Source organism: Lissotriton helveticus, chromosome 3_2, assembly GCF_964261635.1.
Source record: "Lissotriton helveticus chromosome 3_2, aLisHel1.1, whole genome shotgun sequence".
NCBI classification, from domain to species: Eukaryota; Metazoa; Chordata; class Amphibia; order Caudata; family Salamandridae; genus Lissotriton; species Lissotriton helveticus.
The window spans coordinates 210980002-211124180 of record NC_136062.1 but is presented as its reverse complement, the minus strand read 5'-3'; the positions used below and the strand labels follow the sequence as shown (position 1 = coordinate 211124180).

At 44.3% G+C, this 144179-nt stretch overlaps 1 protein-coding gene across 2 annotated transcripts; it reads right to left on the bottom strand.

The window, feature by feature from the left end:
- Window positions 1–30921: 30921 nt before the first annotated feature.
- Window positions 30922–117598, bottom strand: STOML1 (stomatin like 1). 2 transcript variants are annotated; one of them, XM_078685063.1, is made up of 9 exons: window positions 117425–117598; window positions 112429–112679; window positions 108345–108451; window positions 93057–93206; window positions 92334–92537; window positions 91363–91600; window positions 82070–82279; window positions 34252–35967; window positions 30922–32729 (listed from the first exon to the last, which is right to left on the bottom strand). In XM_078685063.1, exons 1-8 carry the CDS (start codon window positions 117445–117447, stop codon window positions 35768–35770), a joined length of 1383 nt encoding a protein of 460 aa, XP_078541189.1. In that variant the 5' UTR covers window positions 117448–117598; the 3' UTR covers window positions 30922–32729; window positions 34252–35767. The 2 variants fall into 2 exon arrangements, with proteins under 2 accessions (XP_078541189.1, XP_078541190.1); XM_078685064.1 differs by lacking the exon at window positions 108345–108451 and having other exon boundaries at window positions 117425–117578.
- Window positions 117599–144179: the final 26581 nt, after the last annotated feature.

Here is a 144179-nt window from a genome sequence, read left to right as displayed (position 1 = left end):
TACGCTGCACTAACATTTTTTCGCAATAAGTGCTCCTACGTAGTTCTGCAAGTTGCAGCAAGCCCCAGACAGTAGCTGTCTGAGTTGGCCCCAATGATGAAGCATGTCACCTAGGGGCAACCCTTGGTGAGTGAGGGGACTCAAGAAGACAATTTTCTCTTCTTAGATTTGGGGCGTTGTTTCGCACATTTAGCGGAAGCCCTTACCTTTGGTTAGGTTCTCTGATCTGTCATTTACATATTTGTTAATAACTATTATTAATTGCCTACATGAATTAAAGACTCAAACTGATCATTTTAGATAGTCCTGTTTAATTATCTGCTTATTTCTTCATCATCCAGTTTTTCCTATAGTCAGTCAGTCAGTCAAAATTGGCTTTGTTTCGATATGGAACATATCTTTAAAAGCAATACAATACAGTTTTAAGATGCATAAAAAAGCCATTTAATAAAAGACAGTTATACAAATTCAGAATAAGAATGGCAACAATAAATTACATAAAATTATCAGTTTTAAAACCTCAATTAAACAACATAAGAAAGCCTTTTTGACCTAATCAGCCATGCCCAATTTAAAAACTTCGCCATGCCACAGACAAGTAGGGGCCGTGTGTCAGATTTTAAGATGGTGATGCACACTTACAACGCAACTTTTACGTCGTAATGCTGTTACAACGCAGCTATTACAACGCAGGATCCATTACATCGGATGCCATTACAACGCATGGCATTACATCGCATATGCTATTACAACGCATACCATTACATCGTAAGTATTGGTAAGTATATACATTTTTTTTATTTTATTTAATATTATATAATTGATTTAATTATTATTAATTATAAATAAAAATAAATAAAAATATTTATTTATGTTTTTAAATATTATAAATTAAATTTATTAATTTAAGTAATTTTTTAAATAAGTATGAGTATAGGAGTATATGTTTTGGTGTACTGAGGTATATGTTTTGGGGTGTTTGGGTATTTTTTGGTTTTAGGGCAGGATTTGGGTTTTGGGGTACAGGGGTGTTTTTAGGTTTCAGGGCTAGGTTTGGGTTTTGGGGTACAGGGGTGTTTTTAGGTTACAGGGTAGGGTTTGGGTTTTGGGGTACAAGGGTGTTTTTAGGTTTCAGGGTAGGGTTTGGGTTTTGGGGTACAGGGGTGTTTTTAGGTTTCAGGGTAGGGTTTGGGTTTTGGGGTACAGGGGTGTTTTTAGGTTTCAGGGTAGGGTTTGGGTTTTGGGGTAAAGGGGTGTTTTTAGGTTTCAGGGTAGGGTTTGGGTTTTGGGGTACAGGGGTGTTTTTAGGTTTCAGGGTAGGGTTTGGGTTTTGGGGTACAGGGGTGTTTTTAGGTTTCAGGGTAGGGTTTGGGTTTTGGGGTACAGGGGTGTTTTTAGGTTTCAGGGTAGGGTTTGGGTTTGGGGTACAGGGGTGTTTTTAGGTTTCAGGGTAGGGTTTGGGTTTTGGGGTACAGGGGTGTTTTTAGGTTTCAGGGTAGGGTTTGGGTTTTGGGGTACAAGGGTGTTTTTAGGTTTCAGGGTAGGGTTTGGGTTTTGGGGTACAGGGGTGTTTTTAGGGTTCAGGGTTGGGTTTGTGATTAGGGCTAAATAAATTATAGTTACCATTTATAAATTAATTAAAATATATTTATTAAATTAAATTAATTATATTATATTAATTACATTTTAATTAAATTAATTAAATTTAAAAAATATTTTAATTAATTTAATTTCATTACAATTTTAAACATATTTAAATTAAAATAATTTCATTATATTAATTAATTAAAATTAATTACAATTTTTATTAAAATTAAATTAAATAAATAGATTTAAATTTATTAAACTAAATTAATTACTATTTTAAAATATATTTTAATTAAATTAAATTAATTAAATTAAATTAATTACATTTTTTAAAAAAAGTATACTTACCTATACTTACGATGTAATGCCATGCGTTGTAATAGCATCTGCGATGTAATGCCATGCGTTGTAATGACATCCGATGTAATAGATCCTGCGTTGTAAAAATTCCGATGTAACGGAATGCGTTGTAATAATCCGCGATATAGTGACACCAATCCTTTAAGATACGTAAGGCCACGCTACATTGTCTGGTACGTAATTCTTTACATAGGGGTTTCAGCCACCTAAGGAGAGGAGCTTTGTATGCAGGGCATACGAATAAAAAATGAGCGACCGACTCAATGCTGGTCTCACAGAATGGGCAAAAAGGAGTAGTCTGTACAGTTGGCTTCCATCTAGCGGTCAGGTCGCAAACGGGCAGCACTCCTATTCTAAATTTAAAATATAAAGCCCTATCTCTGGGTTTTGAAATATTATCGAGATAGGGCTCTCGTAATGCCACCTCCTTTAATAGTAGGAATTCGACAGTACATCTACCTACATTACAATTAGAGATAGAAATTCTCGAATCCCTTACCCAATTCCAATACAATTTTTTCAAAACAGACTTGGGCGGTGCGGACCTAGACTGCCAGACGTCTCCAAGACCCACTTCTACAAGTAAACACTTCACATCCCTCAACCATCCTATTTTGTTCCAACCAGACATTGATAAAACCTCTTTTAGCCCCTCCGCATAACTAGCAAGTTCCGGAACTCTCCATAAACGAGCCCAGAGGAGAAGAGGGCGCAACCTTGCCTGATCTTTAATGGAGCCACAGCCCATATCGAGGAGTAGGGGAAGGGTGGGGGTAATATAAGGGAGACCCATTAAATCCTTCAAGAATTTGTTTTCTGAACAAGTCAGCTGATCCACATTCTGCGCCCCCCAAAGCTCCGCCCCATAAAGCGCTGCACTCACACCTCTTGCCTTGTAAATGTCCAGTACTGGTGCAATTGGTTTGAGGGTAGAGGACCGTTGTTCTTTAAGCAGGGCCCCCACCACCCTTTTGTGATTTAGCAAAATTTTTTGGAGATGACAATTCCACCTCATGGTGTCAGAGAGGCGGATTCCCAAATAGTCAAACTCCTTAACCCTTTCTAGGGATACTGAGTTCAACACCGGGGGCCAGCCCATCTTCTTCGGGGGATTCAAGACCAGATATTTGGTCTTTCCCGTATTAATTTCTAAACCCCTCAAGTCGCAAAAGGATTGGAACCTATCAAGGAGGCTCTGCAGCCCAACCGGAGTCTTAGAAATCAAGAGGGTGTTGTCTGCAAATAGGAGAGTGGGTATTCTCCTGCCCGCCAGGGATGGGGCATCTGAAGGATTTTGTAAGAGATGCTGTACCACACAGTTAACATATAATAAAAACAGGGTGAGGGCTAAAACACAGCCCTGACGGACACCTCTATTTACAGCTATTCTAGCGGTCTTTTGGCCCTGATTTCCCCACCGAACCTGCGCAAAATTTTCTGCGTGAAACTTGATCATCAAAGATAATAGGTACGGTGGCATACCCAAATCAGATAGCACCCACCATAGACGGCTGCGGGGCACTAGGTCAAAGGCAGTCCGTAGGTCTATAAAAGCGAGATACAGGCTGCCTTTGCCCAGCACGACCACCTTCCAGTATAGCAACAGCAGGCGAAATGACTGCTCGATGGTCCCGGTGCCAGACCTACAACCCGCCTTGAAATCAGAAAGTATCCTATTTTCCTCTACCCACTGGAGCACCCTCCCCAAAATCACCTTTCCTGCTACCTTCTGCGAAGAATCCAATAAACTTATGGGGCGATAATTAGCTGGGTCGTCCCGGCTCCCTTTTTTAAAAATTGGGACGACCTCAGCGCCATTCCAGGAGCCTGGGAGAGGTGCATTATAAAAGCTTGCATTAAGTAGTGATGCAATAAGCTTTCCCCATTCTAATTCAGAAATGCGGATCAAATCCCTGGGTAGGCCATCCAGCCCCGCAGATTTATTTGGGATAAGACACGAGATTGCATCCTCTACTTCCTTCCCTGTAAACAGAAGATCCTCACTTAGCCCAAAAAAGTCCACTGAAAAATTTTCAGAAGGATCTTCCCCCTCACCAAATGCCACAGTATACAGTTTGGAAAAATGATTAAACCATGACACCTCAGGGATATTTCATGTTACAAGGGAATCCATGGGTTTGTCCCTGGCTCTGACTAGTTCCCAAAAACCCCTTGAGTCCCTCCCAGCGCTAGCCAATTTTAGGTCGCACCAAAACTGGTTCTCCCAGTCTTTATTCGCCAAACCAATAGCACGCCTATACATCTTCCTGGCAGTACTAATTAAACCACTATCCTTAATTTTGACAGCCATGATTAGATCTTTTTTGGCACGTCGGCAGGGGGCAGAATACCAGCCAGGGTTACCCTTAGGACGCCCCTTCCTGTTGGCCCTATAGCCTGGGTTACGCATAATAAAAAGGTCACCTAGTGCTTTGGTAGTGTTGCTAAATAGGGTGGAAACCTCATAGGCATTTGACGCAACAGAATCTAAGCTGGATAGAGCACTGGCCATAATAGATCTTATTTCCAGAATCTTTCCATCATCAAGAGCAACCTTTTCCCATTTTAAGCTTCTCCCACAATTCGAGGGGCAAACTTCGCGCGTTGACTTCCAGACCTGGGGTGCTTGCAGTTTTTTCCCAACCGTCCACATTGGGGACAGTGACAGAGACAGCGGATTATGATCACTGTCAGATAGAGGGAGAGCTGCCATATCCAACAGATACTCCCAGAGTCTAAAATTCAACAGGATATAGTCAATTCGAGATGAATGACCTACCCTGTTAAAGGTGTGGGCCCCACAGGAATCCGACTTTGTCCGTTCATTTACTACCCTCACACCATATTCCAGGGTTAGGGCATTTGAATGGATAGCTCTTTGGGTCCAACTTTTGATAGGTGGTATTGAGAGGGATGGAAGGCCTTTCCTGGCGTCATCCTCCTGGCTGCCTAAAATGTCATCCACCGCTAGGTGTTCAAAGGTACAATTAAAATCCCCTGCTATCATTATGTATGTGTCTGCACTACAGGATCTAAGTTCGCCCTCAAGGCCTAATAGGGTCGATGAGGGCGTACCTCCTTTCGAGGATCTAGCATAGATTTTAAAGATCTCTAAAGACCGCCCCCCGATAGGCCCTCTAATTACTAGTCTCTGTAAGTCTGGAGACTTGATATCTATACTCCTTATGTAGTAACCCAGTGAAATGCTTATCCAGATCAATAGGCCGCCAGAAGGGCGACCTCTCCCTATGGGTGAAGGAATTGCAGGAACAAAGTAGGTAATGTAACCGACCTTGTATCGAGGTTCCACACACCAAGTTTCCTGGAATAAGCATATCCCAAATGACTCAGTAAAGGAATTCCATTCGGGTATGTCCAGATTACGGAAAATGCCCGCTATATTCCAGCTGACAATCTTCAGGGCCTCGTCCTCAGCTATGGCTTGTGCAAGAGAAGACCTCTGTACAGGAAAGCTATCCCGAAGAACAGAATTGGTTAATACAGCATTTTCTAATATCTGCTGGTTAGGGGCATCAGGGACTTACAAGAATTTAGGTAACCAATCGACTCCCCAGAATAGGAAGAGGCGTGGCCATCAGGAGACAATGGGTTATGGCACAGTGACCCCAAAGCTATCTCTCTACAATCTAAGATACGACTTTCTGCCTCCCCAAATACATCAGGCAACTTCAGGCGTGGTTGGTAACAATTTTGTCAACAGTCCTGCCATGACCAATTAGAAAATGGGCGTGGGTTTTGACGAAACCAACTGTATTGAGGAAAGTTGTAGGGGGTTTGTCTGCCATCCCATCCCTCCCTAATAGTAGGTCTGGCAGGCCGGATGGAAGCTACATAGGGATTGAAAAAACTAAGGTCACGGGTGCCAATTCCTACGCTTGAACTCATATTACCATCGCTATTGGCGAAACTACAGACATAGCTGGCTACCCTAGGATCATCAAAATTGACTATAATACAGTCCCCCATTATATCTTTGGGCCTAGTGCCTAACCAGCTAACCCTCCTCACATGAATTACCCGACCACCCATAAAATTAGGGAGAGGTCTATTTGCCTTCAACCAAAATAGCGTTTTATTTCTAAGTTCGTCAAAAGACTCCTGTTTGCCTGGCATGAGCACGGGCACCCCAGTAAGAACTGCCACAAAGGGCTGACAGTCAGGGGGTAGATTGGGATTAGGGGCAATTACTGTGTCAGAGACGCTTCTATGTTGTGGGATGGAGACTGGAATTGTCTTGCCAGATTTTTTGTCATTTGGACCAGTACAATTACTATTACTAGATTTTTTGGTCGTAGCAGTGCCACTCGTCCCTAGGCCCCCAGACCTCACCGTTGTCATTGGACGAGAAGTGCTAACCACTGCTACACTTGGTGGCACCGGGACACCCACTGCGACCGCCCCCGAGTTTGGGACGGTCTCAGAAGGGGCCACAGTAAGTGCAACAAGGGTATTTGCCTCTACCACCCTGGGCACCGCCCCACATGGGGGATTTAAACTCTTTGAAGTAGACGGTGTCTCTTGAATAGCAAAATTCCTCACTGGACCATACTCCCTGTTTTTAAAATGAAGTTTAACAAAAGATTTTAAAGAGAAGAAGTTATCAAGAGTGACCTGCTCAAATCTGTCTAGCCGCTCTCTTAACCCCTTTACTCTCTCCATAACCGGAATCAACAATGTTTCCATCATTTTCCCCAACTGGGCGATCAATGGGGCCTCAAAAGAGGGGCCTTTGACAGGCTCAACAGGGTCGGGTGTCAAAACCTCAGATGACTTCTCTACAGTAGCACCAGTAGCTACTTCCCCCTTTCGCCCCTGGGAATTACTAGCACCCGGCACTGGACCCTTATTAGTCACCGCTGCCCTGCTTCCATTTCTTCTTGGTTTCTTAAAGGGTTTCAGGTAATTACCCTTGCGCGGACTGACAGGCCGTTTCCTTTTGCTAGAGGATAATCCATTTGCTGCCGATGGTAAAGGCACAGAAGTGGCTATGGAATCCTCATACCGCTGTAGGGTAGCTACGGGGGGCACAGATGCAGAAGTCTTAATAGGCAGTAGCTCTGTCAACGCTCTCTTGCCGCTGAGCGAAACCGCGTCCACCAAGCTCTCTAGCCGATCCAGACTGGCCCTAACCGCAACAACCCGCGGGTGGTCAAGGTCGGGGGAAACATTAACCAAGGGATCAGATACATGTGCTACAGGAACATTAGCTAAGGGATCGTTTGCATGAGCCGGGGAGGAAGCTAACGACAGCATGCCCAATGATGAACGTTTATTTGCAAAAAGTTCCTGGGAAAGACGCTGTTCTGTCATGGCGATTTCGTTCTCAATTACCGTGACAACACGAGTAATAAATTGGTCCATAGACCCAGTAACACACCCAGCACCGGCCCCGCCTCCCCCCCTCAAGCTCCTACCCGAACGGGTTGACATTGGCATAAGAGTCCCAAAACGGATAGTAGGGCTACTTACCGAGTCCAGAAAGGGGTTCCTCTAGCTGACAGAATATTAAGCACAATACTTGATGTTCATGCAACCCATCAGCCAAATATCAGAGGGGTGGCCCAAGCCCAGCCCTGAACAGCCCCGGACGGCCACAGACGGCCCGCCTTTGCCCGGGCTTCGCCCGGCTCGTCCCGCGCTGCGGAACACTGAGTCAATTATGTAGGCGGAGTGACGGCTTTGGGGCGGGGCTGACAGGGGGCGCAGGCCATGCAGGGACTCCTGGGAGAGCGAGTCCCTGCCGCGCAGCGCCTCTCCCCTGTCGCTGCTGTTCCTCCCCACTGACTCCAAGGGTCCACAATCAGCGTCTCCACCAGCCGGTCCCAACGATGCAGCACCCGCAAAGCGGGTGCCGCGAGAAGTGGTCAGGAAGGTCAGGAAACACAATGCTGGGCAGGCGTCCAAAGGTCAGGTGCAGTTACCACGAAGGGTCCCGCTGCCGTGAAGAATTCTGGCACTTTTAAACCAGTTCACCGGTCTTGGGGGCGGGGCTGACAGGGGGCGCAGACCAGGTGATTAAGGCCGTGCAGGGACTTCTGGGAGAGCGAGTCCCTGCCGCGCAGCGCCCTCTCCCCTGTCGCTGCTGTTCCTCCCCTCCGACTCCAAGGGGCCACAATCAGCGTCTCCACCAGCCGGTCCCAACGATGCGGCACCCGCGAAGCGGGTGCGGTGAGAAGTGGTCAGGAAGGTCAGGAAACACAATGCTGGGCAGGCGTCCAAAGGTCAGGTGCAGTTACCACGAAGGGTCCCCTCCTATAGACAAGGTGGCTGATCAACAACAGGCATAGATATTATTTTTGCAAAAAACACAGTTGATGGACAGAATGTAGAACAATGTCATACATTCACCCCAGTACAAGGATCTGGGCCTAAATCCATCGTTTTTTTGCACTCTACACCACCCTGGGTTAGACACTGGCTATATGCAAATCAGCTCTGACCCTGTGCCTCATGGGAACAGTCCAGTCCGAACTACCAAGCCATGTCTTTCCCAGACCGGAATCAAGCATCCAAGGACCGGTTTCTGGCTATCAGCCTTCATTCAGCCTGGATAGCTTGACTCCAGTGGTGTGGAGAGCCTGGGACTCACGTCTGAGCATACCCAGCCCACTCGGGGTGAAAATTGCAAAAAACACAGTTGATGGACAGAATGTAGAACAAAGATATTATTTTTGACATTCTTTCAGGTAAAGGAGAAGTGCTATATAAGGTGCCAATGGCTAGTTTGAAGAATATTTTTAGGTCATCTGCCTGGTCTTGCGATTCTGTTTTAAACACCAAGTTACTTACCTTTGTCACCACATTTTCTAGTTGATAATCTATTTAACCACAAATTCATCACCTTTGAATATCCCCAGGCACTGGAATGAATCCAGAATCTCTTAAAGCATTGCAAATTATCACTGGTGGGTGGTGTTGTGCAGCTCTGTGCTGACTTCGTCCCAAAGTGACAAATGGAGCCCGCATATAAGCACCACCGATGCTCGCAATCTGAACCAGAAGGAGGGTAGCCCTTATGACCCTAACAGAACCTAGGCTTATACAGTAATACTAAAAAATAAGGTTCTGTGTGGAGATCAATTACAAATATGTACTTATAGCCATCATAACCATTATTGTATTAGACAAGCCAAATTATTTAGTTCAAATCATTACTTGAAAGAAATACTGCACACAACTCTTCGTCAATGTCGATCATTGCCTTGGTAAGTATATAGAAAACAATATCAATAGAGTATGTTGCATTAAATTAAAAAGTATTTTAATACTACGTTCTACCAAAACAAAGCACTTTAAAAAAAAAAAAGTCAGTGGAACTCTGTACTCCTTGTTGTTGCATTCTATTACAAGGTGTCCCCTTTTTACTTTTGTTATGTCTTCCAACCTTTAGATAACACTGGCAATCGGCTTTGGAAGTAATGGCTCTATATCCTGTAGTAAAATGTCCTTTGACGCTTTATGAGTAGGTTGTCATGCTTCCGTTGATGAAAGTTGATGCGTTTTTGCCTTTAAATACTGGCCCTTACCAGGATTACAATAAGGTCAAGAGTCCATGCACTGTAATAAGTAATAAACAATAAAGAAACAATCTTTTAAAACCGGTTATCCAACAAATCCCTTGCCAAGATATCTACAGAGCTCATATTACCTCTATAAAATAAAATAATGATATAATGAATAGAAACTCTAGTGAATTTGGCATACCTCCTCCATCAAACATCTGATACCAACACACCAACTGATGGCACAGACAAAATTCTCCTGTGGAAATAGTTTATGGAGTTATAAAAAGGATATCTGTTGCATCCTCTCCAGCCTGGTTACTTACCAATTACTATGCCACGGAGCATGGTATTACACATCTTTATTCATCTGCGTGTAACCGCAAACTCAACATTCTATACCTGCATTCACTACACTATGCTCTAACTTTTAAGTCACAGTTCTACGGAGAACATAAGGAACCAAAAGGGTTCAGTCATTGCTAACTCACACAACACTACAACATCCACCCCAATTGAGTCATGAAACATGCTTCAAAGCATGCTTACAAGAAGATCATTGAAATGCTCGACTCGAACCCTTATGTGCGAAAGTCATGCTAGCTCAAAACACCTCATAGACTTACTTACAGTTATATAGTAAAAAATTAGAGATAAATCCCGGTCTTCACAAAAGGGACATTTTAATCAGCCCACCTGCCAGGTATGAGAGAGTGTGGGTAACTAATTGTCCTGCTAAGATGTATCTTACAGTGAACACGAGAAGCAGGTTAATTGACTTACTGGGTTATCAGGGTTATGGACAGGAAACCTGTTGTACCTTGATTCATCTTTCCCTTAGCTGCTCCTGGTGGGACCTTCCATATGATCTTCTCAAGACCTACTAAGACTTCTATGGAACATGTAACAAATTACCAATACACCTCTTACATGGATATACCTCCTGGCTAACTGTGATCATCATTACAATCCATCTACAACAAAATCTCTCTGCTCCTAGATTAGATTGCACCCGAACACCAGCTGATCACCGCAAAAGGACAGATATTCTTTTTTTAATTTCTTTCGGGTAAAGGAGAAGTATTATATAAGGGACCAATTTGCAGTTGAAGAATATTTTTTTTGTCATCTGCCTTGTCTTGTGATTCATTTTTAAACAACAAGTTACTTATCTTCGGTAACACACTTTCTGGTTGATAATCTATCTAATCTCAGATTTATTACCTTATTAATATTCCCATGCCATCAGATTGGATCCAGAAACTCAAAAAGCAGTGCTCAATCTCAAGTGGTGTTGTGCAGCAATGTGTCGACTTCGTCCCACTCCAGAAGTGACAAATGAGGTCACATATTAGCGCCAACCATGTACGATATCATCAGTTTCTTTCTTAGGCCTGTCAGTATTCATTAGGCACGGACCATGCCAGCAAGTTGGAAGTGTGCAGATGTGGAAAATGTAGCAGGTAAATTAGACCATTTCTTAGAATAGGGAGATAGGAGATTGGTCCTGCAGGAGCAAAAGGATAAAATGCCTATCCCAACGTACTGGACTGTGCTTTGAAAATGTGTGTACTGATTTTTATGTAGCGGACCTACAGATATCCAGGACAGGCACTCCACATGCCAATGAAGTGGTAGCAGCTTTGGCTCTGGTAGAATGAGTCATCACACCTACTGAAGGCTGTCTCTTACCAATGTAATACAGATCTTAATACAGTGGACGATCTATCATGAAGTAGTCCTGCATTGCCTTGCCTTTCAATGATCCTGAGAACCCCACAAAGAGCTGATAGTCCACCCAATAGTCATTGGTGCAATCGATGGTAAAGCTCAACGCACTATTGGGGTCCAAACAATGGAGTCTCTTTTCCTCTTTCAAGGGAAGCGGACCAAATAATGTTGGAGGGTGAAAGCTTGTAATGGCAAGAAAAGGTAACACTACCCGTTAACAACAACACAGTTTGGGTTCCCAACACCAGTTTGTCTGGAAGGAAGGTGGTATAGGGTGGCCAGACAGAGACCTTGCAGCTCGCTCATGTGATTAGCTGCCATTACCATGACCAGAAAGACTGTTTCAATGTCAAGAGAGATAATGGAAAACTGCACATTGGCTCAATTGTAAGACATGTGTGGAAGGTAAGGGCCAAATTAAAGTCCCAGTCCGGCATAACAAAAAGTTTCAGAGAAAACATATTAAGAAAACCTTCGAGAGAACACATCAAAACCAGTGATTCAAACAGTAACGGTTGGCGCGGTAAACGTAAAATGGCCAGAAGAGCTAACAGCTAACCTTTAACAGTGCACACTGCAAGTTCATGCTTGCATTGAGTCTGTGTTATGAGAGCCACAACAAGCCACATACTTGTCCCACTGTGCAGATTTTGTAGAAGAATGCCTGGCCGCAGGACGACTTTCTCTATTTTGGGGGGGCAGATTAAAGACTGCTGCTCAGTCTCCACACAGGAAGGTGTATACCGTGCGAGTCCTGGTGGAAGACCCTACCCAGCTGCTGCAGCCGGATCAGAGGACGTATGCTCATGCCCAGAGGTTTGGGGTACCACATTCTTTTTTTTTTTTTTTTTTTTATCCCTAAGCAACCCACATTCTTGATGGCCCGATCTGGAGCCACTAAGATAAATTGGGTCCAGCCGTTAATGATCTTCAAAACTTGGGGCAGGGGAGTTAGCAGCAGGAAGGCATACAATAGTCCTGTGCTTCACTTTAAGCTAAAGACATCACAGAGAGAAAGCCATCTTAACAATTCCACACGCCAATGTGCTAACATAGTGCATTCTCAGCTGTGACTAACAGATCAAGCCAGGGTTCTACCCACTGCTGGAAGACGCCCTCCACCGCCTCGGGGTGCAACTGCCATTTGTGATCCGCTAGGTATCGCCAACTGAGTTTGTCCATACTGGTGTGTAAGGATCCCTCTATGAGGTTCATGATCAGGTAAATGTCCTGACAATTCAGCCAGTTCAAGAGGCGAAGAGCCCCCTGGCACATGATCTGTAATCCCACACCACTCTGCTTGTTGCAGTACCACATGGAGGTGATGGTGTCCGTGAGACATTGAACCTGCCTCCTTGTGATGCATGGCAGGTAGGCTTTCGGTGTCAAATGGATGGCGCGCAACTCCAGTAGGCTGATGTGGAGGCAGGCCTCTCCCAGGTGACCTCCACAACCCAGTAGTATTCAGTCCATTACCACTCTCAGCTATGGGTGGGCGAGGGAGAATGGCCCGTTACTGGTCTGACTGCCGTTTAGCATCCACGACTGCAGATCTTTTGCAGTCTCAGCTGAAACCTGGACGAAATCTGACAGATTCCCATGATGCTGGGCCCACTGAGATTTCAGATGCCACTACAGAGCTTATCTGACGTGGTGAGCAAGCAGGATGGATAAGGCCAATAAGCGAAGAAGCCTCAGAGCCATCCTCACAAAGACCCAAGACAAATGCTAAAACAGCTGGATCATATTCCAAATGTCCTGAAGCTGTTGATCCAAGGGAAAGACCAATAGCGCACCGTATCTAGGATGCCTCTGATGAAAGGATGCCTTTGCAACGTAGGCAGGTGTGACTTCGACAGGCCAATTTAGAACCACAGTTATGTCTGGTTGTGAGATGTCGACTGCTGATGGTCTGCAACAGAGTGTGGCAAGTTCATCTTCAACAGTCATCGAGTAGGAAAAGTCATACCCACGATCCTTGAACATGTACAGCAACCATCACTATCACCTTTGTGAATATCTGAGGGGCAATGGCAAGGCTGAATGGGAGCATGGCAAACGGAAAATGCTTGAGGCCCACTTTGAAGCACAGGTAGTATCTGTGGGCTTGCAAGACAGGGATATAAAGATAGGTTTACTGGAGATAAATCAGTACAATTGGGTCTCCTGGATCCAGGGCAGATGGAACTTAGCAAAAAACACAGTTGATGGACAGAATGTAGAACAATGTCATACATTCACCCCAGTACAAGGATCTGGGCCAAAATCTATTGTTTTTTTGCACTCCACACCCCCCTGGGTTAGACACTGGCTATATGCAAATCAGCTCTGACCCTGTGCCTCATGGGAACAGTCCAGTCCGAACTACCAAGCCATGTCTTTCCCAGACCGGAATCAAGCATCCAAGGACCGGTTTCTGGCTATCAGCCTTCATTCAGCCTGGATAGCTTGACTCCAGTGGTGTGGAGAGCCTGGGACTCACGTCTGAGCATACCCAGCCCACTCGGGGTGAAAATTGCAAAAAACACAGTTGATGGACAGAATGTAGAACAATGTCATACATTCACCCCAGTACAAGGATCTGGGCCTAAATCCATCGTTTTTTTGCACTCCACACCACCCTGGGTTAGACACTGGCTATATGCAAATCAGCTCTGACCCTGTGCCTCATGGGAACAGTCCAGTCCGAACTACCAAGCCATGTCTTTCCCAGACCGGAATCAAGCATCCAAGGACCGGTTTCTGGCTATCAGCCTTCATTCAGCCTGGATAGCTTGACTCCAGTGGTGTGGAGAGCCTGGCACTCACGTCTGAGCATACCCAGCCCACTCGGGGTGAAAATTGCAAAAAACACAGTTGATGGACAGAATGTAGAACAAAGATATTATTTTTGACATTCTTTCAGGAAAAGGAGAAGTGCTATATAAGGTGCCAATGGCTAGTTTGAAGAATATTTTTAGGTCATCTGCCTGGTATAGCGATTCTGTTTTAAACACCAAGTTACTTACCTTTGTCACCACATTTTCTAGTTGATAATCTATTTAACCACAAATTCATCACCTTTTGAATATCCCCAGGCACTGGAATGAATCCAGAATCTCGTAAAGCATTGCTCCTTATCACTGGTGGGTGGTGTTGTGCAGCTCTGTGCTGACTTCGTCCCAAAGTGACAAATGGAGCCCGCATATAAGCACCACCGATGCTCGCAATCTGAACCAGAAGGATGGTAGCCCTTATGACCCTAACAGAACCTAGGCTTATACAGTAATACTAAAAAATAAGGTTCTGTGTGGAGATCAATTACAAATATGTACTTATAGCCATAATAACCATTATTGTATTAGACCAGCCAAATTATTTAGTTCAAATCATTACTTGAAAGAAATACTGCACACAACTCTTCGTCAATGTCGATCATTGCCTTGGTAAGTATATGGAACTTAGGCTAGTGTAAACATCCTAATGGCGCCTTTTAAGCCGGTTCTGATGTCTCAGTTGACTAATGCATCCACTGCAGGGGCCTGTGTTCAAACTCATAGTCACAGGTTCAAATCCTAGCGGGTCCACACATCATTTCATCCTTCTGAGGTTGATAAAATGAGTACCATTGAGTTGGGTAACAAGAAACAACTTTTTGTCAGCGCCAAGATGCCTACGGGTGAACGTGCTATTTACAAATACACATGTTAGGCTTAAAGAAAGATACAGGGCACAGAAATAGGTCTCCCATTGGATCAAAACATGCTCACTCTCACATTTCACATTGCGCGCCCCTAGACAAAATGACACATGTATTTTCCCACAATGACTCACTTCTCACATAGGAAAACCCATAAACAGGGAATTTACATTTATTTGTACCCATGTTCAATCTCTCCGCCACCGAATTATTGTGATTTTGACTATGTTGTTTTACCTGTTTATCAACAAACACTTTATCTGCCATGTCACCTTCAACATTCTGCAGAGATCTGAGGTTCTGTGAATTCTGAACCCGTGGGTTCCATTTTGTGTATGGCAGCCATTTTGTGGTTGCCCTCACATAGGCCGATGACTGTGGCTGAACTAGTCTTTTAAGGACATGTACACCTTAGCTCGAGTTCGTGCTGACTCCTGTTTGACCTGAGTGAACTGACCCTGTTGCCTGAAGCTGACCTTGTTAAACCAGTTCCTGCCCTTTAGCTGATCAAGATTAAGGATCAGAGCAGAGGACATCATAAAATTTTACTGCACACAAACATGCCTTATCCTACTTCTATCTGTTTCTGTTTCTTCTTTTATGGTCTATTTACGATATGGGTTGTGGTCCTTTTTATTATGGGTTTGTCCGGCTTGTCTAAAGAAGAATGTTGGGTTTCTTCAATGATTGATTATGGGCCGGACAACTGTAAAATGGGTTTGTTGTCATGCAATACTTTTGTTGTGGAAACATGTGATTGGTTAAACTGTAAACAAGGAATGTTTGCCTGAAGCATAATGTTTGGCATAAAAAGGGATGACTTGCTGTGTAAAGTTGAGCAGGCTCCTGAGAACTCATACCGTGATGATTTCTAGGACTTCTGTTACTGGCTGCAGCCAATAAATTGATCTTTGACGCCACTCAGAAGTATCCAGTGTCTCTGTATTCTAAGACAGGTGAACCCGAAGACTTTGGGCGTTCCCCTGGCGCCACTGGGTTCTAAAAACCGGTTCTTCAGTTGGCACTTCCAACGTGGGGCGACTTCAGCGGTACCGGTCCAAGCCTGAAGATCGTGAGGAGCTTCCTGAGGAAATTCTGGCGGACGGCCACCACTTCATCGACCCCGGCATGTCGAACGTGGACTGAAGGTCTTTGCTGCGAGGCTTCCCGCTTTCCTGACGGCTACGAAGGACTGCTGCCCTGACTGTCGCCCTGTCTTGGACCCATTTGTGATGCTTTGTACGGCGAGACGATAGACGGGTCTTCTGGTGGCGTGACTGATACCTCAGTTAAGTATAAGTGGGTCACTCTCAGTGCTTAGTTTTTGGTTCTTTTGGTTCTTAGTTTGTTTGGTCCTTAGTTTTGATTTGAAAATTGCAATTTCCAAAGCCGAGGGACTCGTATATTTGCGAGACTATCGTTGTAGATAATCCCTTGAAGTTTGAAGCTAGATTAGTGAGCGAAGATGCCTAGTCTTAGCAAAATTAGGAGGATATTCTGTTGTGGTTGTAACAGGGATTCCCGATTGGAGGATTCATGTCCGATACCTCCAGTTGGAACTCCGACTTATGAGCTCTATTCTAAACACGGCGTGGGCCCCATTACGTTTAATGAACTGTGGGTCCGCTATACTAGGAAGGATGGTGTTTTACGATGGCCCCAATATGGTAGTTTTGATACCGAGATTTTAGATAATTTAGAAACGAAATTATTTAGGAAGAAAGCCCGGCCGGCAATGTTTGACTCCTTTCGCCTTTGGCATAAAGAAGCCAGACAACGAGAAATTAAACAAGCTAAAAGAGAAAAGGATGTATCAATAATGCAAGCTGCACGGCAGTTTAAAGAAAACGAAGAAGATAAAGCAATTGAGGTGTCAGGCAACATAATAAGGCTATTGATAAATGTTATCCAGCTTTGCCATCTCTTCTTGAGAATGCAACGAAGGACCCTGAGAAGGATCCTTTGATGTCACATTTGTTGAGATTACCACCCCCTTATGCACAGAGTGCTACGGCACCTCCGCAACCTCCAGTTGCACAACCTCTTGTTGCTGTTCAGCCACCGGCTCCTCCTCAGCTGGTTCTTCCTCCTACGGCGCAGCCTCCTCTGGGGCCGCCGACTTTGCTATCGGTTTTGTCTGGAACTACTTTGCCTTATTCTCCTGTACCTTCAACTTCTCTTGCTACTAACCCTACGCTTCTATCACCTCAAAATACTTTGTCTCCTGTCCTTATGACAGCTTCTCCTTCTGCTCGACAACGAATGACTGATACTGTTACTGGTCTTTTGTCTCCTTTCTTTGGGTCATTGAGTACGACCCCTGTTTCTGCACGTAAACAAATGCGTAGTCAGCTACCTGGTCCCGAAGAACGGGCAGTGTTAGATCTCTTGGCTCGCAGATGGGTTTCGAATGTTTCGAGGTATAATTTAGAGTCAGTTATGGATGTCTTCCTGCAGTGGGAAGCACCCAAGCAGAGATATGTGTTTGATGTAATGTGTACTTTCCTCCGTGAGGAATGGGAAGATAATGATTTGGGTTCAGTCCCAGTAGAGTTGTTAAATGTCCAGTCTGAGTTTACGAAAGGAACGATAGTGGGTCCCGGTGTTGAGAAAGCAGTTGCGACGATACTCGCGTTTAGGAGCGAGTTTCCGTCTCAGCCATTGTTTGAGCCTGATTCCGCAGTTAGGAGAAAAGTGAGACAGTATCCACTGAGAGAGGTTCCCCCAGTTTGGACAGAAGGAGACGCAAACGCTAATCCGCCTGTTCTGCCTCATTTTCAGAGAGTTTGGGTACATGTGCCATGGAAGAGAGTAGAAGTTTTGGCCCTTAAACAGTCTTTACCTGATCCCCGTAAAAATCCAGCTGGCTATTACAAAGAATTGTCCCAGACAGTTGACGCATGCATCATGAATTTAGCCGACATAGATATTCTGTTGGGTAATGTAGTACCACAACCTCTATGGGCAAAGATTCGTCATGAGGATCATGCGATTGAATTAAGTGACTCATGGCTCAATATTGCTGCTGCGGACGCCAGACAAGTTGGTGGTTCTAAGCCTGAGGCTCTAGTGGCTGATCTACCTGGTAGAATTATAAATCTTATGAAAACGATGATGCCAGCGTTACGAGTGAATTGGGACAAGTTAGCAGCATGAAAACAGAAGAAAGATGAAAGTGTGTCAGATTTCTTCACTAGGTTTGAAGAAATATTCATAGATCATAGTGGTCAGGACATGAGTACGGAAGGTGGCCAAAGATTGATTGTAGATAAGTTTGTCTTTAATTTACTTCCAGAGCTTTGTAACAAATTGAAGGACTCTGAGAGTTCGTGGGCTGTTTCTTCGTCGGCTCAGATATTGGCTACTGCACAGTACTACGAGAATAGGGATAAGGATGAGAAATATAGAGTAGAGAAGAAGACTAAAGACTTGAAGACAAAAGTTCTTTTGCAGCAGGCGTATCCGCCTCGCTCGAATCAGCAAGAGTCACAGCAACGTCCACAGTTTCAGCAACCTCCACAGTTTCAGAGAATATCACAGAAGCCTGAGTATTTTGCTTCAAGACCATCTTTGGGTCTGAATCAGTGTGCGTATTGTAGGGAGGAAGGTCATTATAAAAATGAGTGTCCTGTTTTACGACACCGCGCAAGTGGTATACCGGCACGAGAGGTCGTGGAGGTTTCCAGCAAGTGTCTAGGGGTAGAGGACGTGGTGCGTTTCCTCAGCACGAACGTTCCTTTCCCCCACAAAATTCTATGAATTGTTTTGATCAACAGAAAATTGCGTCTGGTCAGTCGACTCAGTACTATGCTGATGACTATTATGTTGAGAGTGAGAATGCGGACTATAATGATTGTTAGGACAGCCATGGACAAAGAGAGGGAGTAGTGTCGGTTCCAGTAGATCAGAGTGGGCCTTATGTTGCAGTATTTACATCAGGTGTGGTAGCGCCTTTTCTTTTGGATACCGGTGCAGCGAAGAGTTCTATCATGCACTCTAAACTACCTGGCGCACCTTTGTCTGGCTTAACGAATGTCTCGGTAGGATTCTCTGGCGCCCCAGTTCGTAATCCAGTTTCTAGTCCCTTGTCTCTTTCTATAGGGCCTTGTGAGTTGGAAGCACCTCTCATTTTAACGACAGGTTGTGGTGAGAATTTGTTGGGTTTGGATTTGTTGAAAAGGTTGAATGCAACATTGCATGGTTCTCCTTCGGGAGTACAGCTTACATTGGGTAAGAAAGTGATCTCTCCCATGTATTTGTCTAAAGATCGGCTTCCACTGGAATTGCGTTCTCTCCCTGATACTCTTTGGGCTACTGGTCCTAATGATGTGGGTCTTTTGGACATTCCACCTTATGTTGTAACGCTTAAATCAAATGTTAAATTGCCACGCATTCCCCAATATAGGATTTCTAGCGATGGTGAAAGAGCGCTTTTAGCAATCATTTATGATTTGATTGAGAAAGGTGTGATTGAAGAAAAGAGAGGTAATGTGTGTAACAGTCCCGTCTTGACTGTCCTGAAGCGCACTGACTCTTCTCAGCCACCTGTCTACAGGTTTGTGATCGACCTTAGAGAAGTTAACAAGATTGTCGTTCCACAGTTTCCAGTTGTTCTGGACATTACTGCCTTGTTGACTTCGATTCCTGCTTCAGCTGCTTGGTTTTCAGTTATTGACTTGAAGAATGTTTTCTTCAGTATTCCAATTGCCGAGGAAAGTAGAGATATTTTTGGCTTCTCTTTAGGAGAACGAAGCTTCCGGTTTAAGAGAGCTCCACAAGGGTATTGTGAAAGTCCCTCCATTTATAGTCAGGCTCTGAAAACTCAACTCGGTACTTTTGTGTTACCTGATGGTGCTGCTCTTATACAGTATGTTGATGATTTGCTAGTGGCTGCTGATGACGAGGAAATTTGTAAAAAGGCTACTCTTTCTTTGTTGCGACATTTGTCTGACTTGCATCATAAAGTATCACTTTCGAAGTTGCAATATTGCCGCCAAGAAGTGACCTACTTAGGTCATCTCTTGTCGAAGGAGGGAAGAAGGTTGATCCCAGAACGAATTCAAGCGATTGCTCAAATGACTGTGCCAAGTACCCAGAGAGAAGTACTTGCTTTCTTGGGTATCACGTCGTATTGTAGACAGTGGATTCCGAATTTTTCTTTGCTGGCGAAACCTCTGTTGGCATTGACTTGTAAGGATACACTGAATCCTCTTCCTTGGTCTGACGATTGTCAGAAAAGTTTTTCTGAATTACGTGATGCATTGTGTTCTGCTCCTGTGTTGGGTACTCCTGACTACAGTAAGCCTTTTACACTGTATGTCCACGAGAGAGAGGGTTGTGCATTGTCAGTTTTGACTCAACAGTTTGGTGATAAGCAACGTCCATGTGCGTATTTCTCGTCGACTTTAGATCCGGTAGCTAGAGCGTTGCCGAGTTGCTTGAGAGCTACAGCCGCAGCGGCTGTTTCTATCCGACAGTCTGCTGGATTGGTGATGGATAATACGTTGGTTGTGATGGTTCCACATGCAGTGGATACTTTATTAAATCGAACTAAAACTCAGCACCTTACTAGTGCGAGGTTGTCGGGTTATGAGTTGACACTTTTGGCTAGTCATGTGCATATCAAGCGATGCAATGTATTGAATCCAGCAACATTGTTGCCGACTTCTGTGGATACAGATGGTCAGGAACAGCATGATTGCTTTTTGAGGACGGAAGAGGAAACGAAGGGTAGGATTGATTTGAAAGATTCTCCTCTTCCGGATCCTGACGCTATGGGTTGATGGGTCATGCTACAAGCTTCCGAATGGTGACACGACTGCAGCATATGCCGTGACAACATTGAGTACAGTTGTTGAGACTGCACAAGCTATAATTCAGCACAAGCAGCGGAATTGATTGCATTAACGAGAGCGTGTGTTTTGTCTGAAGGAAAGAGAGTGAATGTGTATACCGATAGTCAGTATGCGTTTGGTGTTGCCCATAGTTTTGGACGCTTGTGGAAAGAAAGGGGATTTTTGTCATCCCATGGGACTAAGATTCAGCATGGACAGTTGGTGAATGAGCTTCTTGAATCACTTACTTTGCCGAAGCAAGTTGCGATTGTGAAGTGTAGTGCTCATCGGAAGGATACGGATGATGTTGGTCGTGGTAATGCGTTTGCGGATGAAGTTGCGAAAGACACAGCGAGGAATCTGATGAGTCGAATGTATGTTGCAGGCCCTGCGAGATGGATTGGTGATGTTGGAATGTGCGAAGATACTATTGAGAGTGTGAAATCGATACAGGCTGAAGCTACTGAAAGTGAGAAGAATGTTTGGAGAGAAACTACGGGTAGATTGGATTCGACCGGCTGTTGGGTTGAATTATCAGAACACCAAAGATGGATGTTGCCAGATGCGTATGTGCTTGCGGTAGTTACTATGGCACATGGGTTGTCTCACATTAGTGTGAAAGGGATTTGTAAGTTGTTGGCTCCAGTATGGCAGAATGCTGGAATTCTTAAATGTGCGGAGAATATGGTCAAGAATTGCATGGTGTGTTTGAGGTATAATCCTGGCAAGGGAACTCCAACTCCAGCTGGTCACTTTGCGCCTCCGACGTATCCGTTCGAGGTTTTGCAATTGGATTTTATCCACATGGAAAGGTGCAATAATCTAAAATACGTCCTTGTAGTTGTTTGTGCCTTTTCTAGATGGGTAGAGGCATACCCCCTAAAAGATAACACTGCCTTATCCACAGCTAAAGTCTTGATTAAAGAATATTTCCCTAAATTTGGATTGCCAAGGATGGTATGGAGTGATAATGGAAGTGAATTCGTGGGGAAGGTGATGAAGAGAGTGTGTGAAGGGTTGGGAATCCGTCAAAAATTCCATGGTGCAAATCATCCCCAATCAGCTGGTTTAGTGGAATGCTATAATGGCACCTTAAAGTTCAAATTGGCCAAGATTCAAACGAGTTCTGGTCTCCAATGGCCAGATGCTTTGCCGTTGGCACTTTTGTCAACTAGAACTACAGTACATTCCCTAATAGGACTTAGTCCCTATGAGATAGTTTTTGGTCGCCCGGCAAATGTGTGTGGAGTGCCGAGGCCAACGAAGTTCAGTGATATCGATTATCCTATGCTGGTGGACTATTTGTATGACTTAACGGCTAAATTGCGTGTCTTGCATCAACAGGTTCATGATAATCTGCCGCCAGCTTCTGTGGATCCAGGTCACACCCTCAATCCTGGTGACTGGATTTTGGTGAAGAATTTTCAGTGAACCAAGAATGATCAGCCCCGCTGGACCGGCCCCCACCAAGTCTTGTTGTCTACGAGGACCTCAGTGAAAGTTTTCGGGAAAAAGAACTGGATCCACGGCGTACATTGTAAGAGGGCACCGTTGCCTCTGCCGTACGACCAGTGGGTCCGTGAAGGTATTGCAGATTCCGAGACTGAAAGGGTGCCGATGTTTGCACCGTTTAGCGACGCTGAGTTGGTGTGGAGAGGTTCTGAGAAAGAAGATGACGATGTTTTGCAAGGAGCAGTACCTTCACCTTTGAGATTGGACACTACCGAACCTGAACTTTTTCAAAGTCAAACGAAGCCTGGCAAAGAGCGTTATAATCTACGACCTAGGAACAATGGACTAATAAAGAATAAGTAATTCCTTTTTGGTTTTTAGAATTGAACTCTCTTAGCCAAGAAACTTTTTTTGGTATATTTTTGTGAACCACCATCCGGGTTCAGCTGTAGGGTCGCGGTGTAAAGACTAGGGAGTGCAGCGGAAGACACAAGGTCGACGGTTCTTGTTGGTCTAAGGGAGTTCCCTGGGCTGACAGAAGCATTCCTTAGCAGAAGAAAACCAACCGCCGCGAACAGCCCAGTTAGAGGATGGAGTTTTTTGAGACCGAGAGAGCTGCTGAGAAAATGAACTTTAAGATGAAACTATGTAGAATAATGCATAGCAAATGTTTTCTGATTATATGTATTCTGATGTTTTTTAGCATGACGTTAACTTTGGTGGGTTGGATTGTATTTTCTCTTCAAATGATTTCTGCACCCATTTCCCAACCTACGACCTTTCCTACTACTACTTCTTTGCATTCTTTTCATATCTTACCTGAACACGAGCAGATTAGAAGGTCAGAATTCGTAAATAACTCATTCATACAGCTACTGCATCAACATTGTTGGGTGTGTGGTCTTATGCCACATACTACAGAATGGGTCTTTATGGGCTTTCCAAACGATGTTTATTTATGCCATCGAAGTCTATCCCCTGCGTTCTATGAGAGATAACTCAAGTAATAAAGCCTTGGTGAAGGGAATTACGAATATGAGTAGAGATATCGAAACTTATAGGACTATTCCCAAGGATGAGTTACTAGCATATGTTGGTTGGAATGCAACCAGATATAGTATTAGTCTGGGTGAGAAGCAGAGACGGAAGAGGTCAACTCCGATTTGGATCGTACCCCACAGAGGTCATTTTTGTTTGCAAGGTAATGGCAAGAATCCAAGAGCTCAGTTAGGGAAGAGTGTATGTACTCAGACGTACGTTTTTGCGTCTCAATCTTCCCCACCGTTTTTAGCAGCTAAGGGCACGTATTTTGTCTGCTTCAACAGAGCATATACATGGTTGCCCCCTGATTGTTCGGGCACATGTTATGTGGCGTATTTGTTGCCCCCTACGTACACTGCTGCTGCAGATTACCACAGAACGAGAGTTGTTAGAGGTGTCTTCGATCAGGAAAATACCGCTGGACAAGAAGTGGGAGACTTCTTTAAGGGTTTCCTGCCGTTTTGGGGACCTATGGTTAACAGTAGGAACATACGCCAATTGACAAGAGTGGTTGAGTCCACCGTAAATGAATCTGCCGGTGCCCTTAGTAATTTGACTGCTGAGCTTCAAGCGGATCGTCTTATGACGTTACAGAACCGTATGGTTTTAGATGTCATACTTGCAGATCGAGGTGGAGTATGTAAAGTGATCCAATCGAGTTGCTGCGTTTTCATTCCAGATAATGCTCCTACAGTATACAAGGCCATTTCCAGACTGCATAAGATCTCCGAGTCTATACATGTGGACAAAGGAGATTGGTCGTTGACTGGATGGTTTTGGGGACAGTTATCCACTTGGGGATGGAAGATTCTGATGGTCATTGGTACGGCTTTAGCGATTCTTTTTCTGTGTTGCCTTTGTGTACAGTGTGGTCCTGCCATAAGTGGCCTTTGTGCTACTACATGTGTAAGGAGACCGCCTGTCTCGAGAGAAGTACAGAGAGATAAAATGATGCTCCAGCAGCACCTAAGTGACCTGATGAATATTGACATTGATTCAGATACAGACTGAGTGATTGCCTATGTAAGGGCAAAAGGAGGGGCTGAGGTTCTGTGAATTCTGAACCCGTGGGTTCCATTTTGTGTACAGCAGCCATTTTGTGGTTGCCCTCACATAGGCCGATGACTGTGGCTGAACTAGTCTTTTAAGGACATGTACACCTTAGCTGGAGTTTGTGCCGACTCCTGTTTGACCTGAGTGAACTGACCCTGTTGCCTGAAGCTGACCTTGTTAAACCAGTTCCTGCCCTTTAGCTGATCAAGATTAAGGATCAAAGCACAGGACATCATAAAGTTTTACTGCACACAAACATGCCTTATCCTACATCTATCTGTTTCTGTTTCTTCTTTTATGGTCAATTTACGATATGGGTTGTGGTCCTTTTTATTATGGGTTTGTCCGGCTTGTCTAAAGAAGAATGTTGGGTTTCTTCAATGATTGATTATGGGCCGGACAACTGTAAAATGGGTTTGTCGTCATGCAATACTTTTGTTGTGGAAACATGTGATTGGTTAAACTGTAAACAAGGAATGTTTGCCTGAAGCATAATGTTTGGCATAAAAAGGGATGACTTGCTTTGTAAAGTTGAGCAGTCTCCTGAGAACTCATACCGTGATGATTTCTAGGACTTCTGTTACTGGCTGCAGCCAATAAATTTGATCTTTGACGCCACTCAGAAGTATCCAGTGTCTCTGTATTCTAAGACAGGTGAACCCGAAGACTTTGGGCGTGCCCCTGGCGCCGCTGGGTTCTAAAACCCGGTTCTTCAGAACTCTTCACCTAGTGTACTGTCATCTTCTTCCCTGCCCTAAAAATCCTTGTAACTGATGTCCTTGCATTAGGATTTAATCCAAGCCCCACAAGTAGCCCTGCAATCTACTTCTGTCACTCTCACTAGGCCAGTTTGCCACTCTTTTGAAATTTCAACACGTTCCTACTTTTGTCCACAAACCATTCATTCCTTTCCTGCCAAAATGACTGCCATAAACTCAAAAAACCTCAACCCCACATTTATGTCACAAGAACAAGTGAAAACCCTACATAAGTTGCTATGAGGATCTCAAGGCAGAGGCGCACATGCAGTGACTTTTCATTCACAACAGGGTCCTTTAGAGAGGTAGGTCACAGGTGCATTCCTATTGTGAAGTGGGATAATGTTTCTCGAAGAAATGAGAATTCAGCTATTTCATGGGTCTGCATCTCATTATGTCCAGCCCCAAGTCTTGGTCTTCTTTGTCTGTTTCCCCAGGGCAACATTCTCCTGTTTGACTGTCCCAGGTCTCCCGCTAGCCATGCCTCCAATCCTGCCTGTCTCCCCCAATGTTCATGTTTTCTATTGTATGTCATACTTTGTCTGTGTAAAATTAAAGTGAAGGCTGGGCACACCTGTCCTTTACAAAAATGTTTTAAATTTATGCTGTTATTTAATGCGTGCTGCTTAGGTTAGCACAGTGTCCATAATGTGCTATTCAATAACAGAAAAATTACAAGCGAAACCGCTTGTCCTAATGCGCACAGTTGCACTACCTATTGGCGAAATTTGAGGAAGAGTATTTATTGGCAGACCCCGAATGGCAGGACAACGTTACTTTGTACTGCCGATACATAGATGACATCTTCCTAATATGGCACAACACTCAAGAAATGCTTGAACAAAAAATAACTGAGTTAAACACATTGGATGAACATCTTCAGTTTACCAGCACGATAGAGCCTAAAGAAATTCCTTTTCTGGATGTACTGGTGCAATTTGTAAACAAAGACATTCGTACTGAAATATACCATAAAGCCACAGACAAAATACAGCATTAATGTTTAACAGCTTTCACCCAAAAAACCTGATTGTGAATTTACCATATTCACAGATGTTGAGGGCCAAAAGGATATGCACGGACACCGATACACTCGAACGCAATCTAGAAATGATTACTGATAAATACACAGAGAAGAAATATCCAAAGACTCTTCTGGAAAACACCAAACTCAAAGTAGCAGAACGAAACCGGGAGTCATTGCTCACATCTGTAACGAAACCTGAGATGAGTCGACAAGTATTTGTATCTAAATATTCAACCAGCTCAAAAGAGATCAAAAAGAGCATTAACCAACACTGGGACCTTCTCAGCAATGAAAATGATTTCCAAGGGTTGTTTAAAGACAGACCGATTTTCGCCTACAAGAGGTCAAGAAACATAAAAGAGATGCTGAAAGCACCCATCTCGAGCACTCAAGACGTCTATCGAGGCACCAGAAAATGCTATAACTGTGTACAGTGCAACAACGTAATCGTGAGTGACAACATCAGGCTTCCCTACTCAGGTGAAACATTCAAAACTAAGCATAATGCTGACTGTAATTCTACACATCTCATCTATGCCATAAAATGTCCATGTGGCCTCCTATACGTAGGAAAAACTGAACGCAAGATCAAGACACGTATATCGGAGCATAAAAGCACTATTCGTAACAACAACCCCAACAGCAGTCTGGCAACACATTGGACCAAAAACAGACACACAATAGCACAGCTTAAGTTCCAGGTTCTCGAGGTAGTCAAACCCACCCCTGGGAAGGATACCACTAAAAAATTACTCCAAAGAGAAATATTCTGGATTAGAAAATTAGATACACAGGATCCGAAAGGGATCAACGACAGAGCAGATCTAGGATGCTACCTATGATAATGCTCCGGTAGTCGCCTGCGTGCGACCTTTGTGTTCAGCACTCATTAATAGTATGAATCCATGTAGGAAATATTACCTGTATGTACATAGTGTTCATCGTTAATTTTCACTGATCAGAATATTTATGTTAGGCACTTGTAAGACATCATCACACTTATTCCTTTTTTCTTTCTTATTCCTACTGTTTATGTCTCTTTCTTCCTATATTTTCGTTACTCTTAGTACATCACTCCCTTTAGTAATGGCCGCCACCCTCCCGCAGTTAACCCTAGTATACGCGATACAGTCCGTCTTCGAGCATTTGCTTTTCTATGCAAGTGGCACGCATGCGCGCCATCCCGTTATCGAACCAGCAGTCATACCGGAATCCTCCCGTGTTGTTTCACGGAGTACCTTTAACTAATGCAAGGTGAGCCTCCCCATATGATAGCCGCGAGCTCTGCTTGCTTCCGTGTATGGTTTTTCACGAGTATTATTGACTTCTACTCGTTTGCTTTTTCAGAGTGAGGATCTAACCCACTTGAATTTTCCTAACTACTACAACTACGTTAGTGACCCTCGTGAACCCGATGAGGTAGGATCACTGTACTTTTTTTCATCGCTTTTGTTCTATTACCGCATCAACTGTGAGGTCTAAATCACATTCCTCCGCATTTTTTAGAATTCGCTTTTGGCATTTGAGTGTGTCCCATGTACTACTCCTATGATACCACATAGTACATCAAGGTTAGTGCAACCACTAAACAAACCCCCTTAATCACTGGGTGTAGAGTATTGGTTACTTCTTCGTTCGTTTTTCTGTATAGCCACCTTTGATATTCGCATTTTTCTATCTATTCATCCATTTTTGCACCCCACCTCCCAGCTTTTTTTAGACACTTTATAAATTAACTTTCCTGACTCTTTCACATCATTTTTTCTTGACACTCTTCACTGTTATGATGGTATGTTCGTACAACACGGTATTTAGGAATAGTGTTTGTATTAGTACATCTGACTGTATATCCCTCACAGATTAAGAACATGATCAAACAGAATGTATTTCTTTTTTACAGACTCTGCCCCTGAGGAAGGGCCACTGGCCCGAAATGCATAGGGCATCACAAAGAAATGTACAATATGTTCATGTATGAACTAAGAATGTGAAACTATCCAATGATATATGTAATTGGTGTAAAGAAGTGACTTCTTCTTTTTGTGTAAAGAACCGAGTAAAAAGGTTATCTAAGAAATGGTTTTTTGATTTGACCAATGTTGATTTAACAATGACATGGTATGACATTTTGGTTTAGTAAAGCAAATTATGTAAACATTAGCATCCCAGCAGGTAGTGCAACTGTGCGCATTAGGACAAGCGGTTTCGCTTGTAATTTTTCTATACTTTGTCTGTGTACCTTAGGTTTGTGTCTTTCTTTGTCTAGGTATCTACATCTTCCTATCAAATTTCCCCATAGTCATATTTCAGTGTGCCATTCTCTCCATGTTCTGAATCCCTCTATTTGTGTCTCCTGTTGTGCCTCTACCCATGTTCACTGTTGTCCTCCTGGTGTCCATCTGCATGTCCATGTCTAACAGTATCATCTAACCTCAAGTCCTTGTCTACCAATTTGTGTCTTTTCTTGCATCTGCTCCTACCTTTTACAATTTCACCACCACCCTGTCAGCATCTGCCTGTGTTTGCACTCACCATGCCTGTGTCTCACCTTGACTATTTTTGCAGGTTTGAGGTTCTTGCTTTAAACATTTCACTGTATCCGTGCATCCTAGTTTATTTTGTCTTTCTTTGTCCAAGCCTCAAATAGTTTCTGCCTCTCCATGTTTATGTTGCCCCATGTCAGTTGTCCCAGTCTGTAGTTTCCCTCCCATGACTATGTTCCCTCTGTCTGTGTGTGTAAAAGTGATCTTTGAAATCCTCTGTGGCAAAATGCCATATGAATAATATTTCAAAACTCTTAGCAGCAGGCTCAAATAAATGATGAACCTTTTTCAGTTAGACTTCCTATTTCTGACACCTTAACCCATCCAGCATTTAAACAAGATAAGAATTCACTACGACAGAGGTTCCTAAATGCTGTTAAAAGATGGAGCACTGCTTACAATTCATCCAGAAGAAAGCAGGAAGTGCCTATAGACACGGGCCTGCGTCCACAGATGTTTAAACAAGTGGATGCAGCAGCAACAGAGAGCTGCAATATTCTCAAATATTCAGGAGCCCAGGCCAATACTGTTGTTAAGTTATAAATCTTAGATCCCACTTTACCCTCTAGTTGATCGGTGACCATGCCAGACATAATTTACTGATCTTTACATTACATTCTAGGACGTGAAATGTTATTAATCGGTCAAGAGGTATTTGTATAGCACTGCTTGTCACCCACAAGGCTATCCAGGCACTTGCTGCAAGGCTTATTCGAAGTGCTAGGTCCGGAGTCCTTTCCTGCAGTCGGTGAGCGAGGGTGCTGTGTGGAGGTGGAGGAGAGGTCATTCCAGGCTTTGGCATCAAGGTGGGAGAAAGATCATCCTTACGGTGCAGCTTCGGAGTATGCGGGGGATCTCTGCGAGGGTGAGGTGTGCGGAGCAGAGGTTCCTGGGTGGTCGGTGGAAGTGCAGGCGGTGGTCTATGTAGGAGGGTCCCTGGTCGTAGAGTGCGTGGAAAATCTTGCAGAGCATGTGGAAGCAGACTGAGGAGATGGCGTTGACTTGGCGTTTCATGGATAATTTGCTGTCAAGGATGATGCTGAGGTTGTAGGAGTGGTCTTTTGGTGTGGGGTGGGTCAGAGTTCTGAAGGCCAGCAGGAGGAGTCCCAGAGGGCAGTGAGTGTGCCAAAGATGAACACTACAGTCCTGATCGTGTTAAGCTTAAGGCAGTTTTCCCTCATCTATGCGGATACGATTTTCATGCAGTTGTGGGACTTAGTCTCTTACGTGGTGGGGTCAGCTGAGAGCGATAGGTCGGCATAGGAGATGATGTTGTGCAATCTGACAATGTCTATGAGTGGTGACATGTAGACGTTGAAGAGTATTGGGCTGAGGGATGAGCCTTGGGTAACGCCGCATATGTTGTTCTTGGCTTGCGATATGAATCTTACATTGCTATACATTTTGCCTTACACATCTCTTAGCATCTCCCCATTATCACGCCTTTAGTTAGATGTTTCTGGAGCACCATGCCATATAAATTGTTAGTCATTTGCAAGAGTTGAAGCACTTATATTCATTATTGTGCAACAATGTGCATTACATTTATTGTACAATTTGATAGAATGATTTAAGTTAGTATATTCAAGTATTAATTTAAATGATTGATGGTTATGAAAAGGCATAATGGTTTTAGACTTGAACATAAAATGTAAATCATGTTATTTTTCCTGCTTGGCACAATGACTCACAAGGGTTACCTTTCTCAGTTTGGATAGTATAATATAGCTGTTCAAGGCCCTCTAAGTGAGAGACAACAACTTAGAGGACCATGGACCTCACAGACCCGCATCAAGTTCAGCTATGACATCATACCAATCCTTCCGCAGAGACATTACTTGGCTTCGACTGACAGACAGGCCTGGGACTGGAGAAATATATAAAATCCAGGTACACATATGTGTTAACATTAAAATGCAGAACTATCAATATGGCAAACTTTTGATGCCAAACATTAAGCCTCTCAGGATCCTTAAAAAAGCACCCTGTAATATGTATATTCTGTGCTATCACATTCACCAAATTTTTATTGATTTATGTAATTATACTCTTAACATTTTTCTGCAGGAAAACCGGCCTAAAAAACCCCATTAAAAATAATAGTGTGGGTTTCTTGTGTGCACTCACTTAGGGCAAAAAGCAGCCAGAACAGACAACAATAAATCAAAATGTCTGACAATCTCCGACAGGTTTTGTTGCGTGCCCAATACATATTATTTCGAGGCAGAATTGAGAGAGAGGCATGGCTTACAAATTGTCCATTTCTTATGCCCATGTTAGTATGTTGATCCACACCTGCGCTTACCCGAGGGCCAAGAAGGATTCATGCAAGCTTTAATGTGGCCAGCACTTTATTTAATCTGAAACGAGTTTCACAAATTTTTTTAAGTGTGCACTGCAGCACTTCAACCAAGCACAGCAACAAAGGAAAACACAGTACACACCTGTACAGACAGACACAACAACGTCGGCATACTTTTTCTACACATAAAAAGCAAAACACATTTAAATCCAGATCAATTTTTGAAAGTGCAAGAACACGCTTCATGGTGCGAGTTAGAGGAGGTTATATTTTCTCTTCCAAGTTCAACCCTGGATAGTTTACTACCTGGCACACAAGCCGAGTTTGTGAAATGGATATGAGGGAGAACACCGCACAAATTCCTTAATTGCATTACTCAGTATTAAAGTGTTCGTCTATTTCATTGAAGACAGTGAAATAGAAAGAGGGGAAGATCTGAATCCAAACATTACTGACGCATATTGCTGGAGACACCTCCAAGCTCCGGTACACTTAGACTCTTGTAGTTACTGTACAAGACAACTATCACATTCTCTCTCAATAAACAATTCTAACATAAATAAACCCAAAAGATTTTATGAAGGTAAGCACATATTATATGGCTTTTGTTTCTGTATACGCTGCTTATAAATTTAGGTATGAACTATAAATATCGTTAGAAGTACCTAAGCCTTCATAGTAACTGAGGACGGCACTACCTTCTGGTCAGTAATCTGTCAAGAGTCCATACCCTGCATACAGCTCGCACAGGTCACTCAGTGCCGACTAGGTGTGATCAGTCTTCTCTTACCAGATGCTTGCCGGTATGTCCACAGATGTCTCCTAGCTCCATGTGATCAAAATACCGGCTTATGCTTTAATTTAACTATCTTATACATTCTGCAAACTGTAGTCATGGTCTACTGCCACTGAACACTTGATTTAAGTCAGGAAAGCCCAGGACAGGAAACAAGGATTGAGACCGATGAGCAACTTGCTCATCTCTCAAAAAAGCAGTATTGCACAGGTCCCCGTCAGCGAACAGGTTCTCCCATGTCGGTTTAATATTTCCTGAACGCAGCCAGCTCACTAGAAGGCAAAGTTTGATTATCTATTGATGTTCAGAAGATTTGTAGATTTCTTTTTTTAATAAATCTAAGCAAATTGATCTGATAATAATATTCACCCGGTTGAAAGTAGGCAAGCAAGACAAAAAAAAACACTGTTGACAAAGAAAATCTCAGCTACACTTTCAAAAGGTCATCTTTAGCACCTGACAAGAGGTGGAAAACGTGTTACTGGGACAAGGTCAGTGGGCTTCTGGTCAATAATAGATACTCTTGAATCCTAAACTGGCAACTCTCTCGGAAGTAGGTTTATAACAACCTACTGAATCAACAACCAACTAGCCACATTGGAGTAAACAAATCTATTGATAGGAATATCTAAACCTAAGAAAGACCCATTTTTTAATGAATAATTATTTCATTGCCAGATTTTTCTGGCTCTACTATGGGGGCCTGGTAAGTTCCAGGATTGCTACTTTACGATTATCGCAGGAACGCAGACGCACCAGGACAAAATGCACGAACTACCCTATTCTGGATCTAGCGATTTAGAAAACAATTTTAAATATATTTGAATAGACATGCAGCTATTCCCCTGCCCTAGATTAAACTGCCCTGAAACAATATGGTACCTTTTCAACTTACAAATAACACACTAGTTTTTTTCGGTCCTCTTGCTTTTTGTTCCCAACTATGTATGTTTTTGCTCCACACATATTAATGTACTGGATTAAGGACTGAGGAAGGGGACATAGCTATAGTAAAACGCCAGAGCTATAGGACTGAAGGGACACTCCATCATCGCCCCCCATCTCCGCGACGTCATCAACTGCTCCTTCAACTCCGCCACCTTTCCAGAAATATGGAAACACGCCGAACTCAGCGCCCTTTTGAAAAAACCAACAGCAGACCCCTCAGAACTGAAAAACTACCGACCCATTTCCCTCCTCCCTTTCCCGGCCAAAGTCATCGAGAAAGCCGTCAATAGCCAACTCGCAGCCTTCCTTGAATCCAACAACTCCCTGGATCCCTCACAGAACGGCTTTCGAGCCAAACACAGCACCGAAACCGCCCTCATTGCGGCGACCGACGAGCACTCCTGGACAACGGTGAAACAGTGGCCCTCATTCTACTCGACCTCTCCGCCGCCTTTGACACTGTCTGTCATAACACCCTCATACAACGCCTCAACAACATCGGCATTCAAGGTAAAGCCTTGGACTGGATCATCTCGTTCCTAGCCGGGAGAACCCAGAGAGTCCGACTCCCCCCTTTCTACTCAGAGCCCACCGAAGTCATCTGCGGCGTACCTCAAGGCTCCTCACTCAGTCCCACCCTCTTCAACGTCTACATGAGTCCCCTCACCTCCATCGCACGTCAACACAGCCTCAACATCTCCTACGCCGACGACACCCAGCTAATCCTTTCCCTCACCAAAGACCCCAACACCGCCAAAAACAACCTCCACGAAGGTATGAAAGAAGTAGCCGAATGGATGAAACAGAGCCGCTTAAAACTCAACTCAGACAAAACGGAGGTGCTCATCCTAGGATCCTCCCCCTCAGCTTGGGACGACTCCTGGTGGCCTTCCGCTTTGGGACCAGCGCCCTCACCCACAGACCATGCACGTAACCTTGGCTTCATTCTAGACTCCTCTCTCTCAATGTCCAGACAAGTCAACGCCGTATCGTCCTCCTGCTTTAACGTCCTTCGCATTCTCAAAAAGATCTTCCGCTGGATCCCCCTCGAAACGAGAAAAACTGTCACCCATGCACTGGTCACGAGCCAACTGGACTATGGCAACACACTCTACGCCGGAATTACAACAAAATTGCAGAAAAAGCTCCAGCGCATCCAAAACGCATCAGCGAGACTCATATTAGACATCCCGCGCCAAGAGCACATCACCGGTCACTTAAAAAACCTCCACTGGCTTCCCGTCAACAAAAGAATTACCTTCCGCCTTCTTACCCACGCACACAAAGCCCTTTATAATCTAGGACCCGAATGCCTCAACACCCGACTGTCCTTCTACTATCCCACCCGCCAACTAAGATCATCCAATCAAGCCCTCGCCGCAGTCCCGCGCATCCGAAAAACCACCATGGGTGGCAGATCCTTCTCCTTCCTGGCTGCCAAGACCTGGAACTCACTCCCCACCCACCTCCGCCTTACTCACAATCACACCTCCTTCAGAAAAGAACTGAAAACATGGATATTCGACAAACAATGAACCCCTCCCTCTAGCGCCTTGAGACCCTCTGGGTGAGTAGTGTGCTTTATAAATGCCTGAACTTGAACTTGAACTTGAACACTGTGTGGTGAAGAGAACCATAATTCCCCACTGTGATGAAATTGGGGCCTTGCATGGCAGTGGCACCAAGACCACACAATATGTAGTCATAGTGATGCTGAAGATATTTGCAATGTTAAACAGCCATCAACAAAATAGAAAATTATGGCTGGAGGAGGTAATTGGAGGTGAGAAGTTGGTAATGTGGTTAATAAAAAAGTAATGTCTGCTGTACCCCGGCTCTGGAGACGCCATGCGCCTCTCCTCTTTCCATAACTCCAGTCTGCTGGAAAAAGGGAACTTTATGTGGACATAGGCAGAGAGGGAAGGGATTACTCAGATAAACTTTCATACCTCTCATGCAGAGATTTAAGGGGATGCATTCGTGGCAAAGTAGTCATTGTATAGTGATAGCACCGGAGGTAGGAAAGGGAGGAGGAAGACTAGAATCAGTATAGGAGTCGTTCAGTCAAAATGGATCCTGCACATCCTGCTTCAAAAGTATCCCTAGGTAAGCCCAAGAATAAGAGACAAACTTTCAGGCCATGAGAGACTTGGATGGCCCACTCAAATAGAATACTCTGGGTACTCTTACACATAAAACCAGGCTGTTAACTTACTGAATTTTCATTTTCCTAATGTCACTGTGGACCTGATTGGTTAACCAGGATGTTATGCATAAAAAGCCAAAGAGAATGTATAGTGTTTTAAAAAATCCAGAGATCCTAACAAGCTGCATGTACTCTATGTTTCAAAGGTACACCCTTAGTATATTGCATGTGTTGTATAACACAACAAAAATATTCCATCTTCCATATCACAAGATAAGTATAGGTTAAGTAGATGTAGAGTTAAGAACAGTAAATATATACTTACCCTACCAATTTAGTGATAGGCAATAGGGTGGATGCTATTTTACTAAAGGTCCATATTATCAACCTCTATATAGTGCAATACTATCTTCCTAATCATCTATATTAGATTTCAATCTGAAAATTCTCTGATGAATTAAAGGTAATCGTGATAATGGATTTCCATTATTTATGCATGCATCATACTTACCATTGCAGTCTAACCTTAATCCTTGGTGAACAAAGCAGCTGGTATATATGGGCACTGAGAAATCGTATAGAATATATAGCTATTCCAGAGAGCAAAGAAGACAAATCAAAAGGAGAGAGAGGAGTGAGAAAATGTGAGGATTAATGTCCTGTGAACAAAGCACTCAGGATATGCAGAACACTATGAAATGTCCTCAATCAAGTACTTGCGGAGTCTCTACCCTGACTTCAATAATGCTGGTTCTATATACTATTCTCAGCCTAAAGAATCGTTCACTAAGCTGTTTAATGAAATAGTTGTGAGATTTGGCTCTTGGACTATTGTGGGACTTCCTTTAACACACACCAGGCTGCGGCTGATTCTAAAAACAAGGTCACTTATTGTGTCCTATTTACAATCTCAGTAGTGATTCTGTCATATATATTGTCCCTGAGATCTTAGAGAGCATGAAAATATCCAAATGAAGGATTGAACACCTATCGCTGCTTTACTGTCTTGAAGACCTCATCCAGCCTCATGGCAGTGCGCAGATCTCCCTCGACACGTAGCCTTCCATTCATGTAGGCACCTAGTGGCCGCAGGTCACCACTGAACATGGCCTGGAGGTCACTTTCGGTCATTTCCAATGTCACGTCTGGGCTGGTTCCAAGCTCCCCACGACCAATTCTTCCACAGCCTGTATAGTGAAGACACAAGGGATAAGATCATATCCAGAGTCTGAAAAGGGAACACATAAGAAAGAATCAGATTACAGAAACTGAAAATAAGACACCTGGGCATGTTCAAATTACAGAGTCTGTTGGGGAAATTGTAAAGATGAAGAGACACACAATGACTTTAAATACTTTAACTGGTAGTTTTCGAGAGGGAAATGTGATAACAACAGCATAATGTTCAACCAACTCATCAGAGTGTTTCTCCTACGGTCACCCAATGTTGAGTTTGGAGGATTCTGATGCTTACTCCACACCAAAACTCAGGGAGAAAGCTCCAGTAAGATGCAGTAATAAATAAAGAATACTAAGACAAATCAGTTTCTGTGAATAAAACAGAACTCTGAACCAAAGATGTTCATAAAAATGAAACCCATATTCTGATCAGCCATTTTCCGCAAATTCATAGTGCTGAAAAACGATCAGTCAGACAGTTTGTGTGTAGGTCTTAGCACGAGTTGATACACAGGCTCAGCTATGTTAGAGGTGTCTCTGGATGAGGACATTTCCTTTTTCGCGCAATCACCCAGATTACAATGGGTATACTAATTTAGATCTCAATAGGTCTTTTATTACCTACTTCTATTCTGGTGCCTAACTTCCATTCACAAGATTCCATCCTTATGGTTGAAATTAAAAATGCCTTCTGTGCTGCCCTTGAACGGTGTTTCCTAACTAAAACTGGCCAACTTCTTAAAGCCCCATCATCAAATACCACTGTATTGTGGTTTATCGTGACAATTCAAAGTCTAGTGAACTGCAGATTTCTCATGGCAATCCACTCTATCCAATCTGGAATTTGATAGTCTTAGCCCCTGTGCCTTTAATCTGCATAAATGCGTGCCCAGCCTGGTTATGAGTAACCTTAATCTAAACGTCTTACAACTAAACTGATACAACCTCTATTGTGAACACACACTGAAGAACAAGTTACTAACCTTCAGTAATGCACTTTCTAGTAGAGACTCGTATCTACCTCCAGATTCCTCACCTTTTGAATATTCCCTAGACATCAGACTAGATCTGGAAACGTTTCAGCAATACTTTGGCGTGCTGTCAGGTGATGCCGTGCAGCTCCGCACTGACGCCAATCCACTCAGGAAATGATGTGTTCAGCCTAAACAGACACCACCCCTGTGTGTTGACGTCAGTTGATTTCGAGGCATCCAGCACCACTACATGCAGAGGCCCAAGAGAAATTTGATTGTGACCAGTGTGCAGATGTCTGGATTTGGGATCTTCTTAATGGATGGAGTTAAATCACAGAAAGGAGAGTGTTGGTGAGGAATCTGCAGCTAAATAGCATTACCAAAGGTAAATAACTTTTTTCTTGTCATAGAGACTTCTAGCTGCAGATTCCTCACCTTTTGAATATATACCAAAAACGTACCTATTTGGAGTCTGATCTAGAACTAGAAACACAAACTAGAAAGTCCCGAGAGGGTAAATTGCCCCTCTCAATGAAGCCAACTGTCCTGACAATAGTGCTCCATGAGCATATGGAGGGATACACACGTAGCTGCCTGGGATGGACAGGGACTCCATGTGCTAATGCAGTGGTAGCAACTTTGGGCATGGTAGAATAAGAATGCAGTCCTTCCGTAGGCTTCTTTTTGGCCAATATGATGCAGATCTTAATGCAAACCAGAATCCAGCTAGAGATGGCTCTCTACAGCACAGCCTAAAATGTTACGCTCCAGAGAACCCCACAAGAAGCGGATTAGCCACCTGGTCTTTGGTACAATCAATGTAAAAGCTCCTAAGATGGGTAGGTCCACTTGGAACATGGAACAGCGTCACAACGTTTAGTAGAAATGATGCTCACGTCCACAGAACCAATTAGTCTGGAAAGAAGATAGTGTATTGTGGAGTAACACAAAGAGCCAGAAGCTCACTCGCATGCTGTGCTGAGGAGATAGTGATGAGGAACAGCATCATAGGGAGCCTTAAGGGACAGCTGGGAAGCCACTCAAATGGAGTGCCCATCAATTAACGGAGGATCAGATTAAGGTCCCTTTGGGGCATTACAAAGGAGAAGGGGGAAACATGTTGTAGCCCTTTCAAAAAGCACACCACCACTGGTGACCTGTTATGTTATGTTACTCGAAATATGTAGAGTGCAGGTACACCAGATAGGTTTCTTGGCACTAATATAATAAGCAGGGAGAACGCTGTCAGGGGAATTATCCATATGCTTGTTTAAACGGTCAGGTTTTAAGAGTTGCCTGAACCTCACATTGCTAGAGGCGGATCTGCTGTAAGGGATACGAGAGCTCCATGAGCGGGGGGCAGTCACCGAAAATCTAGCACAGCCCAACTTCTTCCCTCGAAATCTTGGTTTAGTCAGGCGGTTCAGGTAGGCCGATCTTAGGTTACAATTGGGGGTGCAGCTCTGTACTCTGGAGGATATGAATGCTGTGCTTTTGTTGTGGAGAGATTTAGCGATGAATTAGCCAGTTTTGAAGATGGTCCTCTGGGCTACTGGGAGCCAATGTAGCTTTTTCATCAATGGCTCGATATGGCAGCGTTTGAGTTGTCCAAAGATCAGGCTAGCTACCTGGTTTTGTGCTATTTGTAACCAGCGGTTGAGGCCTATTGGGAGTCCCAAATAGAGGGTGTTTGTGTAATCTATTTGGGAGATAACAAAGGCAATGATGAATTTGGAGGATGGCTTCAAAGGTAAAGAATTTCCAGATTTTTCAGATTCTCCGTAGTTGGAGAAGGCACAAGAAAATCACTGTTACGATCTGTGGTTTCATGGAGAGATCCTCGTCGACGAGGATCCAGAGGCTATTTTTACAGCTGTCTTGGGTATGGGGGAGATCCCATGACCTAAACATTGAGGGCTGATCAGGCAACCACAAAAAGGCTGAAAGATAACCCCTGACTGTGCTCAAAGCAAAGCCTTACTGGGCGAGAGACAAACAAACAACAATGTCGGACAAATTGGCTTGGAGGGGGTCAATCTGGTTTGTACACCCCCAAACTAATTATTTGTGCCAGTGACAGGAATATAGGGTTTTCACTGAGGGAAGTCTGGTTGCCAAGATGACATCAATCCTCTTCGGAGGAAGGTAAAAGGTGTTCAGATGTCTCAATCTCCAAGCATGAAATTAGAGATTGTGAAATGCCCAGGAGCAGAGCCCTACTCTCGGAGAGGCAGCCTGATCAGAGGACATATGCTTAAGCCCAGAAGTTCTGGATACCATACTCTCCGTGCTCAATCCGGACCCACTAGGATGACTCAGTAGGTCCTGAACTTCTTCAGAACTTGGTGCAAGAGTGGTATTGGCGGAAAGGAATACAGGAGACACTGGTTCCATTTGAGGCATAACGAGTCTCTGAGCAAGAGATGTCTTGGAAATTCCAATGAGCTGAAGTGCTAACACTGCGCATTCTCAGCTGTGCAAATAGATTAAGCCAAGGGTCCCCCATTTGTGGGATGCCTTCTGCCACATCCAGGTGTAATTGCCACTCGTGATCAGCTGAAAAGGAGCATCTGAGGAGTTAGCTGTGACTTCAGCACATCAATAATGAACCTCAGGGATGACAGCAGGTTCACCGTTGTCTGGGGGTGGTTGACGACTACATGGGGTGAGCCTGCATTCAACAGCCAGTCTTCGAGGCACGGGAAGACTGGCACCCCTGGCCTCTGAAGGTGTGGACCCAAAGGGTGCTGGTGAAACCAAAGAGGAGTATTACAAACGGAAAATGCTTCTGTCCCACTACAAATCGCAGGTAGTCCCGGTGGCCAGGCAGGATAGGTATATGGAAAAAAGCATCCTGCAGATCCAATGCCACTTTCCAGTCTTCAGTGTCAGAGGCAAATAAAACCTAGGCTAGCATTAGCATTTTGAATTTCTCCTTCTGAGGAAGTCACTGAGAGGGTGCAGGACGAAAACAGGCTACGGACCTCTACGTTTCTTGGGCACCAGAAAGTAGCAGGAATAACAACCAAGTCCAACTGGTTCTGGCACACTGTTGACAGCCCTTTGCCAAAAGGGCTTGCTCTTCCTGTCGTATAATGGACAGATGGTCCTCGGTCAGTCCCTGGGGGGACAGTGGAAGATGCATCAGGGAACAAAGGAAGGGTAAGGCGGAGCCCATGCAAACAATTTGTAGAACCTACCTTTGCAATGTTAGCCAACCTGGGAAGAATCTGCCAATTCTGCCTCCCACTAAGTCGCTGTGCTCCTTAAGGGCACTCTAAAGGGGTTGGGCAGGTGGGGCTGAGGAAGCATGGTAAACTGAGTAACCTGCTGACATTTGCTGCCTGGGCGGTGGGCACCACTGCCATGACCACAAAACTGCTGGGGTCCTGTGGTGGGTGGGATAGGCTGATGGTAGGGGGCATCTAGGCAAAAGCCACGAAAAGAGTGGTGGAACTGTGATGGTTGATGAGGTGGGGCAGAAAAGCCTAGAGAGCATTCAGTAGCTCCACTCTCTTTAAAATGCTCTAGAGCGGAATCAGCTTGTCAGCAAACAGGGCGGTCTCATTGAAGGGCATGTCCATCAGGGAAGAATGGACATTGCCTGAGAACCCAGGTGCTCGCAGCCATGCATGGCAGCAAATGGCAACACAGGTGCAGATGGTTCGCCTGATGAAATTGGTGGTGTCCAAGCCACAATGAACTTGTGAACTTAGCCGCATCACAACAGCCTTGAAGCACCTGCGAGAGAACAGGTTGAAGATCTTCAGGCACCCCAGAGAGGACTTCGGAGTTCCAAAGGGTGCAACAAGCAGCTGGCGTTCACTACGCTGAGTGCTAAAAATGGTAGAGGAAAACGTTTCCACCACTTTTGATTCCCTGTCAAGGGGGAGGGTATGTGGAAGGGAAGGTGTTGGGCTTAGACCTGCTCATGGATGCTTGCAGCACTAGACTTTCAGGGGAAGGATGTTGCGAGAGAAAAGCATGGTCACCTGGAGCAGGGCAATGGCATCTGCAATCTTGTAGTTTGAAAAGTCTTTATTTCCAATTAATATTTTCCAAATGTTAATGATGCATTAGGCCACACACACTAACCTCAGACTATGCTGAGGATGAGTACTAGAGGGACGGGGCCTAGGGGCCAGCCAGCCACCAATCTGATATATATATATATATATATATATATATATATATATATATATATATATATATATAATATATATGAATTCAGTTTCTCCTCACTGACAGCGAAAAGGAAACAAAGGACACTTTGGGATTTCGTAGAGGATTGCTTTAATTGAGGGTACAGCACGACCGGTTTCGGCATTTAGCCTTCGTCAGATGCTCCTAGAATTGCGTGCTTCTTAGGTTTGAAAGGGCTCCGCTAGAGATGGCTTTCAGAGGCCCCACCTGCTTCCATTTCCGCCCACTTGCGCCGATTACGGGGACTACCAGTCCCACAATGCTGCATGTTGGCAGTCCGGTGTTGGGGGAAGCCGCTGTGATTTTCTTGCTTTCTCTCCCTCTGCTCCCTTTCTCTCAGCCTCAAAAACTTGCCTCGCGCACCAAAAAAGGAGACACCAAAAACTCTTCAGCGTCTCCCCATGGATCTCCAGGCCCGCCGTACTCCAGCAGCTTTTGGCACCAGGCGAGCTAATGAGGCGGGTCACGGCTTCAGTCCAATGCCTTGGGTAAGTTCAGTAATTGCCCTTTTGTCCGTGTCCTACTTCTTTGAGAGGGTCCTTCGTTTGCTCACGGGCAGAGCAAATAATATGAATTCATTTTCTCCTCACTGACAGCGAAAAGGAAACAAAGGACACTTTGGGATTTCGTAGAGGATTGCTTTAATTGAGGGTACAGCACGACCAGTTTCGGCATTTAGCCTTCGTCAGATGCTCCCAGAATTGCGTGCTTCTTAGGTTTGAAAGGGCTCCGCTAGAGATGGCTTTCAGAGGCCCCACCTGCTTCCGTTTCCGCCCACTTGCGCCAATTACGGGGACTACTAGTCCCACAATGCTGCATGTTGGCAGTCCGGTGTTGGGGGAAGCCGCTCTGATTTTTTTGCTTTCTCTCCCTCTGCTCCCTTTCTCTCAGCCTCAAAAACTTGCCTCGCGCACCAAAAAAGGAGACACCAAAAACTCTTCAGCGTCTCACCTGGATCTCCAGGCCCGCCATACTCCAGCAGCTTTTGGCACCAGGCGAGCTGATGAGGCGGGTCACGGCTTCAGTCCAATGCCTTGGGTAAGTTCAGTAATTGCCCTTTTGTCCGTGTCCTACTTCTTTGAGAGGGTCCTTCGTTTGCTCACGGGCAGAGCAAATAATATGAATTCAGTTTCTCCTCACTGACAGCGAAAAGGAAACAAAGGACACTTTGGGATTTCGTAGAGGATTGCTCTAATTGAGGGTACAGCACGACCGGTTTCGGCATTTAGCCTTCGTCAGATGCTCCCAGAATTGCGTGCTTCTTAGGTTTGAAAGGTCTCCGCTAGAGATGGCTTTCAGAGGCCCCACCTGCTATATATATAGATATACACACAAATGGGCTTCTTCTAGTATGGGTTTCAACAGTTTCCTACAGAATTAAATAGAGATATTGTTCCAGTGGGGGCACCTCATAAAAAGTTTCGGACTGGCCTCACACACCTTCCGGTGTCATGCTTCATTATCGGCTTTCCTCACCCTCTAAAAACTTCCTTTCATAGAGGGCGGGCATACACCAATTAATATTTTCCAAATGTTAATGACACATTAGGCTCAACCAACGCGTTTCGTTCTCTCACCGAGAACTTCATCAAGGCATAAGTAAAGCGAAGCAACAGTTCAACAATAACAAGTAGATGTGTTCCAGTATGAGTTCGCCAGTGTAATTCTCTGGACACACAGGGGAATTCCCAGGGCTAGGCATTGCCCGATAACGAAGATCTGAAAAGTTCAGTCCAAGCAGGACAGCCCCGTTGAAGTTCTCGGTGAGAGAACGAAACGCGTTGGCTGAGCCTAATGCATCATTGCTTTCCTACAGAATTAAATAGAGATGTTGTTCCAGTGGGGGCACCTCATAAAAAGTTTCGGACTGGCCTCACACACCTTCCGGTGTCATGCTTCATTATCGGCTTTCCTCACCCTCTAAAAACTTCCTTTCATAGAGGGCGGGCATACACCAATTAATATTTTCCAAATGTTAATGACACATTAGGCTCAACCAACGCGTTTCGTTCTCTCACCGAGAACTTCATCAAGGCATAAGTAAAGCGAAGCAACAGTTCAACAATAACAAGTAGATGTGTTCCAGTATGAGTTTGCCAGTGTAATTCTCTGGACACACAGGGGAATTCCCAGGGCTAGGCATTGCCCGATAACGAAGATCTGAAAAGTTCAGTCCAAGCAGGACAGCCCTGTTGAAGTTCTCGGTGAGAGAACGAAACGCGTTGGCTGAGCCTAATGCATCATTGCTTTCCTACAGAATTAAATAGAGATGTTGTTCCAGTGGGGGCACCTCATAAAAAGTTTCGGACTGGCCTCACACACCGCCCGGCGTCATGCTTCATCATCGGCTGTCCTCGCCCTCTAAAAACTTAGTTTGATAGAGGGCGGGCATACACCTGGAGACAGGGATGCACTTCTAATGCTAAGTGGTGGCTGTGTGAAAGTGATAAGGTGATCTAAAAACCATTACATTCGTCTCTAGACAGTGTTTATTCAGGGAGCAAATGCATGATATTAAAATAGGTGAACAGTGATCTGGGACATTATTTTCCCTTCACCGTGTAGATTGTGGTCAACATGTTTCTGCGTTCGTGTCAACGATGGGTACGTCGCATTTCTCAGGACCAAAGGGTTAATAACTATGGGCACTCCCTTGTCACACCTAATGCACGAAGGGCTTGCCACTCAAGTGACGGGGGCTGTGGGGGTCAAGCTACCCGTACGGTGTAGTACCAATGTGCATGGTTCTGTAGGAAACAGGGGAAACAAAAAAAGATATACAAACCAAACATGAAAATATATTTCACAAGTGACAAACTTTGTCATTCAAGCCAAGTCACACCTATTGCGCGCGTGGTGTGGTCCTTATGAGACACATGGCAGGTACGCGTGTCATCATACAACCAATGAAATGATGGCAATCCATCTCTTACCCTAGGAGGGCTTAGTTGTGACTTTCTGTAAAGGAAATGTACCCCAACAACAACCAACACTAAGACGCCAATCCGGCTACAGACCTACACCCCTAAATTGGACCTACAGCTCGGGGGAGGAAAGGAGTGATAGCAGTAGTGACGAGAGCACAGGAAAACAACAGACCCGGAGATATCAGAACCCGAGCCAACCATTGTTCGCACCACCAATGCAGCCATTTGGATACTCGCCACAGCAATTCTTCCCACCTGGCTTTGGGCTCCAGCAAGGATAGCAGCCTTTTTTATTCAAGGGCCGAGGAAGGGAAAGGGGCAGACAGAAACCAAGAAGAACAAACAGGGTTCATTGGGAGGACGAGCCAACTACCAGCGGGGCAGTGACACGAAGCAGAGGCAGGGGCACCTCACTAACAATGAGCAAAGAATAAGAAATATCGTGAATCTGAGTAATCATACACTCAGCTGAGTAATCATACACTCAGCACGGAGGAAGAAGCCATTCTTGCTAAAGGATTAGGCTTTGTCTCTACCCCAGATAATGAGGCTTTCTCCCTTAACACAGAACTAGCTCCGTTTTGTAGGAAGATAAAGTGAAAATATTTCTTTGGTGAGACAGTTGGCCGGGACAACAATCCGAACCAACACTGGCCTACATACAAAGTCGACTTTCTCCCCACCAACCCAAAACCTTTCCTGTAATGTTCTGGCTTTTGAACAAGCGGTCCTCACTCAGATTGGGAAAATAGATTACAAGAACAAAAGAGGTTTCCAAAATATGACTAGAGGCGAGAGAACGGCCCTCGAACAACTCAAAAACAACCATGAGATGGTTGTGAAACCAGCGGACAAGGGAGGGGCGATAGTCCTGATGAGCTACACCATGTATAAAGAAGAATGCCTACGCCTGCAATCGGACACAACGATCTATGAAGTACACCGTGAAGACCCCACACCCCAGATCATGAACAAATCAAGATTATGGTCAGTGAAGCTGAGACCAATGACTGGATAACCAAACATGAGGCAGAGTTTCTCATCAACACCGAACCAAGGACACCCAGGTTCTACACCCTTCCCAATATCCACAAAAATAAGATGCCACCTCCGGGAAGACCGATAGTGTCCGGGATCGGTTCGGCACTAGAACGCCTTTCTCAGTTTTGCGATTGGTTCTTAAAACCTATTGTGCAGAAATCCCGCTCTTACTTGAAAGACACCAAGGACGTACTTTGCCATCTAAGGGACCTGGAGACCAACTTCAATGAAGATATGTACATACCCATGGATATCGAAGCACTCTACACGAGCATCCCCCAGAGTCGCACATTTGAAGTGGTAGAACGTACCCTCCAGGACCAAGAATGGACATATATGACACCTACCCATTTCATCATGGAGTGCGCAGAACTAGCCCTCACAGAAAACTTTTTTTAATTTGAGGACACACTATAACACCAGGTGAAGAGCACGTCCATGGGCAGCACTTTCGCTCCGAGCATGGCGTGCCTGTACGTCCATCAGTTTGAAGAGGACTACATCTTCAATCTCGCCAATCCATTTGTAACTCAGATGAGAACATGGAAGTGGTATATAGACGATGTCCTGATCATCTGGAGGGGCTTAACTGATGAAACCAGGCAGTTTGTGGAATGGGTCAACAGTAAATGCCATCACCTTAAGTTTACTCACACCATTGAAGAAAACCACGCAGTGTTCCTGGATCTGGATATAACACTAAAGACGGAAGGAATCTCCACAAAAGTACATACCGAACTAACGGACAGGAATAGTCTTCTCCTCTATGAGAGCTACCACCCGAGGGCTCTCAGTGAAAACCTGCAGGTCCGACAATTTCTCAGAGTACGGAGGAACTGCTCGAAGGTGGACACTTTTCAAACACAGGCAGAACAACTCGAAAGTAAGCTCCTGGAGAGACACTATCCCATTCAAATGGTCAAACAAGCAAAGAAGAGGGCGAAGAATAATAAATAGGGAAGCCGTTCTGGAGACCATACCGAAGGAACAAACACACCATCTGGTATGCGTAACCACGTATACTCCTGTTTCAAATCAAGTGCAGAACATCATTAAGAAAAAATGGGAAGCGGAAGCGGAAATCGGAAGTGGGAACCCCATCTTTTCGCGTTCAAACGGAGCAGAACTCTGAGGGACAACCTGGTACACTTAAAGATCCTTAATGATGATAATGAGAACCAGATGACCCTCTGGAGCCAACTAAAACCAACAGGCCACTATCCTTGTGGTAACTGTGTGTGTTGCTGCAAAAATGAAAATAAGGATCAGTGAGCACCGTAGCACCATCCGGTATAGGAAGACTAACACTAAACTGACAAAACACTTCACAGAGAAGAACCATAGTGACTCTGATCTACGTTGGGTCATCTTGGAAGTAATGAAAAAACAAAAAACTGACATCAACAGACAGTTACACATCCGGGAACAACAATGGGTGTACAGGTTACATACATGTGAGCAAGGCCTTAATGATGAAATACCTTGGTTTCAGCTAGCAAGGTGACCAGGACAATGCAGGAGTTAGACCCATCATCAACTCACAATAGATGTACACCATTGTATTAGTGGCTCTGAGACCATGAGTTTGAATGAAAAAGGTCAAACATGGTCAGCCCACACCATGACTGGTGTAGGTATTACCACGGAGTAGATAGCGCCCACTACTGCACTATCCGATTACTCTGGGTAATTGCACTAAACTGACTGATTGTCTAAAAAATGTTTTACAGTATTACCACGTAGACCAACAACACATTATGGTACTATTCAACTGCACAGTGAATGGTATATGAGAACGGTTAATAGAATAAACTACCTTAATGCCCACAAAGCATTATAGTGATATTCCACTGTGCGGCGAGTGGAACATGATCGTGATCACTTTGTAAAACATTTTTTCTAAATATGTCTTCCACCTTGGTGTGATTGACAGGCGTAACCTTAGCTTGGCTGTTGAATAGAACACATACCGCAAATAGATGAGTTGCAGGTTGCTATGCTAATGGAATTAGAATAGAGCGCATGCGCAGGGCAGGAACATCTAACCGTGCGCATGCGCAGCCACTTTGCCCTTCCACGTTACCACAACGAATGGAGCAAGTGTATTTTTCAGCTAGCAGCTTGGGCGCTCTGGAGTAACACTACCTACTGGGCGGTTGAAACTCCATTTTAGCCACTAAAGTCAGAGCGTATTCAGACACGCCCCACACCAGGTGCTCATACCCATCCCGCACTGGACACAGGATGCAATACCGGCGCTTCCAATTAGCGCGTTTTTAAACTAGCAATTAACCACTTTACCAGAGTACTTATACCCTCCGTTTTGATATCAGTCTCCACCGACGGGGAGACAGAGAGAACGCCTGTAGAGACGACGGCTGGGAGCGCTGAATTCAGACAGTAAGAGGATGAGTGGCTCGTATGGTTGTGAAGGCAATAACTGTTGGTTATTGACCTTCTGCCTGAAAGTTTGTTGGGGGTGCCATTTCAATACCGGGAATTAACTTTTGTTTTGCAAAACCCAATGTTGGTCATTTTATGTCACAGACTTGTGTACACATAAATAGACCCTTATCATCTGTACATTTCCTTTACAGAAAGTCACAAGTAAGCCCTCCCACCCCATGGAGCATATAGGATAGTATCTTAGAGTAAGAGATGGATTGCCATCATTTCATTGGTTGTATGATGACACGTATACCTGCCACGTGTCTCATAAGGACAACACCACGCGCAATAGGTGTGATTTGGCTTGAATGACATAGTTTGTCACCTGTGAAATATATTTACACGTTTGGTTTGTATATCTTTTTTTGTATCCCATGTTTCCTACAGAATCACGCACAATGGTACTATATAGCTTGACCTCCACAGCCCCCGTCCCTTGAGTGGCAGGTCCTTCGTGCATTAGGTGCGACAAGAGAGCGCCCATAGTTATTAACCCTTTGGTCCTGTGGAATGCGACGTACCCTTCAGGGACACGAACGCAGAAACATGTTGACCACAATCAACACAGTGAAGGGAGAATAATGTCCCAAATCACTGTTCACCTATTTTAATACCATGCATTTTCTCCCTGAATAGACACTGTCTAAAGAAGAATGTAATGGTTTTTAGATCACCTTTCACTTTCACACGGCCACCACTGAGCTTTAGAAGTGCATCCCTGTCTCCAGGTGTATGCCCGCCCTCTATCAAACTAAGTTTTTAGAGGGCGAGGACAGCCGATGATGAAGCATGGCGCCGGGCGGTGTGTGAGGCCAGTCCGAAACTTTTTATGAGGTGCCCCCACTGGAACAACATCTCTATTTAATTCTGTAGGAAAGCAATGATGCATTAGGCTCAGCCAACGCGTTTCGTTCTCTCACCGAGAACTTCAACAGGGCTGTCCTGCTTGGACTGAACTTTTCAGATCTTCGTTATCGGGCAATGCCTAGCCCTGGGAATTCCCCTGTGTGTCCAGAGAATTACACTGGCGAACTCATACTGGAACGGATGTATGACGTTACAACGCATTCTTGTGGGACACCCCCGCGCCGCACGGCCACCAGCTGCTGCGTGTGCTCCCAGTGCCTGCCTCTGCCTCAGCGCCGACCTCGCTGCCGCCTTGAGCGCTGCCCTTTGGTTTCAGCCCGTTTTTGTCTAAAATTTGTGCTTGTTTTCTTTCTGTGGCCAACATCGTTTTCCTACTGTTTTTTCCCCCGTTTTGACCTGAATTGTTGCTTGTTTTCTCTGTGCCGTTCTCTCTCTGTGTTTTGACCTGTATTCAGCCTGTTTCTGTTCCAATTACTCTTCGTGTTTTTGACCCCCATTGTGCCTGCCTCCTTCCTGCTTGCCCGCCTACCCCGCCGCCCTCCGCTCTCCCTCCCCGCTCCCGCTTCCCGCCACCGCCATTAGCCCCGCCCCTTTTTCTTCTATACCCTCCCCGCTCCCGCCTCCCAGCTGCTCCGCCCACCCGCGCACTTCGCCTTAAATGGCGACCGTGCGAACACGCAGCGGTCACGCGCAGCGGGCGCGCCGATTGTGCGCCGAAGGCGCGCCAAAGGTAAGCCCGTCTGCGCCCGTCCGCGCCTGGACCGCGCCCAGGGCCAGGACCCCTGGACCCCGAGGAGCCCGACCGACCCACCTGACGTACTCCGCCGCCACCCTCACCGCACTCAACACCGGCCGACTCCCAGACTGCCACCTTGCCGCTCCACGAGGTACCCACGGACCTTTCAGCTGCCACGCCTGCAAGTTCTCCTGCATCCGGACCAGCCTCGCACCAGCACCCGCCAAGACGAACACCAGCAGCACCCACCTCAAGTGCATCCTGCTCAACACCCGCTCCGTCCACAGACACGCCATCGAACTCTGGAACCTCCTAGACGCCACAGCCCCTGACGTCGCCTTCCTCACGGAGACCTGGATGAACGCCTCTTCAGCTCCCGACATCGCCATCGCCATCCCAGAGGGCTACAAGATCGTCCGGAGGGACCGAAACGCCAACCAGATGGGAGGAGGCATCGCCATCATCCACAGGAGCACCATCCGTCTCACGACCAGCACCGACAACACCCTGACCAGCGCCGAACACCTGCACTTCCAGATCCACACCAACCCGAACACCACCCTCAGAGGCACCCTGATCTACCGACCCCCTGGACCACGCACGCAATTCAGCGAGGACATCGCCGACTTCGTCAGCCCGCATGCCCTCCCCTCCGCCGACTACATCCTCCTGGGAGACCTCAACTTCCATCTGGAGAACAACAACGACCGCAACACCATCACCCTGCTCGACAACCTCGCCAACCTGGGACTCAAGCAACTGGTGTCCACCCCCACCCACCTCGCCGGACACACACTCGACGCCGTCTTCTCCTCCAGCACAGACATCAACTTCAGCCACGCCACAGAGCTTCAATGGACGGACCACAGCTGCGTCCACTTCACCTTCAAGAGAACGACGTCCCACCACCACCAGAAACAGGCCGCCCGCAGATGCTGGAACAAGATCACAGCAGACCAGCTCACCACCTCCCTGAGCCAGCACCCACCTGCCAGCTCAGCGAACCCCAGCCAGGCCGCAGACAACCTCACGAAATGGATCAACAACTGCGCGGATGAACTCGCCCCACTGAGGACCCCGCCCAGCAGACCCGGCAGCAAGAAGGCCCCATGGTTCACCGACGAACTCAAGAGCTCCAAGAAGAACTGCCGAGCCCTCGAGAAAGTCTGGAGAAGGGAACCGACACCGGATAACAGGACCTCCTTCAAACTTGCCACCCGGAAACACCACCAGCTGATCCGCGCCGCCAAGAAAACAGCTTTCAAGGACCGGTTGGACAACAACGCACACAACTGCAAGGAACTCTTCAACATCGTGAAAGAGCTTTCCAACCCCAGCGCAGGAAACAACGACATCACCCCATCGCAAGACCTCTGCAACTCCCTCGCTTCATACTTCCACAACAAGATCGCCGACATACACAACAGCTTCAACAACCAACCAACGCACACCATGACCGAACAACCACCCCCCACCACCACCCTCCACGCCTGGACCCCGATCAGCACCGAAGACACCATCCGCACGATGAACTCCATCCACTCCGGATCACCGACCGACCCCTGCCCTCACCACGTCTTCAACAAGGCCGACGCTGTCATCGCACCCCACCTGCGAGACATCATCAACACATCCTTCGACACCGCCACCTTCCCCGAGAGCTGGAAGCACGCCGAACTCAGCGCTCTTCTCAAGAAACCCACAGCGGACCCCACCGAACTCAAGAATTACCGCCCCATCTCGCTCCTCCCGTTTCCAGCCAAAGTCATCGAGAAGACCGTCAACAAGCAGATGGCCGCCTTCCTCGAGACTAACGGATCCCTCGACCCCTCACAGTCCGGCTTCAGAGCCAACCACAGCACCGAGACCGCCCTCATCGCCGCCACCGATGACATCCGAGCCCTGATGGACAATGGAGAAACAGCGGCCCTCATCCTCCTAGACCTCTCCGCGGCATTCGACACGGTCTGCCACCGCACCCTAGTACGGCGCCTCAGCAACATCGGCATCCAGGACAAGGCGCTGGAATGGATCATCTCCTTCCTCGACGGAAGAACACAGAGAGTCCGCCTACCACCGTACAAGTCAGAGGCCTCCGAAGTCATCTGCGGCGTCCCCCAAGGATCATCTCTGAGCCCCACCCTCTTCAACGTCTACATGAGCCCCCTTGCGGCCATCGTACGCAAACACAACCTCAGCATAATCTCCTACGCCGACGACACCCAGCTGATCCTCTCCCTGACCAACGACCCCGCCGCCGCCAGAGCCAACCTGCACGAAGGGATGAAAGAGGTAGCCGAGTGGATGACGACCAGCCGCCTGAAACTGAACTCAGACAAGACAGAGGTCCTCATCCTGGGCTCCTCACCCTCCGCCTGGGACGACTCCTGGTGGCCCCCCGCCCTGGGCACCGCACCCAAAACGACTGACCATGCACGAAACCTGGGCGTCATCCTGGACTCCTCCCTCTCCATGACCAGGCAAGTCAACAACGTCTCCTCGGCGTGCTTCAACATCCTACGCATGCTACGGAAGATCTTCTGGTGGATCCCCACCGAGACCAGGAAGACCGTCACCCAGGCCCTCGTCACCAGCCGACTGGACTACGGCAACGCCCTCTACGCCGGTACCACCGCCAAGCTCCAGAAGAGACTCCAGCGGATCCAGAACGCCTCAGCCAGACTCATCCTCGACATCCCACGAACCAGTCACATCTCCGGACATCTGAAAGACCTTCACTGGCTCCCCGTCAACAAAAGAATCACCTTCCGCCTCCTCACCCACGCACACAAAGCCCTACACGACCAAGGCCCGAGCTACCTCAACAGCCGAGTCAACTTCTACGCTCCCAAACGCCACCTCCGATCAGCCAACCACGCCCTCGCCGCCGTCCCCCGCATCCGAAGAGCAACTACAGGAGGAAGGTCCTTCTCCTACCTGGCCGCCAAGACCTGGAACTCCCTCCCGACCGACCTGCGCCTGACCCAAGACCACCTCTCCTTCAGGAAGAAGCTGAAGACCTGGCTGTTCGAGCAGTAGCGGCACTCCCCCCCCCACCCCCCAGCGCCTTGAGACCCTACGGGTATGTAGCGCGCTTTATAAGTGTCATTGATTGATTGATTGATTTACAACGTCTACCATTACCACGCAATTTTTACAACGCAGGATCCATTACAACGAAGTACCATTACAACGCATGTATTTACAACGCAGATACCTTTACAACGCATACCATTACAACGTAAGTATTAGTAAGTATATAATATTTTTTGAAATGTAAATTAATTTAAATTAATTTAATTTAATTTAATTAATTTAATTTAACTTATTTCAATTAATTTAATTTAATGTAATTTATTAAATGTAAATAATTTAATTTAATAATTTAATTTAATGTAATTTAATATAATTAATTAATTTTAATTTAATTTAATTAATTTAATGTAATTTATTTAATTTAAATAATTTAATTTAATTAATTTAATTTAATGTAATTTAATATAATTAATTTATTTTAATTTAATTAAATTAATTTAATGTAATTTAATGTAATTAAATTAATTAATTTAATTTATTTTAATTAATTTAATTTAATTAATGTAATTTATTTTAATTTAAATAATTTAATTTATTTTAATTAATTTAATTTAATTTATTTTAATTTAATTTAATTTAATTATTTAATTTAATTTAATTACTTTTTTAATTTAATTTAATTTAATTATTTAATTTAATTTATCCTGTACCCCTTTCTCCAAAAAACCCAAAACTGACCCTGAACCCTAAAAATACCCCTTTACCCAAAAACCCAAAACTGACCCTGAACCCTAAAAATACCCCTTTACCCAAAAACTGAAAACTGACCCTGAACCCTAAAAATACCCCTTTACCCAAAAACTGAAAACTGACCCTGAACCCTAAAAATACCCTTTTACCCAAAAACTGAAAACTGACCCTGAACCCTAAAAATACCCCTTTACTCAAAAACTGAAAACTGACCCTGAACCCTAAAAATACCCCTTTACCCAAAAACTGAAAACTGACCCTGAACCCTAAAAATACCCCTTTACCCAAAAACTGAAAACTGACCCTGAACCCTAAAAATACCCCTTTACCCAAAAACTGAAAACTGACCCTGAACCCTAAAAATACTACTTTACCCAAAAACTGAAAACTGACCCTGAACCCTAAAAATACCCCTTTACTCAAAAACTGAAAACTGACCCTGAACCCTAAAAATACCCCTTTACCCAAAAACTGAAAACTGACCCTGAACCCTAAAAATACCCTTTTACCCAAAAACTGAAAACTGACCCTGAACCCTAAAAATACCCCTTTACCCAAAAACTGAAAACTGACCCTGAACCCTAAAAATACCCCTTTACCCAAAAACTGAAAACTGACCCTGAACCCTAAAAATACCCCTTTACCCAAAAACTGAAAACTGACCCTGAACCCTAAAAATACCCCTTAAAAAACCCAAAAATATAAAATTTTAAATATAATTATATACTTACCAATACTTACGTTGTAATGGTATGCGTTGTAAAGGTACTTGCGTTGTAAATACATGCGTTGTAAATACATGCGTTGTAATAGTTTTTGCGTTGTAAAAGTTTCGTTGTAATGGTAGTGCGTTGTAAAAGTTGCGTTGTAAAGGTTGTTTCCCTACTGGAACACATCTACTTGTTATTGTTGAACTGTTGCTTCGCTTTACTTATGCCTTGATGACTTGATGAAGTTCTCGGTGAGAGAACGAAACGCGTTGGTTGAGCCTAATGTGTCATTAACATTTGGAAAATATTAATTGGAAATAAAGACTTTTCAAACAACAAGAGTATATTGGACTTCTTTGCCTGGCGCACGCCGACTTGTAACTGCATTTTCAGGATCTGGGACACAGATGCATCACCTAACGGCTGGTGCCGGGGTTTCAGTGCGCAGGACTGGTGTGAGTCGCAGAACCAGTAGTCCGCCGTTGAAGCTTTGTTCTTTGTATTGGCATCTGTCAATCTGTCGATTGAGCGGGACAGCAGAAGAAGGATTGGCCGAAGCCCCATCAGAGCCCCAATAAATGTAGAAGAGGCTAAGTAGATGTTTGCCCCGGTTGGAGGACTTTAGTTAAAATGTTGGTCTTAGCCTCCAAAGTGGGAAGCTAAAGGTCAAGCACTTTATCCACTCTATGCAGCACCATGGCGTAGGAAGCGCACAGAGTAGGCCAATTTCTGGGGAGATATTGCAACAACTAGTCTCCTGTAAGCCATCATACCATTTATCATCGGGTTATCATAGGGTTGAGCAAACTCATCACCTGGATCATAATCCTTTTAGGAGTCTGTACCAAAAAGGAATCCAATGTGTGTTGTCTTTCTTGTGGAGGGATAATTCAAGTGGTGACAGTAATGCCTTGGGTGGTATCGGGCATAACTTCCATCGAGGTCACACAGGCATCAATTTGGCATCTGAGAGACCTATCTGGACCTCCTCCTCTGGAGTCAACATCAGGGTCAAAGTCCTGGTATAGGCCGTGGTGCCAGAAGTGGGTTTGGAAGGGGAACGGGAGGCAAGACTGACTAGGAGGGTCCATCTGGCACCAAAGGTATGCCAGATGGAGGGCCTCTTGGTTCCATGTGGCCTGAAGGCGCAAACGTTAGGGAATCAGTAGGGATCTGAAGAGCCGGAGCACAGCAGGGCTGAACGATTTGATCTAATGTGGCATGGTTGTTGTGCCTGGAAACTCAGTGTGAGAAATTGGGGTGTTGGTTAACTGCGGTGTTAACCCTAGTAAAGCAACAGCCACAAAAAGTCACAACATTAACCTATGCTTAACCCTAGGTAGTTTGGCACAAAAAGCAGCCAGGATTAACTTAGAGGCAATGTGTAAAGGATTCATGCAGCATACAAACAGTAATACAGTGAAACACAACACAGGAAAAATTCCACACCAATTCAGAAGAACAGAGTACATTTTTGACACTAAAATGACAAAAATCTAATCAGTAGAACTAGAGTTCTATATTCATAACTGTTTAGTAGAAAGTGTGACAGTAAAAAAAAAAAATCAAATAACCTACAGTGAACATCAAGTTGCCTGAGTCAACTCTTACATTTGAAGAATTTTCAAGACAATTGTTCTGAGAAGGTAAAGTTCAGCAGGGCAAGGCTACAGGCGGTATTGAAAGTGGGAGCGTCGTCCTTGGGGAGCCGCTGAACAAAGTGACAGAGAAGAGTTCTACGTTTGGGCTTAGTTACTTTTTAGAAGTCAAAAATGCCCAGCGGTACGAGGTAGGAGGCTGTAGCTGATGAGAGATCCAGGATGCTGGATATCCATTTGGCGAAGGACAGCCGACCAGGATTTGTTGCAGTAGAGAAGAATGTAGTGGGAGCTGCTGTGAAGTCAGGCCAACAGGTGATGCACCTTGGGAAGCTAGACCAGCAGGATTGTTGCGGTCTACTCTCTGTTCTTAGAGCAGTTTATAGTAAAAACATTTCTAAGTCCAAAGTTTTGGATTTTGGCTATCTGGGCACCTTTAGCAACACGACCAAGAATGAGGATTGAAGAAGCACCACTTGAAGGATAAGGCCTCAATGAGGCTGTGTACAGGTGAAGGCTCAAGATGGTGGGAGCCTATTATGTTCATTTGGCTCGGAACAGGAGGCCAGCAAACTAGCCCTTAGAGTCACTCTGGTTGTCCTGGGCTCAGGTGAAGAGGCAGGACTCAAGCAGCAAGACAGGCCTCTGAGGATTCAAGGCAGGCTCTAGGCAGAAAAGCAATCCTTCATGTGCAGCAAAGCAGACTTGTGGAATACACAGCAGGCCACAGCAGCAGGCAGTCCTCTGAGAGTATTTCTGTAGACCCAGAAGATGGATTTAAGAGTGTCTCTGGGGGCCCATTTGTATACCTGGTGCCTTCTTTGAAGTAGTAGAACTCCTCTGTCCTGGCTCCAAGTTGGATGCAGGAATAATACAGTGGCATAGCACAGCCTATTCAGTTGCCGGAGGGGCTGTGCCCCTCCCCTTATCCTGCTAGCAGATGGCCCGTTCAGGCACTCCCAATCTCTCTATTGCGTGACTGTTTGGAATGGTGAGAATTTGCAAAGTCTAACTGCCAATTACATCCCGTTATGTGACCTTGGACATGCTACAGACAGCAAATGGTAAAGAGCAAGAAAATGTCAACTTTCTCAAAGTGGCGTTTTCAAAATTGCAATTTAACATCTGACTTTACCATTGAAGCGGAATTTTAATTACAATTTTATAGATACCAAACAGGAAAAGTTTCTCTGTCCCAAATCAAAAGTTAGCACTTGTTAAATGTAAAAAGCCAGCCCAATGATTTCTTATGGGAGAGGTAGTCCTCATTGTAGTGAAAAACACATTTTGGTGTTTTTCACTACCAAGGTATGTAAAACTAAAAAGTACTTGTTGGGCCTACATCAGGGTTGACGTATGCAATGAAGGGCAATTTAAGGCTTGGCAAGGGGTTTATATAACCAAGTCAAATTGGCAGATTGAAACTGCATTCAGGCTGCAATGGCAGCCTGGGACAAGTGTTAAGGGACCACTTAGGTGGGTGGCAAAATATGTGCTGCAGGCCCACTAGCAGTACTTACTTTACAGGCCCGGGGTATATGGTATACCACTCTACAAGGGACTTAAAAGAGTGTCCCTTTTAATGCACATATGTATTTTTGCCATATCAATTGTGGTGTGTGATCACGTGGTGTCAGCAACATGCATAAAAAATGGTGTTTCGTATTTTCTGTTTGTGTGGCCCACTTCAATCAATCAATCAATCATAACAATTGTATAGCTCGCTACTCACCCGGAAGGGTCTCAATGCGCTTGGGGGGGGGGGGGCGGGGGGGGGTCCGCTACTGCTCGAACAGCCAGGTCTTGAGTTGTCTCCTGAAGGCGAGATGGTCCTGGGTCAGCCGAAGGTGGATGGGGAGGGAGTTCCATGTCTTGGCCGCCAGGTAGGCGAAGGATCTGCCTCCGGCGGTTGCTCTTCCGATGCGTGGTACGGCGGCGAGGGCGAGGCTAGTAGACCGTAGATGGCGGGTGGGCGTGTAGAAGGTCAGGCGGTCGTTGAGGTACTTGGGGCCCAGGTCGTGGAGAGACTTGTGTGCGTTGGGCATTATACACCTTTTGGAGGTATTTTATGTGACAGTTGCATGTTCGTAATGATACCATTGAGTTTTTATTTAATACCGAGTATTGCACTGAGCAGCAGTCCCTTTGTTTATTAGAGGTAGAACAACACAGAGGGATTATGTCGTGTCAGTTTAGCCCTACATGAAATAGAGTATGGGCAGGCTTGAAAATTCTTACTTGTGATGCCAGCCACTGTGGCTTTTATGAATTTTTTACACACGCTGCTATCTTGAGTTTAATACAATTACATTTCTTGATTGTTCTATGTAAATGCTGCTATGTAAATGTAGGCTATTTTTGGTACAATATGTATTCATTTATTTATTTGTTCCATTGCCGCAATTTGCACAGTATTTCTTCCATGTTTCTATGCACTGTCACTTTAAAAGTCTGCCTATCAGTTTGTAGTACGTCATGTGATCAAGCCTCTTCCTGAGGCGAAACGCGTCATGGCGGACGCACTGGCACGAAAATATTAACAAGCATTTGCAATCCAATAGGTCTCGCATTAGGAAAGTTTGAGCTATTGGTCTTGTAAATGAAATTCAAGGCGCTGTGTACGGCCCATAAAATTCTACATGGCAAAGGCCCCCCCATCCTTTTTAATATGGCCCGTCCTTATAAACCTCCACGCCTTCTGCGCTCGGACCAGCAACATCTTTTGCAATCTGCGAGAGTTAAGAGAGCTCGGACTGGGGGCAGGCGTTTTTCGGTACAGGTGGCATCTCTGTGGAACTCTCTGCCCCTTAAGATTCGCTCAGAGCCCAAGATCCTACTATTCAGGAAACTCCTAAAAACCTATTTGTTTCCTCAGTAGTGAGTAATCGAGTCTCTCCTTCTTGGTCTGTCGCGCCGGGATGCCCCCGGGTAAGCTGAGCGCGTTACAAGTTTCATATAATAATAATAATAATAATAATAATAAATGTCACATTTTATATTTATGTGTTGGTTTTGAAAATAGCTAAATTAATAGCTTAGTCATTTGCAATGCCAATACTTTTAACTTTTGCAAATGTGACACTTATAGTATTTGTAATGCAACATGTTTTGTATTTACGTGACTTAGATGTATTGATATTACAAATAGCAATGGCTTTTAATTTTTTTAAATAATTAATACTTAACTAAAAGTTATTGTAATTTATAATGGCAATAGCTTAAAGTTTTGTAAATACCTTTTGTGAAGATTATGTTCAGTGTATTTTATTGAGACGAAAATTCTAGAACAGAAGTGAAATATTAACATATTTTTGAGACATAATAATAAAGCTTGAAACATTGAGAGAACATATTTGAACCAGTTGTTGTTGAATGGTTGCACTGATTGATGCTGTGGTGGCGCGGAGAGATGTTGTGGTGGCGACGAGTGATGCCCTAAATAATTTGCCTCCAAATTCAAACTGTTCCACCTTTGGCAGAATATTATTTAAATACTATTCAAATGTATCACTGTGATAGCGCACATTTGCAACCTCTAAATTGGCCTCGTAATTTCACGAGAGAGATTTTATTTATTTATTTAATGTGATTTTATATAGCGGGAACTTTACCCGAAGGTGTCAGAACGCTTTACATAAGAAATAGCTGCAAAACATAAGGATTTCGGATTACATGCGTTACATAAAAGATACAAACAGAAACAAGCTCTTGGCATTGCTGTGGGGAGAGGGGGAGGAGAAATGCGAGACACGGCCTGCCGATCCCTTTGAAGTGGGAGGCAGGTTGCTCGGGAAGTTCGTGAAAAAAAAGCCTGTGGGGGAAAAGCACGTGCTTGTGTTCACGTGAACTGGGGTTTGAGAAGCATTGCTGGTGAGAAGTTATGGGAAAAACAGGCGGGGGAGGGAAGTGAACTGCAGAGCCCGAGAGTGCAAGAGGGGTCACACAAGTGTGAGAAATAAAGGAAAGCGAGAGACAAGTGAGAAAGGGCGGGGGTGTAGTGAAGCGTCGACAAACGAGAATATTACTACTAATCTGGTTTCCGAGGCAAAAAACCTTTTTCACAATCCAAATTCAAAACATACTACTCCTTTCACGTAATAACATTATCATTAATACAAATGGAGCAAGGCAATTTTACTTCATAAAGGGAAAGTTTATGCTGAGTATTAAGCCATTCACAAAAATAACTTGTGCGGCCAGGTAACATAACCACCTCTAAAATTAAACTCATTATCAATCAGGCCCAACTTAAACTAACAAACTAGCATGATTTTTTTTTCCGTAAACACCTCTATAAGGGCTCAGATTACATTTTAGCTACAAATGCATGTTTCATAAAGTGATCGAAAAGGAGGCTCGTATCTAGTCACATCTATAAGATAAGCTTCAGAACACACCACTTAGCACCGTAATAATGGCCCCTGCAGAAAAGGTTCCACAAATTTCAAGGTACGAAGAACCGCTCTTTGAATGCATGGCTAATAATCTTTATCACTGAAAGAAAATAAAGAGGGTTTCCTTAGATAGCACGAACTTTACCCGAAGGTGTCAGAGCACTTTACATAAGAAACAGCTGCAAAACATAAGGATTTCGGATTACATGCGTTACATAAAAGATACAAACAGAAACAAGCTCTTGGCATTGCTGTGAGGAGGGGGGGAGGAGAAATGCGAGACACGACCTGGCGGCCGTGAAGTGTGAAGCAGTGGGCGGGGGAGCGGATCCCTTTGAAGTGGGAGGCAGGCGGCTCGGGAAGCTCGTGAAAAAAAGCCTGTGGGGGAAAAGCGCGTGCTTGTGTTCACGTGAACTGTTTGAAATCCGCCGATGGTTTGAGAACTTATTTTGCCTCCTATAATTCTCCCCTATCCATTCCTTGCGGAATGGGATAGGCGAGACCTAAACAAGCAACACTACTTAACCATACAGTTACCCATTGTAAATCATCATCTCACTAATAAGACTTTACACCTCTCTTAAGCCTTGTAAGCGTTCAAAAAAGTTAATTTAAACACATCCTACCAGCTGTAGAGCATTAGCTCCAACTATAGGAGAATACATTCAAAATTCAACACACAGTGGGAAAGGTGATTATTTTGGGGACCCAGAAGATGACGTGGAAAGGAAATGCATGCTGTGTGGAATGATTCTGTCGTGGTCCCATCGTACTAGGCCCACCACATGCTAAGTTATGGGCAAAAATGCATTGCACAGGAAAGTGTTGGGCAGGAGCTTGTCCTGCTCGCTGCAGGGGAAAAAACAGTTAGCAAAATAGTGCTTGGAGGCTGTAATTAAAGCCTACTGACTAATAACACATGTAACAGGGCGTGCCGTCATGGGAAGTTACAAATTGAGATAAGGCAGTACTAAGGAGGAACTGCTAAGACTTTTGACCATTGAAAAACCATTTCCAAATGTCAATCCTCAAACTATAAATCATACCCTTGATCTTTCACCTGAGGCGTGTTCTCTTGTGACAAACAGGTGGGATATCAGTGCTCTGTCTATCACAGAACGTCTTGATCCAATGTAAGAATGAGCGGGAGGATATTCCAAAGAAAGTTTATGATGTGTGAAAGGTTCTACCCGCACACCTATTAGGGCAGGGTAAGTGCACAGTATGTTTTAGGCTGCTGACCTGGGGCCATCTAGTGAAGAAAATTAGTTTATTATTGACAGATGGCGACTCAAGAATTGGATTGGTAGTATGGAGGTAAAATGTATGCATAATGTAACGGAGTTAAAACTAATTACTGAAAGTGTTTCTCTATTTTTAAACTCGGAAGAAAAATGTATACTTTCTTTTTGGATGCAATGCATTAGTATCCAGGATTTACATGTTGTGTGCTGTGATGACTTCAGTAATGACAGGAATAAGATAAATACAGCGTACAAAGGACTTTTTGCATACTTCTTTTACAATGTACCCGATATGGCTTATCCCCTGATATGTCACTGTTTTTTTATATTTCCTCCTGAATGTTAATCATTAAAAATTACTTTCTATTCTTAACGTGAGAAAAGCACACAAACATCTCTGCGACTCTGGCTTCATTTAAGTGGGACCACAGCAAATGGTCTATGAATAGTTTTGATGGAGAATATTCAGGTCAGAAGTAGACAGTACTGCATTGCATCTACAATGGTAACCTGTGATTTCTCCTGTATGATTTCAGTTATAGAAATATTCATAGATATTGTTAATATGCCTACATAGACGTTGCAGAGGACAGATCTAACTACATAAAAACAAAAGTGTGCAAAATGTAATACATTTGAAACGTGTTACCTGATCTCACCCCTCTATATTTTACAAACAAAAATTATATTAGAGCTGTGGCACCCGCAGAGAAAAAAGTGCTGTGTGGGCATTTTAAGAAATAGAATAGCATAGTGGTTAAAAAAACGTATCACTTATGCTTGCCTCGCTACTTCTTGCATTATGCTCTTTACATCGAAAAAAAAATACCCTTCATACTGCTCATACACGCCTACAAAGCCCTCCATACACCGGACCCCAATACCTCAACTAACTAATCTCCCCTAGAGAAACCTCCCCTATGAAGACCTAGCCATGGTCCCTCACATCCATAGGGCCAGTGTGGATGGCAGATCATTCTCCTACATCGCGGCCAAGAACTGGAACGATTTCCCCCTCCCCATCAGACGAAGCCCGACACTGCACCAATTCAGAAAGGATCTCAAGACCTGGCTCTTCAGATGACCTATGGAGCTGCTCGCACTGCACCGACCCCCTCGAGCCCCTCACAAGTGAGTAGCGTGCTTTAAAAATCCCTGATTGATTGATTATTCATTTACAGTATCATAAATGTGCATGCCTACTGAATGACTCGAACACTAGTAGCATATTGATACTTATGCACAAATCACATCATGATAAAAAATATATATTTTGGTTGATGTACAGCATCACCAAAAAGAAAAGGTTGAGACCTAATGACTATGCCAATGCTTGTTTCTTTTACTTTTTACTAATGCACGGTATCCCAAAAGTGAGACGTAATGGCTTTGCCAATGCTTGTTTCCCCCTAAACAGGAAGTTCCTCATCAAGCTTTTTACACTTTTTTGCCCAAATGTAACAGCTGAAAGTTAGCACCTGGCAGCTGTCATCGGTCTCCGTCTGTGTGTTTTTTTAATTCTATTTCACACTTCAAGCGGAAGAGAGGCAAATCTTACTATGGGATCCAACCAATCACAAGAAACGCAATGCGCGAGCGACTGCGTTGCAGCTCTACAGCCAAGAGCTCTCCACCTGGCAGTCTCCAGTTCCAAAATGGTAGCGCCGGGGGGAGGGGGGCCGGGGGGGGTCGGTTGGACAGACAGTTAAAAAAAACTGCAATTACTAATAGGTTTTACAAAATATTGGGGGTACAGTCTGTTCTAGGTTGGCTCACACAACGACCTTCATGTAGTTCAAAAATCAAGAATTTTGGGTCAGCATTCAGACAGTCCAGCGCTGGTCTGTTTATTATTTGCCCAAGACCACAAAGATTAGCAAAGCCACGATGTAACTTACAAATCCTACCTGTGAAGCTGCGCCTTCCAGACCGACCGATGCCTAGTGTCGCTGTACCCCTGGGGTCCCGTATACCGATGCCCAGTGGTCCTGTACACCTCGCCCTGCCGACCGATGCCTAGTGTCGCTGTACGCCTGGGGCCCCGTACTCCGATCCCCGGTGGTCCTGTACACCTCTCCCTGCCCACCGGTGCCTAGTAGCCCTGACCTGCTGCGATCAAGAACGCCCGGCTCCCTGCATTTTCCGCTTGAACCGCTTCTAGCAGAGCGGCAGCCAGCCCTACCCCTCACCTTTATCCAAGCAACCTATCCAGTTTGTTCTACTGGTTTGACTCGTTTTCCACCTTCCCTCCCCAAATACCTGGCTCTTGGTCTCCTCCTCTGAGTAATTTAACTCACCCCCAGCACTTCCTAAGACTCCAGAGGGGGCGCAGCTCAGCAGCTCATCCTTGGCATGCTGTGGCTGGAAGCCTGCCTCCGAGGGAGCCTCGACCCTATGAACAGATTAAACTTCTCGTGGTTATAACTGGCGCGCGCCGGGCCCCTGAACTCCTGCGGGTGGTGCATGTGAAGGGGCGTGTCGTGTTAGCAGTGTTTTCAGTGAGAGTAGAACGTGCAGATCACCCAGAGATACTAGAGGTAAAATGTTACATGTTCCTGTTTCCACTGCAAATCAGGTTGGGCACCATGGACGTTTAAGGAACGCAAGACGAGTGTCAACTGAGTCACGTCACGGAGAAGGCTTTCTGTGGATTTTGTTTTATTACGGCAGCAGGTAGCTTGCTATGGACTTGTACCCACTACCTGGAAACAATAAACTACAAGTCCCAACATTCTGCTTGTCGGCTAAAACGCCAAGATTGACTGGAAGCCAACCAGAGACATGGGACCAGTTAACAGTTAGGTTAAATCTGCAGCTGACCTTTCGACAGGTATCAATAAGTAGTCAAGTACCCAATCGCGCATGCCATAATGCTCCTGTTAAAACGCGACAGCCACGTTCATTGTGGGTTGTTATAGATGAAGCGCTGAGAAGATGGCGGAAGGGGCTGCCCGTGACGCAGGTGTGTGCCCCGCAGTACGTCGAACACGGAGCTGAGCGGAGGCAGACGGCTCCGTCTCACGAGTACCACACCTCGCGCAGGGCTCCCTCACACGAGTACCCCATCTCGCGCCAGGGTTCCCTCTCACGAGTACCAAACCTCGCGCCAGAGCTCGCAGCCCTTCCCGAACACCTGTTGCTGTGAGCCCAGCAGCGCCACACGTGAGTTTAAACTATCCAGGCGCGTGCACAACATCCATCAGTCGCAGCTGCTTTTGCGCGCACACTGCCCTTGGTGGGCAGCGGACGGCTGCTAAGAAATCTAGTGAAAGCGTAACTTTTGTAGTCTTGGATGCAAGTTTAAAAAAAAAAAACAAGGAAGTCAGGCATCCTTGGCCGTGACATGGGCGGAGCCTGTGACACGGCCGGAAGAGGCCGGTGTTGCGCGTCGATGCGGGGCTCCCATGAGGAAGAGAGAGCCCTGCGGGACCGTTGGAAATGCAGAGAAGTCCCGGGTCCCAGGAGGGGGCCCAGGTGAAGTGGAGAGGCGGGGTGTGTTTCGGCATAGCACAGCAGCCTGGTGAGTGGGGCCCGCTAGTGCGCTTAGGCATGGAAAGTTGGGTGTGAGAGGGGGGATGTGTGCGCGCGTGTGTATGTGTGTCTGTGTGCTCGCGTGTGTATGTGTGCTCGCGTGTGTATGTGTGTGCGCGTGTGGCTGTTGCGTGTGTGTGTGTGCCTGCCTGCGTGTGCATGTGTGTATGTGTGTGTTCAGGGAATCTGAGGCAGGGGATGTGCACGGCGCCGGGCTGGGCGTGCGCACCCACAAGGTTAAGTCGACGCTTGTGCCCGACCCCTGTCTCAGATTCCCAGGAGACGGACGGCTATAGTTGTCGAGCTAGACGCATGCAAGCATGCGTATTCTAGCTCGACCTAAAAAGCACTTTGGCACCAGCAATTAATGGGTCTACTCTTCGTCATTTCAACTAATTGGCAGCTTGCAGTGTGGATATATATATATATATATATATATATATATATATATATATACATATACATATGCATATACATATACATATACATATACATATATATATATATATATATATACTTTCCCTTGAAACATGGATGACAATGCCATGTGTGGGTACTTTAATATTTCATTGTCAGGTCACGCATTTCGGCTGAACACAGCAGCCTTGCTCACCATTGGTGATCAAGGCTGTGTTCAGCCGAAACGCGTTCAATGGTGGCCTGACAGTAAAATATTCAAGTACCCACACATGGCGTTGTCATACTTGTTTCAAGGGAAAGCAGTGACATTGGTACGTATCTGCTCCCGCGAGGTCCACTAAGATGACACGCCCTTAGTTCAGGTGAAACAGCGGTAGTGCACGAGAGAACATGCTGAGGGATATATTAGATATATATATATATATATATATATATATATATAATATGATTGGCATGAAGGTACACTTCTGCCCTGACCTATATGATGAACACCCCCTTCTAAGTCTATAGTGTAAACACATGAGACTGATTCACATTACAGAATCTAGAGCGGAGATAAAAAGTTCACAGACTCTAAAGTTTAGACTTTATCTGTGTTCATTGATTAAAGCAAAAACTGGCCACCAGATAAGTTTGCATGCATTGTTCTGGACTGGCGGAAATCCTCCCTAACTTACATGAGTTAGATCGTGGACCCTCCTTCTTCTTCAGAAATCAAGGAATTCAGGTGCGGGGTATCACCGGGGTCATTTCCCTTTCATAAAACTTTCTTTTCATTGACAACCAGTTAAACATCTCAGACCATCAATACTATGTTTCGCGCCACTTCAATCTGTCTTTCTGCCTAAGAGAACCTGAAACACATTGAATCAGTGCAAAAAGCTGCCACTCGATTGATCAAGGAGCTTCCAGGAAGTAAACATAGTTCCCAGTGCTTTTATCTTTGCAAAGCAGACAGCTTTAAACATCCGTCAATCATACATCCGCTTAATTGCCCAATAGATGGACAATAATTTCCTAAGGCTGAATGCTGGGAAAACGGAGGTTCTCTTTTTTCACCAGCCATCTCCTCTGGATCCCCACATCTGGTGGCCTACCGATGTAAGTGCTCCCCCTCTCCCTAAAGACTCTGTGAAGAATCTAGGAGTGAGATGGGACTCTAACCTGACATTTCAACATCAAGTGCACACGGTCTCTGCTGCATGTCTGGCCAAGATCAGAATGATAAAAACATTTATTCATTTTTTGCCTAGTAACATCAGGAAGATCGTAGTCCAGGCGCTAATCACCTCGCACCTGGACTACGCTAACGGCCTTTATTCTGGTCTATCTGTAGGGCTCAGTCATCGCCTCCAGATTGTACAGAATCGGCAGTGCGATTGGTGGCCGGTCTTCCCCTACGTGAGCACATTACCCCCCACCGCCGTGCACTGCACTGGTTGCCATTGCATAAAAGGGCTGAATTTAAAGCCTTGGTATTGGCACACCGGGCTATGCAGGGCAAAGGCTCTGCCTATCTGTCCTCTTGCCTGATCCCCTATAATAATTTTAGGACTCTGCGCTCCTCATCTAAAAACCTTCTCACTGTTCCTAGATTTAAGAAAACCCTCTCCGGTGGTAAAACTTTCCCAGTGTTGACCGCGGCCCTCTGGAACAAACTTCCGAATGCCATCCGGCTGATTAAAGAGGAACAACCTTTCCGGAGAGCACTTAAAACTCACCTGTTTTGTTGATCGTCTCCCGCCTCAAATAATCCATCTTAGGCTGTATTTAGTAAACAGGAGCGCCGGGACACCCCGTTGGGGTAGCTGTGCGCGATATCAAAACACACTAAATAAATACATAAAGAGCTACACCTGCACACTAAAGAGTTTCTCGCCACCAAATTACATGGTACAACTCTAACCTTATACTATGCGCTTCAAATCTATGTCTCTTGGTGAACTACTTGGACTGCTCACATTGTCTGTGACCTTGTAATTGTGCAATGTTTTGGGGGTCACTTCTAAAATTCAGCTCGCAGTTCAACTTTATTTATTTGCCTTTGTTCATGGGTGAAATTTCTGGATTCATGCTGTGATTCACATGCAGAAACACTATGAAACAAATAAATCATCAATCCCTAAAAATAACACACGAAACAGGTTTGCATTAAAGAGCAAGTGAAGGAAACATAAATGATTATAGAGAGCAGACACATGAGGAAGATTAAAATGAGAACCTCAATTGGAGACACCCCAAGGACATTATTGTATAACAGACTGAAGTGAACGTGCATAAGACATCATTTAATATGAAGTATGAGTGAAAACCATCAATGTAGACTTGACTCTCTTCAAGACAAGACCTCTGCTTTACATTGGAAATCTTGAACAGTAATTATGTATGCAATAACAGCCCAGGCAAAGGTAGACCATTTTGCCAGATGTCACTAAAATATGACAATCTCTGATACGAGTGTGCCCCATTTGAGGCTCAACTCAACTTCTGCACCAAACGCCTACTTTGTATGATAGAACCTTTCAGCTATGTTCCGACTCACCCTGCACTCTTGATCAGCCTTTGAGAAATGAAAGGCATCTGCATTGTACTGCCAGAGTGAATATATAATGGTGAAAGTTGCATAGACTGCTGGGTGTCTGGACATTCCGATCCCATGTACGAGTTGTCCATCTTCTCGGTGCAACGGAACATTTGCTCCAGCATTGCATGCATTCGCAGTGTCTGCCACGGGAAGGCACCTGTAAGGATACTATGGAGAAGGTCCTCATATATCCCACTTTTGAAATGTTTCTATATTTACAAAAACAAAGTTAAAACTTTGCAGAGTTTGGTTGAGGAGGTCAATAGATTTATTTTAAAAATGGTAAAATTCAAGGTATGGAATTCGTATTTTCTAAACTGTGCATCCAGGATAAAAAGGTATATTTGGGATGATATTCATACCATGAGTTTGAAACACAAGGAGATAAAATCTTTTCTGTGAAACCTTGTTTGAAAACTGCATGAATTCTTCACATTGTCACATTCCCTTAGCTAGATCATTACCCCTTTCTGTGCTTTAGGTTTATAAATTGATAGTTTTAGTTCCAACCAGACTTCTATATCATTTAGGATGGCTCGATTTTTGTATCCAAACATTTGTGGTTGCGAATATTGGTAATTGGGAGTACTGTCAATTCCAAAACACTGTTTTCAGATATGCCTCTCACTACATTTCCTAACATAAATGCTTCTCTAGTAATATCATCCAATTTCAATGCCGTATCTCCACCTCATAATATCTTACCTAAAACTCTTCACTTGAGTGGTATTGTACCACTAAGGGTATAGAAATAAGGAAATCATGTTAAACGTAATTACTTTCTTCTTTAGGTTTCACATAGCAGGGATCAGTACAAAGAGGGTTAATAGACGAGCAAGAAAAACTTTATGAACAGACATACAGTATCCAAAGCACTGCAAGCACAGAATTCCTGTAGGCTCTTTGCAGTGAGGGTAGAACAGAAACATGACTGACAAACATGGATTTATATGAAGGGCTAAGAGTAGCAAGATCAAAGTAGAGTTTTCTGTGGGAGTATTGAAGTAAAAAAGCCAAATGTAGAACAGGAAAGGATATTTAAAAGCGATGAGATGGAGAGAGAAGGGGTGAGGTATGCAAACAGCTAAGGCATTAGCAAGTGAAGGAACGGAAAAGGTTGAGAAAACTCGTGAACATTTTGTAACAGCTTGGAGGGTGAGATTTCAGGATGTGGTCTTATTCATATCAAAATTCAAATTAGGCGGGACACTACTGAAATTTCTTTTCACCCAAACGTGACATTCCTTTAATTTTCTTCTGAACATATTTGTGGTCTTGTGATAAAAAACACTGTCCATTGCTAAAAATTGCATGAGATCTTTTTTCCCAAAGAAACATTGCTTTAATGCATGTCCTACGCCATGCTGTATTTATTTCTCTGCTTTAAAACTGCCTGTCTGTTCCTTGTGAGAGCCTTAGAAATGCAACCACAACCTGTAGCATAACGAGGAAAGGTCAGTGAAGAAGAGAGACACGTGGATGGGTGGTTGTGGGAGCCCATTAGGGCGTGTGTCACTGACCAAAGGCATGTGAGTTGAGAGCTATTAGAAACGGACAAGAGGAGGATGCAATCATGTAATCAATACATATGGATCTGATCACATAAAGATAATCCTTCAACTGCTTATAGAAGAAAGAGGGGTTTGATCTACATATATTTGTTTTATTCACATGTAAAAAGTGAAGATAACGCCAATATATTTTCAACCTTATGTCAGTTGGCATACTACCTAGATCATCGGACAATCATCTGTGCCAACAGGACAGTTTAAACTATTTACAGAGGGTGAACTTCAAGTCAGGGTTCAACCAGAATCAAAATGTGGGACTACTTTACAAGATTAAAGTTCTCATATTTCATGGAGCCTGGAAGTTTACATAGCAGAAGAGTGCTTAGAGAGGGTTTCCAAAAAATCTACAGAATAGAAATCTAATAACTTAGAAAGTAGAACTATAATCACTTTGGGGCCTATTTCAATGTCGGACGGAGGCTTTCCAACCAACATATACGGTTTCACTGCCTACCGCTTACTACAATCTAGGCGGTCGAAAGTGAACCCGGCTGATCATTCCGCCTGGCTTATGAAGCCCGTATGCCAGTGGGAGCCGGCACATAATCCCAATAGGATGGCGTTTCAGTCGTCGGGATTACGATGTCGGTGTCCGACAGGCTTTTCATGTCTGGCTTTTCGACATGGAAAGTCTTTTGGAAAGCGACTTGGGGGGCCTCTAGCAGGACCCCCTTCTCATTAAGACCTCCAGTTGGGGGTTGAGTAAGCACCTATGGTGCCCCCCTGTTAATCCCGAGACCGCGTGTCAGGCACCTAGACATGCCTGTCAGCAGTGCAGGGATTAACAGAATCTACCATTTCTCTACATTAGCTTGTGCTATGGCAGTATCACAAGCTCCCACAGAGAAATAGGAGCATGCGACCACACCATGTGCGTGTGCATCATAATTGCGATGTGGCGACCAGGGGTCGGTCAGTCCCGAGACCATGACTGTATCGGTCGAAGGCAACTCCGAACGACATCGTAATGAGCACCTTGGTATATATATACACAAATCCGATTATATCTTCGAACAATGTCAATATCTGTTATATCAAGTGTATGCTTTATAATCTACGAAGACTGAAGAAGTATTTTTATATGAAATGTTAACAAGTGAATGATAATGGAACATCTCACTCAAAGATTGATCATGATGCTATAACATGGGTACTCAGAAACTTTTCTCGTGGGCCAAAATTACAGTCTGACTTGTGGCCGAGGGCCGCACAGATGGGCCTGCGTGATGGGGGCGGGTCGGTGGGAGAGGAAGGGTCAGTAGGGTCAGGGCTACTGGGGTGAAAATAAAATCACCCCCTTTTCAAAACATGACTAGACAACGCTGTATTTCGAATGTGTGTATGTAACCCAACTAAATGCTGTCAATATTTGTATTGGGGTATGTGTGTTTCTGACCATAGTTTCTATCTTTGCCTCATTTTGACAAAAACCCAGTTCCCTGCTCTTCGGCTCTCAGTTGCGCAGATACTTGGACACAGCCTTCATTTGTCTCTCAGAAGACACAACTCATACCCCTATGCCTCCTAAAGTCGCTACGAACAACACTCAATGGGCCTGTTGGGAGTTTACAGTACCAGGCCCCAAGATCATCCAGCAAAACTCAGAAGCGTAAATGCAAAGTGCATTGATAGAGGTAGGTTTTCTGTCCTCTGTCCAGCCCGCTGTGTACACCCCAGCTCATGAAACTTACCATACAAGCATCAGTGACAGCATGCTGTCATATTCTTAATGGAACGAGACAGTACATGCATAAATGGTCCCATGCTGTAATGTGCATGCTTGGGCCCACACAATACATGCATTCATGTACTTGGGCTGTAATGCACATTTACAATGGCACAATATCCGGCATAATGGGCAAGAGACGTGCTGTGTCTCACACTGCCTTCTCCTCGTCAATGAGCTCGCCCAACAATGCAGCGGAGGTATTGTAGTGTCATCTCCAAAATGACTATCATCTCAGGTAAGTGCATGTAATTTAATATTAATGCATGTATCTGGAAGCATGTATACTGCTATTCTTCCCTATTTTTCCTTGAGCACCACACTCAATTACTCTGCTCTTAGGGTCTGCTGTGATCCTAGATGCTGTGAGGAGAGGAGTTGGCCTAACGGCTAGGGCGGTTGACCATGAATCTGAGGAACTGGGTCAGAGTTTCGGCAACGACGCTGAACATCCTATAATTCTGGGCAAATCACTTAATCTCTCCGTACCTAACAAAAAAAATAAAAATAAAAATGAATGTGTCCTCAAGTAACGCAACTGGTGCTATGTAAAGCGCTCTGATACCCGATACCTTCGGGTCACATTCGCGCTAAAGAAAACTCTGGAAAAAAATCCTAGGTTTTCACTCTGACCCTACCGGACCCTACCTTATGACTGTTTCATGCTTGCCATATTCCTCTACTTTACCCCCTCATCCTACCAATACCCACCACTTTGGCCTTAATAATTCACTTTTTTCCTGACCCATCCTGCAGCCTGGCACTCTGTCATAACTTTACACTTCTATTGTTTTACCCTCTATGTACACCACTTATTATACCTCTCCCCCAAACCATGGTTATTTCCTTATCTAATAAATTCCCCTAACATTGTTCCTACCCCCACTTTCTATTACCTTCATCACAATCTGCTCCCGGTGCCTCTTTCCTCAGCTCATAAGCTTCCTCTGTCTGATCCTCCAACCTCATGATTACACCCCTCTTCACTCTGCTTATACTCATTTCCTGGCCCTTCTATTTCACTATTCTCAAAGCCTGTCATTTTACACCTACTCTGGCCCCAATTTCTTAAACTGCTTTCTATCTCCACACCTTGACTTTTTAATGCTGCTCCTGCTCTCCCTTCATCACACTCTACCCCTATCTGGTTTACACCTTTTTGGTGCCACACTTGTCTACTTTTTTCAGCATTATTACTCTCACTCTCCTCATAAGTTATCACACTGCCTACACTCGAATTGTGCCCTAACACCTCATCTTATGCCTAACCTTGCAATGCACGCTAATGCACCACTCTGCACCTACCCTCTCATTGTGCCCTATTGCGTCACTCAGCGCTTACCCACTCATTGTGCCTGTACATCTTCACTCTACTCAAGGTTGTTTGATAAGACAGCCATGTGTCCTTCCTGCAGTTCTGCTCTTTACCTTCACTGCAGAGCTTCCCTTTATTCTGCTGCTAGCTCACAGCTGTTGCTTCCATTATTATGTCTTACCCCTCACTATTTCCTTGCCCATGTCCCCGACTTAGCACTCACCTTCCATATATATGTATATATATATATATATATATATATATATATATATATATATATATATATATATATATATATATCGCTCAATATAGTCCTTTTGTGTAAAGCAGCCCATTCTTCCTGTCCTTACTCTGCTCATGCCCACTCACACTCCTCATAACCGTCAATAACCTTACTTTGCGCTCATATTTCACATTACTCCTACTCCCTTGCTCTCTTCTGTTCACCCCTAACCTTTCCATACCTCCTAACAGCGCTTCTCATTCTGCTTTTATGCTTTACTCATACGGAGTCTGCCAGTACCTATGTTTTCCTTTCTCTTCCCCTTCCCTTTACCTCTACCATCTCATTCTGCCTCTGCCCATTCATCTCTTTGTACACACTGTCCCCTCAGCTCTGACTCTACCTAATGAGTGCCAAAACCAATAACTATTTGCTGTTCAATTCTGCAGCAAAAAAGACCTGATGCTACATCTGTGCCATGACTATAAAAGAATACGCTTTCTTGAGTAATGCACAAAGCAAGTAGAATTGCCTGTAAGAAATGTGAGGAAGCTGGGATTTATACATAACTATCCGGATGCTTCCGAGGCATATAACGTGTATAAACTGCATCCTCCTCTCCCAATTCTACCCGTAAACATTTCCTAGCACCATTGTTGTCAACAATGAGCCTGTAGGTAACTCATGTAAAGCCATGCCATAAAACAAAAGTCTAGAGCAGCCCAAGGATCCACATTAGGTAGTTTATCTGCATCTAATTCCCTATGTGACTCATACAATTTTTTAACCGGGACGCCGAATATGAGGAAGGACTGTTGACAGACACAATAATTTGAGTGTCGTCTGCATAAGACACCAGGGAGAACCCAAAAGTTCTAATCAGTTTGGCCAATGGGGTAACATATAAGTTAAAAAGAGTGGGGCTTAATGAAGATCCCTGAGGCACTCCACAAGGGAGTGTGAAATCCGGGGAGACATAAGGGTCAAGTGCTACTGATTGTGTTCTATTACACTGAAAAGATCTAAGTAACAAAAGTGCTTTAAGCCAGATTCCCAGCGACACAAGTGGTTCGACCAGCACATTGTGGTTGACCGTGTTGAATGCCGCCGAGAGATCCAGAAGGATAAGAGCAGCACTTCCACCTTTATCCAGGGTTTGTCTCAATTCCTCCGTGGCTGTGATTAAGGCCAACTCTGTACTGTGATGGGCCCGGAAACCAAATTGCGAGTAGTCGAGAATGTCACCTTCTGCAAGGAAGGCAGTTAATTTCTCATTTAAATATCTTTCAATAATTTTGGCCGTAAATGGTAGCCTGAAGATCGGTCTGTAACTGGAAGGATCCCGAGGTTTGGCTTTTTGAGGAGTGGCAGTATAGAGGCTCTTTTCCAATCGATGGGAAAAGTCCCTGATGAAATCATCAGGTTAAAAATGGGCCAAAGAGAAGACGCCGCAATTTCAGGGACCATATGTAAGATCCTAGGAGGGCAAGGATCTGAGGGGGCTCCTGACTTGACCAAAGAAATTAGTTTGATCGTCCGGTCGAGTGAGATCGGAGAGAAAATTGCAGTGTGACAGTGGGACGACAGTCCCTGTTGGCTGAGGGAGTTGGACTAACACTAGGGTTTATATCTGTGTGACCAGATGTATTAGTTTGGGAAACAAACGTGTCATAGACTTGATTAACTTTTAACTAGAAAGCATTAGCCAGTTTATTGCAACATTGCCGGCTGATATCCTGATTTGGAATATCAGGAAGCTTGGAAAGTTGTTTTACAGTTGCAAACAGCTTTTTAGCACAGCCATTGGATGCTTCAATTTTTCCCTTAATGTAGTACGAATTGGCTTTCAAAATAAGCTGTTTATAGGTTTACATGGCTTGTCTATATTCTAATTTAGTTTTGTCATCATTAGCTAGTCTCCATTTCCTTTCGAGTTTTTTGCAAGTCTGTTTTTGCATTTTCAAAGATTTATTGGCCCAGGGTTAAGAGCGTCTAGATTGTTGCCGCATAGTGGGGGGGGTGGGGGGGGGCAAGCTGCTGCCCTGCAAGATGGATCCAGGCGTGATAGCTCCTCACTGCCTTGTTCAGGTTCTCTGGCATGTGTTTGCGGGAGCCTAGGAGTGTCTTGCTAAGCTCCTCACCCTCTATCTTGTGCCAGGGTCGGGATTCAAGGACTTTCTTGAATACATGGGTGGACTTTTGGGAGGGTAGACAGATTGTGAATGTTATTGCTCTATAGTCTGACCAGATGAGTGGTAGAGCTTAATTCCACACTAAATTGGGATGGTTGAAGAAAATTCCATCCAAGCAATGTCCTGCCGAGTGGGTTGCATCTTTGATCAGCTGTTTGAGTCCTACACTGGTTATGTGGTCTATGAGGGCCTCAGTGTCCGTATCTGTCATTTTCAAGGTGAAAATTAAAATCTCCCAAAATAGTGAAGTTGGATTGTTGGGCTTTAAGACCAAGGAGCTGGCCAATAGAATTCAGAAAATTTGATTTAGCTAATGGTGGGCGGTAGATGTGTGTGCCACTGAAAGTATTCTGGCAGTCAAGCCTGACATTGAAGGTAGCAACTTTGCCTTCTATTTTTTTTTTTTTTTTTGAGAGTTTTATATAGCGCAAACTTGAACCGAACCGAATCAGTTATCAGAGCGCTTTACATAGCACCAGTTACGTTACATGAGGACACACTTTCATTTTTTAGGCACGGGGAGATTAAGTGATTTGCCCAGAATCACAGGGGGTTTTTGGCTTCGTTACCGAGACTCGAACCAAGTTCCCCAGGTCCGAGGTCGAGCGCCTTAGCCGTCAGGCCAACCCCTCAACCCCAATGAAGTCAGTGATTGAACTGAACTGAATATTATGATCATTCCTAGCTATGAGCGCTATACCCCTGCCCCCTTTTCCCAATTCTATCTTTCCTGTAAATTTTGAAGCCCTCAGGAAGGGCCACTAGGAGATCTGGCTCTGAAGAGGGATCGGCCCAAGTTTCCGTAATAAAAGCCAGACCAATGGCATGCTCTTGTATAAGATCATGGAATGCCACCGCATTTTTAATAATAGATCTGGTATTAAGGAGCAGGCAGTAAGTGATATTACAACTCAGATCCAGGTGTTTTTGCTTAGGATGACAGCATCTCGCTTGAGGAAGGGGTAAACTATGAATCACAGTAGCACAATAAGGACATGCTCATTTCCCCATAATTAGGTAAGGGTCAAAGAGAGGGCCAGGGCAGGATTTACCTGTCGTTCTAAGATCTAATAGGGTCTCCCTAGAGTACTGTATATAAGAGCTGCTGTGGCCATCTGGAGTAAATCCTGCAAAGTGGTTGGTGCTGTGCACGGAAGGGCGCAGACGGGATTGCTTGGCGGCCCGTCGGAGCATGCGCTACAGCATGTGGCTCAAGTAGTGACAGCTGAGCCAACAACTAGACCAGGAGTGGAGGAGGAAGTAGTTGTAGGTCTCAGGTCCCGCCCTCCGCTCAATTGGCACAACAGCCATGGGGGAATGGTGCAGAGACCGACAGGCGTTTAGTAAGTAAAAAAGCCTTGGTTATAATTAAAATTTAAAACAGTACACTAAAAAGAAAGGTCGGTTTTAAGACACAGAAAACAAAGAGCAGTGGGCAGTACAATATCAATGAGTAATACACCAACAATGAGTAAAACCCCAGAAAACTGGCTAAAAATTAAGTAAAAGAATTTGCCTGTTTGATTTGCTTAAGCGCGTGAAACTCAGCGTGTGAGCCCATGGTATGGTTACCAGCTAATACATCCCATGCAAATGATATCAGACAGACAGACACACACACACCGTTAAACCTCCATCTTACTTTGAATGATAACATCATAGGATAAAGGTTTAATGTCACATGGATCATATGGAGACGTCCATTCCCTATCGCATGTCACAAACCTATGATGTATATCACCAACCGTTTATAAAAAGGAGACTAATACGGTTAATATCTTATACAGTAATCATACCTGTCCCACATTGCTAGGTTATTTTCAAGGGTGGATCCTGAATATTGACTATACAATATTGCGAGACACTGACAAATTAACATAAGGGTAGTATGTATATATCTTCTATACCTAACTCCACATCTTTGTACTTTGACAATATATGTATATCGCCAAGGTACATAGATGTGGAGTCAAGAAGAGTAAATCTATACTTCTCTATAAGCAATTACCTTCCAATATTTTGTCCCTCGATATTTCGTCCACAATATTAATGTGCCACAATAATTTTGTGCTCGATATTCCAGAGTACATTCTTTTCAAAATATTAGTCCATTTTTTTCAGAGACCTGTGTCACTTCAAGAAAGTGCTAAGTTCTCATGGATGTACAATGTGCTGCAGGCAGTGATATTTTACTATTTCCTTATTTTATAGTGACATTGTTGCACTTTACATAGAATATAATAAGGATTACATGAGAACAGATTGAGCACAACAGGTTACAGCAGAGAACAGAAACAATAGCAGGAGGAGCTATATTGTACATTATTTATACCCATCCAAACCTAGCCTTTTTAGGTCTCGCCTGGCGTTAGCAGCGCGTATGCGCTGCTCTCGCCATGCAAGAGCCTTTTGGAATCAATATGGATTCCAGATGTGCACGTGGACAGACAGAAGATGTGCACGCAGGGACTGGATGCTTTACTCGCGGCGTGAGATGGACGCACTATATTTCTCCCTGCCTGCTCTTTTTTTTACAACGTGCGCATGGCGCGCTTTCGCTCGTTAGTTGGTATAATCAACATGAGACAGGGTCATGCAGTGATGGCGTAAGGTCGCCTTTAAGACAGAGTGATAAGAGGATCTTTCCCTAGATTTTTCTGGAAAGATTCGTCATTTTCACTGATTTTTGCGCTGAATTATATTCACATCTTTCGCCAGAGGCCGACAGTGCAATGCCCACAGCTCGCAGTCTGCCTAAATACATTTAGCACTCTATATTTGACGCAGATATTTCTGTTCTTGTTTTTAATGCTCCAGGGCTCTGTCGGCTGCTTCCCCAAACCCTCCACGGCCCCAGCCATGCAAGAATGAGCTGTCCAGCCAAGAGTTCGGCGTGTTGTTGGAGTTGCGTCCACTTTCAGGACACGTTTTTCAGTGGCAGTTTGGGCTCTGGGAAAGATTCTCCTGCAAACCTCTTTTTAGTTTGTGCGCAGTTCAAGAAAGACGTTTGGACCCATAAACGCACAAAGTGTGCTGTGCGACTGTCATCTTGTGGTCTGGCTGAGGCACGCATATGGTACTTGGCAATTAACTGTACCCCGAGTGATTCAGCCACTGTGCCTTGTGGTGAATGACAATATTCGTACTTATGTTGCAGAGTGCGATGTGCATATCGGACATAGGAAGTGTCTTCTTTATTTCCACACCGAATAGATTGCCTGTCATAAATTAGAATGAGAGCCTTTCGTCATCGGCCAGGCCTTTGCCCGCACTTTTATTCGCATCCATATATTTTCAGGATTCAGCAACAGTACCTTTCTTCTTGTGCCATTCGTACTCCACATGTGCAAGATTTGCACAAATGCAGTATTTATGGTGGTCTCTGCAACACTGATGGCTGCCCGTGTTTCCATGCGGTCTTGGGTTCCTTGGTGCTCGGCTGCGGTGCGGTATCTCGCCACAGACGATTTACTTAGTAACAGAGTAAGTGGAGTTGAAAGGGGCGGTCCCTCCGGTTTCCTTAATCGCTGTGTCTAGACGTGCATTTTAATCATTAAGTGAAGTTGAATCTATTTCAGAATATTTCTTTTGGCCCACATGGCCGCAGTGTTCCAACACGAAAAGCTTCAAGATCGCTGTTGAGTTTTGGGGTGTGAGGCGATTTCGTCCTTGTGAATACTCCACACAGCCAGCTGATCAAAATAAACAACCATACACTAGACCTTGCCATTGCTTAAGATATACTTTTTCTGGATTCATTTCTTTGTCATAATTAATTAAAATTACGACAATGCAATGCAGTACACCCCCAAAATGTTAAATAAAGTTAGCCCCGTAAAACATAGGATCCATTATAACGTCGGTAAAACCAGTAATCAATTAAAAACAGTTACTAATTACTAAGGAGCAAGGCTTCGGCACAGAGGAGGCATCAGACCAGCGGCTGGGCATCGAGGAGTGAAAACTCAAGGGAGCTCTTCCTAGGAACAGCAACTCCCCCCCTCCCCCCTACAAACCCCCCCTCCGGAGTCCAGTTCGTTTCAATCTTGTCTCATTTCAGTGCCTGTCCCCTTGTTCCAAAGCTGTCTTTTTCTGCTTGTACGCCCTCTCTCAGTTAGTTCAGTAGAGCTTCACTGGCGTGGCTAGTATTTATCTTTTGATTACTTCTTATAAGCTAAAAACTGGCGCATGGCACATCCAAAGGGCAATCACCTCACGTTATATCCTCATGGACATTGTTTTATAGTCCGTGGCTTTTGTGTAAAAACGAAGTGCATTCTGGGGGTTGAAGTTCAGGTTTGCTTTCATTAACCCGCCTAGCCTAGCTCACATGATATCAATGATCTGCAAATCAAAAGTATCAGTAATGAACGGGTAAGAGGTCAACCCTCCATTTCACTTCTGCTGTAACAGTAAGGTGTGGCATAAGTAACGGGTGTTCGCTCACGTAAAGCACTTCGGGTCTTTGCGGGCATTATTCAACCAATGTTCCCCCCGCAGCGTACCTCAGATAAGGGCGGAGGGACAGGGACACTAAAAAGAGAGTTTGGCAAGATGATTATGGCACAAGTCGGGATGGGCGGAGCCCCCTCAATAATTTAGTGAAGCAGCCATAATAGCTCAGTGGGGGGGAGCGTAAACTGAAGATCTAAAGGTCCCGGGTTTCAGCAAAAGTGACTGAAAAGTCTCAGATACACGCTTGGAAAAGTCACTGATTACACGCTTAACATCGCGTGAGGCAGATTTATAAATCCTAATTAAGTTTGATATGCCCCTAGGCAGGGTCGGATTGGGATCACAATTCGGCCCGGGCACTGACGAAAAAAGTGGCCCACATTCAAGAGGCGTGGCCCATATTTAAGGGGCGTGGCCCACATTCAAGGGGCGTGTCCTTTCATGATACACCATTTGCACAGACAAGGAATGAAAGTGGGAGGATACTGTTCTTGCACAGGACACAGGGCCAAGGTGACAATGGCCTACATGCTGAGCAACTAAAAAAAATAGCAAGGCCCCTTTCTGTCACAAAATTATTCCAGCCCTCCAGCACAGGAGCACCTGAAAAGCAGCAAAGCCCCTGCTATTACTAACCTACTTAGCCCTCCCCAGACCTTCAGCTCAGGAGCACATGAACAGAGGTAAGACCCCTGCAATTAGTAAATTAATCAGCCCTCCAGGCCTCGGGAAAATGTCCTGGCAGGGGAGCACAAAAAACAGCTTTCTGGGTCATCCAAGGTGGCCAGCTAGCCAGGAGGGAGGCTGAGGTAAAGCTCGAGCATGGGAAGTGCCTTCCGAGTGTGTTCTGGCAGTATGAGTGTTTACCGTTTACTGTAGTATTACCCTTGTACCTGTGTATGGTACCCTTTTGTAACTTGCACACGTCACTTTTCTCTGGTATCCCACTGTATGCTACCTCTCACTTTTGTTTGCTTTAGATACTTGCACAAGTGCCACCATTGCCTACGTAACGTTTGTTCTTGTGTTTGAGTGTCTGCCATTTATTGCAGTATTATTCCTCTACTTGTACTTTGTACACTTTGGTAACCTGCACACATATCACTTTTTCCTCCTGTAATGTACCGATTGCTACCTCATGTATTTTGGTTGCTCACTATTGTCACTTTTGATTCATGTAACTTAACGTTTGCTTTTGTAATTTGTCCACTTGTAATTTTTCTCCTCATGTATTATTGCTGTTCCTAGTGTGAAGCGCTCTGACACCTTCGGGTAAAGTCCGCGCTATATAAAATTGCATAAATAAATAAATAAAATAAAAAAATTCCAAACATCACCTGGCCCCCACAGCAAGACCCCTAGGGTACTTATAAAATGATGGGAACATTCCCTTTAGTTGCGTGAAGGTCCCCGGCGGGACCTATGTTTGATCTCTTCTGTTGCTTAACGATGCAGAGAAAGAGCAGTGCAAGCATTTAACAGCATGTATGTCTGTCAAAAATTACATATCAGCACATTTTGTTACTCTCTGAAAGCAGTTACAGAATGAGTCTAACGCGTGGGACACCATTTGGCGTAACAGCGATGGCTGCCGTCTTTGGTGCTGAGGAGCAGAGTTCGAGGCTTCACGTCCACTCAACATCCGAGTCTGGGTGAATCGCTACATTTGCTGCACTAACTGAAAATAAATAGGTTAAGCAAAGCCTGCAAAATAGTTTAAGTGGCGTTTATGAAAAGCCCTCTAATAGTGATGGTTTCCATAGCTCTGTCCAGAATATTGTCAACTTTCAGGCATTTTTGAACTCAGTTAAACTTTGCTGTGTGTAAAATAAGCACATAATAATAATAATCTGCTCGTTTTGGGTCCAAGTCTTTTAGAACTGTAATTTTGTCTCATTATGACACCCTTCCACCTCCATATAAGGACAAGGAATCAATGCAAAGGGGTTCGTTTTGGGAAAGTTTAATTTTGGCAAAAGTATCAACAGTCGTTTTGAAAGGTGGGGACTAGAGGAAACTTAGTTTACACATGCGATTGCTATCCTGGACCAACCCTTTAACACTGTTTCGTATTGCAAGGAAGCTTTCAGTAAAAAAAAAAAAAAGCTATAGTGGCATGCACCAGCCATCTTGGATGTGAATTTGCATTTGTTCATTTTATTCTCGGCGTTCAGGGCCTTTTCCTTCCCGAGGCTTTGAGGCCTAAGGGGTCGCAAAAGGAAACAAGGGGCAAATATCCAAAGTAGAAAAATAAATAATGTGTTTAGGGAAATAAGATTTTTAGGCTTATGTTCTGCGGCGTATTAAAGCCCTCAGATATAATCCTTACGTAATAACTTGACTGTAATGCGTGGAACCAGAGCAGCCACCAAGTTGTAAGCAAAACACGCTCTGATTCCGACCTTATTCTCAAAATACACAATCAGGTCTACTTTAGACCATTAAATTGTGAACGCCCATACAAGGAGGTTTGGTTTGCCAGTGACTGCTGTATGTTGTGTTGCGTGTGTGGAATCCTTGCATGAGCAACTAATGCATTTGTAGGGTTATGTATAATGTACTGCTCTCACGTAGGTGGTTTAAACTCTTAAACAATCCCAAACCACCCTTGCCACCCACCATAGTCTTGCTGCTCCATCCCGAGGCCCTTCTCGTTTATAGGCTAAGGAGCAGTAGGGCGTCCTTTGCAAAATATTTCAAGCTGTGCACTTTAATTGATACACTTTCCTTTCCGTGTTTCAAGCAAACATGTATTCCTGAATAAGACTGCATGACTCAATGTGTAGTAGTTGTATAGCTGTTCAATGCCTGGCAGCACAGCACTTCGAATAGTGTGCTGCATGGATAAACAATTAAAAGGTCCCAAAGGCGAGACCTATTGGCTATGCCAATGCTTGTTGAATTAGGAATCAAAGTACAGAGACATACAGAAAGAACAAGGCACAAAAACAAAGAAGAGATAGGTAGAAAGAAGTGATATGGGCAAATAGCACTGCCTACTGGAGAACACATCGGTCCTGGAACACATCAAAGAGAGAGAGAAGACAGACAGGAACTTTAGGCTGAAGGTGAGAAAGATGCGAAGAGAGGCCTTTGGGCTGAAGGTGAGAAAGATGCGAAGAGAGAGTACAGGAGGGGTCTGATAACTATGATTATTCTTTTTACCTGATGTCAGGTCAAGGAAGTATGTCCTTTGTTCTCCCCCAGGGTATAAGATGTTGAAATGGTACGAAGCACCAACTTGACTGACCAGAGACTCAGAAAGGAAGAGCTCAATGGCAGAAAGCAACTCATCTGCGCCAAGACCTGCAGCGTTGCAAGAGGGTGATGGAACAGCCAGTTCATTCTCCATCTCTATCATTTGTGATGGAAGCTCTGAAGAGAAAAATGTAGGACAGACAGCAAGTTAGAGCCATGAATCAGGCGCAAATGGGAAGTGCAAGCAGCCTAGAGAACCTTTATCTGGAAAACCTCTGTCACCATTGTAGCAGTACAAAACACAGGACTGACACATGAATCTTGATATAATTTCAAGGTCTAAATTAATAAGTCTTTATTACACAAATGTAACCACTTTTACAGCACTAACTCAGCAAGGTATATATAATAATTATTCACTTTGTATAAGTAAAACACTCCCTTTTCTTGGCTACAGTAGGTTCAGTAGCCATCTGAGCAACATTACAAACCACATTGGATCGCTACATCCACTCAGCCTTCACAACAGAACGCCCGCTTCTTCTCTTTCCAAGAATGCAATACAATTCTAAAACAATTGCCTTACGACTGTGCTTAGAGATGTGTAAAAGGTTGCCCTTAGTTACGAATAAATGAGACTTTAAAAATTAGGACTTGTAACTTCCGTCATTACACTCTTTAGTGAACTCAAACTAGAGTATTTGGATGCTTTAAATTACTATATATTTCCTAAAGAATGGACAACAGCGACTCTGATCTGATGTGAATGTTATGTTGCTTAGTCCATTTGACTGCTAATAAGTTTGGCTCTGTGTCCTAAACCTGCATGGAAGTTTCCAAAAGTGCATGCCGGCACCCAAGCTTGGTCAAAGAAAGTTTAGTGCAGATTTATTGAGGTGAAGTTAAAAGCGAAATTCAAAGGTCACCAATTCAAGCTCCCACAGGATTTAGGACCATAAAATAGTGAATTATCCAATGTAGTTTCATTGATCCCTTTGAAGTATTCAGCAGTTTGAGTAAATTAAAAAGGCTAAATTTAGATGCACAGTTTGTCAACAACTCAACAAACTGAACTTCGGATCTGATTGGCTAAGAAGAGGGAAACTATTTTGTTTCCATATCCATTCGCGGAATGTAAACCACTCTCCTACATTATGAGCCACATTCTGAAAAGGTGATTGCAGGGACAAGTAGGAGCAGATCCTATCCAGAGGGAGGACGAGGGCTCACATTAGAAAATGCCTTTTTTCCCAGAACATCAAAAATGTCTAATTTCCGCTGAGGAACATGTGAACTCATTTGAGAACTGCCACAAGGCTTGTGAACAACACTTCCTGAATCACAAACTGATAAACACATTTCCAAAAATATTACAATGTTAGGTAAAATAAAATAAAATAAAATAAAATAAAAAGTCATGGCAATTCCTGGGCCGTGTATACATGAAGTGCACTTCCCCTCATTGCGCCAGGCGCACCTTTTAAATGGTGCACCCGGAGCAACGAAGGAAAATGCTCTGGGGTTAGCACATTCATGTTAAAAAAAAAAAGAGCAGCTGCTTTGAAGCCGCGCCGTGTTTTCACAGTGCAGGCGCCACCCTGCCCGCACTTTAAAGAGGGAATAGAGATCCCCTTGTGACTGCACCCGCCTGCAAGGGGATGTGTGGGGGTCCATGGGACCCCTTTTACCCCTCCAGAGGGCTGCCATCAAGGGGCACACTCACGGCGCGCTTCCTGAGAGCTTGTTTGCTTCTGCTTCCACTAATGTAATACGGCACTGGCGAAGAGGCAAAGGGATTGCCTCATTTGCATGGGGTACGGCCCCAAGCAAATGACAAAACGCCCTCCAAAGACAGTCAGTAGAAAAACCGAAGCACACACACCCAGTCCATGATTGAAGTATACGTTCAATATAATAATCTTCTTGTGTCAGAATTGTAGTGTAAAAGGTACTTTATATCTGCACAGACATGTAGCAGTTTAGTAGAAGTACATTCTTCTTTACAGATAGGAAGCCAACACGTGTTTTGTCCGAAGACTTCAAGGCTGCAAAATGATATTAATAAATGGTATTTGTACATGTGCACATATTGTAAGGGACACAAGTGTTTGACTTGACCGGAGAGGGCCCAAGTGATAGATGGTTTTTGCATGCTGACTTGGTATAAAACTCTTTCCCAAACCTATCTTAAACTATTGGGATTTCTCCATGGATTATCTACAAACTTAATACTCCTTATATCATCTATCTCCTGGACTCTCGCCGGTCAAATCATTAAGACACTAAGTTATAACATTGAGCCCCTGTGGTGAGGGACACCATGTCAATTTTCTACTTGTGTCCTCACCAACAACGTTGCTGTTACTGTGCTAATATAGCTGTGCGGGGTTGGATGGCATACACATCGTTGTTAATTTCTACCCTCAGAAGATAGCGCTGGTGCTTTATTAGCGCCAGCACAATTGGTATTACAAAAGAGGCCGCCCAATTCTCTGCGGCCACTTCTGTAATACCAAAATGCACAGGGGAAGTGCAAAGCTGGCGCAAACGCCTGTTCCACCCTCGGGGCATTTGTATAATATGCCCCGTGTCCAAAGCCAAATATGCATGGCCACAAATTGAAACCATTATGTCAAACAACAAGAGAGTGTCGTCACACAAGAAAATAGTTAAGCACAGTTAGTTGAGAAGGATGAAATCAACCTAAAAGTTCACAGTGGAGATCAATTAGGGTTTTCAGGAAGCCCTCACTCACCACCCTGGGTGGTGACATGCTTCATCATCGGGCCCACCAGGAGAAGCCGAATGCTTCCCTGGTGTGCTACAACGCCAGATTACTGCGGAGCGGGTTTTTCATGACAGTGATGTGAAAAAAATCATAAGTGAATTAAAAAATGCCAGCGCGCTGTACCAGACAAAAAACCTTTATTCTGTGATCAGCCGGGCATTAGTTAAAATTTATGTGTCGGGAAATTTACCAACTAATGGGTTGGGTATTTCCACTTAGAGTGGGGTCGACATGTTTCTGCCCATTTATGTGTAGATTTTACTGGGCTTTCATCAGGACCATGTAACAGTGTACCTCGGTGGTGTAGGCGCGCTCAGGCCCACCCTTGCCAGAGGACGTGAAAGTTAAAATTTCAGTGTAAAATAAGTGCAAAAAAGAACAAACCAGAAAAAGTGGGTGGTCCTTCAGAGTTTGAGGAACCTGTGGTTTGTTATTTAAAAGATCCACACGTCATGGGTCTCGGGAGGGGGGTGGTGGCGACAATGGCACAACGCCAAACACCCGCTCGGCACCTAGCGATTCCTGCTACCGGACCCCGTGGACTTCAAATTGAAACCAGCCATAAGACATACCGGGGACAATGTGCTCTATGAGAGATGAGGGCAGGAGCAGAGGCAAATGGCATACCCTTGTTCATGTGTATTATGAAAAAGTCTGAAAGTTATTGACAAAACTTTAATTTTAACTGAGGTTATAGTTGTCTTCTATATATATTTCTTTGTTCGGGTGCGATGCATCCATAAAAGATGCAGTCGAGAATTCGTACAAAAAAAGAGAAAAAATCATTACATGACAAATATAAAAGGCAGTTCAATCAGCTAAGACATCATAAAGAGTTTAAAACAATACAAGTTGATAAAACTGTAGTGGACAAGGGTATGCACGCCCACGTGCTAAAAGGACTTGACCAGAGCAGACCGCACAGGTTCAGTCAATTCTAGATAACTTAGATCTGTAGGCGGCCCACAAGAAACTTATCACTGCGCAGAGTGTGAAGCGGTTAGGTAACAACTGTAAGTGCAGGAGTGCCACTTTATCTTGCCTAAACTTCAAACGTTTTAACCAGGGCTGAGGGAAGCGTTGTCTGGCCAATGAGAAAAACAATAATATAAAATGGAACTTGTCCCGAGGAGATTGAAGATCGCAGTCACAGGGACCACGTTGGTCTGGCGGGAGAAAAAACTTGCCGGGGATGCTAAAAAATTATGAATCTGATTGAATCTGAAGCGTATGATTAGGAATCTATCATGAGCACTTGAAAGGGCAGAGAGGTATGGTTCAATGCCCGGTACTGATTTTAACACTACATAGGCCGGGATAAGCCGCCAGGTAGCTTGCCTGGCGAGGAAAGCTATCTGGCAGTTGTTAAAGTTTGGTAAATCCAGGCCAACTCTAAATTTGTTAATTTGTAGTTTGTTGAAAGAGATTCCAGAACGTTATGTACTCAACTGGATGCATACATAGAAAAAATATCAAACGGCCATGAGCTCTTACTTTTCACACGTCATTCCACTACCTGCAACATCACCTTATTACCTGAAATATTACCTATTCATCAGCATATCCATGTGTGCAAGTAACCCATTAACACCATGCAACCTTAAGACGTAAGTCTTCCCCCATTTTTCTACCTATCCAGACCTCCCCTTCTTTCTCCCCCTCTTCTTTATGCTTCTTGCTTTTTTCTTTCCGACTCTTTATAACTCTCTCTTTCTCTTCCCTCTTTTGCTTTCTCTTTTTCTACGCAGTTGTTACCAACATTCGAGCAATACACTTTTATATTGTACCGTAAATCTATCTTGCTTCTATATAATCGTACTGTATTAATCTATGAGAATATTCGACCATGTAATATTTCTATATAACCTTAATAAACATATTTTGAAATAAAGAAATTAGACAGACAGACCGATAAAGCCCAGAACAATTTATGGTGCGATGGGAGTTTGATTTGCTTAGTTCCTTAAATGGCAAATTTTAAGGTGCTGTGCCGTTGATCCTTCACCACTAAAACGGCCTTTTCTGTTTACGTTGTCTGTTTCAAACTGAATGTATGAGCAACTTTACCACATATGTTGCTTTAAGAGGAAACATGTTTCAGTTATATTCAATGCTGCCACCTTGTGCCACTTGAAGGGTATTACCACCTGTAACCATTTTACAATGCATACCATAAGGAAGGGTCGGTACCAAATAGGCAGGCCCACTGGAATTATGCGATTGTGCGGTCGCGGCGATTTTCGCATTATAGCGTTTCCGCATTTGCTACATAATCCTCTGCATAATCTGCAGATTTTAACAAAAATACATTTTTTTTCTCCCTCAAACGTTTCAAAAAGTTACTAAACATGCAACAACACGTGGTGTTGTTTGCTATGGGTGACTGGTCGTCTTTCTATAGCTTATTGTTATATTTGGGTGTTAAAATGGTATTTAAAAGATGCACCTAATGTCCAGACAGCGTTAATACTGTAAAAACAATGTGCTGCATAGTTCGTCATAATTTGGCTTTTTTGCAGCATTATTTAGTAAACCATAAGGCAGCAGCAGAAAGCAGCACTGTGCAGCATAATTAATGATTCTGTATTTTGTATAATTTCATTAAAACTGCCCTTGCTCTCTTCCAGAGTAAAAATATGTGTGTAACATATATTCAAAGTTCGTAGCTCAGAAAATCCTCTGTGCGAACACGTCGGGTAATAAAAGCTGTGCGGGTTTCATTTTACGCTTAACAGCTAGGTTTATAATCTTTTCTTCTGTTTTAGATTTGCTCTGAGTTCGCACTACAGAAACTGTGGAGCACCTCTTCCACAGAGTAGTTTTGTGGGGGCTTGGCGGTAGTACTTGCAGTCATCTTTTCAAGTTTTGCACCAATGGAATTTGCAGCACACTTATACGAAATAATAGTGATAGAGTGAGGCAGAAGAAATATGACATTTCCAGGATCACACAGACTTGGACAATTCTCTCTCTGCCTATTGTAAGGAAATACCTCTTTTTCCATGACGTTTTGGACTAATGCTGTTGGTTTTTCGACTCAGAGTGCACTGAGGCCTGCTAGCCAGACTTCAGTGCCAGTGTTCTAACCCTTTGAAAAGTATATATAGCATTGGCTACCCCCAATCAGCATAAGTGAACTTACTTTTGAGTACATAATATGTGATACCAGGGGTACCCAGGTCATGCAATTTAAAGTGCCCACTCAGGGTTGCAGCACTAATTGAGCCGCCCTGAGTTTGACTAGGCACATCATGACTTCCAGCCTACACTGCCGATTGGAAGAGCAGCTTTAAGGCGGCAAGTTCGAATGAGACATTTAAACTTATGGCAAAGCCCAAACCTGCCTGAACGGTATAAATAGTATATGTATAAAACACCTCTAAGAATGGGCTATCAAGCCCTAAGGCAGGGTGTTGTATATTATTAACTAGGACATATATTTCAATTTGTCCTAACAATAAATCCCACAAATTGTTCCGTTACTGTGGAAGGGTTGGTAGCCCCATTGGCAAGTGCAGGGTTACATGCTGACCCCGCAGCAGTGCTAATTTCTGAATTTGACTACCGAAATTGGTACTACAAGGTATCCAATTAATAGTGGCATCAAACCTGATCATACCCAAGTCGGATTGAAGGTCACTATTAAGAAAAGGCTGCTTCCTGGGCCGGCACAGAAAGAACTGTGCCTGTGGTACCTGGCTTTTGAAAGGTCGCTCCATAGCGCCAGACAGAGAAGGTGAACGTCAAGAGTCAGGCAGAGGGCTCCCTGTTCCAGTACAAGGGCCATTTAAGCTTGAGACTGCTTTGTTGACCATGTAACTGTCCGAATACTCCTTATTGGAGCCCATGACCGTCACCATATTGGAAGTGATCACTCAGTCCTGGGCGTAGTAATCAAACAACTCTTTAAAGGTTTAGAAAGTTTCTGAACTTTACGGTTACCAATGCTTGTTTGCAGTTTTGAGTAAAAAGCTGAGATTTACCTTTTACTGAAAAATCTATCTCTCTGTTGGATTTTGCTCATTGTGGTGACTGAAAATTCATAAAACTATAATCTATTTTTATAAATTGGTGCCAGATTTCTTTCATGTGTTTTGACTTTCTTAGTTCGTTGTTTAGTGCACCTAAATACTTTACACTTGTTTCTTTGTTTAAGCCTTGCTGCTCGAAGCCAGAGCTACCCAAGGTTGAGCCAAATATTTTACAAACGATTCTAACAGGGCTCAAGATGGTTCTGTGAGTGTATTACATGGTGAGGTAACCACACCATATAATACTCCACAATTCTAACACTTATCCTTTGCAGGGCTTTGAACATCAATGGGGAATTGAATGGCCATGGCCATGGTTGCAGTGATACAGTAGTCTGCTTTATGCAGACTTGAATCAATCAATCAATCAATCAATTTGTCCGAGTTGAGCTTCAGACGGCTGAGCTTCATCCATTCTGCGACATCTTTCATTCCGTCCTGGAAGTTGGCTATGGCAGTGAAGGGGTCTTTGGTGAGGGAGAGTATCAGTTGGGTGTCGTCGGCGTAAGAGAAGATGTTGATATTGTGTTTGCGTGCGATGGCGGCGAGGGGGCTCATGTAGATGTTGAAGAGGGTAGGACTGAGTGAGGAGCCCTGGGGTATGCCGCAGATGATCTTGGAGGCCTCGGAGCGGAAGGGTGGGAGGCAGACTCTCTGGGTTCTGTCGGAGAGGAACGATGTGATCCAGTCTAGGGCCTTTCCTTGGATCCCAATGTTGTAGAGGCGGGTTATTAGGGTGCGGTGGCAGACGGTGTCAAAGGCTGGATGAGGGAGGCTGTCTCTCCGTTGTCCATCAGGGTCCTGATGTCATCGGTGGATGCGATGAGGGCGGTCTCGGTGCTGTGGATGGCTCTGAATCCGGACTGGGATGGGTCGAGCGAGTTGTTTTCTTCAAGTACTGCTGTCAGCTGTTTGTTGACGGTCTTCTCGATGACTTTAGCTGGGAAGGGGAGGAGAGAGATGGGGCGAAAGTTCTTGAGGTCTTTGGGGTCCGCTGTTGGTTTCTTCAGTAGGGCGTTGATTTCTGCGTGTTTCCAGCTTTCAGGGAATGTGGCTGACGTGAGGGAGTTGTTAATGACGTTCCGGAGGTGGGGTGCGATGATGGTGTCGGCTTTGTTGAAGATATGATGAGGGCATGGGTCGGAGGGGGAGCCGGAGTGGATGCTGTTCATGACGCGGGTGGTGTCTTCGGTGCTGATGGGGGTCCATGCGTTGAGGCTGGAGGCTGGAGGTCGTTGGTTTGGTGGTTGGGGGGCGGGGTCTGGGGTCCGACTTGAAGGCAGCCTAACTTGCATTTTTGCATTTCTAGACTTTCCTGCATGCTGGAAGTGATATTAGTAATGACATGGGCATTGTGAGGGCAGTCTCCACAAATAATGGGGGCCATGGCTCTTCTTCATTCTCTTTGCATTCCTGGTATGCCAGCTTCAGTAACACATTTCTCTAGTGACTCGTAATTTTTTTTAATGAAATAGATAGTTCTCGACTATAGAAAAAAAGTCCTGTTATTTGCCATCAATGACTACGTTCTGTTTCTCTTTGTGCTGAATATATGATTGATCTTATGAATATATAAAACACATTTTTGCATTTTGGACTTTTTTATGCAATTTTATTTCTATAATTCAGATATCTTCCGAAGAGCCAGTGATCTTATTAACTTATGGGTCGAGCTATGGAGATTTTTACTTGAAGCACTGGTGAAGGGAGGTGGACTTGTCCGAGGCTTGAGGGCATGTTGTAATAAAGAAACAGATGGCCACACACAAGATATCTCTCCAAGAAAAGCCACAGATACAGAATAGGAAAGTAGCATTATTGGTGAAGTATAAATGTACACGGGATAGTCCCACCAGGAGCACAACAACTTCTCTGCTCAGTCTAAAATTCTTACAACCGACTTCCACTACAACTAACATATAAACATTTCACAACATCGTAACCAAGATATAGCAGAGTGAGGAAGACATCAACAATGAAAGACCCTTAGATGTCTGAGAATATGCTGAATGAGACCCAGGGGCAAGAGCTTCCTGTAAGGAATACTGGTATATTGCAGAGAAAGGAGGAAGCGAACTCCTTCAACTTGGAATTTGACTCTCTTCAGGGCAAAGTTCAATGCTTCCAGCTTATGTTAGGTTATGTAGATTAGTACAGCCTACTGTCACGCGGGAGGTCGTCCTGGCACTGAGCAGGTGTGAATCTAGTCACACATAAGGCCTTGTGGGACTACTCAATAAGCCAGGTCTCCAGCTTCTAATGGAAATCAAGAAGTGAGGAGGAGGCCCTTATGTTTAAGTGATACAGTCATGCTTCCAAGGGAAGTTCAATTCAGTCTTTTAATCAGTTAGGTAGCCCACAGCAGAAGAACATGCATTTATTTTCTCAAACCTACATACAAACACATTAATCTGTCCAAAACTCAGCTATACAGTCCTTACCAGCATGCAAGTCTCCATCTTGGGCTGCATTTTGATTTGCGACCGCAAGGCTGTTGCTGAGGAAGTGCATCGCTAGCTGCTGGAAAGGCCCAGCTAGCCCTTCCATTCCTGGGATGGATGGGGGCATGATGAGGTTGCTGGATGGCATGTCATCGGGCTGCCTCAACACTGCTTCCAAAATCAACTCCACACGGTCCACCTCTAAGCCCCAGTTCTTGGTCTTGCTGTTGATGTCCACCTAAGCAAACAGTGGCAAAGACAAGGAGCTAAATATGGGCGATAAATCAATATTATATGCACTTTTCACTCTGCATGCTAATGCGTGGCACAGTGCCGGCAACAAGATATCACATCTGGGTAAATAATCAATCTAATCCTTTCTCTACACTGAGCAACATATGCTACACTATGTATGCCTTCATTATTTCGATATGTCAGGAGACTTCCTGATAGACCTACCACATCATTTATCCAACCACCTCCGGTGTCTACTGGAGTGACATCCCATATAAAAGGCTTCATGTACACAATAGGGGTCTAACTCATTTCATATATCAGAAACCTCATCAAGAGCAATGGATGCTCCAAAAAGTCACATTACAAGCTTCGGCAACTACAACATAGTCTCAGCCACTGTCATGTGTGTTGCTGGCACAATGCAATTTAATGGCATAACTCACTCAAGTAAGATTCCACTAAACAGCATGAGGTCGGTAACTGGGAGAGATTGAGCATCTGTTGACGTGATTAAAATCAGAAACAGTGCAGCAGGCTCTCGTGATGAATAACACTTGACAAAATAAGATTTCTCCCAACGTTCCAAAATTAAGCTGACCAGCTTCAATTCATGTTCCAATGTCTGAGGAATTACAGCCACACAGTGTGTTTGTGAGTATATGGAACTTTTAAATGCTAAGCCATGATCCAGTGCCTGGACAAAATCACCAATGAGAGGCTTTACATGAACTCACCAGCAGCTGGTCACCTAAGCGCAGTTTGTCCATCTGAATCTCACGCAGGTTCTTCTTGATCAGCATGGCAGTCATGAGGTTCTGAGCCGTCATGCGTGTAGCAGTGTTCAGGTCCTGAACAGCCATGACTGACAAGACCGGATTCCAAACACGGAACTGAATGTCAGCACCAATGGAGATCACAGCCCTGTCTTTTGAGGTCACCTGTGTGGAGACATGAGACACATACTTTGTTGGAACTGCAGACTCTGCTTCAGTTGTAAGGCAGGTTGTGGTTAAGCGTATGGACTTTTCCTGCTTATTAGGAAATGTGGCAAAAGCATAGGGCCAACCACCAACAGGGAATGCTATTGGAATATCTGTTTTGTATCATGATGAGTATCTTCATGTTATATTAGGCATATATTTGTATAGCGTGTGAATCATCCGTGTGGGGTATAATATTGTCTCTCTGTTCATCTCTAAGGTGTCACAAACACTTGGACCAGTTGTACTCTTAAAAATGATACCTAGGAAGGGAGGATTCCGTCACTCTAATAAAACCACATCAGCCGTGTTGCAACATAAACCCCTTTGGTGCAGAGGACTCAAACCCTGTGCGAACTTGTTGACATAATATCCCACATCCATTGAGAAGGGAGAGCATGCAGTCTACTTCCTTTGATACAGAAAACCTTGGCCCACACTGTGAAGAGCACAGCATTACATTTAAGCACCACGCACCTTACATGGTGGGACACTGAAGGCTTTTGTCCGCAGGTCCACCCGCTGCCATTGATCAATGAAGGGTAACACCACGATGACACCAGGACCTCGGGGAGCCTTAATACGTCCCAGACGGAAGAGAACCACTCGCTCATAATTGGGAACTGTCTGGAAATGAAACATACAATTAGTTCCGAAGCATTTTTAGTTCAAGAAAAAGAAAAACTGGTCTGAGAAGCAGAGTAATACTACTACCTAACAGGATAAATCAGACGGAACCAAAATTGCATCCCTAGAGTGAGCTGTACTGACTGCTTCACCACCTGTTTAGTTATTCTTTCCTCATATACGAGTTCCCACATACCACATCACACGAGCTTCTTTGCTGTTCAAGTCACTTTGTTTATGGTGAGATCTATCACGTCATGGGAAAGACTGCCCACACTACTCTTTGATAGTATCCATACTTGCTGTGTTGCCATAAATACCTGCAGTAACTATGTGGAACCCCATATAAAAACAAGCATTTACAATGCAATGGTCTCGGCATTATTAAAGGTAGAGCTGTTGGCATTGCTCATGACATTTTTTTTTTTTTTTAAAACATAAATAAATTGTATTGTCATTTACAATAGCAATAGGTGAGCATTAGAGAGTAGTAGAGAGTATTCGCGGACACAGAGCCGCACACACACACACAGACAGAGCCGCGCGCACACACACAGAGCCGCGCAGCCACACACAGACAGAGCCACGCACACACACACACAGACAGACAGAGCCACGCACACACACATAGAGCCACGCACACACACACAGACAGAGCTGTCTGTCTGTGTGTGTGTGGCTCTGTCTGTGTGTGGCTCTATGTCCGGGAATATTCTCTACTACTGTCTAATACTCACCTATTGCCATTGTAAATGACAATACCATTTATGTATGTTTTAAAAGAAAATGAAAAAAAATGTAATGAGCAATGCCAATAGCTCTACCTTTAATAATGCCGAGACCATTGCATTGTAAATGCTTTTTTTTTTTTATATTTACAACAAGGGGTGGTGAGGGACAGAGTCTCTGAATTAAGCAGAATACTCTCACCCAGTCAAGAGATCAGGGCTAGATCCAACACCGTTTTTTAGCTCATTGCACCATCCCAGTTTCAGAACCTGGCTGTATGCAAATTAGTCTGTCCCTGGCCCAGTGCATCATGGGAACAGGGCAGACCAGACTACAAAAGCCAATTCTTACACTGGGAAGGAAACAAGCTTCCGGGGACCGGTTTCTGGCATTACAGCCGTCTTCGGCCCGGCTTGCTTGAATCCTGATGGTGCAATGAGCAAGGGACTCATGTCTGAGTATACCCTTCCACACTTAGGGTGGACAAAAATATTTACAACAAGGGGTGGTGAGGGACAGAGTCTCTGAATTAAGCAGAATACTCTCACCCAGTCCAGAGATCAGGGCTAGATCCAACACCGTTTTTTAGCTCATTGCACCATCCCAGTTTCAGAACCTGGCTGTATGCAAATTAGTCTGTCCCTGGCCCAGTGCATCATGGGAACAGGGCAGACCAGACTACAAAAGCCAATTCTTACACTGGGAAGGAAACAAGCTTCCGGGGACCGGTTTCTGGCATTACAGCCGTCTTCGGCCCGGCTTGCTTGAATCCTGATGGTGCAATGAGCAAGGGACTCATGTCTGAGTATACCCTTCCACACTTAGGGTGGACAAAAATATTTACAACAAGCTTTTTTTTTTAAGCGGGCTGCTTCATTTCCAATAGTGTTGCTGTTCGATCCACATGTAAACTAAAACATGACCTAGTTCACTGCTTTTATAAAAGTCCATTATTTTTTACACTTGATGCATAAAAATTAGCATTGACAAGGCCTATGGTTTTGGCATTTGAATAGCGCATACACAAAATGTTTTTTCGAAGCATCCCTAACACACAACGCAGATATTGCATAGGTAGTAGCAGTGTAGGTTTTTCTAACACAACACAAGTGTACTAAAAAAATGGGAGTGTGGGTGAATGCGTGTGAGCGTATAAGAAAGTGTGTTTGACAGAGTGAGTGCATTTATGGGTGTGTGTTAGGTTAACAACTTAGCAAAGTGCAGAGATTTAATATAATGTGGAGATGTTGGAATTTTCAGTGCTAATGGATAGCCACACTGATCCAGAACAATGGACCTGCCCCCCCCCCCCCCCGTCCCCCAAAAAAAGGGAATAAGTAAGCGCACTGAGCATCATAATAAGAACCGCCCTGAGGTGTGGGTCCTTTGTTATCACCACCCGCACCTATAGCAACTGAAACAGTCTGAATTTAGAAGATGAAAAGAAGGCCTTGTGCCGGTGCCTCTGTCCCCGTGCAAAGCCAGTCTGTGGTTCATGGTCAAAAGCCCCCAGTTGATATATTGTTGAGTCTCGAACATCACTGAAATTGGCACCCATGTAATGGATGTATCGAGTCCCCTATTAGAATAAATGGATCCGAACTGGCTTCAGACCGTCAGCACTTATTAAATGTACATGGTGTGCAGGACTTACTGACCATATGTTTGACAAATATAAGGTGACTATGGAACAGTAGGAAAACTTTAGAAAAGTTGCTGAGTGAGCATGGGACACTATACATTATTTCTCGTAAATATTGTAGAATTGTTTGACTGAGCTCAGTTTCTCTGACATGTGGGAACAGTTCATAAAAGGCGCTTAAGTAGAATGGGCATTTGGCGCAGCTGATTATAGAGTAGGCATGGAATGTCAGGTAATATGTATAAGCAGTGGCGTGAATATGTGACATAAGACACAGTTATCGCAGTGGGTAAGGAAGAGGAATCAGGGGGCGTTTATAAATTATGTTGTGAGAAATTAGTACAGATATTAGAGAGAGTGTCCGTTTTAACAGAGCGTTGAGCTTAGGACATAGGGGCCGTTTATAGGCCATGGCATGTAAGACACGACATCAGACCAAGTATCAGAGGGGGCGTTTACAAGAGAAGCTGAGTGAGAAACATTAGAAGCAGTTATCAAAGTTGGGCGTCATCATCTAACATTTATTAGAGCAACTCTGAAAGTTGCAAGTGTGCGATGTCGTAGCTGCAATTTGAGTAAAAGGCACCGGTTTATCAGACCTCTGTTAAGTATGGGACATACTGTGCTGCTTATTTGAACTAAAGTAATATTAATGAAATATTAAGTGGACTAACGAGAGCAAAGAAAAAGAAACGATGACCGTAAAGTTTGTAACACTTTTGGAAACAATATTTACACCCGTAGGAGTTTTGACTCCCTTTTACAATAAATGTTTTAATTTTCCCATTCTTTTTTTTTTAAAAGCAAAATAGACTGTTGTTGTTGGACTTTTATTTCGCATGGCCTCCCAGGCACAATTTCAGGTGAAATGTTGGGCCATTTGGAGAGGGTGGGAGATAACTTTTTCTTGCAAATGGGTGTTTGACATGAAAAAACATCTACTTACGTCACCACATAAGACGGTTGCCTAAGTCCCTGACCAGTTCCATGTAGTTTATCTAGCTTGTTAACTTAAGTGACGATGTCCCACACACAAAAAGGTTTCTCTCGTATCTCTTCTCCAGCAATAAGATGCTGATCTTCAAACTCCCCTCTCTTCACTTTGCCCTCCCATAAAATACTTCAGAGAAGACGTCCAAAATGATACTTTATCACAACTAAAAATTGATTTATTGTCAGGAAGAAAAAAAAAAAAAAAAAAAAGGACGATGCAGCTTTAGGACACTGTGTAGGGAGGAGTAATACTCGTCAATAGACACAATACGTTGTGCAGTAGACAAAACAATGCAAGCCACCAAGCAATTCGAGGAGTAAGGGAGATCTCAAAAGCTCTTATTACAGAAAAGGTTGGAGACCCCTTCTCTAACCTCCAGCACCACCAATTGAAGAAAAATTGCATTTTGGGGGGTGGGGGAGGGGGGACATGAAATCACCTGCTCAATGTGAAATAATAAAACACGAACAATCAGGCTGGCCTGCTCGCAAATTGCATGATCATAGACAAATATTTTATTTCACCCAAACTTCTATTTTATCATTATCACATATACGTGCACCTGAAATTGCGTGATGTGAACTGTACAAAAAACACGTTTGTGTTTGATTTAATACACAATAATGATACTCCATCTATAATAAAAGTGTAGGCTACATTTTGGTTATACATGACAACTGACTGCTACCTAGTCCTCTAATGGCCCGGAAGTAGGGCTGCGTGAAGTGGAGGAATGTTCAGAGTTGCATTTTGGATAAGTATTGGTGCTAATACGTTTCCCTCAAAGTGGTGATGTGTTGAATGTACTTGGGTGAAATGCTTCAGCGTGTTAAATAGTTTGCATTTTGAAGAGATGTCAAATTTTTACATGACGGTTGCATGATTTACATGCCAAAAATGTTCAGAGCCCGGCTCGTGCTCTTAGAACCAAGCCAGGCCCTCGCCTCCCTCTGTAAATGTATTGGCTGCTCCATCTCTAAGGTGAAGACCAGTTGTAAACAAGAATTTGCCCCGCAGCCGGCTCTTTTCCCACATTTAAAGCCCTCTCACCGCACTCGAAAGACGTCGCCCCTCTTGCAGCTCGTAAACAGGTCGTTGGTGTACATGGCCCGAGGGTCCGGTCTCCGCTGAGGGGCATCGAACCAGCGGTCGGGTGCAGGGCGGAGGAGCTGGTAGGGTGCACCGGGCGGATGACAGAGCTGGGGGGGACAGTGGCGACCCCTCTACAGCTGCAGCTTTGTAAACAGTGACAGCCCCCTGTTCCAGAACCCCAGCACAAAATGGAGGCGAGCTGCAGAGGGCGCCCGGGAGGAGATTATAGAGTCCGGGACAGTCTAGCAGCCCAGACCACCGAGAAGGAAGGTCCAGCCACGCCACTCTATTGGTGAAGCGGAAAATCATCGAGTGGCAGGAATGTCTAGTGGAGAGGCCATAAAGTAGTTGAAGGTAAGGCACAACAAAACACAGCGACGTACACCGGCGGCTGAACACAAGTAAAAACCACAGCACCATAGAAAAGTTAAAAGGCTACAGTTTTATTTAGTATTTTCTTTATGGGCCACCTTATCATTCCATAACATAAACAGTTACTTGGTCCACCGTAGGCGGGTGGCGGGGCGCGCCTGGTCTTGCTGCGGGGTTAGGTCGGATCTTGAAGGGGAGCAGCGGCGATCGCCTCCAAGCTGTTCCCGCAGCACCCCCGGACGAGAGTGAGCCTGACAGACTGCACTAGGCAGCGGCCGCCTCCGTTCGGCCTCGCTCCGTCGCCGCCCCGCCTGCCCGCTTCCTCTCTCCTGCTCCGCACCTACGCCTCCCTGTCAGAAACCAGGAAAGGCTGCAGGCGTCAATAACAGACCATAGAGTCCAAGGAATGTCTCTGGCGCAGACCATAGAGAGAGAAGGAAGTTACTCTCAGACCATAGAAGGAGCAATGTTGCCGCCATAGCGTTTGAGAACCCGGACGATCGATCCTCACCTCACAGCAGACGCGAAAAAATGGCGCCCGCCAGCTTCTGAATTTTTCAGAATCGGGGGCGTGGTTTTGCTGTTTTGAGTGACAGACAACGTCACTGTCTAAAGAACAGCAAAACTTACGCCCCCAAATCTGAAAAAGACGGGGCTAAATCGGAGGGACGCATCTCTCCTCCAATGGCTGGCCTCCGTTTAGGAATCCAGCCAATGGAGGAGAGACAGGGCAGTGAGGCGGGTTCCAAAGCGTTACTAAGGGACATTAATTCTCCGACCTCACACTGCGCAAGCGCAGCCTTTAGGTCCGAGACCTAATGAGCACTCCAGGACAGCCCAAGAGGCTCCACGAGCTCTTAAAGTGGGTGACTACAATTGACAAAATGATTGGTTGCTGGGTGACGACAATGCAACCACTAAAACAAGCCACTGTCTTTTTTATCAGAATCACAAGGGCTACTTTTCTGGACTAGTAGCAGAGATCCAACCACCACTGGGCATCACATGCTTTTAAACAAATGTAATCTACCAGTTTTCGAGTGTCATGCAACCAAAAACAGAAAACTGGTTAAAGAAGATATGGGACAAGGTCATGGAACAAAATGTATACTTTGAAAGAAAAAGCCTCTCAGTATTTGAGTCCAGAATTTAAACAAAAACATACGTTTTCACATTCTGGAAACTGTACATTTTGTCTACTATGTGACAAAGAGCAGTTTCATGGCTTTGCATCAAGCTACTGCTGTTGTCTCTACATTGCGTTAAGTTTCTGGCAATGTTGTACAGCTCATGGTAGAGATTATATAGGTTTCTGAGTCACAGTATTATATATTAGAATCTAAAATGCCGTCTCTCTCAACTATTGTCGCAGGATTGATTATTTAGTTGGTTATCACAGAGGTCAATTGGACTTTCCAATTAAGTTTTTCTAGGACTCGATGATGTAAGCAGGTAGGATTAGGAAATATAGGTTGCCTGGCCAAGAAAGAGTGATACATTTAGATTGGCCAATGACCAACTGACCAGCAGAGACTAGGCAGAGAATGTGGCGATGCCCTGTGCCTACAGTCCACAGGGTGCAGCCAAGCTCTGAGTGTTGGAAGGGTGAATGGTATGCCCTGCACTGCGAGCGCAATATGCACAACTAGGGCCTGTGTGTCATCGGATCAGATCTTGGGCAGGAGCCGAAACCCAGAATGGCAAATATTACGCCCTCCAACCAAACCCTATTGCACATGTCCAAAGGTCGTGATCAGTGGCTTTGGAGACACAAGAATTTGGCAAAGGGCATGGCAGAAACACATTCCCTATGCCCATTGCCCGCTCAACATGGTCGAAGGCCTTCCATGAGGTATGGGACTAGACACCGGTTTTGGATCAAGGCCACATATTGTGGTGAATGCCCATTACAAAGGTCTTTAGGCTGAGCTTAGGGCTTTTTTGTGGCAAGGAAACAAGGTGTAGGTTTGCCTAGTGTCAAAGCTTAAAAATAGAAACAGTGCATATTTGCCACTGCTTTAGGGATGGGTACCACATATACGTCCACACTATGGAACCTGTGGCTGTTGCAGATATCCAAAGGCGTTACCTGGCCAGTGATGCTCTGGAGGCTGAGGGACTGGTAGTAAACATGTCCAAGGTCAGTGCCTTCTATCCTATGCCCACTGTATTTTGGCAAAAACATGCACAGTGTGTTCTAGATACAGAGACAGGGTATATAAATTTACAAAAAGCTTTGACATTCAATTAAACATTAGCTACGGTTGTTTAGGAAGCATCCAAGAGACCTAAAACAAAAATAACTTAAAGCTACTGTAATGCTACTTATATTGCACAAATCCTGCCCACATTACAAATTTACCAGGTCATTAAGCTCTACAAACTTAATGCCTGTCCAATGCACTGCTCATGCACTCAAATATGGTTTTACAATAAACATCGCAAATCACATTACTGGTTGAACACATATCCCATCATGAATGACATCACTAAACCTGCTCAATATATTGCCAAATGTTTGACTATTACCCAAATTAGCACTAGAAGTGACTTTGTTAAGAACTTTTTTCAAGCGTGAGGTCAAAGCGAAAATACCCTTACTTACTAAGTACCCAAAGGGTACCCAAAGTACCCTTACTTACTAAGCACAAGACATGGACTAAGGCCAGTCATATTTTGACTGTAAAGTAATAGCCCTAATTGAACATCTTAGCACCATGGTAACTGAAGCATCGACGCCTGCGCAGTATTGCCCCAGTATGTAATGGTCTATACTCATTCATTTTCTACAATACCCCAGTATGTTAATCTCCTAGGCCAGAATGCACAATGTCCCTTTATGTAAAGCAGCATTCTCAGGACAGTATCCACAATGTCCAAGTATGTGTAGCATCACCCCCAGGCCCATCTGCAATGTTCCAGTATGCAATGCACTACTCCCTAGCTAGTCTCCACATTGGGCTCTCATGTAGAGTAACGTAGCTAGGACAGTACCCAAAAAATACAAGTATAAAAAGCAACATCCTGAGGCCGGTATCGCAAATCACCATTATGTTGTTAATATCGTGCTTAAGTGGCACAGTGGTTGCAGGTGGCGGACACCAACACTTGAGCATTTGAGACCTCTTTTATATACTTCAGTATATGCTTATGAGTGTATGTACTTTGTGGGCTCTGGAGATCAGCCCAAGGACTTGTCTGCTTCCGCTTTGGGATTTTTTTTCGGTTCAACTGCCTCTTTTTAACTTTCTTGATAGAAAACGACCAGCAGAGGTCAGTAAAATACCAGAATCACTTTAGTATTCTCTAGATTCCAGTCCATAGAAATTGTCTTCCACGAGCACCTGTAGACAATATCTTTTTGAAATCTTGTATTTTCAGTGATATGACCACGAACACCCTGATTTTATATTAAAAACAGAGCTTTGGACTATACCATTTCCCGCAGGCTGATGTACTGCATAGCTAAATACATATAAGGTCCCAAAGGTGAGACGGATTGCATTGTAAATGCTTGTTTTGGACTTGGGATATATTTTTCATCAACAAACTTTGATCCACAGCAACAGAGAGAAATTCGGAAAAGAGAGCAAAAAGGAGGAATGTAGGAAAACAAACGGGAGAAAACAAAAGCTAAAAATAGCCTACAGCAGTGAGATAAAGAGACATGAAGTGTAGGATGATGGGGGAAAGAGGCATGAGATAGAAACAAGAATAGGCAGTCTTGGTATTCTGCAAACAAAGCAGTATTTTCCATCACCCTACACTTCCTATGTCTTTATTTCACAATTAAAATTGGATATTGCTGAGTAAGTGTAGGACTTTATTTTACTTCTCAGTTGCTCACAGATATTTTGTTAAATCTGGTTTTGCACTTTGTGTTTTAGATTTGGAAAACTGAGAAGTAAAATAAAGTCCTACACTTACTCAGCAATATCCAATTTTAATTGTTTTTCACTTTTTGTTTTCACACTGCTTTTCTTAGTCGCCACTTATATTTTAAATAACAATACTTAGTACTGACGTCATATCACACCAAAGGTTTTTGGAACAGCCTAAAATAACACCATAGGTTGTCTTCCTTTTTCCCTTTCCTCCTGGGCAAGGAGAACCCAAATGATGTCAACAAGGGCGGTACAGAGTGGCTACTGATGGGAAAAAGTACCCATGCCCTCGAGCTTTAGCTCACTTATTGGTGTCACACTTGGGAGCTGACTTGGGTCTCCACCTCTAATTTATACATTTACACACTTGTTGTCTTTCCATGCAGAAGTCTTGTGATCACAGTGAGTTTATTTTGTTGCTTTCTTGACCCCTAGATATAATTGTCGTTTTTAAGGGAAATTGTGTTCATACATCTGCCCCAAGACTCATCTTGTGAAATAACTGTTTAAGGAAGTTAGTTCTGTACTAAGATTAGTAGGCGTGCAGCATCAAACATAAACAAACAGAACAGTGTTATAAAACCTTCATTGAATTGAAGTGTTGGATATGACCCAAAAATAAAATACACTGAAATGTATGTGTTATGGTGAACTATGCAACTATGGGCCATATGTATCAAAGTCTGCATTTGCGATTCTCAAATAGCGATTTTTTGTGAATCGCTATTTGAGAATCGCAAAATGCTATGTATGCAGGGTTTGCAATAAATGTTGCGAATCCTACATATTCCTTAATTGCGAATCAAAAATTGCGATACGCAATTAAGGAATACCTCCCCATTCATTCCTATGGGCCAAGAGGCCCATAGGAATGAATGGGAAGACATTCTCAATTTGCGATTAGCAATTAGTGAATCGCAAATTGAGAATGCAATTTCAAGGGTGCAAGGGTGTCAAAAGGACACCCTGTTGCACCCCTGAAATAAGCATGGGTGCACATGTGGCGCACATACATGCCCTAAGGGCATGTATGTGCTTCACATTGCACTTTGAAAAATGCAAAAAAGTGAATTTTTCAAAGACATCACAAATTACCACCAACTTTAAGTTGGTGGTAATTTGCGATTCCTTAAGGCCAAATTGCACTTTTTTGGTGCTTCTTACATTGCATTTAAGGAATCACACAATTTGCGATTCCTTATTTTGCATGCAGATTTGCCTCATACATACCACAAAGCAAAATAGCGATCGCAAACGCCGAAATTCTGCGATTTTCGGCATTTGCGATCGCGATTTTGCTTGATACATATGGCCCTATAACCCTCCGTGCACTACTTATGATCTCACAATCTCATGTATGAGATTGTAAATAGCAACACATTTTGCATGTGCATGCAGTTACAGCAACCTACATAAACAGATGACTTCAGAAAACACATTGATGACATCAGTGAAGCCCAGTAGAATCAATGGATTGACAATTACATTTTCCTACCCTTAGGTATGGGGGCCATGTTATGCCCGGGCCGTTTTTTCTATGGTCAATCCGGGTTTCAGGACTAGCCCCATACCATGATGTTTCCGTCTACAGAGTCAAACCTGGACAATTAGGGTTCTCTTACTCAATGTCTTACTTATCGAAGCCAAAGATGACAAACCAGCACTGGGATGCTCCCGGGTAGCCATGCGCTATATAAATACCAATTCAATTCAATTCAAACCCTTGAGATATCACCTTAGGCGTTGTTTCCCATTGGATGCCACTAATGCGCTTATACACTTTTTGATTAAGTTGATTACTTTTCATATGCCCACAGTTCACATTTATCCCATCGCATCTAGCGGTAATTAGTCCCCTTAATCTAAAGGTACCATCCCGCTCATACTATGACAATGTTATTTCATGATTTTTCTTACACTACTGTGGGAAACATTTTAAGTGCAAACCAATTTAAAGTTTAATCTTTGCATCCTCATTGTGATAGTTATATAATGTGTGAGCAATAGCAATGAATAAACCATTGCCATACAAAACAATACAATGAAATTAACTTCTATTGATAGTACATGGAACTATTGAAGCCAGTGTTCGGTTGGTTATCAAATGGCAAGCCTGCACCAAGAGCCAACAGAGCATTACCAAAATGCGTCATCTGTGGTTCCTGGGGCAGTGTGACTGTGTACAGTGTGGCCATAAACCACACTCTACGCCCACGGTCCATCCGGCACACCCAAAGACTGAGCCCTGACAGTTCTGGGGGCAGGTGAAGAAGGAGAAGAGCTATGCACTGTATTCTAAGTACTGCTTACAATGAACACTTGCAAAGAAGTAATTCTTTGAAATTAAAAATATAATTGCTTAATTATTGTGAATTTAAACCCAATAATGATATCTTTCGTTTTGTTAATCGTATTAAACTGCTGCTTATTGACTATTCAGGCACACATTTCTGTCAATTAAGGCTTTCCATTCGAGGCAAAACCTGGTTTTAGAAACTGTAATATGGATCACTAATATCATTTTTAGGTCGAGGCTTGACAGCGCATGCGCTGTCTGCAAGACTGTTGTAAGAAGCATAGCGAGTGTAATCCTGCCTGCTGGCCGCCATTGGTTAACTCTTGCTTAAATATTATTGCTTGGCTCCTAATTGGTCGGTGCTCCGATACATCACTTCCGTTTTTATCGGAAGCAGCACCGACCAACTACAATTTTATTACGCCCAAAGTGTTTCTGTGTAGTATTTAGGGACTACTTGTTTTATTGTGTGTCATCACGACGCATAGTATGGCGCCCAGTTTCATGTTTTATTATTTTGTAACCATGGCGCCCGCTTTCATGGGGCGCCATGAATATAAGTTAAATTGCAAGGGCGTCGCGGTTTATATTTTATCACCGCGCCCACTTTCATCATTATGTAATACTTATATCAGCTTCCCTATGGTTGCATATGTAGTAGAGGTACGTGCACTGAAACAGTGCTTAACGCTCGCTTTGATGAAGTGTGACCCATCTCTGCATTAAAGAGAAACAGCCGTGCTCCGAGAAGGATTAAGGTATGCTGGGCATTGCAGTTTGCGCAGCTTGCCATCACAAGCTTTGCACACTGAAATTGCTGGTTGCAGTTTCCTGCTTTCCGCAGTAGCTTTCTACTGTGTGGCCGTGCTATCGAGGAAGAATTCGGCGAGTGTGACTCGAGTTTACTGCGTGTACAACAAAAGAGCCTGGCAAACCAGAGGGACTCTTTGCTTGGCTCAATATGTGCAGGGGGTAGGGTGGGTGGGGAAGGAATGTGTCCTACCTTTATTGGCCTGCCACCTTTTAAGTAACTGCAAATAAAATACAGGTGTCTTCAACAAAAAAATAAATGCAGTTACATTGGGAAATGCAGTCTTTTACCGATGAAAAATCAAATAGTTAGTGTGAGCGCTGCTGATGTCGGGGTTTGACAGGAGACAAAAGCACTGAGGATATATCTTTATAGCATGCATTATCTCAACCCAGTCACTCTCACGGCTTACAAACACTGTCATCTTACTTCCCACCCACCCACTCTCACAGTGCTCTCCTCAACTCTTCTCCCCGGCAAGTGCCTCCCAAATGCAGGCCCACGCTCTTTCACATCCGCATGATTCAAATACTGCTGGCACTTGAGCCTACCAAACCCGGCTGCCACCTTCCTCTTCCAGCAGGAAAGCAAGATCATGGGCTTCAGGAATGTGGAAAGTACGCATGGTTAGGAAGGATTGCATACATTTGGCTTAAGAGAGCGGGCATCAGGGCTGAGAACAAGGGCATGAAACGCGAAGAGGAAGCGAGAGCCAAAGAAGCAGCACCTCCAAGCTAGAGAGGCAGCAGCAGGGGCGGCTGGTGACATTTGAAAGTGGTGAGGCGTAAATACTGCACACTTTCAGCCCATCGGGAAATCGCCGGAAGAGCACCGACCAACTGAGCTGCCTGCTAACCATCGATTTTTAAGTATCCAAAAACCGGCCTCTCTCTGTACTGTGCACATACCATTTCCACCACCTTCAATTCAAAGATACCGATATTCTGTTTAAGGGGTACAAATTCCGCACTGCCAAAACATTTAACGCGCGCACTCAATACGGTATAAAAAGTGGAGGCAATAGAAAACAGCAGGAAGTATATTTGCAGTGCACTCGTGTCATCTGAAAACTAGTGTTGCCCAAGATCTCGGACCATGCTCTAATAAAAATGTGCTACTCAAGTTTGATCAATTATTTCAATCATTATTTACCTGCAAATAAGCCTTTTATCTTTCCTTTTTAATCCAATATCAATCTGTGTTTTCTTTGCGGGGGATGCAGCAGAAAGAGTTGTGTGCTTTCACTGACATAATCTGCACATGTCCAGTCACGGCTCCCGGGGGGGGGGGAGGATGTCGCGGCTCGGCTCATGAGGGGAAGGGGTGTCGCGGGGGGGGGCGGAGAAGACAGCAGGGAATTAAATATAGCACTGAAAACTTACCTTACTGCCGGTCCGTGCCGCCAACGGCACTGGAGTAGACAGCGCCAGGATTGGCTTGGGGCACAGGCTACCCTTCGCCCGCCACACGCCCATTAGGAGTCCGAGGGGCTCCTAATGGGCATGCGCGGAGAGGTGAAAACACAAGTGCGCATGAGTGGCCATGGGCTAAGAGTTCGCCCTCCGACCCCACTCATGCGCACTTGTGTTGTGCTGCCTGCCCCTGGTGACGTCTTTCAATCATGTCAGTCATGCCGCCCATCTCCTTCAGTCTCTGAAGGGGGTGGGCGGTCCGACGTCATACTGACTGACGCCGATGGAGCTGCGGGCGTGGGGGGGCGGCGGGGCTACGCCCCCACGCCCCAATGGACGCACCGCGCCTGGGCAGCAGGCGTGTAAAGGCGGGAGTGTAATGAGCCTAGCTGTAGGTAGGGTATTCGTTGGTGTCTGGAGACGCATTCGAATTAGCTGGTGGCTCCATATTATTGGAAATATAAAGTTTTCGATGCTGGCCATTATAAACCATTTTCATGTGAGGTGCACAAAGATTTACAGCTCCGACAATGCATCATGTTGCAGAGCGCTTTACTGGCTTAAAAGACAGACATGCAGTGCCAAAGTAAGCACAGTACCAAATACACTTTGCAGAATACAGTTTTAGTGCTTTCTTATTCCGGTCTCTGGGCAGTGCCGTTTTTAATGCCACCTTCCTTTTGTCCTTTTGCTTTGGAGGGTATTCTGGTCTGTGTTGGCACTATTCTATATGTCCGATGTTTTCTGAAAGCAGCACTCCTTACAGATTGTTTCTTGGCAACTTTTATCTTTCTTGTAATTTCTCAGTTGACAGAATAAACCTACTATATAATCATTTATTTCCTTTGCCCCGGCATACTTTTGTGAGCTTCAAGATTGACCATGGGTTTTTCTATCAGCAGGAATTCTGTTTTAGCTTCAGGTGACATTGGTGCGGGCAGGTTGGGGGTAAGGAAGGGTCTGGATGATAGGAACGTGGCTGTGATAAGTTTTTTTTAGATTATTACTGTTTTTGATGTGGCCCAGGTTGTGTATTTTTTAGAGTAATGGTAGTATTGGGTGCATGTATCTTAGACACCGAGGTTATGTGTGAAAACAAGTTGAGTTGTTTGTGACTCTCTCTTGTATGTTTGTGAGTAAAGCAGATTAGACGGCAATAGGGATCGCCTGAGCATATAGATTATACTGCTCAACTGTGGAATCATTATGCAATGGTGTGTATTTGCAGAAAAATGCAAGCATTTAGGAAGCATTTGAAATGCAATAGGTCTTGCATTTGCGAGGCTTTCAGCTATTAGCATTGCAAATGACAATGCCTTTTATTTATGTGTTTTGAAAACCTGCAAGCCTGCGTAAACACACACTTTGTTCTTATGGTCTTTGCTTACAAGAAGCAAGGCTCACAGTAACTGCGGCTCTTTTCCTGCCAGCCTTGCTTCTCATAAGCAAGAACTATAAGTACAAAGTGCGTTTTTATTGCAGGTTTTCAAAACGCATAAATAAAAGGCATTGTAATGTATACCGCCAATAGCTCAAACTCTCACAAGTCCGAGACCTATTGTAATGCAAATGCTTGTTGGATTCTGTCCTTGCAAGCCTCTTGCTCTTTGGTATTATGGTTTAACGGTTTAAGCTTTCATAAGCTGTGCCCAAGTTTAGGAAAAGCCATGGCTAATGTGTAGGGCATTTAAGCATAGCAGCATAGACAATGGGAAAAAAGGAGGAAAGGAAGAGATGGCTTCATAGTCTACCTGAATACAAACTCTTACTGAAGCCCGAGCTTCATGCAAAATCTCTGAGCGGCATTATAGGATTAAAATACATACTTACACATATGTCTTGATTTATGGAAAGGGTATTGGAACTAGTGACGGATTTACTACATAAGGCAAGCTGTAGCCCTTACCTTTAGAGCAAACCATCCCGAGATGGGGAAAGTGATAATCAGCAGTATTAAGACAAGAGATGAGATGATTCCATGACACATCCATGAAATCCAGCTCTGGGAGCGATCTGTAGAATGATCAGATAAAAACATAAGGCTGTTCACGACTGGCCCTTAACAACGTGTGATATAATCAGACTGCAACTTGGAATTATTATTTTACAAAGGCAACAAATGTAATGCTCCTGGTATGCACAGACCACTAAGACATATGCATCAGTACTGGTGCTCACAAATCCACCTACATGGATTGGTGGGTAATTAGTTGATGCTTCGTTTCTTATCTCAAAAGTGTACCCCTGCATTTAGAAATTCTTCAAAGGGTATCTGTCTTTCTTCCTTCATTTATTGTCGTTTTATGTGTTTCTCACTTCATTTCCTCCCTTTCTCTTTCCTTCTTTCTTTTTCTAATAATTTGTTCCAGCCTTACATTTCTTTCACTCATTCTTTAATTTTATTTGAAAACATCATTTTCAGTTTATTCTTCATCTTGAGTCAAATCTTCTTTACCTTTTCAATGTCCTATAGCTGCCAAGGTTTCAAATTGCTTATGTGAAACATTTTCATAATTTCAGTGTAATTGTGAGTGACATTCAAGGACTAGGAGTTACATTTTCTCGCGGAAAAAAATCAAGCAATGAAGACGAGGGAAATATGTAAACATAGATGGCAAGTTTTCAGACAGGTTATGGGTGACATTTCCATGGTTTACGTGAACTTATGAGCCACACTGAACTGCCACTTGTGTGACACTTAGACTGCCACTTTATCTGGAGTAAAACCAAGCAATAAAGTGCATGAAAACAGATAAATATCACAAATTACACCTTTTTCAGCAATGAGAAGCTCTAAAAATATCTTGAAACAGCTGCAAACCACCTGAATAGAAGGTTAACACTTCCTTTACATTTGCCACTAATTCTCTGCATATTTTGCGGCAGTCTATCTTATACTGTATGTAATACAATTTTAAAACAATGTGTATATTCACAGTGGGTTTAGTTGCAGTTTGGGATATCATAGCATTAGAACACATACTGGCAAAGTCACTATCCCCCACTGTGCCCACCAGGGCAAAATTCTGTTTCTCTCTAGTTACACAAAAACAATTGCAGTTATTTCATTAACCAACTGAGGTTTCAGAATGTTAACATAAAAGAATGTATTTCCCATACATTTCTTTAACTTGTGTGATTAATCATCTTTCATTAAGGTGTGTGGATATTTTGTATGTAGTCGCCTGAAATAAAAGATGAACAAAATAGTTATAGAATATTGTTTTCCTGTTTCTGATTTGTTGTGAGACCTAGGCTGCATTTGCTGCTGGAGCAGTCAGAGTTAAAAGCCCATGTATGCCCTAAAAACCTCTGCAGTTTCAAATGTCAGCAAATATGTAAGACTGGCTTCAGAGCAGGGCATCTGAGACGTACATTTCAAATGATTCTGACAGTATGGCCTTCACAGTTGCACGGGGTTAGAGACTGCCACATTTCTTTCATGGCCCTTATTATATTAATAACATTCATTCTCCTAGTGAAATACAAAATAATCCCCCTCCCCTTCATTCCCCGCCACATTTCTGTGCTCCCTGCCTAAAATATAAATGAAGGAAAACATGGGCAGTAGGCTGTAAACTACCAGGGAGTGTGGCCCAGTATGTTCAAGTCGTCATTGTTGAAGAGAGCAGATGAAGACAGTGCAGTACCGTATTGCTGTCTGTCCACAAGAGTCTGTGAGTGACTGGTCTTCCAGGATGAGCACTTCACTGGCTTGCTTTATCACGATGTGTGAGACGTCTTGGGGCTGAAGTCTTAAGACGGAACGGGCAAGGCGGGGACTAGGGCTGCAGCAGTAGGCGTTAGTTTATGTTTGTTTCCTAGTCGAACTTAAGGAGAGTCACAGGCATCAGTTTTACTCTCCTCACTCAGGATAGTGTCACTAATATGTAACTACTAAAACTATCAAATTATGCGCCCCGCTAAATCCAGCTTCAGCTGCTTGCCTGCAGGGACCCCAGAGAGCAATCACATGGCTCTCCCTGACGCTAGTAAACAGCATCCTACGCCCCCCAACACTGCCCCCTCTGTCCACCTGCCATCACCAATCAGTGATGCACTCACCGATCGCATGAGGACCGACCGTGCCAGTCAGTGACTGCGACCTCCTCCAAGTGCGTGTGTGCTGAGGAAAAGCCACACTCTGGCAACTGCAGGCAAGGAAAAGCAAAGTTGCCGGCCCTTAGACTCTGTCTCTGGGGCCAATCACTGCGCGTGGTCAGTGCAGTGGGGCAGATGCCGTGCCAGAAAACAACAATAGGCAAGGCGCCGCCTCCGTTTCTAGGTGAGCTACTATTGCCCAGTGACTGCAATTATTGGTTATTTCTGTAGCACCAATGAAGACACGTGCTAGCCAGGCTCGACACGTGCTAGCCGCGCTCAGCTGGGGGGGATTAATGACTTGATTGCGCGAGGAACAAGTTCATTAACTCAACAGGCAAGGCACCAACCCCACCCAGATCCACGTGGAGCACTGGCTGGTCTTGGTATTATTTACGACCAACACGGGTGCCCCACTGAAAGCACTAGGCTAGTAGCACTGCTCACCTGATTCAGGTAATTTAATGATTCTCCCAGGATGGACAGAGTTCATGTATTGTGTATTTTTGATAGACAGTTTGAGCACAGGCAATATTGTCTCAATAACGCACTTTGCCACCTGTGCACTCGCCGCAGCTCCTCCTTGCGTACCAGGGTGGTCAAGGAGAGCTATAATGCATGACTAATACATTTTAGTGCAGTGATGCGGACTACCACATTAAAATGCATTACTCTAACGCCTGATACGTGGTACTTGGCAGGCATGTGCTCCCATCTCTCTTTTTCCAGCTAGTAAGCTATTGAATGCACAGGGATGTACACATTTGCATTAGAAAAGTCACGTACATAGATATCTTAAGATATTTCTTCAGTCTTTGGCCAAGGAAACAGTTGGTCTAAGCTCTCACACACCTCCAAAACAATGCCCCCTCCACCAACCACCAGTTTCCGACTCCATAACCTGCTGTGGTACAATGCAAATGTGAATGTGTGAGTGCCATGGCAGGGTGACATGTCCGCCCCTGTAACTTGGATGGCATGCTAGGCTTGCCCTTCATTCACCTAAGATGGAAACCACATTGACTGCAGATCACACATCAAACTCGTACATTTCTGCAGTGTAAGTGGCATCCTAGACCACTAGTCTATGTTGTAGATTTTAGTTACAGCCAGGCGCTTCGATTTCTGAGGAGAATAGGAGCTGGACCCAGGGTGAGACCCAGAGACCAGGCTCTGAATCCTGTAGGGCACAGAAAGAGATGGAGCAGAGCAAGGAAGAAGGGAGAGATCCAGCGGGCCCAGAGTTTGCAATTGGTGCATCTGGTGAAACACAGAGTAGAGGCTCTGCAGTCGTGTAAAATGAGGGAGGAAACCAGATAGACCAGGCTATGCAATGAATGTCACAAAGGAATGCAGCAGAATGGTCGGCGTTAACGTGTTTATAACAAGGGTGAGATACTCAGACTTTGTAGTGAGAGTAATAGGACAAAGGTGCCTATTGGTCAGGTGAACATTAGTATTACAAGGAAGCCATAGTCTATCGTCTAACAGTGGTGATAATAAGTGAGGCCAAGCTCCAATATCCGCATATAATTTGACTTGCTCTAGATTAACAAGTAGTGTTACATTCACACAGCAGCCACACCAATGGAACTCAACAACTAGAATTCTGAAAACCTTTGCACCAATGTCATTCAGATATTTACCCATAAGCTTTTGTTTTAACGTCCCAAAAAGTGTGCTCTGAGGCGCATATCCACACTCACAGGTGGCCTACCCCACAAGGTGCACACTCTCGACCCCCACCAATGTGGGTAACAGCCTAAAGACAAACCTTCATCTCTTGCTCTATACATTTGTATGTCATGACTTGGGGCTTTAGAGAAGAACATGTTTGGATATGACTCTGCAGCAGTTCTGCCATTATTTGCTATGGAGCTAGGACTCACCTGAAAAGTCACTCGTCGAGGAGCCTCTTGAAAATGGATCAAAGGTGCTGCCTGGGGGCCCAAAATCAAAAAGCCTCTTTTGAGATCCATAAACACCAGAGTCAGATAGAGAACTATCGCCGTCACCCAAGGGTAAAGACTGGTATCCCGAACTGCTGAACATGTTTTCAACACCACTGGCAGTGCAATACGTGCATCTGAAGGAACAGGATCCAAAGAACGCTGACGACTGTACCCAGAAGCAGTGAAAGCTGCAAGTAAAAAAAATCATAATTCAGTAGTCCCCTCAATGTCTTATTCATAAGAACACAAAAAATAAAAACGACAACACTATACAGCTTATGTAGCCCAACAGGATAGCGCCTAGAAGCAGATGAGTTTGCAGCATTGCACAATAAAGTCTTACTCACTTAATGTTAACAGCACTATAAGAACTGTTTCCATTTCTTAGTTCTACAGTGAAAACGTTAACAGAAAAGCAATGTCTCTTTGAAAGTCAGGCAATGTAACATCTGGGTTATTTTCAATCATATTTGTCTCACTCTACACTGAATGGCACTGCTTGCAATACACTCATACGGAAACAGAAAGATGAGAGAGCATATAATTAAAGTGAGGTGCGGGGACTTCTTGTTCTAAATGTAAAAACAGTGCCCCCCCCCCCATCGAAAGGTACTTTTCTAATATGGGAAACATAGATTAGTGTTTGTCAAACTTTGTTAGACAACTGGCGGCATTTGTGCCACGCGCTAGATCAAAGTGTTAACTCTAAATTCATATGCCACTTACTCTCTTTTACAAGAGAGGGTCACGACAAACATAAGAGGAAGTATAACATAGGGCAACCTGTGTCTCTACTGCGAACACTCAAACAGAACTGTCCTCTGAACGTCCTTCAAACAAACTAGTTCACTACAATCCTTCATAATACATCCTCCTAGGCTTCAATAAGACTTACCTGGTGCAGTTTGGATTCCTAACCATTTATTACTATCCACAACTCTTACCTCTCTCTACATTCTTTTTTTAACTTTTCTTCTATTATGCCATCCCTAAACTTTGCATCCTCTTTTTACCTTCTTTACTTTTCTCTCGGATGTTCTTTTTTCTTTCCTACTGCCGCAACTCAAATCCTTTGCAACTCTTCAGATTCTCATACTTATACCTTCCATTTGCAACTCAGGACTGATGCATCTGCAACCATGTCACAGATTAGCTGATATTTGGTGTCTGGTTATCAAAGGGCGGATAACCACGATGAGGTGTTTTGTGATCCACCGCTCGATGTCTGTACTGGTTAGTCTTGCATAGGGTTATTTCTTTGATCACTTACACTGCACTGGTTAACAGGATCTATACTGGGGAGCAATACAGACTGTGTAGTGTTTTCCAATGTTCTTGGATGAGAGTTCTGCATAATTGCAAATGGTGTCGGACACGCATGATTTTACAACTGCAAGAGCCGGAGCATTCATGTAAGTTCAAGGTAGGAGGAGCGAGGAGGGGGGCAATCCAATGTAAAAGGCACATATGGTGGAAGAATGCTCTTAGTGATCAGTTGGACTTAAGGGAGGAAGATCAGTTCGGAAATGGTTAACACTATGTTAGTAATATCTGTACTGGTTGAGGTCGGGCTCAGTAGATGTATGCAAGCGTCATGGGATCCGTAGTGCTCCTTAGTACAACAACTGCCTTGACCATATTTAAGCACGGTTGGCAATGGTGCATACATTATTGTATACAAGTATCAGGCATGCCTAGACTTAGTTCAGATTCAGAGACCTTACATGTACTTTTAGGTGTAGTCAAGGGTCTGCAGTGTACAAGTGATGGGCAATGTTGTTTGATTTTATGATTGCTGGGAGGATAGGCTGCCCACATGGGAAGAACAGGGTCAGGAATAAATCCTTTGCTTGAAGCACTCTGCATGTGATGGTGGAGATTTCAGAGAGGGAGGTGAAGTCTCTGACCTGGTGGGTTATGTTTGTGGGGACTGACCTGAACCAACTAAGAGTCTTTGAAAGAAACCAAGTATTTATGTTTGCCAATGCACTTGTGTAGTACATTGTGGCTACAGATTGCAAAGGCGTGATCTTTGGTGAAATGCTTTTTTCTCAATAAAATTCAAGGATGGATTCCGTCCCACTTCGGGGCTGGACTGGATGTCATCAGGTGCACTTTTAAGGAAGAGAAGAGGCTATGAATCGACTGACTCGGAGATATTTGGAATCGTGTTAGGTTACAAATGGGTTGAAAATGGCTATTATGTCAGGGTTTGCAATGGATTTCTTGAGGATGGCGATGTTGGGGGAATATTCCACTCACTGGGACAAAAAGATGCACTGATGAGGGAGATAATGAGAAGTGCCGATGTTGGCATGTCCAAGACCAGCAATTTTGTAAGAGTGAGCAAGTACCAAGTTTTAACGGAGGACATGATCTAAGCCAAATGTTTATCTTAATAGGAAGCAACTATCAATTTTGCATACGGCCATGTGGTCATGTGCTGGTCATGAAAGATGTCCCTCTCGCTGGCAGAAGCCTTTGGTATTGACTGTTTACTCCCACGCTTCTACACCTCTGCCATTTTTTCACAGCATAACACTGCATGTAATACAACTAGATACATGCCCTTTATCCACCTTTTAACTAGGGTGCCTGAGCCAAAGACCTGGATCCGCAGGGAGGTTCCGGGATAACCGCGACGGCGGATCCGTTAGTCCTTCGGGCGGTTGGGGGGCCTGACCAAGCGGGGGTGTGCCATACCACGCTCCGCCCCGAAAGGGGCGAGAGTATAAGACATGATCGCATGATCCGTAGGGGGATCTGCAAAGGTGCTGCACGGTCCGGGCGTCGACCCACCGTGCCGACGGGCTCAGAAGGCGGCGGGGCAGCGAGGGGCTGCCTGCCCTCGATCGCCCGTAAGATAACCCACTAAACGTCATACTTTTGTTGTATGAAAATAGACCTGCAGCAGTTCTTTACCCATAAACAATGTGTCCGGTGTAACCATTATATGGGCAAATGTAATATGTGATGGGGGAGCGGATGACGGTGTGGTGTGGGCACTATGCCTTGACCATATTTAAGCACGGTTGGCAATGGTGCATACATTATTGTATACAAGTATCAGGCAGGCCAAGACTTAGTTCAGATTCAGAGACCTTTCATGTACTTTTAGGTGTAGTCAAGGGTCTGCAGTGTACAAGTGATGGGCAATGGTGTTTGATTTTATGATTGCTGGGAGGATAGGCTGCCCACATGGGAAGAACAGGGTCAGGAATAAATCCTTTGCTCTAAGCACTCTGCATGTGATGGTGGAGATTTCAGAGAGGGAGGTGAAGTCTCTGACCTGGTGGGTTATGTTTGTGGGGACTGACCTGAACCAACTAAGAGTCTTTGAAAGAAACCAAGTATTTATGTTTGCCAATGCACTTGTGTAGTATATTGTGGCTACAGATTGCAAAGGCGTGATCTTTGGTGAAATGCTTATTTCTCAATAAAATTCAGAAAGATGGATTCCGTCTCACTTAGGGGCTGGACTGGATGTCATCAGGTGCACTTCTAGGGAAGAGAAGAGGCTATGAATCGACTGACTCGGAGATATTTGGAAACGTGTTAGGTTACAAATGGGTTGAAAATGGCTATTATGTCAGGGTTTGCAATGGATTTCTTGAGGATGGCGATGGTGGGGGAATATTCCACTCACTGGGACAAAAAGATGCACTGATGAGGGAGATAATGAGAAGTGCCGATGTTGGCATGTCCAAGACCAGCAATTTTGTAAGAGTGAGCAAGTACCAAGGTTTAACGGAGGACATGATCTAAGTCAAATGTTTATCTTAATAGGAAGCAACTATCAGTTTTGCATACGGCCATGTGGTCATGTGCTGGTTATGAAAGATGTCCCTCTCGCTGGCGGAAGCCTTTGGTATTGACTGTTTACTCCCACGCTTCTACACCTCTGCCATTTTTCCTTTGTATTTCACAGCATAACACTGCATGTAATACAACTAGATACATGCCCTTTATACATCTTTCAACTCATTCTAGCTTTGCAGACAATAATAACTGACATATTTACTTGATAATTTGGTGAGTATGAACTAGGTTCGAGTGTGTAGGATCGGCCAAAAGAACAATAAAACAGCAGGAAACATACAACACATAATGAGGAGTACAGGAAACGGCAAACTGTTCGAAAAGTTAACTCATAATTTGAGAGGATGTAATGAGGAAGAGGCATGTAAAATAACTTGGTGAAAAGAAATATTTTACATTTTAAGGCCAGATATTACAGGGTAGAATGCATATATATTGGTTGTGTAGAGTCTACAGTATAGCTGCAAAAAATATAAATAGGAATGTTGGTGAAGAGTAAAAGGCATGGCTGGTGTATGATTATAGACTATATCCTACAACGACTATGCCTTTTACTCTTAGCCCATATAGTGAGGAGGTGTACGAGAGTGTAGAGTTGTATTTTTAAACCCTAAAACATCCATTCAGATCCACTGTAAAGAAATACATATCAGGAGTAAGGTTGAAGGGTGATAAAAAAAAAAAAGCTAACAAGGATAGTGAGGGTTAGGAGAGGAGAAGAGTTAGGAGAAGAGAAGAGTTAGGAAAGGGAGGCAGAGTTGAGCCTCTATGCCTCCTGAGATGGGCGTGAAAAGCTTTATAGTTGAGCAGCAGTATTTACAGATATTTATGCAGTTCTAAGTAATTTATCTCAACCCACCCCTGCTATCTCCTTATGTCGTGACAGGTAATATACGGCAACATGCCAGCTATTACTAACAATTTGATCTCACTGTATGGAATAAAACATCCTTATCACTACTACTTATTGTATCACACTACAGATACAAGGCCCTACTAACGATAGACTGTGTATTATACAAGTATCAATATCACAACACTAATAACAACATGATACCAGGAGCCTGCACCAGACTGCATGACAATAAAAGTTACTTGTAAAGGGAGGGTTCACCTGGGGAGGGGGCCCGGGATCATACAGCACAGCTCCAGTTCCTAGTATGTACGTTATTAGTTTTCTCTGGCGCCATCTCTGGCTCCCCCCTGTGTTTTCTGAGTCTGCGGTCACTGTTGTCACTTGCGCTTCCTGGTTTCTTGTTGTGGTTCCTGTCTACCGGTTTCTAACAGGAAGCAAAGCACAGGGAGCAGCAGCTAGAAGGGCTCCGTTCTGCATACATTCAGCAAACCTCCCTTTGCCCCCTAGCGGCCGGAGGAGTAACGAACAACGGAGCTCAGGAGCGTTCAATGCTATATTTCCATTGCAATTTATTTCAGTGTTCCTAAAGCAGAGCCGTTCTTACTTCTTAACCCTTTGCCTTTTCGCCACCTGCTAAATAAATGCTGGAATTCGGGGACTCGAACAGAATCATTATTGGAATCCAAGGACTCACCAAGTCTTTATTTTAAGCCCGTGTAACAATTTTCGGTGATTTGAAATGCAACACAACACAGTAACGAGCTTTCATGCAAATGACGACTTCTTTTAATTATCAAACAAATATAAAAGAAAAAAAAGAAAATTGTAATAGGAAGGTTGCGGCTTTTCTTAAGAAAATTGAGGCCACTCATCATCCCTACTATATATATTCTGTTTAACCCCTTCCATGCTCATGACGGAACGGTTCCGTCATCAGCGTCGGTGCTCCGGTGCTGATGACGGAACATTTCCGTCATGAGTCAATGTGATTTATGACCCTTCAGCACTGCAGCGAAATTCGCGCAGCACTGAGGGGTTAATGCACTTGCGCTGTCCTCACAAATTAATCTGGGGATACAATTTGTTTTAGGTCTCGCCTATGCAGCGCACATGCGCTGAATAGGCAAACAGACCTTTTCCGATCGCCATGGCTTTTCAGCCAAACATGTGCACGCGTACCATTGCCTTCAACGGCAATAAGTGCACGTGAGGCGATTTACCTTCGGGAGCGAGCGCCGCCATATGGTAGCAATTATCGCTCCCGCAATTAAATCGCGCAGGCCCCCCTCCGACCCCCTGCTTCTAGCTCACACGTGCACACACAACTCCAGGGCGTGTTTTTTTTTTAACTTTAACCGCGAGGCGCGAGTGCGGCCAATGCTTGTTTGCATGGTTGTCCCCTGCATCGTAGCTTGGTTGAGACATGCACAGCGCGGCCACCGATGCAGCTGCAGCACAAGGCAGCGAGTGGGCTGTGCTGTTACGTGGGAACGCGATGGGGTGGTTCTACCGCCCTAATTCTCATACCCATCCACGATTGTAGATGTCGGCCTGGACCGGGCACTGGCCCGCATGCAGGGTCCCTGGTGGGCTGGGCTGTGCTGTGCTAGGGCACAAGGTTTGCCCGGTCTGGCCTGGGGTGAGCTGCGTACTTGGTCCGGAAAGAGCACGGGGATGTTGCTGCCTGCAGCGCCTGGCGGTGCTTCTGAGTGCATGGGGCAGCACAGCACAGCAGCGCCGTCCAAGGGCGTGCGGTGCAGGCATGGCTTAGGCGAATGGGGGCGGCGGTCGGTGAAGTAACACCGCTCGTGGCCGGCCGGGCATCTGGTCCACCCGCACTTGTCTGCGGGTCGTGCGCCTCGCGGTTGCACGGCGGTCCTGAGTTGGTTTCGAGGCACCTAGGGGAAGCATCAGGTGAAGGTCAGGAAGCGAATCCTCAGGAGGGGCATTCTTTCAACACCAGAGTGCTGAGCAGTTCCCAAGAGCATTTGTTGCGTGTGTTTGTTGTCCAGGGGGTGGGGGACAGCTGCGTCTGGCTCTGCCCCTAAGTCTCCCCCCCCCCTTGCCAGCTTTTCATGAGCTGCGCAGGTTGTAGTGCAATGAGCCTAGAGCGCTGCCGTTGAGGTGCTGGCTCGCGGACGGCCCGGTTCGGGTGGGGGAAGCGGCTGAGCACGTCCTTTCCTGGCTGGCTTGGTGGGAGTCAGTTAATTGGCGGCCCACTAGCGTGCGGTGCCAACACGAATGGAGGTGCTGTTACTTCGAGGGTCGCAGGTTCAGCCTGAGCCTCCTCCAGGCCCTGGTCATGGGTGTGCTCACCTCAGAGACAGGTGGAAATGCTGGGGCAGCATGAAAAAAGCGATTGGGGCATAGCTTGCACCCATTTGCATGTCTGGCATTAGCGGTCTGTAGGTGAGGGCTGGGCCCGCTCACGTTTTAATCACATCAGGGCACCGCCCCAGCCAGGCGGCAGCTGCGCAAATTAGGCTCTTTATAATTGGGATTAGTATTATCATTACTCTACGTAGCGCTTGACGCTGATTCGCACACATGGGCCGTGGAGCGGGTCTGCGGCAGACACTAGTGACCGGAGGGAGTAGGCCTCAGAGGGGGCACGTGGGAGTACGAGCGGGCACCTCAAGTTTTCTTAAAAGTGTATTTAGGATCTGCGCAACAGTACAAGGTTGGCTAGGGAGCGAAGACGGAAGGTGTTTTGACTAGATTGTGAGAAGCGTGCAACCTCACCAGTACCAGAGCATGGCAGTCACCTTATGGGATAGGAAGGTGGCTGGACAGGTACACGATCGGGAGATCAGCTCTAGAGGGCAATTAAAGCTGCATGTTGTTATGTTAATATCTCCCCCCGCTTTATCCGCCGCCACAAGGAGGCGGGTCAGTGCTCAAGAACTGTGCAATGCAGAGCTTTGTGAATATTATGATGCACCAGTGAAATGACTCCGTTAAAATTTGTTGTGCATAAAATCCAAAGGAGGACTGATAATAAGGCCATTCAGTGCCAAGGCGCATTTGTAAGTCATTGAGGCTTGGATGCCGGCAGGAGAGTCGCCCTGGGCTTGCTCAATGCCCCATTTTCTACTTCTGGATCGCCTAATGGCAATTGGCATCTCGGGCTCAGCGTTGTGCTGGATTCGAGCGTTTTTGACGGGTAGATCACAGCAGGTGTGGTTACCCCCCTGTACATCCACGCCGTTACATCTGGCCACTGGTGTTCCTCAGGGGTCATCCCTTATCCCTCTTCTTTTCAACATCTATTTGACTCCGCTGGTGTATCTTGCGGACTCCTTGGGGGCTAAGGTGATGGCCTATGCAGACAACACTCAACTCTTGTTCTCTTGGAAGAGGGGTGAGAATGATGTGGAGGCTGTGCATCACTGTCTAGCCTTGGTGTTTCATTTGCTGGCAAGCGCACAGTTGAAGTGTAATGAAGATAAATCGGAGGTTCTTCTGTATGGTTCATTCCCGGAGGACTTCAGGACTACGCTCTGGCCCCCTGACTTTCCATGCCCGACTGTGAGTAAGGGCCTGGCCAAAAACCTAGGGGTTTGGTTCGATGAAGATCTGAACTTTTCTTCTCAGATGAAAAAGCTGACAGGGACTTGTTTTGGGACCCTTAAGATCTTGAAGAAATTCCTCCCTCTGCTGCCAGTCAGCGCTACGGAGACGGTACTTAGAGCAATGATTCTGTCTCGCCTAGATTATGCGAATGCCCTGCTGGCTGGTAGTCCGGCTTACTTGACTAGGAAACTTCAAGTAGTCCAAAACGCGGCTGCCAGACTCCTACTAGGACTACCTCGTAGACAGAGTGTCCGTATTCATCTACGTACTCTGCATTGGCTCCCGGTGGAGTCTCGTATTGAGTTCAAAATGCTTTCCATGGCTCACCGTGCTCTGTACGGACTTGGCCCTAGCTATCTGCAGAAGCGATGTGCCTTCTACAAACCCTCACGGCACCTGCGATCATCGGATCAGCTACTACTGCAAAATCCTCGGTTCATCCGCCAGAGGCTCGGCGGCAACTCATTTGTCCGCAAAGCCGTTCTGGCTTGGAACCTACTTCCGATGGCTCTAAGGAGTATTCACGACCCATTGCTTTTTAAAAAAAAACTAAAAACGCTGTTGTTTTAGACTGATATCGGAGTACTGATAATTTTAATTCTTTCTGGAGTTAGCGCCGGGGCACTTTTTTAGTACCTGTGCGCTGTACAAATCTAATATAACACAACATAACATTGAATAGACACGGCGCGGTGACCCCTGGCGTTTTACTCCACAGCAAATAAGGGGAGCAGGGGGCCTTGGCTGTCTAAGCTTGCTTGGTTGTGTGTTTTCTCATCTTTTTCATTATCCCGTACAGCCACTTGAGCGCAACGAGGGTTGACCCATCGGGGCAGTTACATTTGTGGCCGTGACAAAGGACATAGGGTACTTTCTGAACAAGCCTGTAGCAGGTATACGTTGCCATGAGATAAGGTATCAAAAATGCACCAAGGTAAGCGGGGGCAAAGGAGTGGGGATGGGGAACGTTCTACTTCTAGAACTTCCCCGCCGGTGTGAAGTGCAAGGGGGGGTCTTAAGGGCGAGGAGCACCAGGTGTGAGCCTACGGCATTGCCCAAGATGGACAGGTAAATCCAGTGTACTAATGAGCTTGTTATTCATGGACCCTCCCACTTATCTGTTCCAGTCAAGGTAGTGTGCTCATTGTCGGTTATCACGCACGGTCAGCGCCTTCACAATGACAACAAGCATTGGCATAGCCAATAGGTCTCGCATTTGGGACCTTATAAGTGTTTAACCATGCAACAGTTGGTGTTGTTGCACCAAGGATATTCTGCTGCATCACTAAATACTTTTAGGGTCCAAAAAAGTGAGACCTATTGGCTATGCCAATGCTTGTTTTTTTTTTGTTAGATTTTTATAGCACAAACTAGACCCGAAGATATCGGGTATCAGAGCACTTTACATAGCACCAATTTCATTACACAAGCACGCATTCATTTTTGTTAGGCACGGGGAGATTAAGTGATTTGCCCAGAATCACAAGATGTTGAGCATCGTTGCTGAGACTCAAACCCTGTTCCTGATCTTCGACGTCGACCGCTCTAGCCGTAAGGGTACATCCTCTCCCCAATCTTAATTTTCAGCCTCCTATTAAAACTTTCAGTTTTATATGCTGATTCTTTATTTATATACAATTTAATTATCTGATAATATTTAATTTTTCAGGCAGTTGCGGATCCCTGAGTAGGTGTTGCGGATCCCTGGACCAAATGCTGCTAACAACCACTGCTCTATCACATTGTCATTAAAGCATTAAACAATCATATTACATAAGTTAAGGTTTCTTGGGGATGATGTTTACAAGCAAAAATGTAAAACTCACCCAATAATGGTTGAATGTATTTAGAGCACATATCTTATTCCAGGACATGTGTGAACTTTACAGGGTTTGTTTGTAAATGAACTACAATCAGGGGGCTAAGCTATCAATGATTGTGCAGCAGTACAGTGGTACTCTGGTTATTGCTTTTTTTTACTGTTATTACTGTTGCTTTTACAACCAGCAGTTAGCCATCCCATTTTCCTTGTTTGATCTAAAGCGCACGGACCTAGCACACTTGCTACTACACTCACACATGCCAAATTTTAGAAGAGGAAATCGGGAGATTAAAAAAAACATGATCAGGAGAATATTTTCTGCTGTTGACTACTATTAAAGTGGAGGCAATTTCAGCCAAAATAAATAAAGATATTTTTTGCTTAAAAATGTTGGAGTCTCCCACCTGAATAGGGTCTATTGACATGTACAAACACTGACTCTCAAGAGATGTGTTGATCAATGTATAATCTTTAGCAGGGTAAAAACCTGGGTCAGCCCTATTGGGATTCATATATAGGACCTGCACTGTGCACAAATCTTTGCAGTAGGAGCAAATGGAAAAATATAAGTGCAGGTACCTACTGAATTCTGAAAAGAGCATTAATCTCCAATTAAAAGCATTGAACCTCCGTTGAGAAGTGCAGCTACTCTCCCTCTCAAAAATAAAGAAGTGCAGGTACTCGAACGAACAACGGAGCTCAGGAGCGTTCAATGCTATATTTCCATTGCCATTTATTTCAGTGTTCCTAAAGCAGAGCCGTTCTTACTTCTTAACCCTTTGCCTTTTCGCCCCCTGCTAAATCAATGCTAGAATTCGGGGACTCAAACAGAATCATTATGGGAATCCAAGGACTCACCAAGTCTTTATTTTGAGCCCGTGTAACCATTTTCGATGATTTGAAATGCAACACAATACAGTAACAAGCTTTCATACTAATACACAAATGACGACTTCTTTAATTATCAAACAAATATAAAAGAAAGAAAAAAAAATTTAATAGGAAGTTTGAAGCTTTTCCTAAGAAAATTGAGGCCACCCATCATCCCTACTATATATATTCTGTTTAATGCACTTGCACTGTCCTCACAAATTAATCTGGGGATACAATTTTCTGTAGGTCTCGCCTACGCAGCGCGCATGCACAGTATAGGCAAAAATACCGTTTCCAATCGCCATGGCTTTTCACCCAACACATGCACGCGTCCCATTGCCTTCAACGGCAACGCGTGCATGTGATGCGATTTACTTGCGGGAGCGAGCGCCGCAAGTACTGGTCTATTAAAAACACTCCCCCTCGCATAATTCGATCCCAGGTGATCGTAGAAATACCAGTAACAACCTCCGTGATTAGCGCAGCAGGACTCAGAGAGGCAATGAGGTCAGTCTACTTTACAGTAAAGTAAAGCAGGCCTTACACAGGGAACAGCAAGAAGTTAAAGTTCCAAGGAGGGCTGCACAATTTCTAAAGAATCACAGTAACCTTGCTCAATGTAATCTATGTCGGCATTGAAGCCCATGTTTACATTTCACGTGTTTAACTTCATTTTACAATCCCAAAGACTCTTTGCTTTTAAAAAATGTTGTGTTTCAGTAGTTTAAAGTTATGTGAACCGAGTCGCCGCTGTATCTAGCAGCACGCAAACCAGTTTCCCATAACCTTACCAAGTGCTCGTCAAGAGTTCGGAACGGGAGCGGTGTCGTCCCTATACAGGCTTTGGTACATCCCAATTACACCTGTCTCTTTTTCGGATGGGAAGCAATGGTAGAAATGGTGACTCCTCAATAATAATGATAGACAAAGGTCAAGATTTAAGAAGTTCATTCAAAGAATTATTTAGCAAAATGTTTGAAAAATATCACAAGCATGGTTTACAATAAAGAATACAGGTCATAAGTACAACGAGCTAAGTAAAGTTCAATGCAAAATCCAGCATAGATTTGCTTTACAACGTTGGGAATGGAGTGCCTGGTTACAGAGGAAAAGTATATCCTTTTATAGGCATTCAGACAAAGGATTTCATACATTATTTAGCATGTACATTGTGGTCATGATATGCACCAATGAGGTACGAACAAGAGGAAACATTTTTCTACAGAATACATTCGAGGATTCTTTCTTAATACATTTACATTGATCCGAGATGCTCTCACAGTTTCTTTAAGCACTATAGTTGATACATTGTGTAAACAATAGTCTGAGACAGTTGAAAGGTCCTTGTATAGGAACAGTGGTGAGAAGCCTCTGGGTTTGTTCACCATCATCTAGTATGAAGCTTGCAATTCTTTAGCTAGCGCCGAGAAATAACAACAACAAGAACAATCACATGGTGTGGTACATCATGGTGCAGACTTCGCCTTCCTTCGCAATCAGCAATTCTAATGAAAGGCAGTGCTGCATGATCATAGCTCTCATAACAAGCAATTCTTTATTTTTTACTGTTAGTGATCCTGCTGTATTAGTAGCAAGCAGATTTACAAGGGCTTAGAGATTTCTAATCTTAACATGTCATAGTTAAACCCCTATAGAAGGTATACATTAATATAGCAATGTAGCAATCAACGGGTGAGCCTAACTCATTAGTGTGATAAATTCCAGGGAAGACTAACGCTGCGTAACCGCTACCTACCCAGTTATGTGATAACTCAAAATAAGCTGACTCACCGGATACGTAATAGATGCCTTTTATACGCCTCTCTAATTCAGCAGAAGTCCTGCTTTTAATCATTTATCTATGCGCACATTCACTCCACCTCAATTTCTCAGCAGTTTTGTTCCCATCCTACTTATTATACATAGAGTTCCCCTTTTAGCAATGTCATGACTCAATATTGAGGGTGGTTCCCTTCCCAATAACATGTTTGAAGCAAACTTTCTTTTTCCCCTTTTCCTCATCTGGTCTAATCCTCTCATTCAACTAATCTCAAACAACTCTTTCAATTAGGCTAATTCTATTGATTACATCTTGCATGCTTTGATTAGTAATGCTCATTTTAGTTACGAGGTAAAGAATTCCATCTTATACTTACACTGAGCCCTTGATCTAAAAGCCTGGGAGAAACAATAAACATGTTTAGTAGCCCACAAATACATATTTGCGTCAATCACAATTCGTACATCTTCTTCAGGATGGTCATAATTGGAATAAAACAACTTAATGGAATTCTGCTTATCAAATAGGTTTAGACAGATAGAACAGGAGGAGGAGTAGGAGACAGAGGCAAATAAAAATATGCCATCCCGTCAACCGCAGAGGTGTAACAGTTCTTTACCTGCATAACTTTCACATACTAAGCTGGTAATTGAAACTGAACATTACAACTATAAACTCTCTTGTGTTCCAGGACATGTAAAATTTTGTTTCCATGGGCTGATTTATTGACAACGGGTCTAATCGTGGTATTTACTGGAGCAAGAGGAATCTCTCCTCCCAGGAAATAGATGCCAAACTGTGGTAAATAAATAAATAATACCCTATTTTTGGATGAATGAATGAATAACAGATAGCTCAATAAATAAGAGTCAAGATTCGAGGTAGTAGGAGTTTCTGCAGGTTTATTACAGCATAAGGACAGGATCAGGACAACCTGCATAGGAACAGGATGACAGGGGAAAAGAGGCCCGGCAGCTGCCGGGGCTTGGTCTGGGATGAGCTCGCTAACATTCAATAACAAGACATTCATTTATATACATAACGCAAACACATAGCATTACATTGCAGTAGGCGTAGCAGTGGGTGGAGCAGAAGGCAGACGTGTAGCAGTCGCGAGAGATAACAGTAAAAAGAGGTGTAACTGGGAGTTTACTTAGACATGTGAAGTAAAACGTAACAGAATATGTCATGAATGGGCGGACACATAGGAGGGGGCTACCTAAGGAGCCGGGACCTCTAACCTAATGGTGCGCGAAAACTGGCAATGACGTGTTACTAGGAGAAGCTGGGGGCTACGAACTCTGTGCTAGGAGCAGAGACTAGAGTCTGGAGGGTCGGAGCGACATGTACCTAAACCTTATCTGGTATCTAATGTTTAGGGAACATGTTGATATAAACTAGAAGTCATGAGGGGAGAGGCTAACTTGATTCTAAGACTGGACCATGCATTATTCTACATGAAATGCGTGATGAAGAATACTAAATGACCATTAAATACAGTATTTCTCTAACAGGGAGACGAGAAGGCTAGACAACGACGGAAACTATTGATGCAGTTCAGTAGCTTAGGAATGCAAAGGAGGAGGACTGAACTGATAGCTGGAACTATAACATACTTTTGGCAGACTTAGAGGCAGGGCCGGGCTGCACCGGGCAGTGCGAGGCAGGAAGTAAGTGAAAGGTCGAGGATACAGGTGGGGGCTGTATCGCTCCTCAGCGAGGCTTTCAGGAGACAGGAGCTGAATCCAGGGTCCGGGCCCTTTTGAGGCCTAGAAACGGGGACTTTATAATGGAATAACGTGCACACTGAGAAACGTGGCAACATTATTTTACATAGGCCTGATATTCGTAGTATTCACGAGGACTGGAAACTAACATATTAGAGGTGGACACAACTGTAATTGCGTCATTAATCAGAAATGGGGAATAACATATGCATATTGGTCATGCATACATAACATATGATGGATGGGGCGTAGGGACACAGAACATGGCAAAATTTACTTTTCCACATTCCCTCCTTGTCACTACGTTTCCATCAGGAAACATCAATATTCATGATACCGTCTATCATTTCATACAGTACCATTTGCTCGTCTCGAATTGTCTTGGAACGGGATTTAGAACGGGGCTTGGGACTAGGAATACAAGAGGTAGCACACATGCTGCAAATCGCAGGGCCACATTGTATACAGAGGCAGCAGCTAAATATGATCGCTACTGCAATACCTAGAAAGGACAGGACTTTCCATCCCCATGCGGAAATTACATTCCAGAACCAACCGGACCATGTCCAGGTGCCTGGATCTTGATGTAACAGATGGGCAATTTTATGGAGTCTGGTTATAGCTGAATAAACAGACGGCGCGTTATTTGGAATGAAAATGCAACAACTGGATCCGAGAATTCTACAGGCCCCGCCCCTATCGGCCAGTATGACGTCAAGGACGAGACGATTCTGTAAAACGACAATTCTCATAAAGGATTGTTCTTCAGTTAAGTTACCTAGAGCAGAGGCAGTCTCATCTACTACAGCTTCAAGGGTTCTTGATAGCCTACGAATTAACTTACTATTTACAACTGTACCTAAATAAGGGAAAACACCTTTATCTATATCAATGAATTGCTCTGCGGCGGTTTCAGTATAATCGACAATCGGGAGATTTCTCTTGTGTCTAGTGTGTACTAAGAAAGAATTCCTATGATAATCAGGTGGGGCTAGAAAAACAGGTGGCAGTAGGAAAGCAATGTAACAGGTTCCCTCCCAATCGAGGGGCAGACGGACATATGCAGTTTGACCACAAACAAAATAAGAATGACGTGAAGCTTTAAAAATAGATTTCCTACTGTCACTATACTGGATAACAGTAGTACATTCACTATGACCTATATGTACAGAACCATAACTACGGACACATAATTCGCCTTTGACTGGTAGTACTGAAATAGCGGGTGAATCTGGAGTAGTATCAGACTGAACATTCAGAACCATGAAATTCGACGAATAATTTCCTAAATTATATACTTCATTTTCTAGATCTAAACCTGTTCTATGGGGGAAACCTTGCTTGTCTGGGAAACATATACTGTTAAGAAAAGACATATCTGTTGAGGATGACGTTAGCGTGGACCATGCTCCACACGAACCATTGTGTGAAAATGGATAAGGAAACAGTGGCAGAACTCCCTTCGATGTCTGGAAAGGGGGGAGTCGACCACACACCCAACAATTAGTGGCATTGCTGGTCTGGTGTGAATAATGTAACATACGGATGAATGTGTTATTACGCATGGCGAGGCGGTATGAATATTCGTGAGGAGGCAGATCACTAAACGTGTGCTCTACTGTAGCATGAGCAGACATATTCACATGAGGAACTGGTAAATACAGATAGAAAGCATAGCTGGTGCAAGAAATCATTATGCTGATGAATAGTATGAAACTCAGAAAAACGATACATTGCAGTGAACTTCGACTGACTCTCTCACTATGGGGGTCTATTTTATACATGTCAGAAACAGTCTAACCGTTTCACCTAGGGGAGGACTTATACAATCAAACTGGCTGACTTATTAGACCTGAGCTTTAACTTATACTCCTGTTGCGGAGTTTTCTCTACCAAGGGAGGGGTTGTAATAAAGTCTGGTGCGGGACAGTCCTTTAAAACAATGTTCTGGCAATCCTTCGAATCCGGGGAAATGTTCTTGGCAATGTCTTTGAAGTCTAGCTTTGGTCCTTTGAAAAGTTTTACATGAGAGAGGTGGACCCACCCCTTCCTGCCTTCTAACTTGACGGCAGTTCGGGTGGTCAAGAGGACCTGACGTGGCTCCTTCCAACGTGGTTCCAGCGGACTTGATCTGTCAAAATTGCGGACCATCACCAAGGATCCTGGAACGATCTCGTGCGGTGCCACCTCTGTATTGTCTGGAAATGCGGCGGCAACCTGTGAACGACATGAGTTGAGGGCAGACATCAAGGAAGCTAGGTAATCTGTCAGCATATTACATGAAACATCGGTAATACTTCGGGGTCTAGGAGTACCCCACATGTTAGGGGGGCGGCCGAATACGACCTCATACGGGGACAGACCTGATCTGGAATGTGCGACCATACGCATGTAAAATAGAGCGACTGGCAAAGCTACTAACCAGTCCACACCCTTGTCTTTACAGATTTTTGCTATACGGATTTTCAGAGTCTGATTATGTCTTTCGACTAGTCCAGCTGCTTCTGGATGGCGTACACAATGGAACTTCCACTGGTACCCTAACAACAGGGAAACGTGTTTCATGAGTTCGGATGAGAATGGCTGGCCGTTGTCAGAATATATGACTCTAGGGAGTCCGTATCTAGGGAAGAATTCACGAACCAGCTGCTTGGCAGTGGTCGCGGCTGTGTAATCTGGGACTGGATATGTTTCTGTCCACCTGGACAAAGCGCATACAACTACAAGGACATACTTGAAACCTCGACATCGCTCCATCTGAATATAATCCATCTGGAGGACCTCAAAAGGGTGGTCAGGGGGCTGGAAACCACCTTGTTCCACCGTGACACTTTTACCTGGATTAAACTGGCAACATATCATACAAGTACGGACTTTCTGCTTGGCTGCAGCTCGTAAATGCTTGTTGAACCAAATGTTCTGGATACTGTCTAACATAGCTTTTTCTCCTAAATGTGCTGGACTATGTGCGGTATTGATAATAACTTGAACCATAGAATCGGGGAGAAACCATGTGGCTCTACCCTTCGTTAACCATCCTTGATCTGTCTGGACCCCTCCTTGTACAGACCATTTCTTGATTTCATCGGGAGTAGCATGTAACTGAATATCTATGACATCTTGTGTAGGGTCCTTAACTGTCATGCATGTAATCAGATCTGGAGTATGTGTCATGTTTACTGGAATGTCTGGTGTCTGTGCTGTAAGCTTGGCTGTGCGGTCTGCTAGATCATTACCTTGGGAAATAATGTCAGTAACTTTCGTATGTGCTTTGCACTTCATGATAGCAATAGATGTCGGTAAATGTATGGCGTCTAACAGAGCTTGAATAAGGAGACCATGCTGAATCTTGGTTCCATGAGAAGTCATAAAACCTCTCTCCTGCCAGAGCACTCCGAAGTCGTGTACAACTCCGAATGCGTAACGTGAATCTGTGTAAACATTAACCTTCAGGTTCTTGGCGTGTATACAGGCTTGTGTCAGAGCAACTAGCTCTGCTGCTTGAGCGGACAGGGTATCAATACGGTGTGTTTCAATAACTTCAGTGTCAGTAGTCACTGCATATGCGGCGACTAGTTCTCCTGTACTAGTTCTCATACATGAACCATCCACATAAAGTGTCAGGTCAGGATCTGGTAACGGAATGTCTGTCAGGTCTTGTCTTGGCTTTGTCGTAACGTTAACTACTTCCACACAGTCATGTGTGTCTGGATTTGAATTAACTGATGGTAACAGTGTAGCAGGATTCAGGACATTGCAGCGTCTAATTTCTATGTGTGGCTGGAACAGTGTCAATTCATAACCTGTTAAACGTGCAATTGTCAAGTGCTGAGTTTGTGTTCGGTTTAAAAGAACTTCTACTGAATGTGGAACTTGTACTGTCAGGGAATGTCCTAAAACTATGGAATCACTTTGTCTGATAGCTAGTGCTGTGGCTGCAACTGACTTGAGGCACGCAGGCAACGCCTGGGCGACTGGATCTAATGTGCTTGAAAAATAAGCACAGGGCTTGTATTGACCTGCTTGATCTTGTGTGAGAACAGATAATGCTGTACCTTCGCGTTCTGTAACGAAAAGTGTAAAAGGCTTACTGTAGTTCGGTGTAGCTAGAACTGGAGCTTGGCATAGGGCCTTCTTTAACTCGTTGAAACTAAGTGTATGTTCAGATGTCCAAGGGAGGACAGTCGATACGGCTGCCTCCTGTGTCGTTAACTGTATCAGTGGCTTGGCTAGAAATGCATACTGGGGAATCCATTGTCTACAATAAGAAGTAAGGCCGATAAAAGCACGTACCTCCTTCTGGGTTCTGGGCTGGAGAAGATTCGCTATTAACTGGATACGGTCGGGTGTCAACTGCCTACCCCTCTTGGACAGCAAGTGTCCTAAGTATACCACTTGCTGGACACAGAATTGAAGCTTTGAAGGTGACACCTTGTGCCCCATCTCGGCTAGAAAATACAGAACTGTAAGTGATGCTCGCTCGCAAGCACGTTCAGAACGGGCTGTGATCAGTAGATCATCGACATACTGGAGCAGGGCAGTGTCAGTTGGCATGTGAATATTGTCTAGTTGTCTCTTGAGTGCTTGACTGTAAATACTAGGGCTTTCTGTGAAACCTTGAGGAGCGCGTGTAAACATATAGCTCCTTCCATTTAAACAAAATCCGAAAAGAAACTGGCTGTCTGGATGAATTGGAACACTAAAAAATGCATTCTTGAGGTCAATAACAGTGAAAAACATGGCTTCGGAATCAATGGCAGTTAACAGGGAAGAAATGTCTGGAACAACCGGATACTGAGGAATAATACATTTATTAAGCTCTCGTAAATCAATCACTAATCGATATACTGGGGGTGCATTTGGATCAGTACGTTTCATGACTGGAATGATCGGAGAATTGCATACATTGGAGTCAGTTTCTACAACTACTCCTTGAGCCATGAGCTCGTCAATAATTTTGGATAAGGCTGCTACAGCCTCAGGTGGCAATCTGTACTGTCGGATTCGGGGCAACACTATACCTGGTTTGAGAGTCACACGATAGGGTGTGATTTGCATGTAACCTACATCAGTTGGACCTTGCGCCCATAAATGCTGCGGAACATTAGACAATCTGGAATCAAAATCTCGTAATACATAGTGACCCTTAAAGTCACGTAGGAACAGACGTATTCCCTCTGGGGAACAGCAAATAACTGCACCTAACTCTTTCAGTGTCTTAATACCTAACAGATTTTCTGGACATGCCTTAGTAAGTAACAGATCAGTAGTACGGGACAATGGACCTACTTCTAGAGTAACTGGCTGAGATATTTCATTAACTATGGGTTTTCCTGAAAATCCAAGGGAAACATTTCTTGAGCCTGAGAGCGGAGCCCCTGGAACTTCGGCGTGACTAATTGTGGTCCTACTTGCCCCTGTATCGATCAGAAACTTTCTGTCTTTCCCTAATACTTGACTGTGTACATAGGGACCTTCTTGGTCTACAGGTATCTCGATGAGAGGCAAGCCTACCTCCCTCTCTAGGCTGTTTCATGAATATGACTGGTATTCTGGATACTCGGACTGTGCATACTGGTACATCTGCGATGTAACGTGCTGTGTTGCAGCAATAGGCTGCGGTACTGTAACTGTCTGTGGTGCATTCTGTGACTGAGGAATCTGTGAAACTTGTTCTTGTCTAGGCGGACGTGGTCTTTCTTTAGTCTTACCAGTAGCTATGTTATGTTTCAGAACTGCACACTCGTTTATAAAATGACCTGGCTGTTTACAATAATTGCAGTTCCCTTTAACGGGAGCCGCAGGATGACTGGCTTGAATCGGACCCCTCTTCTGACTGTCTTGAGGAATAGATTGTGCAACTAGCACTTTCATTTTCGTGTCTTTCATACGTTTTCTTTCGTGTTCTTGCTCTTCTCTAATTCTATTCTGGTGATACTGGAGCATCTGGAGCATCTGGGACGGAGTATTTGCTTGCCAGGTGCTTTCGACTTTCAAAACTCGGTTTTTAATTTGTGGACTTGAATTCTCGACTAATTTGGTAACGAAAAGATGAGGGTATGACTCACTACTTGTCTTGAGACCACTATTAATACTGAAACATTTCTCAAATCTAGAATAAAAATCACTAATGTCTTCATCTTGTTTCTGTTTACAGGCTGAGATGGCATCCCAGTCTTCTTTTCTAGTTGTCAATAATCTGGGTAAAACTTGAATCAATAATTCTGGTAATTCTTTACATTTATCTCCAAGACCGGTACCTGGTACTCGTGCCTTGTCTTCAGCTTCTAGAGCTGTCCAATCGATCTTTTTCTCTCCCACCTCCCATTCTTTTTCCTTTAACTTTTCATACACCCCTGCGGGTAGCAGAACCTTTAACATTTTAATGACATCTGGGTACGTGTATTCTCCCATACGGAGCATGTCTTTTAATTCTCTATGGAACCCTGCTGGATCTTTGTCATGACAGGGAATTAGCTTTTTCATTTCGAGGAGTTCCATCTTTGAAATCGGAGTGTATACAAACACTCGTTGCATTTCGCCACCCGTCCCTTGGACTGGGTGGACTTCTCGTAACGGATTCTGTCTGTCTATGTAGAATGGTTTACTTTCTGGGGGTGAGACGTGAACAAAATGCGGGTTCAGGAACGTTCTATACTTGTGACGCTGTTCTAGAATAACACTAATTAAATCGGTACCTAGACCTCTCCATCTGTACTGGAGTAACTCGTTCAGGATATCGTGTAACGGGCCTGGATCAGAGTGTTGACCCTCATACTGAGTAATGAGGTGCTGGATCATATACATACCCACCAGTCGTTGCTCGGCTGGGGGCAGTTTCAGAAACATTTGTGCCACTATTTCGTCTGGAAAAGTGGTAGAATCAGTAATCCATCGGACTGCTGATCGGGCTAATTCTTGTTCATGCATGGTGCTTAACTCGCTATAACCGACTCGTGATTTCAGAATGTGATCGGTAGCTTGAAATACTTGTTCTAGAGAACAAGGCTCTCGTTCTGGTGTTGGATGATGAAAAATAGACTTGGGTTCTAGACGTAAATGGCGATCTGGAAATCTGGATTTCCCTACATACGCTATTCTGGCGGGATTCTCGTCTTCCTCTTCAGGATCAGAGATACTTTCTTTTTCACTTACTTGTGCTGCTTTACGCTGTTCGTGTAACCTTACTATTTCTTTACGAATTTTCTTGTACATACTTTCCATGGCACTAATGGTCTTGTGCTTACCCTCGGCTATATTATCACTCCACCTTGTTAAGATTCTCATTTCGGCGGGATCTTTAGACGGGTAATCTTGTTCTCTTATTAGACAATTGATCAGGAACTTTAATATCATGAGCTGAATCTCGGCTTTCCTTTGAGACATGATCTCGCCAATACTTTCTGGATCATCCCCTGTACGGATGAAACGATATATTCTGTCTAGATCTTCTTTCATATTTGGTAAGGTGACTAGATACTCGGTCACCCTTCTTACGCGTACGGAATATAAAACCATATTATATTCGCCTGGAACTGGATCATAAACACATTCGGCAAGGGCTTGTCTGATTTCTGTAACAGACTTATTACTTTTAGGAGTACGCTGTGATGCTTGAGCATGTAATTCGAGTGCTGATAAACGTTTGTGTGGCGGCGGGGTTTGAGGAGGACCTCCTCCTGCGGCCCCTAGACTAGAATCGTCGACTGACATTCTTCGTGCTTGCAGGGTCGGTAATTGTAACGTGGGCTGAACTTGTATGGCATGCTGACCCGGGGGTACCGTAACAGGTACTCCGGTGTCTGGAGGAACGGGAAGTGCCTGATTTACAGGGACTAGCGGAGCGCGAACAGGATTTGCATATTCTGGGACTGTGTCGTCCAAATAGGACGAAATAAAAATATCAGCAGCGGTCGGTTTGTGACGTAGCTTGGTCGGAACTAATGGTGGCGGGAAATTACTGGGTGCCTCTGGGGTCGCTTTTGGCGAGCCTTCGGCAAGGAGAGGATACATACCCTTAATAAGGGCATGCCTCTGTCTGTCTGACTGTTCGGCTTTAACTTGTTCACCTATCTCGATTAATTCTCTTTCTTGGGTTCGTTCTTGGGATTCTCTACTTAACTCTGACTTTCTGACTTCCTTTTCCGTTCTTTTATGAGCTTCCTTACGCCATAACTCGATGTAATCTATGTCGGCATTGAAGCCCATGTTTACATTTCACGTGTTTAACTTCATTTTACAATCCCAAAGACTCTTTGCTTTTAAAAAATGTTGTGTTTCAGTAGTTTAAAGTTATGTGAACCGAGTCGCCGCTGTATCTAGCAGCACGCAAACCAGTTTCCCATAACCTTACCAAGTGCTCGTCAAGAGTTCGGAACGGGAGCGGTGTCGTCCCTATACAGGCTTTGGTACATCCCAATTACACCTGTCTCTTTTTCGGATGGGAAGCAATGGTAGAAATGGTGACTCCTCAATAATAATGATAGACAAAGGTCAAGATTTAAGAAGTTCATTCAAAGAATTATTTAGCAAAATGTTTGAAAAATATCACAAGCATGGTTTACAATAAAGAATACAGGTCATAAGTACAACGAGCTAAGTAAAGTTCAATGCAAAATCCAGCATAGATTTGCTTTACAACGTTGGGAATGGAGTGCCTGGTTACAGAGGAAAAGTATATCCTTTTATAGGCATTCAGACAAAGGATTTCATACATTATTTAGCATGTACATTGTGGTCATGATATGCACCAATGAGGTACGAACAAGAGGAAACATTTTTCTACAGAATACATTCGAGGATTCTTTCTTAATACATTTACATTGATCCGAGATGCTCTCACAGTTTCTTTAAGCACTATAGTTGATACATTGTGTAAACAATAGTCTGAGACAGTTGAAAGGTCCTTGTATAGGAACAGTGGTGAGAAGCCTCTGGGTTTGTTCACCATCATCTAGTATGAAGCTTGCAATTCTTTAGCTAGCGCCGAGAAATAACAACAACAAGAACAATCACATGGTGTGGTACATCATGGTGCAGACTTCGCCTTCCTTCGCAATCAGCAATTCTAATGAAAGGCAGTGCTGCATGATCATAGCTCTCATAACAAGCAATTCTTTATTTTTTACTGTTAGTGATCCTGCTGTATTAGTAGCAAGCAGATTTACAAGGGCTTAGAGATTTCTAATCTTAACATGTCATAGTTAAACCCCTATAGAAGGTATACATTAATATAGCAATGTAGCAATCAACGGGTGAGCCTAACTCATTAGTGTGATAAATTCCAGGGAAGACTAACGCTGCGTAACCGCTACCTACCCAGTTATGTGATAACTCAAAATAAGCTGACTCACCGGATACGTAATAGATGCCTTTTATACGCCTCTCTAATTCAGCAGAAGTCCTGCTTTTAATCATTTATCTATGCGCACATTCACTCCACCTCAATTTCTCAGCAGTTTTGTTCCCATCCTACTTATTATACATAGAGTTCCCCTTTTAGCAATGTCATGACTCAATATTGAGGGTGGTTCCCTTCCCAATAACATGTTTGAAGCAAACTTTCTTTTTCCCCTTTTCCTCATCTGGTCTAATCCTCTCATTCAACTAATCTCAAACAACTCTTTCAATTAGGCTAATTCTATTGATTACATCTTGCATGCTTTGATTAGTAATGCTCATTTTAGTTACGAGGTAAAGAATTCCATCTTATACTTACACTGAGCCCTTGATCTAAAAGCCTGGGAGAAACAATAAACATGTTTAGTAGCCCACAAATACATATTTGCGTCAATCACAATTCGTACATCTTCTTCAGGATGGTCATAATTGGAATAAAACAACTTAATGGAATTCTGCTTATCAAATAGGTTTAGACAGATAGAACAGGAGGAGGAGTAGGAGACAGAGGCAAATAAAAATATGCCATCCCGTCAACCGCAGAGGTGTAACAGTTCTTTACCTGCATAACTTTCACATACTAAGCTGGTAATTGAAACTGAACATTACAACTATAAACTCTCTTGTGTTCCAGGACATGTAAAATTTTGTTTCCATGGGCTGATTTATTGACAACGGGTCTAATCGTGGTATTTACTGGAGCAAGAGGAATCTCTCCTCCCAGGAAATAGATGCCAAACAACCATCCAACCATAGAAACAGAAATAGCAAGTAGCAGAGCTACTAGTCAGAATTTGCAGCGTTGCTGCCCCATGTTAGCTTAAATCAGATCATAGAAATAGAACATAATCTCAGAGCGAAGCAATAAGTCATCTGATCTCAACACTAACGTCACTACCCTATTTTGAAAGTTACAGTGATTTGGATTATGCATCAGCTGGAGGGCTAAGGCTCTAATGACCTCTGACTATTATCCTAGCACTCTAATCGTCCTTTTCAACGTTTTTCAGTGATTTGCGTAAGTGATCTCCCCTTGGGATTGTCCTGACTACAAGGAGGCTCATCAATGTTGGTCAGACACTCATCAGAGTTAGTATTGATCTTTGCAAGATTGGTCCAATCCAGACCTGAGTACTTTTGATTGACTTTTCTCTTTCGCTGTTTGGTAGTTGTCAAATCTATGCTTTCATCTGAGATGCTAAGTTGCTCAACAAATGTTCGTCTAGCTCGCTAACTTCCCTTATTGTGTCTAGTCTTTTTCTAGTCATCAACAGTCTCTTTTGGTCTATCGTAGTCTTTGGCAAGCCTTACTCATTTGAGCCACCACCCTCAGAGGTGCGTGTGATCTCTGGCTTTGATGGGGCTGATTCACTCTCAGAGGTGGAATCTTCTCCTGCTGTTCTCTCTGATTCCTGTGACTTTTCCTCTGGAGTGTTTGATTCAGCTCTCCATGAGTTTTCACTGTCTCTGTGAATGTGCAATCTAATCCTTCCCGCCAGGTTCAATCTGAAAACCAAAGGTGGCAAAACCCTAAATTATCTGGCCACTAAAGCTTGGAACCTCATGCCTAAAGACCTAAGGTCCCAAACCCAAGAAAAACACTTCAGGAAATCACTAAAAACCTGGATCTTTAGCCTTCCCGATGACTACGCCATGGCAGCCATCTAATTCTTCAGCCCTCAGGATGTAATTTGATATCCTACCTGGAAATCAGCGCCAAGATGCTCCTTCCGGAGCGAACGTTGCGCTCTATAAATACCCCTACAAATTACAAAATTAGAAATTCTTAGCCCCATGGACAGGGCTTCAGCTGCCTCTGGATTGACGATGCCATCGCCTGGTATTTGTTCCTATTGATGCTTTATTGTGGGCAAATGCGGCCCAAAGAAGGGTCTTCCTCTTCTTCTGAAGCCTTTGAGATTTCGAACCTAGGGTGACTCGAGAAGCTTGTGGATGTTTGCTCTGCTTCTTCTCCTTCCAATCTTACCCTCTTAGTATGGGAGGCGTTTATAACCAGTTCAGTAGACCATCACACTTTACAGCAGTGTTGGTGATCAGGATCCCCTGGTGCAAACCTCTCCAACTCTCCTCCAGGCAAGACTTGAGAACGTGTTTCTTTATGTGAACCCAGTCACCGGGTTTCAGTTCATGTCCTTAAGTCTCTCAGGAAGCTGGAGTAGCAGCAACAACCTAATGGGAGCTAGAACGTACCACATCATCCAATCCTTGCATTACGCGAGAACAAGATCATCTGTGATATTCACAAGGGCAGCAGCTGGAACAGCAGGAATTTCCATGGCTCTTCCCATCAATACCTCATGAGGTGATAACCCTGTTCATCTACAGGGTGTACTTCATAAGCTCATCAATACCAAAGAAAGGGCGTTTGGCCATTTAAGAGAAAGACAATCGCAGGCTTTGGCAAATTTAGCTTTGATTGTCCCATTCAGTCTCTCTACAACACCTGAAGCCTCAGGTACATAATGGCGCTGTGCACAGTAGCTGCATCATCTCATTCTTAAAGTGACTTCCTTGGTCTGATTCATGATGAACTTGCATCCCAAATCATGGTATCAACTCCTGTGACAATAGTTTGGCATCTGTCACATTTCCTGGTGGGATATGCCTCTATCCAGCGGGAAAGTAAACATACAATTACAAGGATATACCTCAATTGTTTACATTAAGGCATCTCAACAAACTCATCTGGAGATGGTGGAAGGGACCATCAGGCTTCCCAATAGGGCTCATGGTCACTACAACCTTTTTGCCCAAATTTTTCTAACAAGTAGCACAAAACTAACAAACATCTTTCTGCCATTGATTGAAAATGGGGATTATACCAGTACAACCGAAAAGTAGACACCATTCCATCTCTGCCTACATGTGTTGGATCATGCATGTGTTGTACCATGACAGGTAGCATTGAATCAGGGAGTACTGGGTTCCCATCACTAGACACCCAAATATCACTGCCATCCATTACACAACCCATCTTTTCCCATTTTGCCTTCTTTTTTTCTGGGGCAGTGTGTTGCAGTTCTCTTAACTCACTGAAAATATGTAAGGTGTTTAACAGGATATTTGTCATAGTTTCTCCTTGCCGCATTGCACGGCTCATCCATGTGAAAGGTGCTGGACTCAAGAGCACAATGTACGGCAACTTCATCCACATAGCGGTTGCCTCTGGTGACAAAGTCATTGTGACTCTTGTGTGTGACTCTTGTGTGCAGCACACTTTCTTTCAGCAATTGCAAGGCTGCCAATAGATAAGAGACCTATAGCCTGTTTCTGATGGGGGAACCCAGCAGAGGTCATGAAACCTCGCTGTGACCATAAATGCCCGAAGTTTATGCAGAACCCAGGACCCACACTAGCTGTCAGTATGTATGGTAACTTGAGAGCTTTCGGATTTACTGGTGAGGGAGCTATTTGCACAGATGTTACATGGCACAGGTAAGATACTTCCACAACCCCACTTATGTTATATATTATGTTATGTGGGGTTTTATAGCGCGCTCAATTACTACTGGACGATCCTAGCACGAAGGGAGCAATGCTAGAGGCCGAAATTAGAGGAGGAAAGCGGAGCTTTAAAACACCAGTTTAAACAGATGGGTCTTAAGTGCTTTTTTGAAAAGGGCATAATTCGGATTGGAACGGAGAGTCAAAGGAAGAGAATTCCAAGCAATTACTGCTTTAACAGCAATGGACTGACCTCCGAAACGGGAGCGCTTAAAGCGCGGAACCGCCAACTGATATTGAGTGGCTGAGCGCAGGGGACGATTGGGGAGATAGAAAGAGAACCGTTTCCTCAGATAAAATGGGCCCTGATCATAAATGGCCCTGTGGGCAAAAGTAAGGGTCTTGAAGATAATTAGTTGCGAGACCGGAAGCCAGTGCAGACTGCGCAGATGGTGTGGAACGCTGGTTCACCTGGAGATGTTAAAAAGGAGCCTGGCAGTCGCATTTTGAATTATCTGGAGACGATTGGTCAGATATGCCGGAGAGCCACTGAGCAGGGCATTAGCATAGTCGAGGCGAGAGAGAATAAGATGCCGGAGAGCCACTGAGCAGGGCATTAGCATAGTCGAGGCGAGAGAGAATAAGCGCTCGAGCCACTGTTTCTCTCGCTGTTCTGGGAAGAAGAGGAAAACATTTTCATAGAGCCTTAAGAGTGCCAAAACAGCCACAGGTGAGTTTCTTGATGTGAGCCTCAAATTTTAGGTCTTCCCCAAACCACCCCCCCAGATATTTAGCCGGGATGTTCACAGAGCTCGGAAATGGGAAGCCAACAGGCCATAATGATTCTCTAAAATGTGGTGGAAATTGCCCATTAAGAAGGATTTCAGTTTTATCTTCATTACATTTTAACAAGGCAGAGAGACACGTCTGGATGGCAGCAGTGTCCAAGTCCGTAGCAGGCCAGGTGAACAGCAACTGTGTGTCATCGGCATAAGCTATTATTTTAGCACCCAGTTGTTCGGCCAAAATAATCAGAGGGGTCATGTATATATTAAATAGCAACGGGCTCAAGGTTGACCCTTGAGGCACCCCCGTAGAAAGAAGCTTAGCTGATGACGAAAAAGGGGGTAACCAGACCTGCTGAGTTCAGAGAGAACGAAAAGAAGTCAGCCACTCTAGAGCCAGACCAGTGACGCCAATGGCTGACAGAAGGGAAAGAAGGAGCTGATGGGGAACCGTATCGAACGCGGCAGAGAGGTCCAACAAAATTAGAGCCGCTCTGCCGCCTGCGTACAAACAGTCCCTAATGGCCTCCGAAATTTCCACCAGAGCTGATTCCGTGCTGTGAGCAGTGCGGAATCCAGACTGGGCAGGGTGGAGGGCATGAGATGTTTCCACAAATGTGTTTAATTGACGGAAGGCCATTTTTTCGCAGACCTTGGCCATCCCTGGTAATAGAGAGATCGGCCGGTAGTTAGCTGGGACCACCGGGTCAAGACCCACCTTTTTTAGCAGTGGCAAGAGTTTGGCCTGCTTCCAGTCATCCGGAACAGTTGCCGACCTGAAGGAGAGGCTAACAATTTCGGTAACCTCCTGAGTCACCACCTCTGCCACCCCCCAAGAACGCTTGCTGGACAGGGGTCAATAGGTGATCCTGATTTCAAGGATTTTAGGACTGCTAATGTATCATCTCCCGAAGGTGGAGAAAATTCCTCAAAGGTGTAGGCCCAGGAAGAGGGAGGAGAAGAGGGTACAGGAGCCAGGAAGCTCTGGCGAAGACAGGTAGTCCGTAGGCTGTCCTTGATCCCTGCTATCTTTTTTTCAAAAAATGAGTACAGGTCCTCACACCAGCGCGCAGAAGATGGCACTATTGGTTGCTCGGCGCAAGGGGAATGAAAGCTATTGACAATAGAAAAAATGTCCCTGCTGTTACTGTTAGCCTTGGCAATCCTACCCGCAAAGTATTCACTCTTAGCTGTCCTAATACTAGCATAATACTCCCTCTGAGCTACACGTAGGGCCTCTTTAGCGATAGGACAATAGGAGAGCCTCCAGCGTTTTTCCAATATTTTACAACCGAGCTTAAGCTCTCTCAAGGTCGGCGAGAACCAGGGTTTAGAGGGGGTGGAGCAGATTTTAGATCTAACGCTACCTTTGGAGGAGAACTCTACCCCGAGCAGATCCAGGTATTAAAGGTCTGCACAGCAGCGGTCAGCTCAGTGCCTAGCGCTGGACGACTACTACGAAGGGCATTAGACTTAGGGTGCACAAAGTATAAGCGGCTCTTAGAATTCCTCATTGGCCTCTCAATCAAGATCCATCAACAAAAATGTCATGATCATATTCTGGAAGGGGTACATTCAGTATGTTAGTCCTTGGTTTTGTGCATAACTCGGTAATCTGATGCAGTCATGGCCAAAGTCCTTGTCTCCCTCTGGAGTTAGTTATTGAGAAGCAGGGCTTAGGGTATTACATCTTCTGATAGAGACATTTACAGCAGTCAAAATGATTCTCTCATATCAGGTTAAGCTGATTTTTGTCAAATGCTGCGCACATGTGGGATTCATGAGGATTTCATTTGAATGAGGGACCTTTACGATCAATGGGTAGCTGTTGGTAAGTAAGCATCCACCACTGGAAGTAATGCCACTAACCCTGTCTAAGGTCTAGTATAGGTCTCAAGTAATTATCCTCACGCTCAACCCTTGGTAACTTGGCTGTGAGCAGGCAGGCTTAACTTAGGGGACAGGTATGTAAAGCATTTAAAACACCAATTCAGTAAATAAATAAGACATAGCACACAATAAAAATACCACACCAATTTATAAAATAGGAAATATTTTTATCTTTAAAATGGCACAAAAAAAACAATGTAGGGAACCGGAGATATGAATTATTGAAACCACTTTCTAACACTTAGAAACCTATAGCACCACTGTGGGACATCTGGTTGCGCTTGACTGGGACAAAGTCAATGTTTCAGGCCGACCGCGATGAAGCCCTGCACGGATACACTGGGTCAAAAGTTTACCTTTGGACTTTTTCTGCCGGGGTCCCTCGCTCCTCTTCTCCAGCCCGGATTCAGTGAGGGTTTGCCGGCTTGAGTTTCTGGGATCTCAAGGTCAAACTCTGGAAGTCTGAATTCTGGAGCTCTTCAGTGGGACGCACCTGGATTCCGGTTCAGGCCACAGTTAACAGTGGGTGGCTTGGTCCTCTTGGTTGAGCCAGTCATCATCAGATGCCTATCTCTCCCAGCTACTGGAATCAACTCCTACAGGATTGCACCTCAATACTTAGAATGGACCCTACTCATCCTAAGGGCCCTATCAAAGGCTGCAACCCACTAATCTATGTCATACCCTCTGTGTACCTGGGTACTATTGCATTGGGAAAGCTAGGATTACACCTACACCCCCTGGACATCTCAATCTCTTCTTTGCTTTTGCTGCCAACATTTCTTCTCGCCTCCTTCTGCCACTTCTTCTTAGCTAATTTCAGTTTTTCCTTCTCTAAGATAATGGAAGCTAGCTGGGCCTCAAGCTGCTTCTCTGCAAGGTAACAGGGTCAGACTGATTTGCATATAGCCATGTCTGAACTGGGGTGGCAGAGTGGGCTAAAGAACGGTGATGGATCAAACCCAGATCTTTTAACTGGGTGTGAGTGTTTGATTGGTTCAGATGCTCCGTCCATCACCACCCCCTTTTGTACCTCTCTGCAAGGTAAAGCGCTGGTTCCTGTTTATGGGACACTGCCCCATACCACCATCTGGAATTATGTACCTACTACTGAAATCAATGGAGGAGGCATCCTCATCACCCATCATCAACATCGTCATCGTAAACTCAGCCATCTTGAGTTTAGTCAGTTTAGCCAGGTCCAGCTACATGGTATCCCTAGTTTTGGTTCAAAACAACTATCAATCAGACTTCAATCAACTTTAGAAAAATCAAAATAATGGACTAAAAATCAGTTTCAAATATTCAAAATCATAAGCTTTGTTCTAAGACAATTTAGAGGATTTTTAAAGATCTTAACTTATTTCACACTTAGGTGTACTTTAAACACAAGTCTGCATCCACACTGTTGAACACCAAATGTTGGAAGGTGGGTTATCAGTAGTGGTAAGTAGGCACCCTCCACTGGCAATAAGGCCAACAACCCAATCTAGGGTCCAGTATAGTTCTCAATAAATTATTCCCATGCTCAACCCTTGGTAGCTTGGCCACAAGCAGACAGGTTTAAATAGGAGACAGGTGTTTGTAAAGCATTTTAAAACACCAATTCAGTAAATAAGTAAGACAAAACACACAGTAAAACTCCCACACTAGTTTTAAAATATAGGAAATATTTTTATCTTTAAAATGATACTGAAAT

Excerpts from the sequence above, each read along its gene's own strand:
- STOML1 (XM_078685063.1), bottom strand. The coding sequence starts at position 117,447 with ATGATCCCGGGCCCCCTCCCCAG. Across the intron at positions 92,538-93,056 it reads TCAGTGTCCCACCATGTAAG|GTGACCTCAAAAGACAGGGC; the intron begins GTGCGTGGTGCT and ends GTCTCCACACAG. Across the intron at positions 82,280-91,362 it reads AGATGGAGACTTGCATGCTG|AGCTTCCATCACAAATGATA; the intron begins GTAAGGACTGTA and ends TTTTCTCTTCAG.